This window comes from Copadichromis virginalis, linkage group LG13 (genome assembly GCF_057382275.1).
Source record: "Copadichromis virginalis isolate Kocher_CV1m ecotype Utaka linkage group LG13, C_Virginalis_male_GT1.1, whole genome shotgun sequence".
Classification (NCBI taxonomy): domain Eukaryota; kingdom Metazoa; phylum Chordata; class Actinopteri; order Cichliformes; family Cichlidae; genus Copadichromis; species Copadichromis virginalis.
The window spans coordinates 31,139,374-31,283,552 of NC_140630.1; the positions used below are offsets into that span (position 1 = coordinate 31,139,374).

General features: G+C 40.5%; 4 protein-coding genes and 2 pseudogenes across 8 annotated transcripts; 3 read left to right on the forward strand and 3 right to left on the reverse strand.

Annotated features, from left to right (window-relative positions):
• Positions 1 to 7,769: 7,769 nt before the first annotated feature.
• Positions 7,770 to 43,462, forward strand: fancl (FA complementation group L). Its single transcript, XM_085478463.1, has 14 exons — positions 7,770 to 8,162; positions 8,679 to 8,737; positions 12,873 to 12,933; positions 13,367 to 13,423; positions 13,701 to 13,798; positions 22,276 to 22,372; positions 24,779 to 24,847; positions 33,976 to 34,126; positions 34,246 to 34,329; positions 35,363 to 35,408; positions 36,848 to 36,929; positions 37,679 to 37,795; positions 41,038 to 41,109; positions 41,489 to 43,462. The coding sequence occupies exons 1-14, from the start codon at positions 8,076 to 8,078 to the stop codon at positions 41,522 to 41,524; spliced, it is 1,116 nt and encodes a 371-aa protein (XP_085334589.1). The 5' UTR covers positions 7,770 to 8,075; the 3' UTR covers positions 41,525 to 43,462.
• vrk2 (VRK serine/threonine kinase 2) lies at positions 41,614 to 79,672 on the reverse strand. 5 transcript variants are annotated; one of them, XM_085478462.1, is made up of 15 exons: positions 79,455 to 79,672; positions 79,009 to 79,084; positions 78,761 to 78,901; positions 77,222 to 77,277; positions 75,296 to 75,365; positions 74,647 to 74,734; positions 71,775 to 71,883; positions 71,487 to 71,579; positions 60,065 to 60,197; positions 49,955 to 50,075; positions 47,726 to 47,784; positions 46,186 to 46,358; positions 44,406 to 44,549; positions 42,179 to 42,337; positions 41,614 to 41,967 (listed from the first exon to the last, which is right to left on the reverse strand). In XM_085478462.1, exons 3-15 carry the CDS (start codon positions 78,888 to 78,890, stop codon positions 41,614 to 41,616), a joined length of 1,689 nt encoding a protein of 562 aa, XP_085334588.1. In that variant the 5' UTR covers positions 78,891 to 78,901; positions 79,009 to 79,084; positions 79,455 to 79,672. The 5 variants fall into 5 exon arrangements, with proteins under 5 accessions (XP_085334588.1, XP_085334584.1, XP_085334585.1 ...); XM_085478458.1 differs by having other exon boundaries at positions 44,406 to 44,552; XM_085478459.1 differs by having other exon boundaries at positions 44,406 to 44,552; positions 79,413 to 79,672.
• On the reverse strand, positions 62,006 to 66,882 carry LOC146695961 (uncharacterized; annotated as a pseudogene).
• LOC146695962 (uncharacterized) lies at positions 66,904 to 71,333 on the forward strand. Its single transcript, XM_085478500.1, has 4 exons — positions 66,904 to 67,491; positions 68,477 to 68,575; positions 68,710 to 69,612; positions 71,223 to 71,333. Exons 1-4 carry the CDS (start codon positions 67,111 to 67,113, stop codon positions 71,331 to 71,333), a joined length of 1,494 nt encoding a protein of 497 aa, XP_085334626.1. The 5' UTR covers positions 66,904 to 67,110.
• A 4,239-nt stretch (positions 79,673 to 83,911) lies between the features above and the next one.
• On the reverse strand, positions 83,912 to 88,788 carry LOC146695963 (uncharacterized; annotated as a pseudogene).
• A 21-nt stretch (positions 88,789 to 88,809) lies between these two features.
• Positions 88,810 to 103,036, forward strand: LOC146695964 (uncharacterized). Its single transcript, XM_085476677.1, has 4 exons — positions 88,810 to 89,397; positions 90,383 to 90,481; positions 90,616 to 91,518; positions 102,896 to 103,036. Exons 1-4 carry the CDS (start codon positions 89,017 to 89,019, stop codon positions 103,034 to 103,036), a joined length of 1,524 nt encoding a protein of 507 aa, XP_085332803.1. The 5' UTR covers positions 88,810 to 89,016.
• The last annotated feature ends 41,143 nt before the right edge of the window (positions 103,037 to 144,179 follow it).

Genomic DNA, 144,179 nt, shown 5'->3' on the forward strand with positions numbered 1-144,179 from the left:
TGCCTAGGTTTCTCTATTTGCATCAGCCGGCTTTTTTTTACAGCTTTGAAGCAGGTGGATGACAAAAACATCAATCTCTCCAGGCACATTGTGTGGCATGCACGCTTTGACACACTCCCCTCACCAGCTCTATACTGTATAATCACACTTTCCCATTCTCTGCTCGCAGCACCGCAAATGAATACGGGACTCAAAAGGAAACCGAAGGACAAGTGCGCATTGTCGGGGAGCACTTCTGTAGTAATCATGTTGTCATTGGATTAGAATAGGAATTTGCTGGATCTCTAGAGTTTCATTTGCCATATGTTGAGGTGATTTTACTGGTTGCTGTTTAAGGGGAGACACTGGTGGATTTAATATACGGAGAAAAGTGTTCTTTAAGAGCCCCCTACAGAATTATTTGTGTTTTTATGGATGGGAAATGGACTGATTCCTATATAGTGCTTTTCTTCTCTACTTGAGCACTCAAAGTACTTTATACAACACGCCTCATTCACCAATACAAAAACTTTCTTCTATGCCTTAATGGCTTCTAACTAACATTCACACTTTACATCGAAGAGCAACTTGGGATTCAATGTCTTGCCCAAGGATACTTTGGCTAATCGTACGGTTGGCGGTCGGAGCAGTCAACCACCAACCATAAGATTAGCAGATGACCTGCTTTACTTCCTGAGCCATTCTGTAAAAACACAAACCTGCTAAAGAGTAATGGTAAGGTGGTGTCAAATTTAAGGAAAACCAAATTTAAATGGTGGCTCAAGCTTGACCTTAAAGTTCCATTAACTATACAGACAATGATCAACATCTCTGCTTTTAGTGGTAAATACACTACCAGTCAAAAGTTTGGACATACCTTCTCATTTATTTGTTTTTTTTTTTTCTATTTTTATAATGTTCTACAATGTAGATACACACTGAAGAGATCAAATGTATGAAGCAAGATATATGGAATTATGTACCAAATTGAAAAATAACTTCAAATGTGTCATATTTTTTAGAATCCTGAAAGTAGGTACCCTTTGCTTTGTTGACCGCGCTGCAAACCCTTGGCCTTCTCTCATTGAGCTTAATGATGTAGTCTCCTAGAATGGTTTTCACTTCACAGGTGTGCCTTGTCAGGGTTCATTTGTGGAATTTCTTGTCTTCATGGGACCATCAGTTGTGTTGTGCAGAAGTTAGCTTGGTACACAGCTGACAGCCCTATTTGACAACTGTTAGAATTCATATTGTAGCAAGAACCAATCAGCTAAGTAAAGAGAAACGAAAGTCCATCATTTCCAGATCTCTGATGTTGAACTTCTACAACTGTGCCATCAGCAGCGTTCTGACGTATGGATTTCTAGTGTGGTTCCCCAGCTGCACCAAGGCCGATCAGCAAGCACTCCAGCGGGTGGTGAAAGAAGCTGGCAGAATTATTGGAACAAGTCTGCCAGAGATCAGTAATATCTTCCCCACTCGCTGTCTGAGGAGGGTGCACAGTATCCTGCGGGACCAACATCACCCTGCGCGCCACCTTTTCCATCTGCTGCCCTCAGGGAGAAGGTACAGGTCTATACAGGCCAGAACATCCAGACTGGCCAACAGCCTGTATCCACAGGCTGTGAGGCTCCTGAACTCTCTGCCCCCCTCTCACGGACAATAACCATATCCAACTTCTTAATAGCAATGAACTGGTCTGCATTGGTGCATCATATCTTTATTCTCTTCCCCCTCCTGCCCCCCCCCCCCCCCCCCCTCTTTCTTAAATAGATAACTATCATATCTGATATCATATCTCACAGTACAATAATATTGAATGGGTTGCATTGTTGTATTTTGTCATGTTTCTCAGGTCTTTGTCTGAATTTCTACGAACATTATTGCTAAGGATTGTCTTATTGCATTGGAGTCACACTGGGTTAAATATGTACACTTGGGTTTTAAGGGGTATTTATTATTTTCTTCTTTTTTTTGGGTTGTATGGAAGCCCCAAACGCAATTTCATTGTTCTTGACAATGACAATAAATAAATAAATACTAAATACTTTAAGAAGTGAAGGTGAGTCAGTCTGGAAAATTGCTAAAACTTCGAATGTATCCCCAATTGCACTCGCAAAAACCATCAAGTGCTGCGACGAAACTGGCTCACATGAGGACCGTCCCAGGAAAGGAAGACCAAGAGTCACCTCTGCTGCTGAGGATAAATTCATCCGAGTCACCAGCCTCAGAAATCACAAGATAACAGCACGTCAGATTAGAGCCCAGTTAAATGCCACACAGACTTCCAGTAGCACATCTCTAAATCAGCTGTTCAGAGGAGACTTTATGGTCAAATAGCTGCTGCGCCATGGCCTGGCCTCCACAGTCACCTGACCTAAACCCAATCAAGATGGTTTGGGATGAGATGGACCGCAGGGTGAAGGCAAAAGGGTCAACAAGGGCTCAGCATGGGAACTCCTTCAAGACTGTTGGAAAACCATTTGAGGCAACTACCTCATGAAGTTCATTGATAGGATGCCAAGAGTGTGCAAAGCAGTAATCAAATCAAAGATATAAAAAAATATAAGACATGTTTGGAGTAATTTTACACTTTTTTGTATACTAGAGCAGATACTAAGCCATAGCTATCTGTTGGTCATGTGTCGATCAAAGTAGCCATGCGGCCAGGTTATTAAAGACCCCCCCCCCCCCCCTCCCCCCCAAAAAAATAAAAAAATTAGTCACTATGAGAGGTAAAGTATTCACAAAAAAAAAACCATTTTAATAGAACAATTTAGATCCACTTTCAAGTGGCCATTGGAGTAACTGTAGTTTTTAGGACTTGGCTGCATTTCTCAGTCCCACAGCATTGCCTCTATTTTATTTTTAGTTGTCTTCCTTTTCCATGTCTTTCCTTTGAATGCGTCTTCTGTTATCTGCATTGATTGTCCATCTTTCATGGTACTTCCTGTTTTGTTTTGAAGGTCAGGCTTTCTGTTTTTACTCCCCTATGTTGCTCTTGTTAGTTTCTGACTAAGTGTGTCTGTTCTTTGTTACTCTTCTTTCTTTGGTGTTTTTTTTCGTCTGCTTCTGTACAATACAATAAAATACCAGAGAGTATATATAACACCAGGATGTAGTGACTTCCACAGTTGAAAATTTGAGTCATTTTAACTGTGCATTTTAAGCTTCTTGATCTGAAAAATGATGCCAATGTGAGGTGCCTCCAGTCACTGGTGTGTGACCTTTGTGGTTCCAAATAGACTTTCATTGGATAGGACTCTGAGGGAAAATAGAGCTGTTAAAATGGCTAGCAAGTTAGCCTTTAGCTTCACAGTCAGATCCACCTCTTGCTTATCACCTCTGTTTCCAAAATACCAAAATACTGACATCTAAAATACTTAGCTTGGAGTAGAGCAGGGCGATATGACCAAAAATATTTATCACGATATACATTTGAAAATCTGTGATAACGATATAACTGACGATATAATTGACACTAGACAAAATACTTTACAACTCCACAACTTTATTAGTGCAAAAAAAAAAAAAAACATCAATGTATTTTCACTTAAACAAAGCAGCTGTTTTTTTATGTGCATTAAAGTTATATAAAAATGTAACAGTGCAAATGCAAATTCCTCGCTGACAGTTTAACCAAAAGGCATTTCCAGTGGAAATTGGCCGACATATCCTCAGCATAACCATGTATAATATCCACAACACTTAAAAAGAGGTTATACACACACAATACGGTAATATTATGTTGAAGCACAGTACGCATCACTCCGCGAGGCTCCTGCCTACGATAGCCGTAATGCTCCGACAATCCATCAAGCGGTGCGGCTTCGTAGCTTAGCAAAGTTGTACTAAAATATTTGACAGATTTTCGAGCGCCGTGTACATAAAATCGTTTTGAGGTCAGTAAACACAACCAGAATTCATACATAAGGCACACGGGATTATAAGGGGCACTCTCGATTTTCAGAAAAATCAAAGGATTGATTTTAAGTGTGCCGTATTTTCCAAAAAACACGGTAATAACGCCGGCTCGCTAGCATGCGCTACCAAAAATAGTGCTTTGTTGTGTATCTGACGGTTGAAAGCTAAACCAGTTCCACACTGAAGTTGCAGCATTTTTACAAACCAATTCTGGTTCATCCGTTTCATTCAACCATCTGCTTTCGCCCTCCTCATTCTTCGTCGCTGCCGGCACGCTTTTTCTGCCATGTGTGTATGAAAACAAATGCGCGTTTTACCCAAATTCTATCGCGATATTTCATTTTCTTATCGTTGCCCAACATTAAACCAGTATTACCATGAACGGTATGATATGGCCCAGCCCTAGCTTGGAGTTTACAAACCAGCGGGTGATGGTAGGGGCAGGGATAGCTCAGTAGGTAGAGCGGTTGCCCCATGATCGCAAGGTCAGGGGTTCGAATCCCCTGAACGGCTACCCTGAGGTACCCTTGAGCAAGGTACCATCCCCACACGCTGCACTGGTGGCTGCCCACTGCTTCACTGAGTGAATGGGTTAAATGCAGAGAAGAATTTCCCCACAGGGATCAATAAAAGTGTACATTATCATTAAAAGGACCGGTTCTTATGTAGCACTTTTTTTCTCTGCTTTTGAGCTACTACAGCCCACCAACCTTCATCTGTTGTTCTACAAGCTATTGACTTCACAGGACTACATAGAGTCCTATGAAAACTTTATTTTTCACATAATTGTATCTAGTAATTAGCAATAATAAACTAATAGCATACCAAGAAAACAGTAACTGATTCACTAAAACTGAAGCACAAATTTCTTGAATGGGCTTTAAGACACAGCAAGCCATATTTTTGACAGATAATTACATTATAAAAGCTCCACAGCAGGAAGATCCACTTCAGTGGCTGTAATTAGCAGATCTGAAGCAAAGAAGAAAATGAGGAGGTAAAGCTGACTGTGTGAAAATACCTGTCAATCAAATAGGCAGGTATCCAGAATGATGGATTAAAAAAAGAAATTGTATCCCTATAGAGTTGTTATGAAGTGGTGAATATCCATAGTCTAAAACAGATTTTTCTACCAGGCTATAAAATATACTTTTTAATATTGTATTATTTGACACTCTAAATCTGTAATTGGTCTTAGTGATGAGGGGGTTCGGGCATATGCAGAAAAGCAATGAGGACAGTGCATCAACTTGGAATATTCCACACTTGATGGCATCTTGTGCGATTGCCTTGGAGTAGGCCTCCGGTGTGGTCTTCCACAGTCTCACTGAGTTGCTAATAAATGTTAGCACACTATCAACCTTGTACAGTGTCAAGCACTCCCATATCCATGATTGGTCTGCCTGGTCTTAGAGTTCTGGTGTACTGCTCTGTCAACCTGCTTTGGTCCTCTGGTGTTATTTCCAAAGATTTTTTTAAACTGTGCTTACGTATTGACTCCTGTGCCTACTCACCATGGTGTCTAAAATGCCTGAGTGTCCCTTAAAGGGATTTTTTTATGATGGGTCTGGATGGATCAGTCTGGATGAGTACCTCATTGGGTGCTGTTAGGTTCTTCAGCCAGTAGGTGCAGATGATGTCAGGTCTTTGTACTGTTCAGCTCTTCATTTTGGAAACTTCTTGGATGTCTTCCTTTGTGATGTTGACTGGCTATGCTCTGGGAGACTGCTGCGGTCTGCTCTTAGGTCCACTAGGCACTTGGCAGTGGTGTCAACTCTTTCTCTTAGACTCTTAGATTTTTGTCCAGCATTATTAAGTTTCAGTGTTGGGTCCCTTGTAGATAAGAATACGTCCTAGATGGATCTTTGGAGAACAGACCATGTATTCTCCTGGCCTCTGTGTTTCTGGTATATCGCTTCAGTTTAGTGGCAAGAGTTATGAGCCTTTGTTTGGCAGTTTGTAAAACGTCAGTAATCAACATCTCGTTGTGTCTCTTTTTCATCCAGGACCTGTCTCTCATGATACTTTTGTGTATGAATAAGTATGAAAAAAACTATTATGAATAAGTGTGGAATATGTGTGGCCAAATGGCTGTAAAGTGAGAGAAGGTGACCTACCAGCAGGCAGAACAGCAGTTATAGGGGATAGCTACAAGTGTCTGGGTATTCCACAGGCCAACTAGAACCATGATAAAGATGCACAAAGGTCAGCCACAGCCAAATACATTCCAGAAAATAAGACAAGTGCTGAGAAGTCAGCTGAATTGTTGGAATTAAATCCAAGCCATCAATACATATGCCCTTCTGATCATCAGATGCCCAGCTGGAATAATAAATTGGCCACAGAAGTAGACACATGCCACTGATGTCAAGACACAATGCACGGTGTCCATCTGAAGTCCAGCACTTTTTCTATGGTTCTTTGAGCGACATAGAGTGATGGAGGGCAAGGAGAAGTGCAGGTCAGAGTCACAATCCAGGCTGAAACACAGAGCATCTGCCAAATAGGGATGGGTATCGTTTAGGTTTTATCCTATACTGGTGCCAAACTGGTACTTTTGAAACTGAGAATCTGAGCATAGCAGTACAAGAACAAACCCTAAGCACCAGATCCATAGAGACAGTGCAGAGGAACATCTGGGCCACATATGGACTAGAAGTCCCCAAGTCCTAATGGGAGACACCACCACAAGTGGTTAAGAACAACAGGAATAGGTTCTAGACCAGGGGTGTTGAACTCCAGTCCTTGAGGGCCGGTATCCTGAAACATCCTTTACATGTGTCCCTGCTGCAACACACCTGAATAGAATTTGTAGGTCATTAGCAAGTCTTGACTACATGCAGAGGTGGCAACTGCTAACCCTACTCAAGTAAATTTAAATAAAAGGTAAATAAAAGTACTTCTAAAACTGCTTTTATTGCACCATGTTCATTCACTCTTGAGCTGCTGCAACATGAATCACCAGCATGCAGTTCACTTCTGTGGACCTACTAAATTTTATTCAGGTGTGTTGCAGAAGGGAGACATGTAAAGTTTCAGGACATCGACCCTCGAGGACTGGAGTTTGACACCTGCATTCTAGGCCAACCAATCACATGTAGTGGCGGTTGACAAAGTAGTGATAGATATGACAATCCCAGTGGAAAGCAACTACTGGAAGAAGGAGCACACAAAATAGAGAAGCATCATGGGGTGAAGAAACAACAGATGTGGAAGGATAAGTCAAAAGTGGTCTCAGTGGTAATAGGAGCATTAGGAGCTGTTACCCCAAAAGTGGAAGAATGGCTTTACCAAATTCCAGGCACATTTCGGAGGGCTCTGTCCACAAGAGCGTAGTCCTAGAAACAGGACCCTCAAATTCAAGGCTGTCTGGTAGAAGACCTGAGCTTGAGAAACACACCAACCCCCAGGGCAAAGGTGTCAAACTCTGGCCCACGGGCCAGATTTGGCCCGCAGCCTAATTACATTTGGCCCGCGAAGCTGGCCTACTGGTATTATACAGCTAATATATATATTGTTTAGTATTAAGCTTTGCTTGTTCCATATTCAGTTTTCCAGCAAAACTTATTTGAGTCCATAAGAAAAGATTCATTCCTATATCTGGAGGAAGATTTTTTTTTGATAAATATTAATGTTAGCCCGCGACTTTGTTCCAGTTTTAAATTTTGGCCCACTGTGTATTTGAGTTTGACACCCCTGCCCCAAGGGATGAGAGCAAGATTATATATAAAATAAAAATTATGTTTCTGTCAATTAGACGCAATTACATAATGGGCAATAATGTCGGTAATTTTCAGTAATTTCAACAGTTAAACCTTCCGTAGAGACCGGCAGTTAATCAGTAAAATCATCAACACACTAACGTTTAAACGTCACACCAACGACTGTCAAGAAACTTCAGAATTACGATACTTTTTGTAAGTCTTTGAAAGCAACTGGATGACGTCGACTGTTTGGGATTTAATGGCGGGATGCAGGGGTTGCGATTGATTCTCCTGTCAACGCACCTCTTGCTAATTCTACGTTTAACAGCTTTAGCTTGAATTTCTCAGGTTTGGTTCAAGTCAGCGACTAATCAGAAAGTGCCAGTCTGTACGGTCCAACTCAAGCTAGGAAGTAGCCACCTTGCTTTGCGAGCGGAAACTTAGGCGTAAAAGGTCATAGAAAGTTTTATGGAGAAATCACTGGTAAACGATAACCCGTTGCTTGTACCTCTCAACAAGCAGCAGACAGTCTACGATGGATTTATCACTGTTCAGGTAAAATTATGCGTTTGTGTGTTGTTTTTTGTTGGACGTATGTCAGTGTCATATTGAAAAAACGATTAATTTAAAGATTTTTTGCTTTGGATGCAAATACTTGTCTGGAAACCATATATTTAGACATCTAACTGATTTATAGAAACTTCTGGTAAATTCGTCCTGTTTTTTAAGCAGCTTACATTAGTATCGGTAGCAGAACCGTAATTGTATTAGCGCATGAAACGACTTCATAAGCTGGTATATAATCTTGAAAGCAGTTACTTACTACGAGTGTCATGCCGTATTAAAGCGATGAAAAAAAGTTGAAAACGTGGTCTAAAGTAAATTTCTATTATTTATGTGTCTCTTGAAACACCCAAAGAAACGTAATATTATCCAATTCCTTAACGTAGGTTGGTCGGTCACGTGTTCTTCATTAGCGCGTTAGTTGTAGAAGGCATTAACCTCTGTGGTACACTGATCGCAGAGCTAGTAATCTGCTTTAATAATGCTTTGTCTTGTCCCCCCCCCCAGGAAAGAGACTTCAGGATGAGAATAGTACTCCCACCAGATCGACAGCTCAAGGAGGCCAAGTACAAGCATCCCCTTGCATTCTCTGTACAAATGTTTTAAATGTGATACGGGATAAGGTCTAATAAGGGAGTTGTAGTAAAGTGCTGCTATAATGTAGTAGTTAACAGATTTGCTTAGTAAACTAAAAGCTGATTCCAGCCAAAGACTCAAAGAACCTTTGGGGTTGCATCAGGAAGGGCATGCTGGGTAAAACTGTGCCAAACAGAAATACCTTAAAAATATATAATTTTCATGAAAATGACTTATAAAAGCTTCCAAAGAATAAAAAGAAAATAAGATTTATATGAAATGGCTTAACTTTCCCACATGTAGTTATGACCAACATCATCAAGCAAAGGCTCTTTTCAGGCAGAATCAACTTCATTAGAAGGAAGTAACAGTATTTTAGTGTATCTTAATTTGTGAGAGCTAACTTAACAGTATTGTTTAGTAACAACATTAAACTGCATTGTTTGGTTCCTAAGACATATCCTCAGCGTTCTGCTGCTTCCCCTTAAACCAAAACTGAATTTCTGTTGCTGCTATTTTTCCTGATTCGCGTCTGTCCCTGCTCAATTTTACGCCCCACAGGTTATTAATTATAAGACTGTGGTCTGTTTTGTGTATTCCATTCAGTTTTATTGATATAGCGCCAATTTACAACAACAGCCACCTCTGGGCACTTTATATTATAGACCTTACAATAATAAAAAGAAAACACCAAAAATCAGATGTTGACAGCGGGGAGAAAGAACTCCCTTTTAAAAGGAAGAAGCCTCCAACAGTACCAGGCTCAGGGAGGGGGAGCTGATATAGAGAGTATCTTGAACCAAAACATTCTACAGGGTGGGCCATTTATATGGATACACAGTAATAACATGGAATGGTTGGTGATATTAAAGTCCTGTTTGTGGCACATTAGTATATGTGAGGGGGCAAACTCCTCAAGGTGGGTGGTGACCAATGGTGTGCTTGGTTTCAACGTAACTTTATTCTTTCATGAGTTATTTACAAGTTTCTCTTTGTTCACAGCCATTGACATGTCGAAGAGGTTAACACGTGAGGAGCGGATCGAAATTGTGTTGATATCTGGTGAACGCAGTAACCGGGTCATTGCAGCAGATTTCAATCCAACACTGAACCAGTTTCACGAAACTTAACAAGCAGTTTGTTAACTGTAGTATGGGAGATGGGTGGTCTCGTAGGGTGTCTTGCACATTCCCTGAGTTTTTCCAGCAAGATGGTGCACCACCACATTATGGGTGCCAGGTCCGAGCATTCCTAGATGAACAGTTTCCTGGAAAGCAGATTGGTCGTCGTGGGCCAGTTGAATGGCCCCCAAGGTCTCCCGATCTGACCCCCTTAGACTTTTATTTTTGGGGTCATCTGAAGCCAATTGTCTATGGTGTGAAGATACGAGATGTGCAGCACCTGAAACTACGGATGCTGGATGCCTGTGCTGGCATTTCTCCTGCGGTGTTGCTATCAGTGTGTGAAGAGTGGGAGAAGAGGGTCGCATTGACAATCCAACACAATGGGCACATTGAACACATTTTATAAGTGGTCAGAAACGTGTAAATAACTCATGAAAGAATAAAGTTACGTTGAAACTAGAGCTGGGCGATAGAACGATAACGATATGTATCGCGATATAACTTTTACTCGATAGAGAAATTAAGCTATCGCGATAGACCTCGCCGCTCTTGTCCTCTTTAAAAAAAAAAAAAAAAAAAGGTCAGCCAATCCAAATTAGGTAGCGCAGAGCCGAACCAATCACAGCCGCAGCGTCACGTCACGTGACTTGTTACGTACAGCACAAGTGCCAAGCCGCACGTGTGTTTGTTTGGGAAGCAGCCAGCGGGTAATGGAGCCAGCGCGTAATGGAGGAAATGAGTGTGCCGACTAGAAAAATCAACCGAGCGTGACCGAAGAGAAAACGGATGATGGTTCCAATGCCGGAGAGATTGTCGAACGGAAGAGCCATAGAAGTTCCGTAGTGTGAAGGTATTTCGGCTATTTCAAGTCTGACAAAAAACAGAGTAGCGTGCACTGTAAATTGTGCCAAAAGCAAGTCTGGAAATACATGCGTCACACTGTGCGCCACGTTATTGTTTCGGTGAAATGAATTTCTACAATACTGTTAATTCTACACTCTGCAGTGTTTAAATGCTTACATATACACACAGTTACTGTCCCTCCACACATACGACTCGGTTCTGCTTCTATGCCCCAGCTTTGTTTACTTTTTCCCACCGAGGCTTCTAGACTTCTGATTGGCCAATATTTCTGCACGGTTAGGAATCTAGCGCCACCTGCTGCTTTGGCATGTTCATAGCAGCGTTTTCCTTCATTTCTGCCTTTATGTGTGGACGGGATTATTTTTTAAAACGAAAACGGAAAATCTCCGTTTTCAAAAATACCCGTGTACGTGTGGACGTAGCCTCAGTCTCAGACTGGAAGCGCTAATTAGTCATTCGGCTTTTGTCAGACTAAAGTAACTGTTAAAACTGTTTGAAAAGCTAAGCTATACAACAAGGAGAGATTGAGAATTTCCTTTTAGTTCTCAGTTTATTTGATATTGACAAAAGTTAGTCAGTTTTGTCTGTTCTTCTGTAAAACAAACTAAGATTTATTTTTAGAATTAATATTTTGTTTCTAAGTGGAATTGACAATTTAGTCTGTTTCGTTTGTTCTATTTTGAAACTTAAACGCTTTAGCGGCTGCCTTTTGTGTAGTTTGCAATATTTGCCTTTATTTATCTGAAAAAGTCTCATGTTCCTTAAGTACATCTACCCTGTTGAACTTATTATGGGAAATAAATATTTAAATAAAAACAAGCTGCTGATTATTTCACATTTTACTTGTGAGCAACGGCACATTTAAATCTTACAAATATAGTTATTTGGCTCATATCGTGATAGATATCGTTATCGGCTGAAATGAAAAAAACATATCGTGATATGAAAAAATCTCATATCGCCCAGCTCTAGTTGAAACCAAGCACACCATTGTTTTTCTTGTGACATTACCAATAAGTTTGATGTGTCACATGGCCCTCTTCCTATTGAAAAAACAAAAGTTGTATCCAAGATGGCCGACTTCTAAATGGTCACCATGGTCACCATGGTCACCACCCATCTTGAGGAGTTTGCCCCTCACATATACTAATGTGCCACAAACAGGACTTTAATATCACCAACCATTCACATTTTATTACGGTGTATCCACATAAATGGCCCACCCTGTACTTTTAACCACAAGTAAGTCTGCAGTGTGAGAGTGAAGTTATCTGTTGACATAATATGATATTATATGGTCTTTAAGATATAACGGAGCGTGATTTTTCTGGACTTTATATGCAAGGAGGAGGATTTTAAATTCAGTGCTGGATTTAACAGGGAACCGATGAAGGTTTAGGGGAAATTGGATCTCTGCCTCATGCACATTTGCTGTATGTATTCGTATGATTGCATCTCACCCTATCCTGAGCATCTTAAGGATTCACTAGATTTCTAAATGTTGTCTATGGTCTTCCTCTTCCTCATACATTTCAACTCCACATGGCATCCTTTGTCCAATCTACATACAGTTACTAGCTTTGTTAAATAAAATGTAACAACAAATACATGCAGAGTTATAAATTTACTGAATTGGTATTTAAGTAAAATAATTCATGACAACAAGATGGAAATTCTTGTTCTGGACACCCTCTCTACTTTTAAGATTAGGCTTAAAACTTTCCTTTTTGATAAAGCATATAGTTAGGGATGGATCGGGTGACTGAATCCTTCCTTAGTTACTCTGCAATAGGTGTAGGCTGCTCTGATCAGTGTTTCTTCTTCACTTACCTGTTTTTCACTTTCTATGTGTTTATACACCCCTATGCAATCACTCGTTAGTTATTATATTTTCTGGTTTATAAAAAACATAAGGCACCACTAAAAAAGCATTTTGACCTTTAATCAAGGTTAAATTATGGCCTGCACTAACAGGAAAATGTATGGATTACTGTTAGGGTAAGGTAACTTGGCCAATCAGCGATACGTGTGTACGCACCATTGAAAGCAGATTTTGAGCCAGAAAAGATGTTCTTGAAACTTGTGCCTGGCCACAGAAGATGTCCTCAGTAACCCATTCACAACTTTGTCCTTACAGGCTGCACTGCTGCTGGCAGCTGAAGCACCTGTTGCGTGGATATGAGCGCATAGTGAAGCAGGTAAATGTGCCGCATGTTGGTATTTAGTGATATGTTGTCTCAGTCTATGAGAGCACGCTGTTTTGTGCTGCGTGCTTTGTATTTGGCTCCTTTGTGTCGCTCCTGCTCCCTCTGTCACCCATCAGGCTCGCCTCACTCACAGGCAGAGAAAAAATATTTTTCACTGTTTAATTAACATCGCCTGGAAAATGTCCCTATTTGTTATGTGGCCCCTCAGGGTTATTTGGATGAGATTGATATTTCACCCCGGGCTGCAAAGTTCATTATTTTCACAGCCTTTAAGCTATCATTAATTATTAAAGCTGGTGGCAGCCCCCATTAATCACAAACACTGTTTGATTTGAATGGCTGGCTAGAGGAAAAAAATAGACACTGTCACTTCATTATCCCTCCATTCAAGGATGTCTTTTCTCTCGTGTTTGACTCCTCACAGAGGCTGCAGCAGTCGGCTGATCTTGTCGGTTTCATTCTGGAGCTGAAGACTGTCTTGGTAAGGAGGAGAATGACATGGCGGCTCGCACGGTCACTTTGACATTGTAGCTTCATGAATAGCAACTAAATGGGAACCTCCAGGCATTATCAATAGCCTTGCTTGAGAGGCATATGCACGTGCATGTGTATTTTGTGCCATAAAAATAAAGAAAACTGTCATCACGGCCCTGATTCAGCTTGCTCTGTAGAAAGATTGCTCCTGAGAGTAAGTTGTGATATGATGTGCATAGTAATCTGGGCTTAAAATAAGAAGAGCTCTGTGTGTGTTGTTGCAGGAAGTGGTGCTGAAGAGCCGCCCCGAGTGCCGCTCCATCCCGCCTCCGCAGTATTACTCTCAGCTCATCTCTGAGATGGAGACCCTCGGGTGGGACAAGTAAGTGGGCCAGTAAGAGTACCAACACATGCTCCGGAACCAGGGCTTTATTGGCGCGTCAGTCATTAAGCTGTGAAATGTGTGTCAGCATGTTTGCCAGCTCTGAACGGCACTTTTACTGGTGGTTTTGTCTGAGTCGCAGCTTAGGTTTGTGTCTGCTGAGTATAGGACACCACAGCAACATACAACAGCATTCATCTCAAGGCACTTTATAATGTAAGGTAAAGACCCTTCATTATTGGACAGAAAACCCCAAGAGTCAGACAATCCCCTGTGAGCAGCACTTGGAGACGGAAGTATTTCCTTTCAATAGGCAGAAATCTCTGACAGAGGCAGGCTCTGAAATTATCTGCTTAGGCAACAACACTGATCGTGTTATTACAAAGCAGTCCTCTGGAAATATCCTACAGGCCTGCTTATGGTGCATGCTGCTGTTTGTAGGGGGAAAATACTTTACTTGCCAAGAATGTTGTGACAAACGGATAACCGAGTCACCTTTTTTTAGTGGAATGAAAGATTATCTATACTTACCTGGCCCTACGTGGAAAAAAATAAAACCTAATAACTGATTGCTGTTCTTGGCAACAAAAGTGGCACAATCAGACATTTTTGCTCTTTTCTGACTTAGTCTGAGATGGACCTTCTGTTTGTTTTGTCCTCCTGGATCAGTGCTTTTGAATTTCAGAGCTCAAACTGATGGCTGGACATTCTCCTTCAAGATTTTCTGGTACTGACTAGAATTCATGGTTCCCTCAGTTATGGCAACTCATCCAAGTCCTGAAGCAGCAAAATAGCGCCAGACCATCATACCACCACCACCATGTTTGACTGTTGATATGATGTTCTGTTTTTTACACTAGATATAACATAGCCTTCCAGAAAGTTCAGATTTTGTCTGGTCAGTCCACAGGACATTTCCCCCAAAGTCTTGGGGATCATCAAAATATTGTTTGGCAAATGAGAAACTTTGTGTTCTTTTTAGTCAGCAGTGGTTTTTGCCTTGCTACTCTCCCAAGGATGCCATTTCTGACCTTTCTCTTTCTTATTGTTAAATTATGAACACTGAACTTAACATAGGCAGTGAGGCCTGAAGTTCTTTAGATGTTGTTCTGGGTTCTTTTGTGTTCTTTTGTCTCCTGGATGAGTCGTCAATGCTCTCTTGGAGTAATTTTGGTAGACTGGCCATTGCTGTGAAGGTTCACCGGTGTTCCATGGTTTGGTGGAGGCCCAAATCCTTTAACCTCCTAAGACCCAAACTCTGCCACAGCATGTATTTTTAATTTCTCTTTGATATTTGGGCTGAATTAGCAGTTTTTTTCTTTTTTACCTAATTTTAGTTTCTAAGAAAAAAGAGAGCCATATATGAGGATATTCATTTAAAATTTTGATAGAACAGTAGCAGTATAATGTCCTCGTAAGTGGATATCAGGCCCTTGTAGAGCAAAATTGAGTATTTTGGTCTAAATAACCCAAAATGTGATGTCCACATATGTGGACGCCAGGTCCTAGGAGGTTAAATTGGCTTTGTAACCCTTTCCAGACCAACGGAGGTCAGTGACTTTGTTTCCCCGTTTCTTTAGATCCTGGCATGTGTTTCTTTGTGAGATGTTTTAGCCTGCTTCACTTTATCAGACAGTTTCTATTTAAGCGATTTCTTGATTCAACAGGTCTGGCAGTAATCAGGCCTGGGTGTAGCAAGTGGAAGTGAACTCAGCTTTCCAAAAAGTGTGGTTAATCACTGTTAATTCATCATTTAACAATGGTGGGGAAATTACTTTTTCCACACAGGGCCAGTTAGGTTTGGATAGCTGTTTTTCTTTTCCTGTAATAATCACGTAAAACTGCATTTTGTATTTTTCTTACTTTATCTTTGACTAATATAATTTGTTTGATCTGAAAGATTTAAGTGAAAGAAATGTGCAAAACAACTAAGGAACTAGGAAGATGCAAAATACTTTTTCATTGCACTGCAACTGTTTTCTTACCAAAACATCAGGCCTTTACATGCCACTGTTACCGCTCACCTGTGTATATTCTAATAGTTAGTATGCGTTTCTTCATACTCGCTGAAACAATTATCATTCTTTCTCATGTCTTAAAATTTAGAAGAAACTGACATTTAGTTAGTTGTTACGTCATCATCAGACTAAGTCTAACCAGAACCAGCCAGTTACTATAGTTACACGTTCTTACAAGTTTAAAAAGGCGTACTTCATTAAAGCAATCAAAATGAGTGTAATCCAAATAAGCACTTGCTGTGAAATGCATCCAGCCTTATGGTCAGGCTCAGCTTCTCTCTCTGATCGCCCGCTCTCTGTCTCGCACAGCACAAAGAGGTTTGTGGTTTATGAATTTTATGGTTTATTTATTGGCTATTTTTACTGCACACTGTCCTCCCATGACTTATAGGTTTATTAATTACTTAACAGTTGTTTTCACAAGCAGTCTTAGTCGTAGAAGCACTGCAGTCACACCGCCTCATTTAATGGAACCATTCCTGGACCCACATCTAAAAGTGGTTCAGGACACTGTATGCTTAAGTGTGCCCTGTGAGTTTATGCAGTGGTCCCGCTAGTCTGAGGAGAACTGGATTTTGTAGGTCAGGCTTGCTCAGGCACAGTCATGTTCATACGCTGGGAGTAAACCCTCTGTCACTTTTAACATTTGCAATCAGGATGACCTCCATGAGATTGATCAGATAATGTTATGGAAGTCTGTAGGTGCATGTGGTGATCCTAAAGCTGTGGGTGTGATCATCAAGTTAAAATAGTGCAGATTCAATCCCCACGCAATGTTGAAATTAGCTTTGAGAATATCAAGCCATAATCAAACAAGTTATTTTCTCTTAATGAACAATGTAGTAACATGGTTCCATTCCCCACTTACATGGTCCCAGGATACTGTGGTAGTAATTTGCCTGTGGAATTGCTTGCTGATGGAGCTCCACGTATCAACTCGGTGGCTCTCCTGTTCCTCTGTCAAAGCTTTGATATATGTATTTTTAGTTTTCTGCGTTTTCCCCAGGGGCAGGATTAACTTATTGTGGTGCATATATGAGCAGAAACCCCCACTGCTTTAAAAGGCTGTATAGAGCACCCCCCCCTTTCTTCAGCAGCGTAAACTGATTGGAGAGCCTACAACAACACAGTTCTACATTAACAAATGGCTCTTAATGACTTCCTTATTTTTAGTTATTGAGTTATAGTTAAATCCAGGTCACATTTAATAACACTCAGCCCACGTGCGCTGACGGGTCTGGCTAATACCGTTTTCTCCGCTCATCAGGAGAGAACGAGGAGGAGGAGGTGGCGGCGGCGGTTAGGAGAAAGATATCTATTCTCCCCCAGCTCGGATTAAGCCTTGACTACTACACTCATTTTCTACTTTCCTATTAATGACCGGAGCTACAATTATGATATTAGCGAAATGCAAATGGCTCTAATTGAAGACTCTCAGGTTTTAATAGGAGTGTGGGGGGGTGAAGGTATGCTTTATGCTGAAATGGGACCAACATCATTTTCAGTGTCGTGTTACGGTTAGGAGGCATTATACACAGTGGGCCTCAATCTCCAAAGCACTCGAGATTCGCTTAGCGTCTTAATTGGTACGGGCCGTGCTAATAGCCACCAGGGGTTTTCAGCTGTAATTCTGTCTGCTGATTGGGCCAGGTAAGTGAGCAGCTCTGTCTCTCTCCATGTGTCTCCATTTGTGCATTTTGAGAGTGTGGTCATCTTAATTGGCTGGAGATGGCAAACCATGTGTTAATTAATGGAAAATGAGGTCAAGTAGGTCAGCTGCCATCACTCGGAGGCCTCCAAACGTGGCCCTAGAAGCTGCAGGGCTCATTATGGGCACAGCTGGCACTCGATGTTCACAGCCTCTTGGTGGATGTGCAGAGCGCCGTCTCTTCTTATCTCAGTATTATCATGCGGTCACACTGCGTTGCTGCTCTTCTGAGGCCAGATACATCGGCAAGCTTCTGATGGGCTGGAGCTGGGGGGGGGGCGCACGGTTTCATCTGTTTTTGTTACATTATCAGGCCAGCTAATAAAGTGCATGTAAAATCCTGTTCTGTAAAATTACACAATGTTGTTATCTGGGGTTGCTGTAAGTAATGAGAATGTCCTGAATAGCACAGTTAAAGTGTAAAGCAGGTAGTGGCTTCTATCTTATTAAAGTTGGTGTATTTATTATTAGTATTATTATTATTATTAGTATTTATTTATTTTTGTACGGCTTACATCGTTCTCTATCCATTCTTCATTCTTGTGCATGCCATCGTTTTGCATGTGTGTTTCTGATGCAGCGCACACAAGCATTACATATGTGTTGATCTCACCATTCATGAATCACTTTGTCAACACGCACTCCCATATTAAAAAAAAAAATCAGACACATGCGCACACACTGATGTGCGTGGTGTGCGCTGTCTGGAAGTGTGGAGTTGCAAATGGGATGCTCTCATCAGTCTTCCCAGCAGGACATCTGACTGTCACGCTGTTTCTATCATGGCCAAGTAGGGGCGGCAGCTAGTCCCTGCTATACGGGGTGTGAAACCCCAGAGGAGAGGAGCTGGAAATGTGTTTTAGCAATGCACCAATGATTTTTTTTCTCCCTCCTGATATTCTTTGTCAAGAAACCAAAATTACAAGTTCTTTTTCTTATACAGTATACTGGTCAGATTTGTTCTGTCTAGATCAGGGGTGTCAAACTCAAATACACAGTGGGCCAAAATTCAAAACTGGAACAAAGTCGCGGGCTAACGTTAATATTTACTGAAATATATTTATTCCTCTAGATATAAGAATGAATCTTTTCTTATGGACTCAAACACGTTTTGCTGGAAAACTGAATATGGAACAAGCAAAGCTTAATACTAAACAATATATATATTAGCTGTATAATACCAGTAGGCCAGCTCTAATAGTAATTTGGTGTGGCTTTGCGGGCCAAATGTAATTAGGCCAAATTTGGCCTGCGGGCCAGAGTTTGACACCTATGGTCTAGATTATCTCTGTACATTCTGCCAGATTTATACAGCAAAAGTCAACTTTAGCAATAATCTTTGATGTTTTTTGAATTTCTGTTTTACAGCTTAAATATCCAATGGCAAATTTGCTGCTGTGCCAGCCTTACTTCTTTCTCATAACTCTTTGCGTGCACCACATCAGAGAAAACATACTTCAGTGGTTTCTCATGAATACTATGTACTTGCATTGCACACTGCTAGAACTTGTGAAGTAGATTTTGAAGTAGAGTGGTTTGCCAACATTCTTGAATAAGCATTAAATTAAAAAACAAACACAAACAGATATTTAGTAGTTAAGTATTTCTTGCTTTAATTTTTTTTTCTCTGTCTTTAAAAATTGTATAGTGTGATATTCCAAAGTTCTTTGGATGTTAGCTGCGTTCAACACAAATGTTGAGGTTCTACCTTTGGGGAGGCCAGACTGATGTTTTTCTATCCAGGTGTGCTTTTGCTGTGTGCTTTGGATTGTGGTCTGCTGCCAAACATGCGCTCTGTAGATTGTATTGCATTGTGGATCAAAATCTGACAGTACTTTTCTGGGTTATTCCATCGGATAATTCCATCAGTTTTGACAACATTCCCAGACCACTGGCTGAAATGTAGTTCCACACCATGACACAGCCTGTTTTAGAGGCTGCAGACACTCACAGTTGTACCTCTTCTGACCTCCTCCCCACAACCTGATAGTGATTTGAACCAGAAATGTCAAATTTGGATTCATAACTCCATACGACCTGTCACCACTCGTTTTCAGTTTAGTTCTTTTGTAATTCGGTACCAGATGTGTCTGTCAGGTCCTGTATCAGGTCGCTGCTGGTAGGTTTATTTTTTGTTTCTTAAGGATATGACTTTCAGATGCTGTTCATCTATTGTTTTAGGACTGCTGCGTAATTAATTTTTATTTTATTTTATCCTTGGATGTACCATTTTTCTTGTACTTGAATGATTCCTAGTTCAGTGGTCAGGTACTTGGCTAAAAATGGGTGAAAAAGCAGCCAAAGACTGGAGGACTCAAGGTGACTTAAAAAAACACATGGCTGGCATTTTGTGAGATATTAAAAAAAAGAAGGCTGACCAAGACTTTTGCACAGTACTGTAGATGTAGATAGTTGTACAGGTAAAATAGTAAAATGTAAAAGATTCATTTTAATTCAAGGTGCCTATAATGGTTGTTAAGTTGAGTTCCATCAAGCCTACGAGACTGAGAGCTGTAGAAAGGGATCGATCGTGGGTTACTCTGATATCAAAAGTAAAAACATTGAGAGGTTTTCCTTTTTCACAGACGGTCATTCTTTTGTTCATGCCTTCTGTAACTCACTGGCACTTGATTTTAATGATTCCACTTGTTATCCATTGAATTGTTCTTTCGGAAACTGGTCACTTTCATCACCTGAATAGGTTTGGTAACTTGTCATTATTGTGTCTTTATTGCTGTGAGCAGCAATCGGTATTTTATGACTGTCCTTTTGGTAAAAGTGCAGGATATGAAATAGTCAGAGTAGTGCCTTTCAATTCAATACTTTGGCTAGATTGTTTCAGCAGGTAGCACCGATTTTTGGTTCACACAAAACCAAAATTGTGGCTTTGTCAGACTAGCTCGATGGTGACATTGGGTGCCTGTATGCATAGATGTTAGTGAGCATATTGCAGTAAAGCACGGACGCCCTACTCCGGCGTTTGATTGAAAGTGAGTGAGCAAGCAGACGCTTTTATGAGTCGGGCCCATCGGACACCGTCTCCCATCATTCCATCACTTCCCTAAGTGTGTGTGTGTGTGCGCGTGTCATTCCCTGAGCACAATGTTCACATCAGTCCTCTCTAACACACTCCATAAATCCTCAGCTGATATACAGCCATGTCAGCCTCGGCATAGAGCGCCCGTCGTAATGTACTGTAAATCTGGAGGAGGACTGTTCAAATCCTTTGTCTCGGATCAGTCTTTTATCTTTGGGTCTCAGTAGACTGGAGTTGGTCTGGCGAGGGGGAGGAACTGACTCCTTTACAGTGTGCTGGAGCAGCAGAAGGAGCAGTAAATCTGACAGCAGTGTTGGCGAATGCTCCAGCCACATCAGTGTTGTGTCCTTAACCTCAATAGGTTATAATTAGCTCAGGAAGGAGAAGGTCTGATTTACAAGTTGATTCAGGCTGAAAAACATCTCAGCCTAAGGTCATCCAGAGACGCATCGTTTTCTGAGAGCTTCCTCCCACTGCTGTAACTGCTAAAGCCACGCTAATGTTAGCGTCATGTTATTCCTCTGGACAAACTGGTGTTGGCTGAGGTTTGTTTCTGTCAGCTAATGAATTTTTATTAACATTATTCATATAATAACTAAAACATTAATTAACAAATGTTGTCTCTGTCTTAATTACCTGCATATTTTTATTAAATACTAAAGTATATACAAACATTATTAACTTTATTTATGGGATAATTACTATAAATTATTTGTTCAATAAAAATAATGTGTTCGTGCATAAGACTGAGAATGTGCAACGTAATTGTTATGTAATGTATTTTTTGTCTTGTATGTTTCTTTTTAGCTCACTAACCTAATGCTAATATAAAACTACCTTCTTTGCTAACGCTGGTTGATAGGTGGGTCTGGGACTAGCAGGACTCAGCTAAATTTCATTCTTTTTTTTTTTACTTTATTTTTGGGAACTTTTACAAAGAGAAAATAAAATGACAAAATAATGGAAATGGCCATCAGTTGCATTTTAAGATTCATCCCATGTCAGAAACCATGAATGGATGGATCATATACCTGTGCAAAAGGGGTCACAGTTCATTTTTGCCCACCATCTATTTTGTCTTCCTTGTTTTTTTTGTTTTTTTTTAATACCCAGAAGTTCCTCATAAATCATATCCATAGATGGAATTCTCCAAGAAGCAGGGAGACCCAATATTCTTATCCAGCAGATGCAGTTACCAGGTTCTGTGCTGAAACAAACTGTGTTTCGTTTCTTTTTACTGGCAAAAACCCACCAGACAGACAGGTTTTGCCAAGCTAGTGGCACTTAAAAAATTATTTTCATTCTGTATTTAGTGGTTAATACAAATATATGTGAACATCATTATGGTAAGATGACTAGTCAACTGTTTATTAACAGGGTGAATTGGCAAAATAACTTACAGGATGGCACACTAAGGTATGGGCCAGGACTTTATGTGTGATGTCAGGTTACTGTGGCCACAGTTTGCTGCAGAGGACCACAGATTAGCAGAAAATGATCCATAGTTGTAGGCCATGACTCCAGAGTTGCAGTCTGATGTAATGTCACTGTGTTGGGTGATAAATCTCAAGGTAGAGTTTATGTCTCAATATTGCTCTCTGCAGCTGTGATTAATGATGGATGATGGCTGCTGTCAGGTTACAGTGTTGCGTGTGCCCTTCTCTATGAATAGAGGTTGATTTATGGCGTGTGCTTTGTGCGTGTCCATCTTCAGGCTGCTCTTCATTGACACCGAGTTCCGAATGTTGAGACTGAAAGCGGAGGACTCCGCTGGAAGGCAGCACATCCTCACTGTTAAACTCAAGTCTAAGGTAAGGCGCACTCTCATTGTGCACACTGAGAAACACACAGTTTACCGTAAGGACTGGATCATTTTCCACACTAAAAAAATTATTCATCATCAAATGGAATACTCTACAACTTGATGTTGACCTACAGCCAATCCAAATCCAAACAGGCCAACTTCACCAAATGCATGTGGGGTTGTTCACTTTGCTGATGGCAAATCAGTGATTTACATCTGTGCCCCTAAATCTGGGTCAAACTGGAGAGGGTGTGGAGAGACACGATAACCCGCTGTGACTGAGACGTAGCACAGATAAAATATCTCCACATAACCCCAGCGTGATGGAAAACCTTCTTCTATGCATAGAGAAAATCAGTACACCCACACTCATCTGCATAGCTGCTGTCTCTGCTCTGCTATTGAAAGAGATACACAAAACCTCTGCCCAGTGTAGGTTAACCTAAACGCAGGCTGTGGAAGGCTGTGGCTGTGGAATTTCCATATAAAATGACACTTAATGACATTTCGTCACAGGTACATGTGATGATTCTGGTTGATTGTAAGCTTTACAGTAGTAAGGCTGCATTCTTGATTTTTGATCATGGAAATGTTCTTTTCGTTTCGCTTGTAGCTCCCTGTGATTGACTCTGAGTTTGCTGTGACTGCTCGAGCAGAAAAGCCTCACTATCTGAAAGCATGATTTGTGATATCTTAGTCCCAGACTAATGAACTACTTGCAGAAATGAGACGTGCAGTTCTCCTCTGCTCGTCCAGTAAGATTGATCTTTCTGGTAAAGTTGGTGAGATCTGGTTTTAAAACGCTAAACTTTTAAAAAAACAAGTTGAACTTTGAAAAATAATGAGACAATTTATTTTTGAAATCAGGATAAAGGATAAATTTAAATGTCATCATGCATCGCCAAAGTGGAAATTTAAACGAGCGCTGCATAGGTTGCATCTGTAAATTAATTAAAGTCAGCACAGTGCTGCTCACTAGTGTAGGGTTGGGCAATATGTAAAAATTTTCCAACCAGAAATCGTCAGTCCAACAATCACAGATGGGCGATATATTCGTGGATGCGCAGACTTTTTGATGGGCAGAGCAATGTTATCATGCACGGACTGATTTGCGTGTTTACAACACAGAAGTCCAAACACGGACGATTTCCTCCCCCCCACAAAAAAAGAAGAAGCTGTCAGCGTTAACGCGGCTTAACCGTGGTCATCACAATTAACGTGGTTAAAATTTTTAACGCGCTCAAACCATCTGAAGCGCAGAATGAACAAACTTTGGACAAACTGCCCGAAAAACGTTGACAGAGACGTTTCAAGGATTTTGACTCAGTCTGCACTCCAGATGGGTTAATTGTAAATCGCGTTAACAATTAATCCATGTCAGTATGTCATCAGTTCAGTGATGACGGCACGTTAACGCTGACAGCACTAAAGAATATAAAGTCACCAATTTGGGATTTCTTTGGCTTTAAACCAGATGAAAGAGGTAAACCTAAGGATGCAACCAAAGCGGTGTGCCACTTGTGCACATGCAGATTTTGTTTTTGCTTTACATTACAATTTATAATTCAACAAAAAATATTTCATCCTTTAAAAATAGGTTACATAATGGATACTTGAAGAAGTGAGCTCTGCAGCTTATCTTCCACACATAGAATAAGGGTTGTTTTTGTTCTTTTAATTGTTTAATTTTGAGATTTTGACAGCAGAATTACTTAAAACTTTTCAAGTGAATGTTTTACTTTTTGTAAGTCAGAGTGGGGAAGCATATTCTGGGCATGGTGGGTGGATATCATGGTGAGCTGGTGCTTAGCTAAGCCCAGATGACATCCACCAGGGACAAAGGAGGGTGGTGGTACCCCACTCTGTGCCCACCTGCCTACCTGGCCCTCCTCAACTTTTTGGCACTGTAAAAAAAACAGCTCCAAGTCCTCCCTGTGTTCCAGCTGCCTCCGCCAAATCCAGCGCCAGGTCATCCCTCACCAGGCACAGCCAGGGAGGAGGCAGCACTGGCACGGACGCATGGAGGCTTGGAAGGCAGGGGAGTGAGAGAGGATGAGGACAGAGTAGTATGATGCTGAAGGTGAACAGGGGGGAAAAAAAAGAGCTGCTCATATATATTGACCAAAATGTATTTTTCAGCTCTTTAAAAAGTTGAGCCAATAAAGTCTTAATAACAAGACTGTTTTAAATAAATACAGGGTGGCTGTTAATGTTAATTATAAGAGGCTATTGACCTATTATAGCAGACTTTTCTAGCATGTTGAGAAATCCCAGTTTAAGCCTAATTGCTAAACTATGATGCCCAACTTCCTGATGCACATTTTTTAATCAGAATTCGGAGATCACTTTGCTTTTTTGTTTTAATGAAGTCTTAATATATGCCGCAGTATTACCCCATCTTCTTAACACACAGCATCCTGCAGAGACTCCCGAATGCTCAGCTGACCTGCCAGTGCCACTAGCTATAAACTGGACAGCACAGGTAAGTGAATATACACAGCTGCGCACAGTGTCTGTCTAAAGAGGTTTTACTTCTGTTCAGTGAATGTCAAATGCTTCTAGGTTGCTATATGTCACACTTTCGACCTTTGTTTCAGAAACATATCATCTAAAAGATTTAACTCACAACAAATATCTGACACATCAAAAAAAAAAAAATCCCAATATTTTAAATGTATGAAGTCAGTGAAAGCTCACTTAAAAAGCAATACCACAAGAATCCATACTGACATCAGATTAAACCTTAAAATGCTAGTTTGAGGGTCAAATATTAAAGTTTGTTTTAAAATAAAAACCCATCTTAAATGAATTCTCAATACATTTCACACATTCTAACATTCTCGTGATTTCAGGCAAGATGAACTAGGATTAAATCTCTGCTAAGGATACACCATAATGCATTAAAAATGTTTGGTTAAACTTCAGGGTGTAATGTTTTTTTTTTTAAATTTCATGCTTTTTATTTAATTTTAGTATAATTTATCCACCCATTCTTACTTTGTGGCAAAAGATCTTGAAGTTTGCAGATTCTAAAATTACTGAAGATTTACATTCACAGTAAAAGATGGTGAAATCCCAGACTACTGCGCACCCACTACTGGATTAGAATAAACGTGCGGATGGCACATCCCCAATTTTTTTTCATGTAAAAAATTATTCTAATAAAACCCAGGAACTGTGTAACATCTGTAAATGTGCACAGATAAATTAAGCCAGTCAAACTCAATGTGCAAACACTAAGTAATATGCCCTATTTATTACACCAATGTATAACTAACTGTTAAAAATGAATATAAAAAAACCAACCAAGTGAACTTTCTTTGGATTTTGCTGCCCCCTCATTGTTATGCTTTCTAAAACTCAAGTGCAGTATTATTCGTGCATGCATCCATATAACAGTCACATTTAGTTTTACGATAGTAAGGTTTCGCTGACAGTGGACTGAGCATGCACTTGTAGAAGTAGTGCTGGAACCGTGAACCAGGCTTTAAAGCCTGTAATAAACATCCAGTTACAGTATTTTAAAAACAGTTTTTCACAGGACGCAGTCCTGAGGAAAAACTAAGCACACCTTTACTGCTTTCATAGAAATTAAGAGGGTGAGTAGCAGCCAGGTGTTTCTAATCAATGCTCAATTAATTGATCATCAGCAAGTATTGGCCACCTTTATAGAAACAGAACTTTTGATACATTCGTGATCTTCCCAGGATTTACCTGAAAGTCACATCACGCAGTGGTCAGAGAAATTGTAAAAACAAAACTCGAGATAGACCTCAGACTCTGAGGCCTCATTTAACGTGTTAAAATTAATGACAGTACTGTTAGGAAAAGTCAGAACAAGATTGGCTTGTTGGGAGGGTTGCCAAGAGAACTCTTTTCTAATTCTTTGTAAAATAAATTCTTTGTAAAAAAAAAAACAACCCAAAAAACCCAAAACAAATAAACAAAAACCCTAAGCAACATTGCTTAGGGTTGCAAATTTGCATCTGAACAAAGTAGAGACCTCTGAAACAGTGGTCTCTGGACACTGGAAGACATTAAAGAGATGTTTGTTCATAATGCACATATGAGCACAGTTTGTGCTCATATGCTGTTATGTTTTGGTGGTGGTTGAGTAGTTGATGATTTGGGTTCATTTTGCAGCCACTACACCTGAGCACCTTCTCATTTTTGAGTAAATTATGAACTCTATATCTCTAAGGATTTTAGATTCAAATGTGTGACTGACAGCTAAAGTTTGGCTAAGATTCAGTCATGCCACAGGGAAATGATCCCAAACACAGCAGTACATCTACAACAGAATGGCTGAAGAAGAAAAGTATCAAGCTGTTGCAATGATTTTGCAATGGTCAGACTTACACTCAACTTATCTTAAAGAGTCATGCATTCATATCCACAAACCTCCATGAACTGAAGAAATGCGGTAAGCATAAGTAGGACAAAATTCTTTTACAGCAATGTGAGAGGTTGATAAAGTCATACAGAAAATGTTAATGCTGCTTTACCCTGTCGAGGATACTTGGGTGCATGGGAGTTTGTCCAAGCAGTCTACATGTGTTTGGTGTACAACCATTGCAAGAGCTTGGGCCACATAGCCACAATAAGTTGGACTCGTTCCCGGTGGGTGTTAGACTCCACCAGGGCTCCCCTTTGTCACTGATTCTGTTGATAATTTTTATGGAAGCGAAGCTCTTGATTTACCGGTTGATGTATGTGGAAATGAGCTTTCTCCAAAGGGTGGCAGACCTCTCCCTTAGAGATGGGGTGAGGAAGTTGGGCCATCCGAGAGGGGCTCAGGATAGACATCGAAAGGAGCCAGTTGAGGTGGTTCCGGCATGTAACAAGGATGCCCCCTGGGCGCGGTATTCTGGGCATTTCACACTGGGAGAAGGGCCCTGGAGCAAACCCAGGACACGTGTGAGAGATTATATCTCTCGGCTGGCCTGGGAATGCCTTGGTGCCCCCCTGGATAAACTGGAGGAGGTGGCCGTTGAGAAGGAGGTTTGGGCTTCTGTTCTTAGGCTGCTGTCCCCACGACCCGCCCCAGAAAAAATCGATGGATTGATGAATCGATATTGGTATTAAATTGGTTCTATAAGCTATTGAATTATGTGGTCTACTTAGTTTTTTACAAGGATTCATAGAGTCCTGTGAATAACTTATGTGACTGTGTAATGTCACAAGAATCGGGCTTTTACATGGCGTGTGTGTGTGTGTGTGTGTGTGTGTGTGTGTGTCAGTGTTTTTGTAATTGATATTTTAGAAATTCTTTATTGTTGTCAGAGTTTTGTACTGTAATGTATTGAGGCTCTCAGAGACTCAAACTGATTAAGGACTACACTGATCCACTTGACTCATCTTCGGCTGCATATTGCATAATTTGACAAAACACATCTCCACCTGCTCTATTAAGACATTTTCTTTCAGCCCCTCAAATTTAGTCCACTATAATTGGCATAAAAGTGCTTTGATGTAAAACCAGCTGTGGACTCTTTGTATTTCTTTGGCTCCTCATTATTGTTGTTTGCCGTCTTTCTTCTTTCACTCTGGTGCTGCTTTTTATCTCCGTCACTGCCTCGGAGTCGGATGTTGCTCATTCTCTCTCTCTCTCTCTCACTCACTCACTCACTCACTCACACACGCACGCACGCACGCACACACACACACACACACACACACACACACACACACGCACGTTTTGATTTATTTATTTATTTTTACGCAAACAGTCACTTAATCCATCGTTAAAAAAAATACGGTGGCACTCTGTATCTCGACATTGCACGTCCTTTGTGCCAATTTGATGTGCACTTTTGTAAAGACCAGTTTGACTTTTAGACCTCAGGAGTGAGGATGTTTGGAGAGTGACAAAAAAGGAGCTGTGAAATGCGTTATGTCAATCAGAGAGAGGAAACACCAGCGACAGAGAATGTGAGGAGAGAGATGCTAATGCATGGGCGTGTGTGTGTGTGTGTGTGTGTCTGTGTTGGCGAGCTGATACATGGCAGGCGTACAGTGAGGACCAGCTTAGAACAGCGCTACCGTATGGAGCCTGTCTGCCTGCTGGGCCGTTGATGGATCTCTCCCACACTGCAACATGAAGTGTGTGTATATGCTTGTGTATGTGCGCTTGCATCTGTGGCAAGTGTGTTTTTGTCTGATGTGTGAAGGGTGTGTGTGGTGGGGGGAAGGGCTTGTCTGTCGGCAGTCCTGACATGTTCATTTGAATGAGTAATTATTGCCTGCTCTGTTGCAGGGCCAAGACGTGCCACTCTGTGCATTTGTGTGGAACCTTGGTGTGTATGCAGTTTTTGTGTGCTTGAAGGCTATACAATGGTTTGTGTGTGTGTGTGTTTTTTCTTTTGTTTTTTTTTCTTTTTCTAACGACCAAAAAGTACAAGCATGAGAGATGATGGAAGTTCTGTGTGTGACTGGCTAAGCAGTGGACCCAAAAAGCCCCTCCTGAATACACATCCTTGCATGAAAATACAAACTTGCTGTTAAATGTTGGTGATTGCCTTTTGTATAATAAATTGAAAAGTTGCAGTCCTAGTTGGTTCAGACCATGTACTCTATAGGCACCTTGGCATTACCCATTAGTTCTGAACTAATTTTCATATATCTCTATATCTCTAATACTTACAATGACTAAAATTTAGTAAACTGACTCATTGTTTATTCACTATGACCTGGAAGAAGTGACCCAATGAATAAACTCATCACTAAAGTGTTTACAGAGGTCAAGTTCAACCTCGTCGCTTCTATGGGACAGAAGTCTTTTTGAAACCACAGGTATGTAGGTTTATTACTTGCATACCTAACCTACATCCTTTTTTAAATATATGTATATTGTCTGTGTGTTTTGGCTGCTGCCATGTTGGCTTTTTGGAGCCAGAAGTAACTGTATTTGGTCAGATTTGTGGATTGCTAAGTTATTACGTAATGACAGCAGGTATGTACGGTTATGTTCAGTGACTCAAATTACCAACGGGAGAGCTGTCTGCTATAGCCTGTCTGCTTATATCTGTAAAAGCAGTACTACCTTACCTATACAAAGCACAGCCTTGGGAAAAGGAGGTAAAATAGTTGACAAAGTTATTGGGGTGATGTGGATACTGTACTGGATACGTCTATATTCTTATACTCACCTTTGGTCACAAGCTTAGTGATAGGGTGAGGACTTCATTGTAGATCATAGGTGTCAAACTGTGGCCCATTACATTTGGTCCGCGAAGCCATACCAAATTACTATTAGAGCTGGCCTACTGGTATTATATATGTATGTATGTATATATGTATATGTGTATATATATATATATATATATAATTACACGAGATTAACCTGAAAGCACTAGTGGGAACACAACGAATATGACTGCACATTTACGCCGACATCATCCTAGTACAAAAACAACAAGCATGCTACTAACTTTAACCGAGTCATTTAGACAGCTGTTAGCACGTGATTCTCCTTATATGTTTAATATGCTGCTGAGAATATAGCCCAGAAGAAGCGGATAGTATAGCTTTTATTTTGGAAAGAGACATTTCTCTGTAATAAACTCTCTTTTCCAAAGATGAGTGATTCCTCAATCAGATACAGGGCTTGCAATATCGCTAGCCCGACGTCCCGGAGCTAGCGATTTTTTCAGTCGGGCTACCAAAATCTGTCTCTGCCCTGCCCGTCGGGCTATTGTAGGAAGGAAAAATATATGTCAATGCTTTTGCATTCTTTCAGAAATGTAGCTGGGTAATTATGTCATTGGCATCGGTGAGCCACTGTCAATATGTGACATATTGAAATCGCGTTTGAATTTGCGCTTGTTTTTTTGCTTTCACTTTGCAATGACAGCACTGATCTGTGAGTGATGATAATTTGTGCACCAATTCCTCTGACATCGTCTTATTAATTGTTAGCTTACTATGCAAACATGACAAGTGAAATCTCCCGCAGCTTAAACATGTGAGAGGTTGATCGCGCAGAGAATCGCTGAGCTTATGTGAGTGCGTGTGTAAAAGCAGCAGGATATATATTTGACTACGATGACCTGGATGACTGAGAACCTTCACAGACAGATATATATTTTAGTTCTGCTGAGCCAAATAAGACAGGTCAGGGTGAAGAAGTGACAGCCAAAGAAAAGCTTACCACAAAACGGAGAAGTTATGACAAATCAGACTATAAGGCAAAAAGAAAGTGCAGCTTTATGGTTTCATGGACAAAAGAATTTCTGTGGCTGCAATATGACGAGCTAAATAACCAGGGCTGCACATAAGTGGTCCGCAGGTGCGTATTCGCTGTCAAAATAAAAAACACGCACAAGGGTTAGGGTTAAATTTAAAAACTGTACTTTTGAGTTAAAATATATATTTATAATTTTTAATAAATGACAAATTAAAAAGGCATGAACATTTTTTTTGTATCGAAAAAATATCGAACCGTGACACCAAAGTATCGAACCGAACCGAACCATGATATATAGAGATATATAGAGATAGAGATATAGATATATCTATTAGGGGTGCAACGATACTCGTATCGATATTGAACCGTTCGATACAATGCTTTCTGTTCGGTACGCATATGTATCGAACAATACAACATTTTTAATTTATTTTATCAACTTTTCTTCTGACGATGCTCAGTGGCTCCCCCACCCTCATTCAGATCTGGACTTTGGAACTATTTTGGTCTTCATGTGACGTATGACCCTGAAGGTAAGCGCATGGACAAAAGTAAAACAGTATGTCGGATGTGCCACGTAATGCTCAATTTGTGGGAACTAGTGCGTTAGCGCAGTTAGCTTGTTAACATGTTGACGCCATCCAGCCCCAAGCACGGGGCGATCCGCGGTAACTCGTTAACGGAGATTTGCTGCGTTATGGCATTAATGTCATTTTAACGAGATTAGCGCTGACAGCACTACTGGGAACACAACGAGTATCACTGCACATTTACACCGACATCATCCTAGTGCAAAGACTAGTGGAAGCAGACAAAAAAAAACAAGCACATGAGTCTCCTTATGGGGACCTGATCTGTTTAATATGTTGTGGAATATAGCCCAGAAGAAGCGTATAGTATAGCTTTTATTTTGGAAAGAGCCATTTCTCTGTAATAAACTCTCTTTTCCAAAGATGAGTGATTTCTCCATCAGATAGATTTATTTTATTTTTTTTATTTTGTTGTTTCAGCAACATTACATTTAAAAACTGTACTTTTGAGTTAATATATATATTTATAATTTTAATAAATGACAAATTGAAAAGGCATGAACATTTTTTTTGTATCGAAAAAATATCGAACCGTGACACCAAAGTATCGAACTGAACCGAACGGTGAATTTTGTGTATTGTTGCACCCCTAAAATATAAAATACCCCTAAAAAAAATCTTTTTTATTTTTTTTATTTTTTTTATTTTGAATTTTGGCCCACTGTGTATTTGAGTTTGACACCCCTGTTCTAGATGGACAGTCAATCTTACTTGCTTGCCTCGTCTGTGAGTGGTCATACTCCTTTTGTTTATCTATGAAGTTGTAAAATCTGAAGATCACATGTAAATAACATTACATATAATGAGCGATTTAAAATAATAATAATTTGTCCATTGTTCCATAGAAGAAAATGTTCATGCTGGCAACATGCTCACATCCATTCTCAGTAAAATGTCACGTTGACGGCATCCTTTTGCAATTCTATAAAATTACAGAGTGAAAGAAATTACAATAGTGAACAAATAAAAGAAATTGTAAAAAGGGGGTTAAAGACAGTAAAATTTAACAGCATCCAAGTAAAGAGAAGTGAATAATTTCAACCTGGCTGCTTTTAGGAGTCAAATTGAGGTCAGTCATAAATAGATAAAGAGGACTGATTGAGATGGCCAAAGAGCAAATCTCAGCTCAGACTCACTCTCTTTTATACTTTCCTACAGTTTGCCACTCTTACGCGTGTTCTCTTCTCAGATGCAGCAGGAATTCAATTACCAGCTCTTCTTCCTTTTTTTTTCTTTCTTTTTTTTCTCCTTCTGAACTGGGTCTAGCGCAGTTATCCTGAGCTGTAACCGTAATCATACCACTGGCATTAATTGGGCTGTAATTGCTGAGGCTCTCGGCACCTGGACGATGCTTAATTGTGTGCACTGTGCTGGCACAATGACCCATAATTTTTGGTTCATTTTTTCCTCTAATTTTTTCCTTCTCATTCCATCTGTATTGCTCTCCCACACCTCTATCAGCCTCCCTTTCTCTTCTGTGTGTGTGTGTAACCATGTGTGTGCACCTCAAGTTTATACAGTCTTCACTCACTGTCCATTTGCTGTCTACACTTTGAGTTCACTTTAATTTTCAAATGAAACATGGCAGCAAATGTCTTCTGTGCATTTGCTTTGGCATTAAAAACATTATATGTAATTATTAACCTTTTGAAATGGCATATTAAAAACCTGCCCTGTGTCACTGACTTTGAAAACCAAACAATTTGTCCAATAAGAACTCTGTGTTAACTGTTTACAGGTACCTGCTTACAGATATAACCAGAATACTTAAACTGGTTATATCTTAACTGAATATTGTAAAATTGTTGGAACTGCCTAGGAGATTTTAAATGTTTTTTTCTGAGATTGATTTAAGCTCGGTCCCACTCATTTTTATTTTGAACATGTATTAGAAATGGCAGCTAGTTCCTATTTACCCCCACTAATATATCTCAAGCTCACTAATAAATCATTATAATCTTACAGATATGATAAAGATAGAAAAAAACTAGGACAGGAATGATGCACGAGCCGTGCTCCAGCCATGTGAAAAACTCCACTCCACCATTAGCTTGTAGAGCCACTTTAGCAGCAATAACCTAAAGAAATCATTTTCTAAGGCAGAGTCAGTGTCTCACATCATTGTTGAGGAATGTTGACCTGCTCCTCTTCATAGCATTGCTTCAGCTCATTGAGGTTTGCAGACATTCATTTATACACAGATCTCTTAAGGTCCCACCACGACATCTCTGGACTTTGACTGGGCCGTTGCAACATCGTGATTCTTTTCTTTTCTTTTCTCTTCAGCCATTCTGTTGTAAATGTGCTGCTGTGCTTGGGATCATTGTCTTGTTTCTTGACACGAGCTTTAGCGGCCTGACAGATGGCCTCACATTTGACTCTAGAATACTTATCTAGAATACCCAAATCATCCCCCTCCTGCCTGTGCTTGCGTGCTGTGTTAGGTTTTTGCCAAACATGGGGCTCTGCATTACAGTCACACATCTCCACCTTGGTCTCAGATGGGCTCACATTTGACTCTACGTCTCTGCGATAGATGAATGTCCAAATGCTGTTTTTCAGGGGTTTTTTTTTTTTTTAATTACTCAGCATTTGTAATTATGCTGGGATGACCTGGATGCTTCAGACCTGCAAACTGTCAAAAACCTCTGCTTCTACAGTGCTCATACTTCCTAAGTGCATTTGATTATCAGCACCTGGTTGCTAATAATCAAATGTAAGCAGTAAGGAGTGCTCATAGTTAGCAGGTCAGACTGGGACCTGTGATAATAGAAGCTAGTTGTATCAAACTAACTGCTCTTACAGCAGTATAATTCTTCTGGTCTGGTTTATTAGAGCACTCTGGAGCAGCTCCACAGCCAGTTCCTGCTGGTTTTGGAGTCCCTGTCAGAGTTCTGGGATGTTCTGGATGAGATTGATAGCAAGACCTGGATTCTGGAACCGGAAAAACCATGTCACTCAGACACCACGAGGCGGATCGCCATTGGTACTGCTCCACACATCAGCAGATCTTGATGCCGCTTCACAGACCATAATACAACCAAATATTACAACCACCTAACTACCCACTGGTCTTTATAAGTGGATCTGTGTGTATGTGTGCAGGAAACAACGTCTCCATCAAAGTAGAGGTGGATCCCCGACACCCAAAGATGCTGCCAGAATGCTGCCTGCTAGGAGCAGAGCATGGTGGGTATGACCTGGGAGTCAAAGTGTGTTTGCAGGCAGCGCAAGAGCTCATCTGCAGTATTATAACCCCAAAACTAACTGACAATGATACAGCATGGGAAATACACAGTTATCAGGTGACATGCATGTGACAGTCACTAAGACGCCCACGTCCAAGCATTGCTTCTTGGACTTTAACTTAACTTAAATGAGTTCAATTAAAAAACAAAGTAGTAGTTTCATAAATGGGATCTTCCTGAGGCCTGTGCATCCTGCCTGTCTTCACACAATAACGTAGCAGCTGAGGATCAGATGAGGCAATAAAGTCTAAATTCTGTCGTTATTCAGATCAGATCGGTGAGAAGCTACGAGCTGTGAAAGAAAATAGCACTTTTTTTTTGCTCTCCACACATCTCTGGTTGTGTTGACTGTTGTGCGTTGTTGTGTCAGAGGATCTGCTTCCAGAGTGGCACATCTTCATTCCCAGCGCAGCAACACCGGAGCCAGTCAGCAGGCGAGCTCGGGCTCCAGTTTTCTATTTAAGTCCCCGTCAATTGTCGGCCATTGTTTCTGTAAACCCAAGGTCACGCGACTCCTAGCCTGTTGCCTAGCAATGCAACTCAAAAGATATTAAACACACGCACACTTCAGCCACCAAGACGGGAGGCAGGCAGCGACCCTCAAATACAGGGGGTCGCATAGAAATATTGCTTTTTGCATGTAGGAATAACAAACAGCGAGAGTGATGAGCGCTGCACGGAGACAAAGCTCCCCTGTGGAACGGCACAAGCAACCATGGTTCATATCTAACAGCGGTGACGCCGCTGTCTGTGCTGATCTGGGCCTTTGTCCAATAAGAGATGTTGTTTGAGGGTATGCAGAGTGCTTTTTTTTTTTTTTTTTTTTTTTAAAGGAAGTCTAATTTTCCAGGGCCTTATATACAGTGATAGTGTATCTGAAGCTGCTTGAAATGTGACTGCAGATCTAATTTAAGGCTGTTATTACTATTCTGATTTCCATCCAATTCCACATGATTTCTTGTGTTTTGTTTCAGTGGTGACTCCGCTGAGGAATAAGCTAAACGCTAACATGCACTTGTGGTAAGGTTTTCTCAGTCACTGAGCTTTCACATGCTAATTCAGCAGAATCTCTTTGAGCAGAAATTGAGCTCTGAATGTCACACACTTTCTGAAGAATATGGTGGATGTCATAGTACATCACATTATAATGTGATGTACTATGATATGATTTTTGCATTACTGTCAACAAATCAAATGGAAAAAAGCAAACCCATCAATACTTGCACAACACTTACTTATTATTTAACTATAAATAATAAGCAAGTGTTGTGGTTCCTATCAAAAACCGCTGTGAATGAAGAGCACGTTCTGGACCTGCAGAGCATTCTCATCCACGTCTGCACCATCTATCTATCTTTCTTAGATTTAGCATCCTTTGGCTCATTATCTTTGACCTGCACAGAGAGCATTTTGAGCCACTCTCAGAGCAGTGAGCTGTTTTTAGATTAAAAGCTCAGAGGAACTCCCTGAATGGTACCTGCCCTTCACCAAACAGCACACAGGCCTGAGGCCTCGTCTACAAAAATATTAGATTATGTATTTGAACTTAGGCCCTCTTGTCTGTTGTGGAAGTAGACACACAGCTGCAGACACCATGGAGTAGTTGTTCCAGCGTGAATATGTGACAAAACTGCATTCTGTGAAACTCCCAGATGAGAAAATTGCCCATAAGGTGTCTTTCACTACTGCCTCAATGGACCGACCACTTTTCCCACCTTCCAGGCTCTGGTTCCTGATTTCCTACCAGGTCATGTCGGTCCCCGGTATCCTGTGCTGTCACTGGCAGTCACTTCAGTCACCTCAAAGCTGAGAAAAGGTTATCTCAGGACCCACCTACTTCGTTTTGCCAACATTTTTGTCCTGTCTCACTCCCCCCAGTTCTTCTTGCTAAAAGGGAGTTTTTTCTTCCCACTGTCACCATGTGCCCATGTTTTATACACGCATGTGTACTACGAAAGGGTAAAACACAAGAACAACTCATCTGTGGTGTTTGCAGCTTTTCCACCGTGTCCATAACAAAGTGTCATCCGTGTTTTAATTGTTGGTTTTGGTCTTTTCTTTATTATTTGTGAGCATATCTGCCATTCAAACTCCAATTCTTTTTATCTTTACATCCAGGAGCATTATCAGTGTCTAAGTGGATCCCTGCACAGAGAGCAGAGAACCATTTGATTAACACTCAGGGGAAGAAGGGAAAAAAGTCATTTCCAAATGAAGCTGGGTACAGATTTAAATTTCACCCCAGGTTTTAACATTTGCCTCCCTGCATGACACACATCTCAGTAAATTCCCCTCCACCACTGTACAGTCTGAGGCAGCTCAAATGTTCCTGCTATTTTTTTTTCTTACATTTTATATAGCAGTAGTGAAAGTCTCCTAATCATCCCCCAGTGTCTTTGCAGGCTCATTTGCATGTGGTTAATTAGTGTGTGAAGGAGCTGTCTGTGGTCTGCTGGCAGGAACCCGGACTCCAGCGTCTTGCACAACCTCCAGGATGTTTTGGAGATCGAATTCCCATCACCTGCCACCCACGAAAAATCTGTATGTCACATAGTTGCCCCATTTTCCATTTCAAACGTGTCCCTTCATCTGTGTGTGCGTGCGTGTGTGTGTGTGTGTGTGTGTGTGTGTGTGTGTGTGTGTGTGTGTGTGTGTTTACATCTCTGCATACATTCTCCTGTTTGAGCTCAGAGTTCTAAGGGGGCGGACATACACTGCTGCTTATTTTCCCGTTTCTTTCCGCATTTTTCTTTGTGTGTTTTGTTTTTCTTAGAGGTGGGCTCCGGTTCTCCTTTAATTGGGTTGTTTACAGATAAGATCATTAGAATAACAAAGATGGCAGAATTCTCTGCACTATCAAACCGCTTTAATCACGAAAAACCATTTGTCTCTCTCTCTTTTTTTTTTTTTTTTTTTTTTTTTTAAGCCCTCGTTTTTCTCCCCTCCCCTCTCTCCGGATGGGTTGAAAGGGTGTCCTGTTTATCCACTGTCGCCGCGGTGATTAATGCCTCCGCTTCATTAACATTCAGAGGAGTGCAAAAAAGTTGAGTTGACCAGATGTTGATTTTTGGTTTTTTTTCTTTCCTCTGACATCGTCTCTTTTAATGGATAGCTGCAGGAAAAACCCCCAAAGAAAACAGGAGTTACTCATTACACCAAAATGCAACGATGAGCAGGGAGAAAGGAGTTACGGGGTGACGTGTGGAGTGTGTGTGCTTTAGTGTGTGTGAGGACAGTTTGTGCCAACAAGCATGCTGCACATGCACATTCACTGCTCTCTGTCCGTGTAGAGTTTCAACCTTGAGTGTGGCATCTGCTATTCATATCGACTTGAAGCTGCCATCCCTGATCAGGTGTGTAATGACCCTCGCTGTGGGCAGCCCTTCCACCAGACTTGTCTCTATGAGGTATGAACACACACACACACACACACACACACACACAATTTGAGGTTTACAGCAGGGTTTCTTCCATTTTTAGATTGAACAATGAGATCAGACAGATGTGTTCACATCAGCTTTTTATAACAGATGAGAGGGAAAAAAATGCAAGCTGCATATAATGGCTCATCATTGGCCTTACATTAAAACTGGATATTAACTCAGTAAGTCTCAATGAAATATGTGTGTATGAACTATTTGACACGTTTGATGCAAGTTAATATGAAGGATTCAATAATGTTGTAGGCAACACAAAACCGAAAGCTTTTGAAACACGTCGGACTTCAGTGGATATGTATACATGTGTTATGTTTTAGGAACAAAAGGATGCAATATCATTTGATGGAAATGCAAATTATTAACCTACAGAAGGCTGAATTCGGAGGCATCCTGAAAATCACAGTGAACAAAAAATTAATACAGCAAGGTAGTCCATTTTGTAGCAGGTCCACACTAATGGTGCAACTGCCGATTCTGGTATTCTATGGCAAATGCAAATGTCATAGAATACCAGAATTGGGCTCCACTGGGGCACAGGGCCCACTGGAGGACGTCAGCTGTAAGATGACCCTCATGAAGTCTGTTTCTGTATTTGTGGCATGCAAGCAGATACCAGTCCTGCTGATGAGTTAAGGGCCTTCTACAGCCCTGTCTGCCCTCTGCTACTCAGATGACCAGATCAATGTCCTGGAAGTTAAACAGAAATTTTTTTTAAGGAGAATATAGACTATGTATATAAAGATTACAGATGGACCGATCCGATATTACGTATCTGTCTGATACTGACGTAAATTACTGGATCGAATATTGGAGGGAAATAAAAAAATGTAATCCGATCCATTAAATACCAAAAAAGCACCTCAAAAATCTTGCGACATGGCATAACTCGGCTCACTACCGTAGCACGTCGGAGCAAGCATTCCCACGTTAAGCTTAACAACAGATATATGGAGCGACTGCCTCGCCCTCTCCTGCTGCTATTTCAATCATCAAACTGATCAATGATCAGCTGATCGGCTTTTCTGTCGCGAGTCTGTCTCTTTGTTTGTTTATCGCCCACTTTGCACCAGAAAGAGGAAACCAGCGGCTGAACAACAGCAGCACGTTTAAGCTTGATAAGCTGTTGTTAGAATTTATTTAATATCACTTTCTACACCAGGATCCTTTTCTACAGCTGACGGCTGGTAACTGTGCAGGGGCGGATCTAGCAAAGTTCAGCCAGGGGGGCCGATAGGGCATGAACAGGGAAAAGGGGGCACAAAGACATCCTTTTCTTTCTTATTCTCATTTAAAATGTCGAGCTTTTAATAAATAATTATCCGAATCTTACACCCAAAGTTTTAATCTGATGTAAAATGTATAGAAGTCCATTACTGTATATAGTAACTGTTAAGTCTAATATACCCCAGTAAGCTATAGTACTTTTTCCTTTGGGAAGGTATGATCTGTGCAGTGTGCAATTTTGTTGAAGAAAGATGTTGTATATATTTAATTACTCTTGAAAAATAATTGATTTCTGTGCATTTTTTTTCACACTGCATCAAATTAAAGTTGATTACGTCGATTAAGCATCATGAGGTGGAGGGTGGGGGGTGGTTCCCCATTTTTTATTTTTTTTTTTGCTGGGAGTTTTAGAGCCCCACTAGTTAGGTTGCTTACTCTTTAAAATACCAGAATAGGGAGGATGGAGCAGGTTTAAGTTTTTTAGACTGATCAGTATTGCTGAACTATAAAATATTTTGAGTGCAGTGTATTTTTTGCATACAGGTATAACAGAATAGCTTTAGTGTTTGTTTTTTTTACTTGAGTATGAACTTATACAAAAAGCAGCAAGATATTAAAAAAAAACTGTTTTATTGATTAAAAAAAACACTATATCGGATTCATATCGGTATGGGACATAAAGTGGTATCGTGCCATCTCTAATAAAGATGTCTGACATGACAACAGCCCAGATGTCAAGCCACAGTGATATGACTTATTACGGAAATGTTTTTTTATATATAGCTGACATATCTTGATATAGAAATATTCAAGTTGAATAATCTTTGCTGTCATACAGTATGTGATTTCTCAAGAATAAAATGACATAACAGCGGTCAGTGGAAACCAAAATTATCAAGTCTTTTTTTTTTTTTTTCCCTTTCTTTGAGCAATGGATATATTCATGGAAGCTACTTTGGGTTGTTTCCCTATTCAAAGGCTCACCACAGCAAGTAGGTTGGACCTGATGGTCTTCCTGATGCAAAAGGATTTGTTTGTTTGTTAGATGAGCGTGGAAACCACCACACTGTATAATTATGACTTTTTGAAAAAGCATGTGTGGCTGTATGTGGGTAAAAAACTGAGCATGAACTCACTGCTTAGGATGTATGGGTTCATATGACATGTGCCCAACAACTAGACTGTCACATCACCCATATTATAATCTCAGAAAGTTTAAGATTTACCCCGGACTACTTCAAAGCTACAACATGACCAAAAAACTGATCTGGTTATAATAATTAAAAAAAATCCCACTTCTTCTCAAGTCCCTCAGGACCACCAGCATGCCTCTGGGACACAATTCTCCATTTTTGACTTGAGTTTACAGTGCTCCCTCCTCAAACACTGTAAGGGTTCCTCCTGAGTAGTGGACACAGTTATAAACATCTATTTCATTTATTTGCTTAAATGAACAAAGTTTTGCACATTACAGTTGCCATTTTCACTCAGTCATAATACAAAGCCTTATCCTGTTGCCTTCAGTGAGCTGCAGGTACAGTAAACATGCACATGAATACAGATTCCCCTTTGAGGACATACATATTGTAAACAGTGTTTCTAAACAGCATTTAATTTAATCAGGCACAAACGATTTGTGTTCATTAGCCATCAGTGTTTTAGTGTTTCAACAGGTGGGCTGCTCAAGGTGAGTGACAGTCAGATATGATCAAAGGTAGAACTGGACTAGCGCAGCCTTACGACACACAGGAAATGAGCACAGATGACTCTGTTTGGACTCTGTCCTCGGTGACATGCTGCACGGCCAGATATCGTTGAAGCTCAGAAACAAATCGCAGGACACTAATCGACTTAAAAAAAAAGAGCCCTTCAATGCTTCAAGGGTGCTGGATAATCTTAAACATAGCTGTACAGAGTGTATATTGAAAGTGCTGTTATGAGCCACACATCAGATTCAAGGTAATGATTTGATCTTTTCTCTTCAGTGGCTGCGAGCGCTGCACTCCAGCAGGCAGAGCTTCAACATTGTTTTTGGAGAGTGTCCTTACTGCAGTAAGGTATGTGTGTGCCTCACAGTGTGACTGACAGCTGCCTTCAGAAAGCCCTCAATAGACATTCAGCTTATTAATTAGCATGCCTCTATACATCCTGTAGCCTTTTCTTCTGCCACTGCGCTTTCAACAATGTGCTGCATTCATACACTTTGACTGAAGCTACTCCTCGTCTGATAAAGGAGTAAGCGTGTGATACTGCGTGTCTGTGAATGCAGCTCGCCACCGATTCAAAGTCAAAGACTGTTTTATTCGAGCGTGTGAGTTGCAGTCAGAAACGAGAGCCCCCTTCATCTTTTTATCATAAAGAAATCTTTCATCGCATGTTTACCTTTACAGAACATCTAATAGGCAGAATAAACTGAGGCTTGTCCTTCTATTTCAGCCCATCACTGTGAAAATGGCAGCCCAGAAGTCCTGATGAGAGGCTTTGTGTTCCCGGCTGCTCCATCTCCACTTTGGGAAGGAGCTTTGAAAGGAGCTGTTAAAACTCGTCGATCCATTAGCTCCTCAAAGGGGCTTCAATGTACTTTGGCAAACTCTGACAACAGCAAGCAGTAAAAGAAAGGCGCCCAGAAAGAGGAACCAGGACGTCAGCCATTCACTCCATTGGGGACCGGCTTCAGGACTTGAGTTTTTGGGAACAGACTCTTCCCATTTACCCAAAGCATCTCTGTAGTAGAGCTGGCTATCCCAGTACTTTGGATGGCTGTACACCGCTCTCTGGTGTGTGTGTGTTTGCCTGTCCATGTCACGGTTTGCTCGCTCTTCTTTTCTCCTTTGTGGGAAGACTCGGCGCTCCATTCTCGCTGAGATCAGGGGCACGTCATCTGTTTTGCTGCTTGTCCTTGTGGGGTTACGTTTCTGTTAAAGAAGGTAATTCAAGTGTGTGCACTTTGAAGCATTTAGGTGTCAACTTTCAATTCTGCTTTTTCTTTGTAACCTTTAGAAATCTGGAGGAACAACCTAACTGAAAAGTCTACAGCACATCGTAAAGATTTAGTCAGGTGTAAATAGTTGTTTTGTAGCCTTTAGTGTAAAACAGGTTCAAACTGCCCAAGCTGTGGCCTCACACCTGTTTGGGTTGAGCTCTGGGCTTTACTGGAGGACTTCTGAGATCACGTGCAGCAATGGGTTTGGACCTTTCTTCCTCTTCCTCACTGTCAATGTCTTCATAACTGCACACAGGCCTTTGCCTCGGGGACCTTCTGACAGCAGGGAGAACTTCTTCCTTCTATATTCAAACAAATAAAAGGCAGTTTGACCAATCAGGAACTTGATCATTTATTTGACAGTGAAATTTAGTATTTTAAACAGCCACAGCTCTCAGGTGCATTACAGGTAGAGGGATGAACACATCAAAGTACAACATCTAATGGCAAACGCACAAGAACCCAGGGTGCTGTGTTGTCTGCACTGTTCCACCACTGATTTTTAGCTGTGGGTAACCCCTGCCTGTCCAGATTCATAATAAAACAAAAACACTAGCCAAATTATTCTTCATCTTCATAACGTGCTCATAGTGGAATCCATAGGGGACAAAATCCACTAACCAACCAATCGAGGCAGCAGTGAACAGCTCCTGTTTTATGAGGTAAAATGACTGTTTTTGTCAGTGGAGGCTGGTGGAGTGTAATGGCTTGTCTGACAGCAGGTAAAGCAGTAAGAATGTTCTAATGTTGGCGTCTACTTAAACCCATATTGGTTCTTTGAGGTGTGTAAAATCTGTGCCTGATGACTGTGTCCACAGCAGCGTGAGGTTTTAGATTCAGGCTCTTGTCTGTGTGGGAGATCACTTCAAAGAAACCAAATTATAACCTGCTGAGTGAAAACAGTTTACCCACGTATTACTTTTAACACAGAAATATACAACACAGTTCTGCAGCTCCTGACTGAGAAACCAACTGCTTTTATGCATGACCTGCAATATTACACATCGTACGTCTCCTGCTGATCACTCTGTTTTAACAAAGTGCCTGTGACAGATATTTGAATGTCATTCTGTCTAAAAATACTAATTTTTGATCCATTTTGTGTAAATCTTCCAGTGTTTCACCTTGAATATATTACATGAGAAGTTTGTAACTTCATTTTTCAGATTTCTTTTTAATGCAGTGTGTTTTGTGTGCAAAGGTCTTAAAAGTAGCACAAAGGCTGAAAAATGCTGGACAGTAATTTACTCAGAGTTTGGATGCCTTGTGGTGTTCATGTCATCTTGTACACACAGAGGTGCAACATCAGGTCAGTCAAAGCTGACCTCATCATTAGGTTAACTCCGGCTTCAGCTGTAGTCTCTGATCTTTCTTTTAGACACTTTAGCAGGAAGCAGAAATGTCACACAGTAAACTGTTACACAAGCTTCTGAACCCTTCTGATTTAATATTCCAGTGTATTTTGTTAAGGTTCAAAATTGAGGAAGGAGAGTACAAACCACTCTTGGTCCAGTCGGTCTTTGGTCAAACAATGATTTTAATGAACACACGTGTGGGAAGACACTCTGTACGCAGACAGCCAGTAGTCCTCGACTTAATCAAAGCATGAACAGATATTTTATAGCATCAGGGTTTATTTACTGACGCCCCTTCATGCGTCACCGTTACATTTTATACATAGATCAGATCAACATCATCATGACTTTTCACCCAGAAAATCATCTTCTATTTTCATGGCTTGATACTTTCCGTTCTTATCTTAAAATGAATTGTTCCTCTTTCTTGCCGAGACAACAAGGACGGTTCCTCTAAATAAATTTAACTCTATGTGTCTGTGTCTCGTCCTCAAATGCTCTTTCTCAATTCACCTGTTGCACTTCTGACCTTTTACCAGACCAGAAGCTCACTGAGACTATGTGTATGTCTTCTACTAAATAAATGTTTTAACCAAGAACCTCTACTAAAACCTTAATATAAAATGATCTGATATATAAGTGTTTTGTAAGCATGTATTGCAATTCCTTCTATGGCTCCAAGTCACTTGCACAATAGATTGTCCGAACATCGCGCCGAACAAAGCTTCCGACCCCCAATTAATTGACCGAGCTCCAACTCTTTAATAAGCACAGATATGCATTGTGTATAAAATAGTCATAACTGCTTAAGGCCTTCTTAAAGCTATCTGTTACATTGTTAAAGCCTCGTCTTAGCCTGCGGCTCAAAATAACTATCTGCTTTCACTTCTGCAATTTCAAATCTAGTTTCAAAGTTATTTTTGTATTTACAAGAGATGTTAAAATGGGACTCGGGTTATGTTGTCTCAGCATACTGTTGCATAAAGGGTGACAGTTAAGGTGTTTGAGGCCTTACCTGTTCTGACAGAGGTTTATTGATGGGTGGTCCTCTGATGTAGCCAGCTGGCACTGCTTTGGACTTTGCGCCTTCATGGACTTCATCATGGTCCTGTAGAGGTGCAGCTTTGGCTCTAGAGACTCCGCTCGCTCCTCCTGCTTTCTGCTGACGGAAACAAAAAGCAGTTTTATTATCTCTGTGATGGCTGATGTGAGGCCGACACGACTGCTTTCTAACTGACCTCATTTCAGTCACAACATTATCTGCGAGCTTATTTCTCCTCCTTTAATGCAACGCAGCTGGAGGATAGATTGGGTCAGATATGAGATCCTGCCTTCTTCAGTGTACGAAGCTATACAGTGCAATTTAGTTCAGTGTTCTGTGTTTACTTCACCGTGTGTCACCTGCTAGCAGGAGAGCTAACATAGCATTAGCTGACGCTAGACAAGCATCAGCAGTTTGTCTCAGATGAAGGTAAGGCTTTCACTGTCCACTTCCTCATCTCAGCTACTGACTCTCAGTTTGTTTCTTTTACTGGACTGTTACTGTTGTCAAGTCCAAAATAAATACTCAAACTCAATACCAATATCCAGGAGAATACACAGTCACATTTTTCATGTTACACATAGGCAGAACTGATAATATTTGCTGCCTGATGCCAGCACCAACATTATCACTACAAAAGTTGCTGCTGAGTCCAGATTCTGTGTGAAGCTTCAGTCTAAAGGCCATTTCCTCTGAACTCCTGATCTACAGCTGTGCATGCTTTGCTCCTATGTCTTTTAATGTCACGTGAAATCTCTTTACCCCATAAGCCCATCTTTGAACTGTCTTCCTTAAATAAAACTTTGCCTCACTACAAAACTATAATCCTCCATAAAATAATTCCATATTTATCCAACACTAGTGGCAAATGATTGTGTGAACATACCCATTCAGTGGCCTTTATCTCAGCTGACATTTACTCTCCTCACTAAACCGCCTGTAAATGGCCACTTCTGTTTAACTAGGGATCAAACTGGCCAGCACTTTAGCATGGAAATTAAATGACACAAGGAGAGGAGAGGAAATCAGGAGCATAATTGGAGACACCCTGTGCTCTGTAGTGTGTGTCATCAACTCCTTCAAATTGGGCCGTTGATAGTAGGGGGGGTCAAGAAGTTATTCTGTTAAATTGAGGCAGAATCGCAGCCCTCCAGCTTCAGACCTGACCACCTCTAGTTCACATGCTCGTTGGGGCAGGTTAGCCCTCCCTTTCACTGCTGTCACAATTTAGCACTCAGGGTTAAGAGACTGAGCTGGGGAAATGAGGATCTTTGTGGCCAAACACTTAAGTAGTTGAATGTTGACTGAATGGTAAAATTCTGTCAATTATCACCAGTCTTAGATCTAATTTTTTTGGTGTATTCTCAGCTTCTGTGTCATAGTGGTTATTCTCCGATGCACGAGAAACATTTTAAGGAGGGCCAGTCAATGGTGAGAGTAATCAGACCATCACATCACAAAGATTCCCACTGGGGTTAAAGCCAGCAGTCTGTGGTGGTGAATCATACTTTCATAATCTGCCTGACGAATCCTGGCGTTGTCATCTTGGAATACGCCTGTGCCTGTGAAGTGACCACACCCGCTGAGAAAGTGAGCTGCTATAGACAGATGTCCAACTGAGCCAACATTTCAGTAAGAAGCCAAATACCTACTGGAGGATGAAGGTGGGTTCACAGGATTTCAGTGCATAAAGGAAAAGATGTCAGTGGTGCCAAATTTTTTCCACACCATCTCACAGGTTTTGAGTCCTCACCTTTTCCTTGGCTCGAGGATCTTTGGTGGGCGATTCCCCTGCAGCTCCCTGTGGCTTGGACAAATCAAGTCCTCCCCTGACAGCACTGCCCCACAGGTTTTTAAGATACTGGTAATCGGGCTTCTCTTGGTAGCCCAGTTTGTTCACATAAAGGAGGAATTTGGCCACCTCATCTGAAGACAGGAGCAGAGTGGACATCAAGAATCAGATATGTTAAGTGATACTGATAGTGATTTGATTAAATCTGGTTGGATTTTTACAAAGTTACTATTCCAGAAAGTGTGCATCTTCAGAAAATGAAGCACCCTGTATATTTTTGAGTGTGTGTGTCTATGTGTGTGGTGGTATCTCTCCGCAGAGGAGATCAAGCGAGCACGTGGCTAAGGACCTGCATGTGTGGAAGTGTCATACTCAGTCAGTCCTGATGCATCACACACTGGCCAGGTGACATGTCTGGCACATACTGCAGTAGCACGGTGACACACACACACACACACAGGGTTGATGCATACCCCAGCTCTTATCTGTGGCGGGCAGCCGGGCTTTGTCAGCAGAGGAGAATCTAGTCCCAACCATACATCACACACCGAGCCATAGCACAGGTGTGACCTCTCCTTATAAAGAGGAGAGATAAAACACGACTAACTTTGAAAGGCATGTCAATGGGACAGCTGTTTAATTGCTACAAAGTTATTCTGGAGCTTCAGGTGAGAGAAAAGGAGACAGTGTTTTATTCTGGGTGGGACATTTTCATGTAGCCTGGACTGTCACAGCCTCGTCTCTTCTTATAATCCAGTTTAAAGATTGTCTTCACTTCAGGCATTTTTAAGCCAAACTAAGTTTAGCCTCTTCATTGAGCTCAGCAAATAACCACACAGCTACACCAAGTTTATGTGTCACGCGTCATCATTTTCACCCAGCTAGCAAAGGATTTTGCACTCTTTGCATTATTAACGTACTGGAATCTTAATTTACGATGGGAATCTAAGGTCACAACACCAAACTGTAAATATTCGGCCATGCCGCTTAATCTTTGAAGTCAGGAGTATAAAGTCAAGCAGTTAGCCACACAATTTGCCTACACAGTGCGTAAAAGTCACCCACACTGTGCTGACTCAGTTCTTGGATCAGATTCCAAGCAGCATGTGGAAGAATACAGAAACACCTGTAGAGTTGGGCTGTAGCTATATTCCATTAGACCTGAACTTGCCTTCAGTATATCTCTATAAGTAAAAAATCTTTGAAATAGTCCATTTGTAGAGAAAATATAAGTAATGACATCATTCTAATGACTAGAAAAGTCGTCATCTTAGATATGTTGTTTCTACATTAACACGTACTGATTTAAAAAAATAAAGAAGTGCTGCTCTGTCTAATCTTGTATTCTTATTAACAGAGACTCTCAGTAAACCCAGAGCCCAAAAGAAGATTTTTCTCTTCCCCTCCAAAGGCTTGTAGTTTTACTTTCAAATTCTCTCGTTAACCTGAGAAGTGGAGAACAAGTTCGCTAACCTGAAGATGCCCTTTGGCCTTGGCTTACCTGTGCTGGCTCCGCTCACTGACAGCTGCTGGACTGAATGTGGCAGATTATCCATCAGTCTGAGAGAAGAAGTGAAAACAGAAGAGGTGAGAACAGAAAAGATCTGAGAGATGGACTCGGGCAGAGCAGAAGAACGAGTTGAAATGAAGCCAAAGCACACAACATTAGTTTTTCTCACTCTGACATCAACTACACACACTCAACATAATTATTAGGAGTAGATTATGTATGCAACACTGCTGTGGAGTACATTCCATATATATCTAGCCTCATATCAGACAGAGCTGTTAAGTCATTACACTCTTATTTGCACTTGTAGTCTTTGTTTCTTTTTCATTAAATTTAAAAAGAATTAATGGAAACTTTAAAAGACCATAAAAACCTGGAGAACTATTGCTGAAGACCTCATTAAAAATTACAAGAAAGTCTTGTCTTATAGAAAGCTCACCCAGAGATAAGGAAATTCTGGGTGGCTCAAGACTTTTGCACAGTACTGAAGCAGAGGAGACTTGGCAGCCACCCTAGCATGAATCCAAGCTCCAATCAAAATGAATGAGAGCTCCATAACTCTAAAAGCACACAGTAAAATCTGCCCTCAGGTATAACTTCAACAACAGACAAGAAAACTTATCCTTTCAATTCAATTCAATTCAATTTTATTTATATAGCGCCAAATCACAACAAAAGTCGCCTCAAGGCGCTTCATAGATACAGAGAAAAACCCAACAATCATATGACCCCCTATGAGCAAGCACTTTGGCGACAGTGGGAAGGAAAAACTCCCTTTTAACAGGAAGAAACCTCCGGCAGAACCAGGCTCAGGGAGGGGCGGCCATCTGCTGCGACCGGTTGGGGTGAGAGAAGGAAGACAGGATAAAGACATGCTGTGGAAGAGAGACAGAGGTTAATAACAGATATGATTCAATGCAGAGAGGTCTATTAATACATAGTGAGTGAGAAAGGTGACTGGAAAGGAAAAACTCAATGCATCATGGGAATCCCCCGGCAGCCTACATCTATTGCAGCATAACAAAGGGAGGATTCAGGATCACCTGGTCCAGCCCTAACTATATGCTTTAGAAAAAAGGAAAGTTTTAAGCCTAATCTTAAAAGTAGAGATAGTGTCTGTCTCCCGAATCCAAACTGGAAGCTGGTTCCACAGAAGAGGGGCCTGAAAACTGAAGGCTCTCCCTCCCATTCTACTTTTAAATACTCTAGGAACAACAAGTAGGCCTGCAGAGCGAGAGCGGAGTGCTCTAATAGGGTGATATGGTACTACAAGGTCATTAAGATAAGATGGGGCCTGATTGTTTAAGACCTTGTATGTGAGGAGCAGGATTTTGAATTCAATTCTGGATTTAACAGGAAGCCAATGAAGGGAAGCCAAAACAGGAGAAATATGCTCTCTCTTTCTAGTCCCTGTCAGGACTCTTGCTGCAGCATTTTGGATTAGCTGAAGGCTTTTCAGTGAGTTTTTTGGACATCCTGATAATAATGAATTACAGTAGTCCAGCCTGGAAGTAATAAATGCATGAACTAGTTTTTCAGCGTCACTCTGAGACAGGATATTTCTAATTTTAGAGATGTTGCGCAAATGGAAGAAAGCAGTCTTACATATTTGTTTAATATGTGCGTTGAAGGACATGTTCTGGTCAAAAATGACTCCAAGGTTCCTCACCGCGTTACTGGAGGCCAAGGTAATGCCATCCAGAGTAAGAATCTGATTAGATACCATATTTCTAAGATTTTCAGGGCCGAGTACAATAACCTCAGTTTTATCTGTTTATCCTGTTTAATGAAATGCGCTCAAGCAGTGTCCTGTAAGCGAAACAGACTCAAAGCTTTGATATAATTTTACCACTCCTTAAACCAGACAGGTGGACTGGGTGATGTCTGGGTGGACATCATTAAAACAGACTACACCTATGCTATGCTGCACATGCTTCTTTAAGGCAGAAACAGGAAGAAAGGTAGTAACGATTTATAGTTATGTTAATAAGTGAAATTCCAGTATCAGACTGTGTGTGTGTGGTACTATATGTTGTACTGTTAGAGCAACAGATGCTGCAATGCAATTATTATAATTTAATTTCACTACAGAAATCTGCGACATCAGTCAACAGCTTTTCATGGCAATAAAGAGACTAATCCAGAAAAAAAGATGTTTAAAATCTTCCATCCTTCTGTAGAGAGTACCCGGATACACGGTCAGTCTCAGTTACTGCCTACCTGGTCTTTGCCTCCTGGACCTGAGTTGGATTTTTGAGGACGTCGTCCCAAGGCAGAGACCCACATAACCAGTGAAGGAGACAGAAACCCAAAATTTGGAGGTCACCACGTCTAGATGCCGCTGTAGAGGAAGAAAAATGAGATGATGGTGACGGTGCAGTACTGCTAGCATAATTCTATAAAGACAATTTAAAGAAGACAATGAAAAAGTAGAAGCACGTAAGTCCGTAGTTAGAAAATATTGCTGTTTGTCGTTCAATCAAATAGTTGGGGTTTTTTTTCCTGTAGCATAGCCGAGGTTGGACACAAGTACTCTTAAATTTTGAGGTTAAAGCTAACACAGTAGAAATCAATCAAAAAGGCTGAAGCACAGATACTAATTCTTACACTGTGTCATCTCTCAGTGGGTTATTTTGTTTGGCCAAACAGGATGGAAACTTATCAAGACAAGAAAGTGTATATCAACTAGATTCCTCTTTTCAATTACAGTCTCTATGTGAGATTGAATACTGTGTTATACCATCATGATGACTTTTTGGTGGGTGGGTTCAGCTTCTACTTCCAAATGGACTTGTGTAGCTTCCCACACTTACTATGATTAAAAAACCCTTCTGGAGGATTCCTGCTGACTTATTTGGTCATTTTTTCTTTAGGATCTTTAAATGAAAAAAAAAACAAAAAACCTGTGCGTCATCCAGACACTCAAAGTAAAACTTCAATGACTGGTTGTAACACACATCTCAGTTCAAATCACTACCACATGTTACAGAAGTCAACAGTAGTGTACTGCTGACCCCATCTGTGCTCTTCCAGTCTGCTAACAGAAACATTGTTTTTTTTTTTTTTTTTTTTAAATGGTGGAACTGATTTCACTTTAGTCTGAAACTGGTGGGAAAGTGAAAGGCAGATCACAGGCTCTCTATATAAAAGTCTGTATTTAAAAGATGGACACAGCCACCATGACATCACCCAATTGGTTTCGGACTCCACATCTTTAAGCACCAACACTAGTGGTTTGACTGCAACATGTTGGTTTTTTGAAGCCAAAAGTGACACATGGTCAATCAGTGGGACATAACAGACTGATTACTAGAATATATTCATCAAAACTAAAGGACAAGCTTCCAGGAAATATTGTTTGTCTGATAGACTGCTTAACTACAGACACGAGAGCACAATCGAGTGAAGTGACTTAAATTAGCAGAGTTGAAACCCTGCAGGGGGCACAGCCGGCTGTGTCGGCACACCTGATAACTCCAAGGTGAGACATGAAAACGATTTAAAAGCTCGTACCCTCAACAGTTGTTATCAAGGAGGAACCAATCTAAAGAGTACAAAATATGTGTCTCACACCAGACTGTAAAAATGCTTTACATTGCTGGTAAGCTCGGCATTTAAACATTGGAGTCTGTGGGGACTGACTCCGTGTTCAAGCGTGCCTCAGATGGCTGTCAGAGGAACTGGAGTTCTGGCGCTTCCACACTTCATTTTTTAGATGGGGCGATCGTGGCTCAAGAGTTGGGAGTTCACCTTGTAATCGGAAGGTTGCCGGTTCGAGCCCCGGCTCGGACAGTCTCGGTCGTTGTGTCCTTGGGCAAGACACTTCACCCGTTGCCTACTGGTGGTGGTGGTCAGTGTCCGGCAGCCTCGCCTCTGTCAGTGCGCCCCAGGGCGGCTGTGGCTTGCCATCACCAGTGTGTGAATGGGTGGATGACTGGATATGTAAAGCGCTTTGGGGTCCTTTAAAGCGCTATATAAATACAGGCCATTTACCATTTTCCCAAAGGAAAAAGTACTATAGCTTACTGGGGTATATTAGACTTAATAGTTACTATATACAGTAATGGACTTCTGTACATTTTACATCAGATTAAAACTTTGGGTGTAAGATTCGGATAATTATTTATTAAAAGCAACACATTTTAAATGAGAATAAGAAAGAAAAGTATGTTTCTGTGCCCCCTTTTCTCTGTTAATGCCCTATCGGCCCCCCTGGCTGAACTTTGCTAGATCCGCCCCTGCACAGTTACCAGCCGTCAGCTACGTAGAAAAAGATCCTGGTGTAGAAAGTAATATTAAATAAATTCTAACAACAGATTATCAAGCTTAAACGTGCTGCTGTTGTTCAGCCGCTGGTTTCCTCTTTCTGGCGCGAAGTGGGCGATAAACAAGCAAGAGAGACGGACTCGCGGCAGAAAAGCCGATCAGCTGATCATTGATCAGTTTGACGATTGAAGTAGCAGCAGGAGAGGGCGAGGCAGTCGCTCCATATATCTGTTGTTAAGCTTAATGCAGGAATGCTTTACAAACATTCAGAGATGAACTTACACACTTGTTTTACTTCTCTCTGAGAGAACTTCCTCGGAGATGAAATGCCAGATTTCAGGCTACAAATACACACAGTCGCTCTATCACATGAGCACACTGCTCCGACGTGCTACGGTTATGAGCCGAGTTACGCCATGTCGCAAGTTTTTTGATGTGCTTTTTTGATATTTAATGGATCGGATTACATTTTTTATTTCCCTCCGATATCCGATCCAGTAATTTACGTCAGTATTGGACCGATACCGATACGTAATATCGGATCAGTCCATCTCTACTATAGAGTACAATTAGAGTGGATCAGTTGCTGACTTTAAAGAACTATTGTTCTCAATATGTGCCTTAGACCTAAGAGTCCTGTAATCAGCCATCTCAGCACTGTAAATATCCCAACACAAAAAAAGTTTCCACAAACCATAACCAGGGATCTGAACGGCACAAGTTGATGTTAGGGAACTAAATAGATTTTACAAGTGTGGCTTCCCATGTACTAAAGCAGTGGTGTCAAACTCAAATACACAGTGGGCCAAAATTCAAAACTGGAACAAAGTCGCGGGCTAACACTAATATTTATTGAAAAACAAAATCTTCCTCCAGATATAAGAATGAATCTTTTCTTATGGACTCAAACAAGTTTTGCTGAAAAACTTAATATGGAACAAGCAAAGCTTAATACTAAACGATATATATATTAGCTGTATAATACCAGTAGGCCAGCTCTAATAGTAATTTGGTATGGCTTCGCGGGCCAAATGTAATTAGGCGGGCCAGAGTTTGACACCTATGTACTAAAGCTTCTTTAAGAACAAGTCCAGACTGTGTTTGTGTCTTATTGTGGTTGTGTGTGTGACTGCATGAGTCTACATTAATGTGTGAGGTCTATCAATATTTAGCGACCAAGTCCATCCAGAGGGGTCGAGCCCAAGGGTTTTAGCAGCTCAATACTGTAACAGCCGCCACACGTCTCGGGAGAAATTACCTATCGACTGACTCCATCAGAGGGGAGAAATCTCCTCCCTGAGTCGCAGCCAGCATTGATCCTCTCCAGCCAATAGTCTGGTCTAAGGAGGAACGCGTGGTCACTGGCACAGAAGACCACATTATGTGGGATGGGAGGGCAGTAATCTGACAACGTGCAAATTCTTGAAATGTAAGTATTCAAATGTACGAATGCAAGGTTACATCTTCAAGATGAAGATGGGCACAGATCACCTATAAGTACTAAACATTTCAAGGAAACATTGTTGTGTCTGAGTCAGAAACTGCAAGGCTAGCATAGAATACTAAAGTGGACCCAGCAGGAAGTCTAAATAATCAGTGAGGCTGGTCAGAACAGGAGTAGTGGTGAAAGACTGGATGTATAGAAAGGGGGTTGAGAAAAGAGGTGTTAGATAATGCCTCCCACCCAACAGCATGTGCCGTTTCTATGGAGTATTTAAGAAAAGATTATATGGATATACCACACACACACACACACACACACACACACACACACACACACACACACACATACACACACATATATATTAGGAGTACAACGATACTCGTATCGATATTGAACCGTTCGATACAGTGCTTTCGGTTCGGTACGCATATGTATCGAACAATACAACATTTTTTATTTATTTTATCAACTTTTCTTCTGACGATGCAGTCTTTGTTGAGCGCTCAGTGGATCTGCGTTCAACTACTCTGCCTAGGCTGCACTATCGAGTGCAGATCCACTGAGCGCAGCGCAAGCTAGCAAGACAGAAGCTAAGCTTGTTGCAACATGGCAACTGCCTCAATGCTACCCGAAATTGAACCTCCCCCACTCTCATTCAGATCTGGCGTTTGGAACTATCTTGGTTTTCATGTGAAGTATGACCCTGATGGACAAAAGTAAAACAGTATGTCGGATGTGTCACGCAATGCTCAATTTGTGGGAACTAGTGCGTTAGCGCAGTTAGCTTGTTAACGTGTTGACGCCGTCCAGCCCCAAGCACGGGGCGATCCGCGGTAACTTGTTAACGGAGATTTGCCGTGTTATGGCATTAATGTCATTTTAACGAGATTAGCGCTGACAGCACTACTGGGAACACAACGAGTATCACTGCACATTTACACCGACATCATCCTAGTGCAAAGACAAGTGGAAGCAGACAAAAACAACAAGCACGCATGCTACAAACTTTACCCGAGTCATTTAGACAGCCGTTTGGCCGCGTTAGCACACGAGTCTCCTTATGGGGACCCGATCTGTTTAATATGTTGTGGAATATAGCCCAGAAGAAGCGTATAGTATAGCTTTTATTTTGGAAAGAGCCATTTCTCTGTAATAAACTCTTTTCCAAAGATGAGTGATTTCTCAATCAGATAGATTTATTTTTTTATTTTGTTGTTTCAGCAACATTACATTTAAAAACTGTACTTTTGAGTTAAAATATATATTTATAATTTTAATAAATGATAAATTGAAAAGGCATGAACATTTTTTTTGTATCGAAAAAGTATCGAACCGAATCGTGAATTTTGTGTATCGTTGGACCCCTAATAAAAAAAAAAAAAAAAAAAATTATTATAATTTTTTTTTATATATATATATATATATATATATATATATATATATATATATATATATATATGAGGCAGATACCGTCTTTTCCACCTGTTTTGATATTTTTCAAACCTTAATGTTTGAGTGCTTGAGAACAGGTTCAAAGAAAGTGCACTCTGACAGCCTAATCTAGCAGCAGCTGACTCTGGTTTACACAAATGTTCCAGTCTCAATAAATTTGAGATTTATTGAGATACACACCCTGTGTATGGGTAGTCTCAGTCTATAGGCTGTATAATACCTTTTGAAAACCCCGGGAACTACTCTGATAGCTACCCAACTGTCTTTATTGATGTATACTAAGGTGTCAAAACTTGTCATTAAGGGTAAAGGGAAAGTTAACAAATTTCATCTTCATGGGGGAAAGGGTTAAAGAGTTCAGAATTTAAAATATTTTTTCACACATGATTTCATTTTTAATTTAGTCTTTGTTAAAATAAGCAAACCTGGGAAAGACGGGATATATTATAAAGTCCTAAATAAAGATGACTTCAATGACTTAAAATGGTAGAACCAGTCCTGAATAACATCTTTAATGGCTACTTTTTAAACAAAACAGATATGCACAAAGCCACAGAGAAAACAGAAGAAAGAGCAATCCAACATTTAAGAAACTGTCGTCATGTGCCACGCTTCATCTCAACAACTCTGATAACAAGAGTTAGATGCGTTTGCCCTTGTGGGTGTAAAGTGTGCATTAAGTCAGTGTTACACTGAGGCTGCCTATTGTTGTAAATAATTACACAGCCCTCCATAGATACCAGGAGCCAGCTGAAAGGGAATAAAGATGAAAAATACATGTGATACTGACACTAGAAATAAGTGTTGCAACTTCCAGAGTGCTATAATAGATTAACAATTAAAAAGACAACAGCTACAGTAAGTGCTGCAGACCTTTGTGTATTCTGTTATCGCAGTTCAAAATAGCATTTTGTGTGTCTGCTCCTCTGTATTCATGTAAGCATTTCCCCTCATACTGTCCTCAACAGCACAAGACAGAACAGAGACAGCTGCATCTGAGTACATACCATCACATATAAACACTTACTCAACGGAAGATTGGACACAACATAAATACGCAAGTATCGTGCATACGTAGCATTCTTGGCATACACATGCATTCTCTACATGCTTTAGACAGGGAGGTGAGGAAGTGATGCTGTTGTTGTCAATTATCTCCTATTGTTATTCAGATTCTCTAAAGCACGCTGCGGTGTCACACTCTTAACCCTTCTGCTTCACAGTCTTGTCTTTCAGAGACGGTCTTCTGTCTGCCGACCGCCCACCGAATGGCGGTAATTACACTTTTTAACTCCAAGTTCATAGGCCGGCACTCGTCACCATGGTAACCTGTCAACATCTTTGTGGGGATTGTTGCCATCAGGGCATAGAAGGGTCAAGCTCTTAAACTATATCTCCAAGAGCAGTCACATGTACTCTAACACTTACCGGTCCAGCTAAGCAGGTATTAAATATAACAATATCTAGAATGTTAAGCATGTCGAATTTTTGTGTAGCTCAGGCACCAGTCAAAAAAAAACAAAAAACAAAAAAACAAAACTTTTTTATTGCTGTTGGCTCTAAGAGTCGCTTGATGTTGTCACTTTACGTTTTTTCGGAGAAATCAAGTTTAACGAAGCGGAAACACCAAAAAATTAGTCCAACTTGGAAGTGCCCAAAAATGCAGTTCTTGGAGAGGTTGTTTGAGACTGGCGACAAAAATCGAGTCCAGTGTAAAATGTCAAACCACACACCATTAAAAAGCATGTTTACAGCCTGGTACAAGAAGTGGCTTTGGCTTCTATGGGTAGTTTCTTCCTTCAATAAACAGCTATAGACTATGTGCAACTTAGCATATGCTACTTCCGGTGGGGAAACTCCTGTAGGGCGCTTTGTTTCCAGTGTGATATTCGTGTCTTGTTTACGGTCGGGTTTTCCAAAAAAAGTCAACCAAATGGACGAATCAAGCAGCGATTTACATTTCTCAAGTTGTCTTGGGCATTTACCGAATATATCTGTAGATGATGTTCGTCGACTTGTCGATATTTTTCCCTCGTGCCTCAGAGCAAAAGAGAGAAAGGACTGAAATTTCTCAGTATTTGTATATAGAGTTCCCTCATTTATCGCGGATGTTATGTTCTAAAAATAACCAGGGATAGGTGTTTAAACACTCTCAAAGTTCAAAGCTTTGTAAAAAAAAAAAACAAAAAAAAAACAAAACAAAGGCCATTATAGAATGAAACCAAAGATCAAAACCTGTTTTCAGTCCCAAACATTTATTTGAGAAATAAACCTACAGTATATTTGTTTTCCTATAAATAATAATGACAGATTTTAGAACTAATGAATTTAACTTTAAGCTTAATTGCTTAAATTAAGCTTAATGCACCTTATAATCCGGTGCGCGGTATGGTTAAAAAAAATAAATAAATAAAAATTTAAAAATTTAAAAAACACGGTAACTGCTACCTTCCTTTAGCATGTCCAGAAGTCCAACTTTTTGTGCGACGGTTAGCATCTTCCTCTGCCTTTTGGGTGCTACCGCAGGTGCCTTTGATGGTGCAAAACATTTCATCGACATTGTTGTGTTTGTTGGGGAGAAAACTTACAAACATACAGTACAGCACTTCAGAGTCACATTGCTAGTGATCGATGTAGCGATTCTGTACTGTACAGGAGAGCACGGCTGGGGCTTCCTCCTGGTGGGACATGCCCGGAAAACCTCGCCCAGAAGGCGCCCAGGAGGCATCCTTGTCAGATGCCCGAACCACCTCAACTGGCTCCTTTCGATGTGGAGGAGCAGCGGCTCTACTCTGAGCCCCTCCCGAATGGCCGAATTTCTCACCCTATCTCTAAGGGAGAGGCCAGCCATTAACGCAGCTTAGTAACCAAGCTTGCTAGCACTTGCTGAAAACTCAAGACATCTTATTTAGATTAACAGGTGAGATGCACGAGTCGAGAAATCAATGAGAGAATTAACCGTCTCTATATCTAGCTTTTCTTTACAGTCTCTGGTCCTGATATGTGACCAGTTAATTATTCTTTGGATTTCTTTTCTAACAATTAAGTACCTGAAAAGTTTGTAAGTACCAAACTAGAATGTGTGTTAAACTGTGTCTTGATTTAAAAAAAAGCAAAGCTTAAAGACAAAATATTATCAAGAAAGTTAATAAGTAATTTGCTTGCCAGATACCAACTAAAAGAAAAGAAAAATGTGGGAAAAAAACAGTATCTTTCTTTCTTCTGCGCCTTCTTTTCCCTCTTCTAAACATTTTACAGTTGACATGCTTTTCATGTGATAGGTTTTGCTGACAGGACACAATCTGAACCTCTTTCAATTATCGATTATGCTGATAGAAACTCTCCCATGGAGATTAGGCAGTCTGAGCCATGCTAACTCACAATATTGAACCGGTGGGTAGTGGAGTTGGTCGGTGTGGAGCTCACAGGGGTTATCTGTGACTTGCTCTAACCAAACATCAAAGCCCTTAATTAATGGGGGGATGAAAACACGATGCAGGTTATGACTTTAGCTAATTAGGGAATTGTTAAACAGAGATGGTGCTGGGGAATTCAGCAGGGGCCGCGGATGGAGAATCGATGGTCAATGAGGAAAGGGAGCAGGTAGGCAATTTGCCAGTTAATGTGTTCCCAATACCAGCAAGGAAGCCAGACGGTGCTCAAGTGGACACTACTTTACATCTATTGATAAAGACGGAAAGAATAGACATTATAGTAGCCTTAGTAAAGATAACGTAAAGCACTTTGTGAATTTTGAACACCTTTCATTCTAAGTTGTAAAATCTGACATACTTAATCAAGTTAATGTCTCTGTTCTGGTAGTTTGCATTAGAAGACCATATCTGAAAGTTAAAATGAGGTAGGGGGCATTTTTCAGTCTTTGTTCATTTTACTGTCAGTATCATGGAAACTTTCCTCATTATTTTAATGAAAAATACATCTAATAACAACAACACCACAAATAATAATAATACACTGTGGCCAGTAAAAAAAGTAAAATACATTTGTAATCAGTTTTTTTGATCAGTTTCAGGAGCACTAAAATATGATATCAATGATGTAATCTAGAGAAACGCTGATATGTAGCATTCACCTACATATTAGCAGACGAACGCTACATCTGCTAATATGTCAGAACTCTTTTTAACTAACTAAGAGTATTTTTTACTAACACATTAAGTAGCTCAATCTAATTTTCAATAATGCAACTTTGTTCATGTTTAACTGTGTTTCCATCACAGAAATGAGGGTGGTATGATTCAGGTATGATCGTTTTAGCCTCTATAAGAAGTCCCTGATCAGAATGTTGTTCGTTGGTCAAGCAAGCAATGCGTTTTAAGCATTATTATTCCACAGGCATTTTCAGAGAGACCGCAACATTTCTTTGTTTGTAGTTTGTGTGCAGCAATAGCCAGTATGAGGCCGCCAGCAGACAGACAAGTCCAGGATTTGTTGCCCATGTTTGCAGAGAATCAGATACAATAGGAATTTGGAGCATCAGACTTTTGATGCATCAGTGGACTAATTTGCTTAATCTTCTCAGGGCTTTGGCCCTGCTGTGGAAACAATTCACAGGACATTACACGGCAATTGGCAAAGTGAGGAAGATTGTTTCGAATCATCATAAGCTTCAGAAACTTTGCTGTAGGTGTGCAAGTGCGGACCACTTTAATTAATACTGACACAATTGCCCCTGTAATAAGCAGGGGTGTCTTCTTATAGCAATTTAAGTACCTGGTGGTATCTTATTTATCCAATTTCCATTTAAGTAGGCCAGTAATAATTATAATCTGGACTTAAGTTGAAGATCATCAAGCAAAGATGTGTGGAAAATGGTTGAGAATTAAATTTGTACAGGACTGCTGACTGTTAAGTGAACTGAACACTTAACGAGACAGAATGAGCCCCTTTGAATGTTGTACTCCATAAAAGTTACTGACCAAAACAAAGATGTATGGAGGCAAATGGACTGTGCAAATGGACTGTGCAAATGTATGGTGAAGCTTTATTTAGCTTACCTACAAACAAGTTGTGTGGGTCATATATTCCATTGTGTGTAATTTACCAGGCACGTAAACCAACCATTAATATCCTGACATAAAATTTGAACATTTAGACAGGTTTTTATTTTCTGTTATGTTTAACTATTTAAAAAGTCAAGTGCTTACAGAGTCCTTTGTGGGCATCGATGCTGGTGTATTCGATGGTTCCATTATGGCCCTTCTTGGGGTTTTCCTTGTATTCTTTGTGGACTCCATCAGGGCAGTATCTGTAGGACAGCCCATAGTCTGCAAGGTAGACCTATAGTTCCCAACAGGACAGAAAAAAAAATAGTCTTCCCATCTTAAAGATACATGTGAGTTTGTGCGACGTCAACAGTTGCAGGAAAAAATTGTGAAACCTTTGAAATGTTTTTCATTTCTGCATAAGCATTGCAATTGTCTCAAAATTAAGCAAAGCAGGAAAAGAAAAGCTGATTAAACTAAGTGAAAATAGTGGAGTTGATATACAGGGGGAAAACATCCATTACCATATATCTGCTTTCAACAGATAAGGTACAGTTTTTCCATTCTCCAAACATGACACTCTCTTTCAAACAGCTTTCTGGCTTTTCATCAATATCTTTAGCAAATTGCAGACAGCAGCAGTGACTTGAGAACAGTACTTTCACCTTCCAGTCATGACATGGATTATTTTATATTCTCCCAATGATAGACTTGGGTATCCTATAGATCCCTCTTCTTTAAAAAAAAAAAGAAAGGGCACCTCCTGAAAACTGTCAGACATTCACTAAAAACAGACTTTTCCCTTCTCACAGATATTTAATATTGGGTCATTGTGCTATCCTGGGATCTGCTGGAGCCAGTCGTCTAGCTTGGGGGTCACCACACTGAACACTCCGATTACCATTGTCACCACTGTTGCTTTCACCCTCCACATCTTCTCGAGCTCTTCTCTGAGCCCTTGGTACTTCTCCAGTTTCTCGAGTTCCTTCTTCCTGATGTTGCTGTCATTCTGTATCGCTACGTCTATTGTTATGGCCGTCAACCTCCGCTTGTCTACCACCACTATATCCGGTTGGTTAGCCATCACCATTTTGTCTGTCTGTATCTGGAAGTCCCACAGGATCTTAGCTTGGGTGATCTTCTTGACCACCCTTGGGGGTGTCTCCCATTTTGACCTTGGGACTTCCAGGCCATACTTGGCACAGATGTTTCTGTATACTATGCCGGCCACTTGGTTATGGTGTTCCCCGTTTGTTAGCATCTTGCCCCCTGCTGTTATGTGCTGGATTGTCTCAGGGGCATCTTTACACAGCCTGCATCCGGCTTCTTGCCTGGTGTGACCCCAGCCTCTATGGATCTTGCGCTCAGACCTTCTTCCTGTGCTGCCATGATTAGTGCCTCTGTGCCGTCTTTCAGTTCAGCTTTGTCCAGCCACTGGTGGATTTCTGGATATCAGCCACCTCCTCTATCTGCCGGTGGTACATACCGTACAGCGCCCTGTCCTTCCATGATTGTTCCTCTTCTGCTCCTCTTTCTTGAGGTTCTGCTACCTGAGGTATTCACTGAGCATGCAGCCAGTTGTGGCCATCTTCCTTATGTACACTGCAAAAATGGCTAGTCTATATTTAGGAAATAAATACTACATTTGATACAAAAAGCACTGAAAACAAGTGAAATTATCTGTCCATGCAGCAAGTTTATTTTACTTAATAAGAAATCTTGAAATAAGATTTTTTAATCCAGAAATAAAAGAACACATTTGAGAATTGAAGAGGGTTAAAATAAGCTTTAAAAGCTCAATTTAAGATAAAATTACTTGATATCAAGTCCCAAAAGTAAGTTAAATATGCTAAATTACAGTCTTTTTTTATGTTTTGAATTCTTACTTGCAGCAAATGAATGCACTGCAACGAGAAAAATAGTTCTAATACTATGAAAAACTACTCAATATTAGTGAAGTATGATTAATTTGTTTCTTGATTCAGGTTGGCTTATCTTAAAATAGAGCCAAATCGATATTAAATCCAGGCAAAAAAACCTTAAAACAGACCTTTTTCCTAGAATACTCCTTGGCTTCTACTGAAATCACAACCAGGACAAGAGTGATATATGTCAACATTTATTTCTCTCATGAGAACAAAATCCTTTTTTTAAACAATATAGGGCTGCTGCACAATCCCTAAAAGTCTAAATCAACCCTTTAAAAGGCCTAAACAGAGAAAAGAAATTACATTTTTGGCCTTAAACTTTTGTGACAGTCACATAGTCTCACAATGTTGTAAATAATGGCATTACTGACTTAAAACTTTACATGCCTCAGGTAAAGTGTCACTAAGAAAAAACAACAACTTTCATTTGTAAAGCATTATAAGTAAAGCCGTTTCTCAGGACATTGCTAGGCAAATTAGGAACAAAGTTGTACAAACGTACTACAAAACTAAACAAACTGCAAATGACCTGATAAAATCCTGCTTGGTATTCACCTATTTTTCAAAGAACGACTTCCACTCAGCTATTGCTTTCTTATATGCACTAGTGGCATCTTGATCATGGATGGCATCAGTGATTACCTCAGTTTGTATGACAGAGAGGACCGTTGCAACACATTTTGGGTATGTTAAGTGCAAGGTGTAGTAATATGCCATCAACACCAACATTCCTTCCCAGAAATCCTCCAAGGGGAGAGTGGTCACTGGTATGTTTCCTACAGCAACAATGCTGGTTGTTCCATCAAAAAGCAGCACTGGGGAAAAGAGAGGCCGCTTCTCCAGGTATAGCATTGCATCTTCACCCGGCTAGAAAAGCACAAAAAAAGGACAAATTCTTCAAGATTTTAAATGAAAGGGTTGCTGTGCATCCAAACAGCTTAAGACACAAAAAGCAATATCAACAGTTTAGAATGCTCCAACTGATTTACTGTTGGAATAGAAGAAATAAATATAAAATATCATGAATATGAAATTTTGGAAATGTACACAGCAAAATCTCCAGTGTTAAATTAACACTAGAGAGTGTCTATATGGGTCCACACCTCTGAGTGTTAAATACAACACTGTTGAGTGTTAAATTAACACTTTGACAGTGTTATATGTTTAAAAGTAACCTAGTCAGTTTTGAAGATTAACAATGGCTAACACTGAGCAGTGCTGATTTTCTAACACTGGAATATTTCTAACATTTTGAGTTATTTTCCTGTGTTAGAAAATCAGCACTGCTCAGTGTTAGCCTTTGTTAATCTTCAAAACTGACTAGGTTACTTTTAAACATATAACACTGTCAAAAGTGTTAATTTAACACTGGAGATTTTGCTGTGTATTAATTCTGAGCATGAATTTTCTCTAGTTTGCAGCATTTTTATCATGTCTATTTGTGCTTTTTTTCTCATTTGTTTTTTAAAACTATTTCTTTTAACTTTGTTACATATTCTAGTTTTTGAAGGCCTTTTTAAATATATCATTTCACTGCTTCTACTTGTATCCTAACTGCAATGTGCTTTTGCTCTGTGCTGCCTCTCTGGAGTAGGTTTTGAATAACAATTAAGAAATCCTGACTAAGGAGTAATTTAATCCCTGCTGAATTGAACTTCAATCCACTCTTATTAAGCAGGAAAAGCAAAATAATAATATTAATAATAACAATACAAGTAAATAGAGTACAAGTTACAGTGGCTGGTATTGCAGCTGTTCGCACCTTGAGGATATGAAGGAGAGCCTCACTGGCACTTCCCAGCCGCTTTGGTGGTGTAGTTTTTGAAGGAAAAAGAGATGGAAGTGCATTGAAGAGAGTGACAGTAAAATCCACTGTGAACGGAGAAAAGTATCTCAACAAAGCAATCCGAACATATCTGATGTATGGATTTAATGTATGCAAAGGCCACTTACCTCCACGTACATCCAAGGGGAGAGGAGGTTTCAGGACCTTCTTCCAAATGCCATAGAACTGCACCTTCGAACAAAACTCTGCCCATCGACCCTTCATTTGATCTTTGTATTTGCAGTTGGAGCCACCAATGATGCGACGCAGTTCATCCATCGCCTATGACAAAGTTGTGCTCAGTTAGTCAAGAACTAACTAAACCTATCCAGAGAAAGCAAAGAAATTTAACTGAAGGTAGTTGAACTTACATTTCGTATGTCTTTGAAGCACGGGTATGCTTCAAGTATTTTTCTAGGCCTGTCTTCTTCCCTTGTAACATCTGCGTCAATAAAAGCTCATCTGGCCTCAAACTCCAGGTCCAAAATTTGAGCAACGTCACTTTGGTTGGGTTTTGCATTGGGTTTCCTGTACATGTTGCTCAAGGTTTTGTAATGTCTTGCCTGCATCTTCAGGCTGTCATGGTCTGCTAGGGAAAGCAAAGAGCAATTGTAAGACATGGTGTAACTAGACTTCACAAAATTCAGATTTTTCTAATCAGTCATTTCTAGTAAGGTTGCATGGTTGTTTTTAAGTATAATATTTATGAGAATTAATGTTTAGGTTAAATATGTTTGAGTAATGAACTGACCCTATATGTCCTGATCATTTCCCTTTGTGTCCTTTTCTTATAATGATCATGGATTTATGTTAATTGTTAGTTTGAACAGAATCAAATATTAAAACGAAAGTTTAAGATGCCCGTGAATAAAACTGTGGTGAAAATAAGGTAAAGGTTGTTTACTGTGTATATCGTTCACATCAGTGTGAACAGTGATTATGAGCTGATGGATAAAAATATTTTAGGTAATTTGATCTATGACAGAAACACTGTGATAAGGCATGATAGATGTGACCAGCATGAGGATTTACATGTGTAAATAATCAGCACTGAGTAACACCCATTACAACACAAAGTGTTAAAATACTTACTATGGCTAACTGGCAAACTGGAATGAGGGATCTATCATATGTTGATTTTACACACCAACTCGAGTTAATGCCAAACCACTATGATTTATGGAATAAACACTTAGAACGGGGTTCATTGCTTCAACCATAATTTGGAAAGAGCTGTAATAGGAACAGTCAGACTGAGAGGTAGATAAGGGTGATGGTGGACTTACCAACAACATCATCTGGAGGTGCAGTTGAAGGACCTATATCAGGCCTGGGTGCAGAGCATGAGGCTGACTTGAATAATAGTGGTAAAGCCAGCGTAGTATTGTTTGACGTAGTTGGTACAGTGGAGGGTAGCGGCAATTGGGATTCTTTCTCTGAGGAAAAAACAGAAGATGAACAGAATGGGTGGTCTCTTTGAAGTTTTAGATGTCCAAAAGTCATTAGTACAGCAGACCAAAGTACACACCTGCATTTGAGTTATCCTCGCTGAGGTCATCATTGCTCTCAAGAAGTATGGTATAGTCACTTGAACCACTTGCTTCACCACTTAGGTCACCTTCAGTCCCATTGTCTGTGTCATCTGAGCTGAAAAGAGTCTTCCTGGGCCTGCCTCGTTGTGGCATGGAGCCCTGCCTCTTCCTTGGAGACTTCATATTTTGGAGTCGTTTGTACAGTTTGGTGTAGATGGTCAGCTGTGGTAAAATAATATATTTTTGTACATCCTTTTATTATCTCACTCAATTTTAGATATTGTAGTGGGTAAAGAATGACTTACGTATGGCATGTGTGTGTCAGCATCACGTAACATGGGGTAATAGTCGACAATCTTCTGTGACATTGCTCTCATTTCGAGTTTGGAGGGGTATGTTACTTCTTTCCCCATGGGACTAGCACGGAGGATTGCAACCATGCTGGTGACTGTGTTCCTTACAAGTCTGCAACAGAGCTCCTTCGACATCCTACAGTCCTTTTCCTTTCCACTGTGGAGCAATGCAAAGTACTGACTGCGCACCATGTCCAACTCTGAATCTGTATACACCACATACTCTGGTGGGTCTGGCATTTTCATTTTTTTGTCCGCAGTGTAGGAAATGGGAGTGGAAGTTTGAGGCTGACATTGTGACACATCAAAGCCTAAGGGGTTACTCTCGCTTCGATGGAAAGTGTTGGCATCTTGGTCAGTACTCTTAAACTATAACAGTTGTGGGATATAAACAAAAATACACAATTAGGCAAATTAATGCTAGACAATATGGACAGTAATCATCTTCTTAGTGGTATAATGTGCATTTACCTTTTGGCTGATAAAATCCCAAATCTTCTTTCTACGGAAGAAATTTTCATGGCCCGGAAAAAGATCCTTTAGGTCATCCCGGGTAAAGCTTCTCAAAGTTTCCTCATCAATATTCGCAGCTGTAAAAGAGAAAAACAACTTCAAAAGTGATATTTATTTCTCTTTTCCTGGGCGTGGCTTATAACATATTGAGGTCATTTTTTGTCAGTAAATGTATTTTAGCAATAAGTAATATTAACAGGATAAAATGTCAAACTTAAAACAGTTTATCAAATATTTGGGAATGCAATAAAACTATTTTTGGGTGTCTTCAAGAATGATGTTCCAAGTCTATTTAGGCAAAGACAGCTCAAGGCTATAATGTGGATAAAGTTCAGAGTAGAGTACAATCCTAGCTCCAAGTTTCAGAAATGATGCTAACAGATGCTAAGGCTGCTTAGCTAACGTACCAAAATAACTGAAAAATAAGACTTACCCTGCAACACAGACAGTATGGCATCATCAAACTTGTCCATGCCGTGACAGCAGTTCTCTAGTTTGTTCCAAAGCCTCCACTCACAGTACCTGGAAATATCCTACAGCTTAAATAAGATCATTTAGCTAAAGTTAACACATTAGCTAGATTGCTAACTAGCAGCAGCCCTCACAAAACACGACTTTATCTTAATAACACCATTGTACCATAGTATTTTTCAAATCAACTTAATGTTACCAACCTTAAATTACTGTTCACTTTGTTTAGATAAATAATTTTGATCTTCCTAACGGTCCTGATGGTTAACAAAGCAGGGGAAAAGAGTTTGTCCCGCGTGAAAGTAACATCACGACAGGAACTGAGAATGCGCATGCAGAAAATTATTTATATTTAAATTTTTTTAAGTAAAAAAAAAAGAAAATAAAAATATAAATTCAGTCTTAAACACCTATTGCCTAAAAATAAATATAACTGATGTAATTTAAACCTGAAAAATTGGATAATTAAGGATACATATATTTTTAAAATCGCCTACCTTTCCCATGGTCCCACACTCTCATCTGTGGCCTTCAGTGGAGAGCGGTAAAGTAAAGCTGCATTGCTACAGCGCGAAAACAGTTCACCATGGCGCTCTGGAGATGTATGATCTGTTTTATCTTTGTTTCTTTAACTCTGAAGGTGCTCCTTAGCCACATAAATGCAGCTCATGGTCGAAGGCAGGATTTTTGGGTTTACTGTGGAATAGATGGCTGTGAACAAGATTTCAGAGTTTTTAACTCATTCTTTCGCCACATTAAACGGACGCACCCTCTGTATTTGACGAATGGAAGCCCACCAAGAGGATGGAGGATCCCCCCAACATCCCACTCTTTAGGATCGGAAAATTTTGGTGTTTCAGTCTTTGCCAACTGTAGTACTGCAACAACAACCAGCACCGTGGAAATATCAACTGGTGGATCTTTGCCTGAAGTGCAGGAGCCTCAGGTTGTTGACAGCCCGATCACGGTAAGTGTTAAACTAAATAAAATGTAGTGTGGCTTCTGATGACAAATTTAGCTATGTCTAACTCCTCGTATTTGGTCCTATATTACTTTTAATCCTTTTCTCCATTTTTAATCAAGAGAAATTTAACGAGATCTCGCGATATTATATCGCTAGATATTGTTCTTCAAACTGTTACAAGCGATTTCCACTATGGTTGGATTTTAAATCACAATTTCATCCTGCAGGATGAAATAAAAAATAAATAAACAGAATAGCAGTTCAGTGTAGATAGTACAGGCTATGCTGCAGCCGGAGAAGGCACACACTCTGCGGCTGGCATGTCTCCTGGTGAAGTTTGCATCAAAGACACTCTCAGCGCGCTTAAATCGTTCAATGTGGCAGCAATTTGGGTATCTCGTAGGAATTATAAGTGGTGAATACGGTTTCAGATAAGACACAGAGTATTTGGAAGCACTGTAAAAAAATCTGTTGGCCAGAAATACTGCCAAAACATGGATAAGAATGATTTTCTTGAAAATTAAATTAATTAATAAATGCATACAATAAAATATATCCATATACTAATACTAACATAAATTCTAAGTGCAAATCTAAATTACGTGATTTAAAAATACATAAATAATTTAATAAATACAACAAACATGTAAAGAAACTAATATCTAAGTGCGAACAAAAATTCATTATTTAAAAAGATAAAATCTCATTCTCATGAATCCAATCCCTAGCCTCATCAAAACAATGGACAACCCCTTTTTTATTGTTTCTTTGTCTTTGATTTCTTTTCCATTTCTTTTTTCTTTATTCCAAAGAATGAATATTATATTATCTTATATTATATTGAATATTCACAACTGTAACACTAGTCACTGTCATGCACTTTGTTTTTTAGTGGACCAATCATTAGGTGTAACTGATTATACCTGTTATGTAAGAATTTCTATAATTGGCCAGGAGTTTGGAGTAACTTTGTTTTTCTGCTCTAAAGGAAGAAGCTGTTGCTACAACATCCTTTACCAGACATGATATTACCAGATCTGCTGCAGCTTTTGCTATCAGTGTTCAAGAACAGTGCCACTTATCACAGGTATGTTATAGTCTTAATGGATCAATACATTACATAAGGCAATCAATGTCTTACTTGTTCATAATGGAATTCAGAATTATTATTTTTTTATATAAATGCAGAATAAGTTACTTTTGTTTCAAATGTTTTCACAGAGAACGGTCAAACATATCATCTCAGGAGTGCAACAGTATCAGGCTGTTCTTTTGGATACGCTCAAGGAAAGAATGAAGACAGTGTTTGAAGATAATGCCGAGGGAACCACTCAGCTTCAAGATGAGGCTTTGGCTACATTTGATAAATTCATGGATCCTTTCTCCACCATTGCATATGGACAGAGTAGAGCCATAGGGGAAATGTTCTGTCCAGTCAATGCAGAGGAAGTACTAGTATCCCAGAAGATATGTTGGGTAAAGCAAGGTCTTTCAAGGGTCATGTCCATAAGGAACAAAGGTTTTTACTATGTACCATTAATTGAAAGTCTAAAGCAGTTAATGACTAATGAGAGAATCTTTACCATGTTGAACACTGCACCACAAAGAAGCAGAGAGGGATTCTTCTATGATTTTAGAGACGGGTCCCTCTTTACATCTCACCCCTTGTTTTCTCAGAGGCCAAATGCATTGCAATTAATACTGTACACAGATGAAATTGAAATATGTAACCCCTTAGGGTCCCATGCTTCTGCAAACAAATTGGTCATGTTTTATTATACTTTAGGAAATATTGATCCAAAATTTAGGTCAAAGTTAGCTGCAATACGACTTCTTGCTATTGCTAAAGCAAGTGACATTTCTCAGTGGGGTATTGATGTTGTACTGAAAAGAATACTTCAAGATCTATCACTGCTTTACAATGGTGTAAGGATTGAAATGTCAAATGGTGAAATTGAATTGTTTGGTGCTGTTATAGCCATTTGCGGAGACACGCTAGCCCAGCATGAGATTGCTGGCTTTAAAGAAGGGATTGGTTTTGCTTATAGCAAATGTAGACACTGTGAATGCAACTTTGATGATATGCAAAGTGTTTTTGAGGAGAAGAAGTTTGCATCAATGGAAGTTAAATTTGTATTAAAACACCTAATTCTCTCAGGACAATTGGAATTAGACAAGTTTAATTCAGACATTCAAAATTTTCCTTACTCACCTCTTGAAATACGGGATAAACCATGTCCTATTACCTTTGGCACTTTAGTGGCTAACGACAACAAATTGAAACAGTCTTGTGGACAGATGCTAATTCTTTTAAAAATATTACTTTTTCTTTTGTATGGTGTGGAGAGTGAGTATGTTGTATTTATTAGAAAGTTAATTATGATAGTTCAAATAGTTCTTGCTCCCATTATTTCTTTACAAACTGTATTGCAACTGAGAAGTATGATTGAAGAACACCTGTATCAGTTCAAGCAACTTTTTCCCGAAGCCAATATAATACCTAAGCAACATTATATGTTGCATCTTCCCAGTCAAATCTTATCCCTTGGACCTTTAATAAGGAGTATGTGCATGCGCTTTGAGGCAAAGCACTCCTATTTTAAACAGTGGGCTTCTAAGTTAAATTTTAAAAATGTTTGTAAATCCCTTGCAAACCACAATCAATTTCTTGAGTGTTGTCAAAATGAAATAGGCACTGAACATCCTATTTTTGCAAAAGAAAAGGAATTCGGGCCAGTATCAGCTGTTAAAAATAATGAATATGTTAGGAAAAAAATTAAAGAATTTTTTGGAATAGATGTCATGCAGTCTGTTGTCTCAGTGAAATGGTATGTTCTAAATGGCAATAAATACATTGCTGGGAAGTCCATGATTATTGCAGATGTGGATGGCACTTTCCCTGTGTTTGGACTGATAAAGGATATCTTTTTGATTGACTCATCTTTTATTGCTTTTGAGTACCAACGCTATGAAACTTTGAATTTAAATGAAGACTTATTGGCATATGAAGTAACTGTGCCCATTGTTGCTCAAGCTACAGAATTAGCCCATGAGCTCATTGATTATACTTCATACTTTTCTATTAGTTTTAGGGACAGTGTGTTTGTGCCAATCAAATACAGTCTTTCTGATATTATTTCCCATAGAAATCACCCTTAAGATTAGGGTTGCACCAAGTATTGGCTTAGTGTAGTTTGTGATGATATCAGTTGACAGTCATTAAATGTTCGCTAAACCAATGTCAATGTTGTACCACATAATGCTGGCATGCTGGGACAAACAGCTGTCTTTGAAATGTGATTTGTATCATAAATTGTGGTTAATTTTTTTCCCTTATATGTACAACTTTGAAGTCAGACATGATTTTGAATAAATCATATTTTCAACAGGTGCCTTTTGTGAATTTCCTAAATCAAGCAAATTGAGTTTGTCACTCTATCTTGAAACAAGTGATATTTTGAGAGACATCTGGTGAGAGACCTAATGTAGGCTATTTTAAGAGTTATTCTTCCCATTTCTGGATTTCTGTACTAATATAGACACAATTATATGGTTATTCTCAATTTAAGTTTATTATCTAAAATCCAGACTTAGAAACAAGTAAATCTTTTTTTAAAACAAGACAAATAATCTGGCCTGTCTAAAAATAGGATTTTAAATCATGGCAAGCACCAGATAATTTGCAGTGTACTCGTGGATGTTCGTTGTCTCACTGTGGTACTGACACACACTAGCCCTTGGCCTCCTCCCGCTTTCCTAGCGGCCTCTTCGTGGTTCCCATTTGCCTGTGGGATTCCCAGGTACTTGTATCTGTCGTCAATGTCTGCAATGTTGCCTTCTGCTAGATGAAATTGTTTAACTGAATCCTCTGCATCTTTTTTATAACTTTAATGAAACAGATGTTGTTTTGGGTTATATTTAAGATCAATGCAGTTTAAAGAAAATCAGCGGGTTTTATTCTCTCCTGTAACTGTACCAGGGATCTGCAGTGGACTGACCTGTTCAGGGTCCCTGTAACCCAGCATGAGGTTGGCAGCTTTAATGTCAGCATGGACGTACTCATTCTCATGTATGTACTCCAGTATATCCACCTGGCACAAGAATCAAAAGCATACAAAACAAGAATTTTATAGGCAGATAGTAATGCAGTAAAACGAACGTTTTGGTAAAACGGGGTCATAATTTGACAAACTGGCCTTTAACTGTGTCATTGATAGGCGATCAGGCTGCCTCAGCTTATTTATACTGGTATTATTGAACAGGTCAAAATGTGATAATTATCTCACCAGTCTCTGTCCAAGCTGGAGAACAGTGGTCTTCTTCAGTTGGCCTCCACTGGACTCACAAGCTTTCTGAAGGTCACTTCCCAGTCGATCCATGACCATGAAACGATACCTGAGTGAGAGAAGAAAAGCTCAAACTCTTGTCCTAATTCTGACATAACACAACACCAGATTTACTAACGACCCACACCGAAACTGTACTTTGTATAAAAGACTATGACAGGATGTTTTATTTAAAACAGTGGAACAAAATGCCAAATAACTGACGCTTTTCATAAGATTCACAAACAAGAGTCATAATATAGCAAACAAAGATGAAAAATCAAATAAAAATAAAAAAAATCAGAGAAAACAACAGAAAAAATCTAATACTGACAGTGATGTGAAAAACACCCCAACACGTTTTGACTAAAAGCAGATATTCTATTGGAAATAATTACTACAGTTGCCTTAATTCTAAGGCTAGATGGTTGAAATCTGATATTAAAGCAGATGACAGAGCTTTTAAGAAAGCACACGCAACCTCCCCTTCTTAAAATCAGTTTATCTGCTTGATTTTGTTTGTTTTTTTTAAACTTTGGTTGTTATACATGTGGATTTCACACTGGTGCATACATCCATCCATCTTCATCCGCTTTGTCCGGGGCCGGGTCGCGGGGGCAGCAGCCTAAGCAAAGAGGCCCAGACCTCCCTCTCCCCAGCCACCTCCTCCAGCTTATCCGGGGGAATACCAAGGCGTTCCCAGGCCAGCCGAGAGATATAATCTCTCCAGCGTGTCCTGGGTCTTCCCCGGGGCCTCCTCCCGGTGGGACATGCCTGGAACACCTCACCCAGGAGGCGCCCAGGGGGCATCCTTGTCAGATGCCCGAACCACCTCAGCTGGCTCCTTTCGATGTGGAGCAGCAGCTGCTCTACTCTGAGCCCCTCCCGGATGGCCGAACTTCTCACCCTATCTCTAAGGGAGAGGCCAGCCACCCTTCGGAGGAAGCTCATTTCTGCCGCTTGTATCCGCGATCTCGTTCTTTCGGTCACTACCCACAGCTCGTGGCCATAGGTGAGGGTAGGGATGTAGATCGACCGGTAAATTGAGAGCTTCGCTTTTACACTCAGCTCCCTCTTCACCACGACGGACCGGTGCAGCGTCCGCATTACTGCAGCTGCAGCCCCAATCCGTCTGTCGATCTCCGGCTCCCTTCTCCCATCACTCGCGAACAAGACACCGAGATACTTGAACTCCTCCACTTGGGGCAGGAACTCATCCCCGACCCGGAGTGGGCACTCCACCCTTTTCCGGCTGAGAACCATGGCCTCAGATTTGGAGGTGCTGATCCTCATTCCCGCTGCTTCACACTCAGCTGCGAACCGTTCCAGTGCGAGCTGGAGGCCCTCACCCGATGAAGCCAACAGAACCACATCATCTGCAAAAATCAGAGATGAGATTCTGAGGCCACCAAAGCGAAAGCCCTCCGCCACTTGGCTGCACCTAGAAATCCTGTCCATAAAAATTATGAACAGAACCGGAGACAAAGGGCAGCCCTGGCGGAGCCCATCACCCACCAGGAACGAGTCCGACTTATTGCCGGCAATGCGAACCAAGCTCTTGCAACGGTTGTATAGGGATCGAATGGCCCGTAGCAATGGGCCAGACACCCCATATTCCCGCAACACCTCCCACAGGACACCCCGAGGGACACGGTCGAATGCCTTCTCCAAGTCCACAAAACACATGTAGACTGGTTGGGCAAACTCCCATGCACCCTCAAGTATCCTGGAGAGGATAAAGAGCTGGTCCAGTGTTCCGCGACCAGGACGAAAACCGCATTGTTCCTCCTGTATCAGAGGTTCGACTAACGGACGAACTCTCCTTTCCAGCACCCTGGCATAGACTTTCCCAGGGAGGCTGAGGAGTGTGATCCCCCTGTAGTTGGAACACACCCTCCGGTCCCCTTTCTTAAAGATGGGGACCACCACCCCTGGTGCATACAATTTACTTGATATATGACAGCACAAATAAATACTGATGTCCACTTTACTCATGTACAGAACACGAACAAAAGCCAGCTTGGCCTGGTTTCAAAAACCCCAGAGCTCCTTTTCCTTTACGTTCCAAATATTTTACCATTTTTAAGTTCTGCCCAAAGAGTCTACTTTAGAGCAAACTTCATGGAGCTAAATGATGAAAAAAAATGACAGAACACAAACATGCTCCGTTTGTGTTTTGATGCATCTTCTGGTTAGATTAAGGCTATAATACAGCCATATGCAGTGAAAATAAATTTTTTTCAGTTATGCTTTATATTAAGGTTCTTGTAATAAGCATTAAGTCAAGAGGCAATTAATCTTTTTTATAAGTTATTAATATGTGTTAATAATCTATATCAATGTCAATATACGTCTCTAATTAGCTTCATGTAGACAGTGCACACATCATGAATAGATGCATGGAAAGGCAGAGAGAAAAAAATAGCTTCAAAACTGACACGAAGACCTGATCTGGTTTTCATAACTGAATGTAAAATATCATATTTACAGTTGTTATGTTACATTCGGTTATGAAACCAGACCCCCCCCACACACACACACACACACACACTTTTTTTTTTTTTTTTTAAGGAAAACATAAAATAATACCAAATGTGTCAATTTCTACAAAATACTACACTCATTCCAGTTAGGACAGCTGCATTATTAAATTTAATAACATTAGAAACACGCTGCTCTTTCTTCCTGCTTTTTTTTTTACATTTATGAATCTAAACACAGCATTGTTCAAGTTATTTTCTCTTTGCTTAAAATTTGGTGGCTGCAAAAAAAACAAAACAATCATAGCAACCTATGAGTTAATCAAACCTATTAGTGTTGACTGTGTCAATACCTGAGGTTATTATACTCTGCAATTCCTGACCCCCAGTACGTCGGGATGCCCAGGAAGTCCAGCTTCTTGCTTCTCTTCCATTTTTGCACTGGAACAAGTTTAGGAAAAATCACAGGTATGCATCTACACATCTACACAGGTGCTAACATGGAGCTATTGTGTCTGAACAAAAAAAAAACAAAACAAAAACTGAGCTCTAGGAAAAGTAGGCAAATGTTTTGCCAAAAAAGAAAAAGAAAAAAAGATTTGTCCTTGTAAGTGTAAGAACGTGTGCATACAAATATCAATCTTATTGGGACTACAAATACACACACACACAGAGGCCCCAGACAAAGCAGTGGGCCTGGCTCAGGGCTTGATGGCGGCTGGCCTGACTGGCTCTCAACCAGGCTGGCAGGTGGTCAGGGGCTCAGTGGAGGCCCGGGCATCATTACGTGTGAGTAGCTTCCTCTCCAAACGAAGGCGTTGGAGAGCTCAGACAAGCACGGAGAGTGGGGCCCAACTGCCACTGAGGTGCATGTTTGCTTTGGCTTATTATTAATTACTGAGCAGCACTCAGCAAAGCCTCTGAGTCTGCAGCCACTTCATCAGTCAAACGCTCTTGTGCTCCAGCAAGCTGCCGGGACACTGGACGGGTGGTGCTACTCACTGCTCTCGGGTTTGGCTGCCCTCTGGTAGAACTTGAGCTCCGAGAACAGGGAGCCATTCTCCTGGTACTCCTGCATGTATGAGCACACAGTATTAGCACAGTGCAGCTTTAACCAGTGACCATGCAAAAGTTAATTGTCTGTGTCTAATTCCAAAAGGTAAAATTGTGAAAAAAATTTGTGTCTCGGCCAGTGAGCATCATGTCACTTACATGCCTGTTTCAATGCTTTGTTTCCTGGTTGTTTATGTTATTATTCCTTATGTATCGGGAGAAATCATAAAAATACCTGGATGACACATGAATGTTGTCTAACTTTAGTCTCGTGAACCCATGTGAACAGCCCCGTGCAACTCTAAATGCTTTTTCTTTTTTTTAGCTCAAGTCCATGCCCAAACTTATGTTAACTGCAATTGTCACTGCGAAGATCTTTTAGAACTACTTCACACAGTTACACATACAATAACACTGCTAGCTGACAAATAGAATTAGAATAATAGCATTAGCTTAATTTAGCATCACAGCATAATAATTAATTGACTACTGATTGATTACTTGACTTATTGAGCTTGCTTAAGAGAGGGATTAGTTATTGTTATATCTCAAATTAAACAGCTGACAGTAAAACATCAAACAATATTTTCTTCTTCCCATTTATTTCACTGGAACATCAGGAAGCAGCAAGAAAATTTAGCATGTATAGGACTGGTTCAGAACCCAGAGTCAGACCTTGACGAAACGGCAGAAGTAGAGCCATGTAACATGAGGTGTACGGACAGAACCTTCTCATCCAGGTGAAAGGGGATGAGATGAAAATAAAGAAACCGTAAAAACTAGTATTTGTGATTGACTGTTTCCTAACTGGAAGCACACACCTCCTAAACTGTTGGTGTCGTTGAGAGTTTGCAATGCAACCAGCAGAGATTTCAGGAAGTTACTGCTCCCAGCCAAGACACAGTCCAGGACATAAGCCCTTTTAAAACCAAAATGTGTCAATATTTAAGCTCTGACTTTGGTTGGGATTTAATTGAATTTACTGTGCATTTTTTCTGTACGGCACATAGACAAACAGGCATTAATTAGACATCTCTGATTCCTGTTTCAGGTTTCAGAGCATCTTGGGGACACTAGTAAGTAAAGTAAGTAAAATTTTATTTATATAGCACCTTTCAAGATAAAAATCACAAAGTGCTTCACAGAAGCTAAAACCTAAAAATAAAAATCAACCAAAAGCAAGTTTAAAAAGATGAGTTTTTAGCTGCTTTTTTTTTTTTTTTTTTTTAAAAGCGAGACCACGGAGTCCACAGATCTCAGGCTCAAAGGGAGAGAGTTCCACAATCTGGGGGCCACAGTTACAAAAGCTTTGTCGCCTTTTGTTTTCAGCCTCGTGTTTTAGGCTGAAGACACTAATTCAAGTCCAAAGCATTTCTGCTTGCAAGTAAACAAAGAATGTGGCTTATGGCCTGTGCATTATTTTAGCATCTTTATTGAAGGGATAAACAGATAAAGAAGCTGTCACCAAAGTTTTGTTCCCTTCACTATAGTCCAATAACTGGCACAAAAAGACACACGTGTGACAACTTCCAAGCAAGAAGAACATGTGGATTCCATCAAAGGCCATTCTGTTAACACTAAACATTACTTCTTGTGCAAAGTTGGAGGAATCATCACACCGACTTTGGTTGCACTTTGCTCTCATGTTTATTTTTGGTCCATGTGAGAAAGTCAGGTGATATTTGGTGAAATAGAAAATGAAAAAAAGAGGAAACGTCATTTTGCTGTATAACAGTCTAGTCATTTAATATCAATAACCACAGTTACACCTGCTTTCTACTGCCAGCGGCATAGTGCAGCCACATTCAAGTATCACAGCATTAACGTGTCCCTGAAGGTGGACAGGTCAGCTGTGCGTGCAACATATGTACTCACCACTTTGATGACAAAGTCAGTGTCTGTTCCAACAGGTCTGTCAATGTCCTTGGAGGCTGAAACATAACAGAAGACAGAATGAAGACGAGACAACATAATTCATGGATGAGAGCAGGCCTCTTGGATCTTAAAAATATATCCAAGGCCAGAAGGAAATGTATACGAGTGTTTTCATCACTGGATTTGTGCATGTAAGCAGTTATCTGTTTGGAAATAAAAAGATCTATACATATTAGAGGGACTGAAAAGTCAGTTTATAACAAGCATCAACATTTATGTTCCAGCGGTGCCTGTGCACCTAAAAGCTTGCCACTGAATTTTTTTACAATCCTGGCAGTTTCATGGAATATTAGGATATTACTTTAAATAAGATTTTGCATAAAATTGTATTTATTTAATATTTTTGCATAGATAAGCAATTATATTGGTTTACAATGAGGCATTCTGTCAGAAGTAAAACAAATAAAAACATTTTAATTTCATCAAGAAATACAACATAAAGAAAAGAAAATTACACAATAAAAATCTGAAACATTAATAAATGTTGCGGTTTGTCAGCATATGACTTCATCCTCAATCTGTGTTTCCTGTCCTTGAAGGTAGCACAGTCTACTGCCACTGGGAGGACCAGATTATCCTCCAGTCACGCAAGAGAATATGGTGGTTGCCTGTATGGAATGAGCATGTGATCTTGTTGCCTTTGAAAAGGTTGTTTTGAAGATGGCGACCAGGTTTATGACCACTCACATTCAGTTGCCATCTTGTTGGTGCATTTTAAGACCGAGATACAACAGCAATAAGAATCACCCTGTTATAAGTTTGTTACTGAATATGGTCAAGTTGACAATTACATGCAATCTGTCTGTGACAATACAGCAATTAGCTGTGAAAAATCAACAACAATCACAAATCTGTTCGTCCTCAGTCAGTCTTTGCGGAAATTCAAAGACTCATTTTGGGCTCAAGTGCAATACACTGGCAGACTGTAGAGAGCAAGGGACAGGCCATCTACCTGCAGAGCGCATCTGCTGTCAGATTGAGGTAGTGTCCAAAGTATGTGATACAGCTGGTCTGTGGACAACTCTTGCGTGGAAAAAAGCAGTTATAACATACAAAGGCTTGAAGTGAAACCATTGTTAAAAAAAAAACGAAAAAAAAGGATCCACTACAGCAACTTGCTTTCTGTGCCTTTCATACTGTATTGTTTAAACTTTAATGATTTTTCAAGCTTTTTCTAGAAATGGAATGAGAGAAGCATGTCACCCACAGCTATGTGTTGCTGGGCTTCTGGGGGACTGCACCTCCATGGTTGAAAACCCCCTCCATAGGTGAATACCCATGAAGTGAATGATAAAGCATAAAACAGGGGTAGGCAACTCCAGGCCTCGAGTGCCGGTGTCCTGCAGGTTTTAGATGTGTCCTTGATCCAACACAGCTGATTCAAATGGCAAAATTACCTGGAGTTGCCTACCCCTGGCATAAAACAAGCTTTCGTGTGTGCGCATGTGTAGGTTTGTCATCTGACACGTTGCTCCTTACCAAGATAGATCAGTCCAAAGCCACCTTGCCCAATGATTTTCCCCAGCCTCCATTTCTTCTTATCAGTGTCTATTAGTATGAAGCCTCCTGGAAGAGGTTTGGGTAGCACCGGTTTTCGTGGAGGTGCCATAAAAACTGAGACTGTTTAAAAAAAAAAAAATTATATATATGAAAACATGTAACGCCCTGAAACCACAGAACGCTGTATGCCTATGAGGAAAAGGAATCAGGGCTGTTTATGGACTTACTCAAGAGCTCTGGAAAACCTCCAAGGGAGTTAATGACGCACTCACACGAGGCTGAAGCAGTTACTGAAAAACAAAACTAAAACAGCGAGTGTAACTGACCATTATTAAAGTATAGTTCTATATTTCACAAGTACTTAGCACAATATACACATAAAACGTTAACGACTCACTGACTGTGTTTATCACATGGAGTTTTTGGTCAGCTTGAATGTTTGCTATGACCAACGGCTATCTAACAGTAGTAGAAACAGTTAGCTAATAACACAAGAACCCTAATAAAAAAAAGGAATGACAGCTGAATACAGCACAACGCAAGACCGATAAAAACACTACAGTGTTGGCTAAAAGTTACTGGCAGAACTGCTCTGCAAAGACATTTACTGTTAGAAAACTTAATTAGCAACCTGCTAAACTCAGCTAATGAGAAGTTCTTCAGTATGACTCACGGGCTGAAATGTTCAGTAACCGCCGAGATGAAGAAAAGCCGCACGTCGTCCCTTGGGATTCTTAACTAAGAACACACCGATAAGTAATTTGAACTACGCTTTCCTCGCTGGGTTCCAGCACAAACTGCTGCCCTGTAAATTGGAAACAGAAACAAACCCCTTTTCACTTCCTGAACATTATCCCTCCCGCTACGCCACACAGCCAATTGCATGCTCCAAAAAAATCTCAACAACCAATAGGGACGCGAAGGAGGCGCGTAGAAATAACGTAGAAATAATAATAATAATAATAATAATAATAATAACCGCAGCCTCTTTGTTTCATTTAAGTGGGATGATTCATAATACATACATATAAACATTGCTACGAGTACAATGTATGTATTCCCTGCTCCGTTTATATGCAGTGTAGGCTGCCCACTGCTTCACTGAGTGAATGGGTCAAATGCAGAGAAAAACAAGTAATTTCCCCATGGGGATCAATAAAGTATCCATTATTATTATTATTATTATTATTATTATTATTATTATTATTAATTAAAGGTTTAATCAAGCTGTTTCAAACTAATTCACTCAGCTTTGCCTATCTTGCTTCTCTTACTTTATATCGAAACCATTCACCCTTAGCTGTCCCCCTGACTTCATCCATTATGGTCATCTTAACATCTCCAGCTTGGCCTCCTTCTCTTTTTGTCAGTGCCACCACCTCCAAACCATATATCACAGCAGGTCTCACTATAATTTTGTAAATGTTCCCTTTCATTTTGGCTGCCGTCCTTCTGTCACAAATCACTCCTGACAATCGCCAGGTACTCATAACTGAACTCATCTACCTTCACTAACTTTACTCCTTGCATTTTCATCTATCTAGCTGTCTCTTTCTTTCTTTCATTCACACTCATGTATTCAGTCTCACTTCTAGTGACTTTCATTCCTCTTCTCTCCAGTACATACCTCCAGGTGGCTCTTGTTTTTACCTGCTCCTTACTCTCACCACAGATCACAATTTTTTCTATAAACATCATAATCAATGAAGAGTCTTGCCTGACCTCATCTGTAAACATGTCCTTCAGTCATTCAACCAAGAGGTTCAGAACAGGATCTTGATGTAATCCCACCCCCATCTTGAACCCATCTGTCACTCGTTCTGCACACCTCACCACTGCCCCACTGTCCTGTCCTCCCTCGCCACTCTCATATACTTGCCCCTCCTGACTTCCTCATGCAGTACCACAGTTCCTCTCTGGGCTTGGTTATGGCTCATCAACTTATCCGTTTGTATTTTTTACAGGTCTTTACATTCTTATTCTTGATAACTGGTACCAGTATACTTCTCCATTCCTCAGACATCCACTTAAGTTTTTCCTCTATTGCCATATCTTTCTCCTCGATGCAAATCTGAGAAAAGTTCCAACCCGACTCCTCGTCTCCATATCCCTACAGTTTTCATCTCTTCCCTTAGTGTCCAGCCTCAATTACAACTCCGTATAAGCTCCTTCTTTGCCTTTGCTACTTTTCGCTTTACTGCACGTCTAACTTCCCAGTGCTCCTGTCTACTTTCTTCATCTCCCTGACTATCCAGTTTTTTATTTACTAACCTACTTTGCACTTCCTTATTCCACCACCAAGTCTCCTTGTCCTTCTTCCTCTGTTCAAATGATAAACCAAACACAATCTTTGTAGTTTCCCTTAGCATGGCAGCTTTACTTTCCCTCTGTGCAGTGAATTGATTCTTCCCGCTACAACTTTAACCATTTAATCCTTGGGTCTTCCTTCACGTGCTTTCCTTTCTTGGTTTCCAAAGCACACACTGATATACTATGCTTCCGAACTACATTCTCCCCTGCCGCCACATTACAGTCTCCTATCTCTTTCACACTGCGCCTTCTGCAGAAGATGTCGTCCACATATGTGAACCTTTGTCCATTCTTACACTATGTCCTCCCTCTTCTTGACCGCAAGTATTTCCATCCTTTTCGCAAAACTAATGACCATTTGTGCTCGCTCCTTAACATCATACCTACCCAACACTTCCCATGTTTCCTTCACCTTAATGTCCGTTAAAGTCTGCTTTAATTACTAGTCTCTCCACCTTAGGACACTCTCTACCACTTCATCCAACTTATTTCAGAATTCCTCTTTCTCTTCCAACTGGCATCCAACATGTGGAGCATATGCAGTGACAACATTCATCATCACCCTTTTGATTTACAGCTTCAAACTCAGTATCCTGTCTGACACTGTTCACATACTCTTCTTCAAGATTACCCCTACTCCACTTCTCTTCCTATCTATACAAGAACAGTTCAAATCAAATCAAATCAAATCACTTTTATTGTCACATCACATGTGCAGGTACATTGGTACAGCACATGTGAGTGAAATTCTTGTGTGCGAGCTTCACAAGCAACAGAGTTGTGCAAAATACAATAATGTAAACAAGCAAAATACAAGAATGGCTACATCTGAAACTAATAAATATATGTACAATATATAATAGTATATGCATTTCTGGATGTGTATACTAAATATTTTTCTACGTGTGTGTGTGTGTGTGTGTGTGTGTGTGTGTGTGTGTGTGTGTGTGTACACATATTTTACAAATTAAATAGAGTAAACAATAAATAAAATATACAAAAATATACAGAGTTGAATATGTGCAAAACAGTGGCATTACTGTACAGTATGGAGTGCATAATGTTAAAGTTCCAGTAGTGAAGCTGAGGTGTCTATGACGTGTTCAGCAGTCTGATGGCCTGATGGAAGAAGCTGTCTCTCAGTCTGCTGGCACGGGACCGGATGCTGCAGAACCTCCTTCCTGATGGAAGTAGTCTGAACAGTTTATGGCTGGGGTGACTGGAGTCCTTGATGATCCTCCCCGCTTTCCTCAGGCACCGCTTCCTGTAGATGTCTTGGAGGGAGGGAAGCTCACCTCCAATTATCCGTTCAGAGCACCGCACTACTCGCTGGAGAGCTTTGCAGTTGTAGGCGGTGCTGTTAGAAGAAAGTGAAGAAAGTGTACTTTATTGGTCCCCGTGGGGAAAATCCCTCTCTGCATTTAACCCATTCACTCAGTGAAGCAGTGGGCAGCCATTGGGCGCCCGGGGAGCAGTGTGTGGGGAGGGTACCTTGCTCAGGGGTACCTCAGGGTAGCTGTTCAGGGGAATCGAACCCCCGACCTTCCGATCATGGGGCCACCACTCTACCTACTGAGCTATCCCTGCCCTGTTGCCATATCAGGTGGTGATGCATCCAGTGAGGATGCTCTCAATGGCACAGTGATAGAAGGTCCTGAGGATGCGGGGGCTCATGCCGAATCTTTTCAGTCACCTGAGAAAGAAGAGGCGCTGCTGCGCCTTCTTCACTGTTTTGTTTGTGTGTACTGACCACGTAAGATCCTCAGCCAGATGTACACCAAGGAACCGGAAGCTGCTCACTCTCTCCACAGCAGCGCCGTTGATGGTGATGGGGGTGTGTACTTCTCTGCACCTCCGGAAGTCCACTATCAACTCCTTTGTCTTTGCGACGTTGAGGGTGAGATGGTTGTCTTGACACCAGTGGGTCAGGGCGCTGACCTCCTCCCTGTAAGCTGTCTCATCACCGTTGGTGATAAGACCCACCACTGTAGTGTCGTCCGCAAACTTCACAATGATGTTGGAGTTGTTAGTGGCTGTGCAGTCGTAGGTGTAGAGTGAGTACAGGAGAGGGCTCAGTACACACCCCTGTGGAGCACCAGTGTTCAGTGTGACGGGGGATGAGGTGATGCTGCCCAGTCTGACCACTTGGCGTCTGTCAGACAGGAAGCTAAGGATCCAGCTGCAGAGGGAGCTGCTCAGTCCTAGATCCTGCAGTTTCCTGTCCAGCTTCGAGGGAACGATGGTATTGAATGCTGAGCTGTAATCTACAAACAGCATTCTCACATACGTGTCTCTCTTCTCCAGGTGTGACAGGGCACACTGCAAAAATGGCTAGTCTATATTTAGGAAATAAATACTACATTTGATACAAAAAGCACTGAAAACAAGTGAAATTATCTGTCCATGCAGCAAGTTTATTTTACTTAATAAGAAATCTTGAAATAAGATTTTTTAATCCAGAAATAAAAGAACACATTTGAGAATTGAAGAGGGTTAAAATAAGCTTTAAAAGCTCAATTTAAGATAAAATTACTTGATATCAAGTCCCAAAAGTAAGTTAAATATGCTAAATTACAGTCTTTTTTTATGTTTTGAATTCTTACTTGCAGCAAATGAATGCACTGCAACGAGAAAAATAGTTCTAATACTATGAAAAACTACTCAATATTAGTGAAGTATGATTAATTTGTTTCTTGATTCAGGTTGGCTTATCTTAAAATAGAGCCAAATCGATATTAAATCCAGGCAAAAAAACCTTAAAACAGACCTTTTTCCTAGAATACTCCTTGGCTTCTACTGAAATCACAACCAGGACAAGAGTGATATATGTCAACATTTATTTCTCTCATGAGAACAAAATCCTTTTTTTAAACAATATAGGGCTGCTGCACAATCCCTAAAAGTCTAAATCAACCCTTTAAAAGGCCTAAACAGAGAAAAGAAATTACATTTTTGGCCTTAAACTTTTGTGACAGTCACATAGTCTCACAATGTTGTAAATAATGGCATTACTGACTTAAAACTTTACATGCCTCAGGTAAAGTGTCACTAAGAAAAAACAACAACTTTCATTTGTAAAGCATTATAAGTAAAGCCGTTTCTCAGGACATTGCTAGGCAAATTAGGAACAAAGTTGTACAAACGTACTACAAAACTAAACAAACTGCAAATGACCTGATAAAATCCTGCTTGGTATTCACCTATTTTTCAAAGAACGACTTCCACTCAGCTATTGCTTTCTTATATGCACTAGTGGCATCTTGATCATGGATGGCATCAGTGATTACCTCAGTTTGTATGACAGAGAGGACCGTTGCAACACATTTTGGGTATGTTAAGTGCAAGGTGTAGTAATATGCCATCAACACCAACATTCCTTCCCAGAAATCCTCCAAGGGGAGAGTGGTCACTGGTATGTTTCCTACAGCAACAATGCTGGTTGTTCCATCAAAAAGCAGCACTGGGGAAAAGAGAGGCCGCTTCTCCAGGTATAGCATTGCATCTTCACCCGGCTAGAAAAGCACAAAAAAAGGACAAATTCTTCAAGATTTTAAATGAAAGGGTTGCTGTGCATCCAAACAGCTTAAGACACAAAAAGCAATATCAACAGTTTAGAATGCTCCAACTGATTTACTGTTGGAATAGAAGAAATAAATATAAAATATCATGAATATGAAATTTTGGAAATGTACACAGCAAAATCTCCAGTGTTAAATTAACACTAGAGAGTGTCTATATGGGTCCACACCTCTGAGTGTTAAATACAACACTGTTGAGTGTTAAATTAACACTTTGACAGTGTTATATGTTTAAAAGTAACCTAGTCAGTTTTGAAGATTAACAATGGCTAACACTGAGCAGTGCTGATTTTCTAACACTGGAATATTTCTAACATTTTGAGTTATTTTCCTGTGTTAGAAAATCAGCACTGCTCAGTGTTAGCCTTTGTTAATCTTCAAAACTGACTAGGTTACTTTTAAACATATAACACTGTCAAAAGTGTTAATTTAACACTGGAGATTTTGCTGTGTATTAATTCTGAGCATGAATTTTCTCTAGTTTGCAGCATTTTTATCATGTCTATTTGTGCTTTTTTTCTCATTTGTTTTTTAAAACTATTTCTTTTAACTTTGTTACATATTCTAGTTTTTGAAGGCCTTTTTAAATATATCATTTCACTGCTTCTACTTGTATCCTAACTGCAATGTGCTTTTGCTCTGTGCTGCCTCTCTGGAGTAGGTTTTGAATAACAATTAAGAAATCCTGACTAAGGAGTAATTTAATCCCTGCTGAATTGAACTTCAATCCACTCTTATTAAGCAGGAAAAGCAAAATAATAATATTAATAATAACAATACAAGTAAATAGAGTACAAGTTACAGTGGCTGGTATTGCAGCTGTTCGCACCTTGAGGATATGAAGGAGAGCCTCACTGGCACTTCCCAGCCGCTTTGGTGGTGTAGTTTTTGAAGGAAAAAGAGATGGAAGTGCATTGAAGAGAGTGACAGTAAAATCCACTGTGAACGGAGAAAAGTATCTCAACAAAGCAATCCGAACATATCTGATGTATGGATTTAATGTATGCAAAGGCCACTTACCTCCACGTACATCCAAGGGGAGAGGAGGTTTCAGGACCTTCTTCCAAATGCCATAGAACTGCACCTTCGAACAAAACTCTGCCCATCGACCCTTCATTTGATCTTTGTATTTGCAGTTGGAGCCACCAATGATGCGACGCAGTTCATCCATCGCCTATGACAAAGTTGTGCTCAGTTAGTCAAGAACTAACTAAACCTATCCAGAGAAAGCAAAGAAATTTAACTGAAGGTAGTTGAACTTACATTTCGTATGTCTTTGAAGCACGGGTATGCTTCAAGTATTTTTCTAGGCCTGTCTTCTTCCCTTGTAACATCTGCGTCAATAAAAGCTCATCTGGCCTCAAACTCCAGGTCCAAAATTTGAGCAACGTCACTTTGGTTGGGTTTTGCATTGGGTTTCCTGTACATGTTGCTCAAGGTTTTGTAATGTCTTGCCTGCATCTTCAGGCTGTCATGGTCTGCTAGGGAAAGCAAAGAGCAATTGTAAGACATGGTGTAACTAGACTTCACAAAATTCAGATTTTTCTAATCAGTCATTTCTAGTAAGGTTGCATGGTTGTTTTTAAGTATAATATTTATGAGAATTAATGTTTAGGTTAAATATGTTTGAGTAATGAACTGACCCTATATGTCCTGATCATTTCCCTTTGTGTCCTTTTCTTATAATGATCATGGATTTATGTTAATTGTTAGTTTGAACAGAATCAAATATTAAAACGAAAGTTTAAGATGCCCGTGAATAAAACTGTGGTGAAAATAAGGTAAAGGTTGTTTACTGTGTATATCGTTCACATCAGTGTGAACAGTGATTATGAGCTGATGGATAAAAATATTTTAGGTAATTTGATCTATGACAGAAACACTGTGATAAGGCATGATAGATGTGACCAGCATGAGGATTTACATGTGTAAATAATCAGCACTGAGTAACACCCATTACAACACAAAGTGTTAAAATACTTACTATGGCTAACTGGCAAACTGGAATGAGGGATCTATCATATGTTGATTTTACACACCAACTCGAGTTAATGCCAAACCACTATGATTTATGGAATAAACACTTAGAACGGGGTTCATTGCTTCAACCATAATTTGGAAAGAGCTGTAATAGGAACAGTCAGACTGAGAGGTAGATAAGGGTGATGGTGGACTTACCAACAACATCATCTGGAGGTGCAGTTGAAGGACCTATATCAGGCCTGGGTGCAGAGCATGAGGCTGACTTGAATAATAGTGGTAAAGCCAGCGTAGTATTGTTTGACGTAGTTGGTACAGTGGAGGGTAGCGGCAATTGGGATTCTTTCTCTGAGGAAAAAACAGAAGATGAACAGAATGGGTGGTCTCTTTGAAGTTTTAGATGTCCAAAAGTCATTAGTACAGCAGACCAAAGTACACACCTGCATTTGAGTTATCCTCGCTGAGGTCATCATTGCTCTCAAGAAGTATGGTATAGTCACTTGAACCACTTGCTTCACCACTTAGGTCACCTTCAGTCCCATTGTCTGTGTCATCTGAGCTGAAAAGAGTCTTCCTGGGCCTGCCTCGTTGTGGCATGGAGCCCTGCCTCTTCCTTGGAGACTTCATATTTTGGAGTCGTTTGTACAGTTTGGTGTAGATGGTCAGCTGTGGTAAAATAATATATTTTTGTACATCCTTTTATTATCTCACTCAATTTTAGATATTGTAGTGGGTAAAGAATGACTTACGTATGGCATGTGTGTGTCAGCATCACGTAACATGGGGTAATAGTCGACAATCTTCTGTGACATTGCTCTCATTTCGAGTTTGGAGGGGTATGTTACTTCTTTCCCCATGGGACTAGCACGGAGGATTGCAACCATGCTGGTGACTGTGTTCCTTACAAGTCTGCAACAGAGCTCCTTCGACATCCTACAGTCCTTTTCCTTTCCACTGTGGAGCAATGCAAAGTACTGACTGCGCACCATGTCCAACTCTGAATCTGTATACACCACATACTCTGGTGGGTCTGGCATTTTCATTTTTTTGTCCGCAGTGTAGGAAATGGGAGTGGAAGTTTGAGGCTGACATTGTGACACATCAAAGCCTAAGGGGTTACTCTCGCTTCGATGGAAAGTGTTGGCATCTTGGTCAGTACTCTTAAACTATAACAGTTGTGGGATATAAACAAAAATACACAATTAGGCAAATTAATGCTAGACAATATGGACAGTAATCATCTTCTTAGTGGTATAATGTGCATTTACCTTTTGGCTGATAAAATCCCAAATCTTCTTTCTACGGAAGAAATTTTCATGGCCCGGAAAAAGATCCTTTAGGTCATCCCGGGTAAAGCTTCTCAAAGTTTCCTCATCAATATTCGCAGCTGTAAAAGAGAAAAACAACTTCAAAAGTGATATTTATTTCTCTTTTCCTGGGCGTGGCTTATAACATATTGAGGTCATTTTTTGTCAGTAAATGTATTTTAGCAATAAGTAATATTAACAGGATAAAATGTCAAACTTAAAACAGTTTATCAAATATTTGGGAATGCAATAAAACTATTTTTGGGTGTCTTCAAGAATGATGTTCCAAGTCTATTTAGGCAAAGACAGCTCAAGGCTATAATGTGGATAAAGTTCAGAGTAGAGTACAATCCTAGCTCCAAGTTTCAGAAATGATGCTAACAGATGCTAAGGCTGCTTAGCTAACGTACCAAAATAACTGAAAAATAAGACTTACCCTGCAACACAGACAGTATGGCATCATCAAACTTGTCCATGCCGTGACAGCAGTTCTCTAGTTTGTTCCAAAGCCTCCACTCACAGTACCTGGAAATATCCTACAGCTTAAATAAGATCATTTAGCTAAAGTTAACACATTAGCTAGATTGCTAACTAGCAGCAGCCCTCACAAAACACGACTTTATCTTAATAACACCATTGTACCATAGTATTTTTCAAATCAACTTAATGTTACCAACCTTAAATTACTGTTCACTTTGTTTAGATAAATAATTTTGATCTTCCTAACGGTCCTGATGGTTAACAAAGCAGGGGAAAAGAGTTTGTCCCGCGTGAAAGTAACATCACGACAGGAACTGAGAATGCGCATGCAGAAAATTATTTATATTTAAATTTTTTTAAGTAAAAAAAAAAGAAAATAAAAATATAAATTCAGTCTTAAACACCTATTGCCTAAAAATAAATATAACTGATGTAATTTAAACCTGAAAAATTGGATAATTAAGGATACATATATTTTTAAAATCGCCTACCTTTCCCATGGTCCCACACTCTCATCTGTGGCCTTCAGTGGAGAGCGGTAAAGTAAAGCTGCATTGCTACAGCGCGAAAACAGTTCACCATGGCGCTCTGGAGATGTATGATCTGTTTTATCTTTGTTTCTTTAACTCTGAAGGTGCTCCTTAGCCACATAAATGCAGCTCATGGTCGAAGGCAGGATTTTTGGGTTTACTGTGGAATAGATGGCTGTGAACAAGATTTCAGAGTTTTTAACTCATTCTTTCGCCACATTAAACGGACGCACCCTCTGTATTTGACGAATGGAAGCCCACCAAGAGGATGGAGGATCCCCCCAACATCCCACTCTTTAGGATCGGAAAATTTTGGTGTTTCAGTCTTTGCCAACTGTAGTACTGCAACAACAACCAGCACCGTGGAAATATCAACTGGTGGATCTTTGCCTGAAGTGCAGGAGCCTCAGGTTGTTGACAGCCCGATCACGGTAAGTGTTAAACTAAATAAAATGTAGTGTGGCTTCTGATGACAAATTTAGCTATGTCTAACTCCTCGTATTTGGTCCTATATTACTTTTAATCCTTTTCTCCATTTTTAATCAAGAGAAATTTAACGAGATCTCGCGATATTATATCGCTAGATATTGTTCTTCAAACTGTTACAAGCGATTTCCACTATGGTTGGATTTTAAATCACAATTTCATCCTGCAGGATGAAATAAAAAATAAATAAACAGAATAGCAGTTCAGTGTAGATAGTACAGGCTATGCTGCAGCCGGAGAAGGCACACACTCTGCGGCTGGCATGTCTCCTGGTGAAGTTTGCATCAAAGACACTCTCAGCGCGCTTAAATCGTTCAATGTGGCAGCAATTTGGGTATCTCGTAGGAATTATAAGTGGTGAATACGGTTTCAGATAAGACACAGAGTATTTGGAAGCACTGTAAAAAAATCTGTTGGCCAGAAATACTGCCAAAACATGGATAAGAATGATTTTCTTGAAAATTAAATTAATTAATAAATGCATACAATAAAATATATCCATATACTAATACTAACATAAATTCTAAGTGCAAATCTAAATTACGTGATTTAAAAATACATAAATAATTTAATAAATACAACAAACATGTAAAGAAACTAATATCTAAGTGCGAACAAAAATTCATTATTTAAAAAGATAAAATCTCATTCTCATGAATCCAATCCCTAGCCTCATCAAAACAATGGACAACCCCTTTTTTATTGTTTCTTTGTCTTTGATTTCTTTTCCATTTCTTTTTTCTTTATTCCAAAGAATGAATATTATATTATCTTATATTATATTGAATATTCACAACTGTAACACTAGTCACTGTCATGCACTTTGTTTTTTAGTGGACCAATCATTAGGTGTAACTGATTATACCTGTTATGTAAGAATTTCTATAATTGGCCAGGAGTTTGGAGTAACTTTGTTTTTCTGCTCTAAAGGAAGAAGCTGTTGCTACAACATCCTTTACCAGACATGATATTACCAGATCTGCTGCAGCTTTTGCTATCAGTGTTCAAGAACAGTGCCACTTATCACAGGTATGTTATAGTCTTAATGGATCAATACATTACATAAGGCAATCAATGTCTTACTTGTTCATAATGGAATTCAGAATTATTATTTTTTTATATAAATGCAGAATAAGTTACTTTTGTTTCAAATGTTTTCACAGAGAACGGTCAAACATATCATCTCAGGAGTGCAACAGTATCAGGCTGTTCTTTTGGATACGCTCAAGGAAAGAATGAAGACAGTGTTTGAAGATAATGCCGAGGGAACCACTCAGCTTCAAGATGAGGCTTTGGCTACATTTGATAAATTCATGGATCCTTTCTCCACCATTGCATATGGACAGAGTAGAGCCATAGGGGAAATGTTCTGTCCAGTCAATGCAGAGGAAGTACTAGTATCCCAGAAGATATGTTGGGTAAAGCAAGGTCTTTCAAGGGTCATGTCCATAAGGAACAAAGGTTTTTACTATGTACCATTAATTGAAAGTCTAAAGCAGTTAATGACTAATGAGAGAATCTTTACCATGTTGAACACTGCACCACAAAGAAGCAGAGAGGGATTCTTCTATGATTTTAGAGACGGGTCCCTCTTTACATCTCACCCCTTGTTTTCTCAGAGGCCAAATGCATTGCAATTAATACTGTACACAGATGAAATTGAAATATGTAACCCCTTAGGGTCCCATGCTTCTGCAAACAAATTGGTCATGTTTTATTATACTTTAGGAAATATTGATCCAAAATTTAGGTCAAAGTTAGCTGCAATACGACTTCTTGCTATTGCTAAAGCAAGTGACATTTCTCAGTGGGGTATTGATGTTGTACTGAAAAGAATACTTCAAGATCTATCACTGCTTTACAATGGTGTAAGGATTGAAATGTCAAATGGTGAAATTGAATTGTTTGGTGCTGTTATAGCCATTTGCGGAGACACGCTAGCCCAGCATGAGATTGCTGGCTTTAAAGAAGGGATTGGTTTTGCTTATAGCAAATGTAGACACTGTGAATGCAACTTTGATGATATGCAAAGTGTTTTTGAGGAGAAGAAGTTTGCATCAATGGAAGTTAAATTTGTATTAAAACACCTAATTCTCTCAGGACAATTGGAATTAGACAAGTTTAATTCAGACATTCAAAATTTTCCTTACTCACCTCTTGAAATACGGGATAAACCATGTCCTATTACCTTTGGCACTTTAGTGGCTAACGACAACAAATTGAAACAGTCTTGTGGACAGATGCTAATTCTTTTAAAAATATTACTTTTTCTTTTGTATGGTGTGGAGAGTGAGTATGTTGTATTTATTAGAAAGTTAATTATGATAGTTCAAATAGTTCTTGCTCCCATTATTTCTTTACAAACTGTATTGCAACTGAGAAGTATGATTGAAGAACACCTGTATCAGTTCAAGCAACTTTTTCCCGAAGCCAATATAATACCTAAGCAACATTATATGTTGCATCTTCCCAGTCAAATCTTATCCCTTGGACCTTTAATAAGGAGTATGTGCATGCGCTTTGAGGCAAAGCACTCCTATTTTAAACAGTGGGCTTCTAAGTTAAATTTTAAAAATGTTTGTAAATCCCTTGCAAACCACAATCAATTTCTTGAGTGTTGTCAAAATGAAATAGGCACTGAACATCCTATTTTTGCAAAAGAAAAGGAATTCGGGCCAGTATCAGCTGTTAAAAATAATGAATATGTTAGGAAAAAAATTAAAGAATTTTTTGGAATAGATGTCATGCAGTCTGTTGTCTCAGTGAAATGGTATGTTCTAAATGGCAATAAATACATTGCTGGGAAGTCCATGATTATTGCAGATGTGGATGGCACTTTCCCTGTGTTTGGACTGATAAAGGATATCTTTTTGATTGACTCATCTTTTATTGCTTTTGAGTACCAACGCTATGAAACTTTGAATTTAAATGAAGACTTATTGGCATATGAAGTAACTGTGCCCATTGTTGCTCAAGCTACAGAATTAGCCCATGAGCTCATTGATTATACTTCATACTTTTCTATTAGTTTTAGGGACAGTGTGTTTGTGCCAATCAAATACAGTCTTTCTGATATTATTTCCCATAGAAATCACCCTTAAGATTAGGGTTGCACCAAGTATTGGCTTAGTGTAGTTTGTGATGATATCAGTTGACAGTCATTAAATGTTCGCTAAACCAATGTCAATGTTGTACCACATAATGCTGGCATGCTGGGACAAACAGCTGTCTTTGAAATGTGATTTGTATCATAAATTGTGGTTAATTTTTTTCCCTTATATGTACAACTTTGAAGTCAGACATGATTTTGAATAAATCATATTTTCAACAGGTGCCTTTTGTGAATTTCCTAAATCAAGCAAATTGAGTTTGTCACTCTATCTTGAAACAAGTGATATTTTGAGAGACATCTGGTGAGAGACCTAATGTAGGCTATTTTAAGAGTTATTCTTCCCATTTCTGGATTTCTGTACTAATATAGACACAATTATATGGTTATTCTCAATTTAAGTTTATTATCTAAAATCCAGACTTAGAAACAAGTAAATCTTTTTTTAAAACAAGACAAATAATCTGGCCTGTCTAAAAATAGGATTTTAAATCATGGCAAGCACCAGATAATTTGCAGTGCAGTATGTAGTGTCAGGGCTATGGCATCATCAGTGGACCTGTTGTGGCGGTATGCGAACTGTAGAGGGTCCAGTGAGTCGGGTAGTGCAGAGCAGATGAAGTCCCTGACCAGCTTCTCGAAGCATTTGCTTACGATGGGGGTCAGGGCTACAGGTCGCCAGTCGTTCAATGAGGAGATGGTGGAGGATTTGGGTACAGGGACGATGGTGGCCATTTTGAAGCAGGCTGGGACTACAGACAGAGAGAGGGAAAGGTTGAAGATGTGCGTGAACACTCCAGCCAGCTGAGCCGCGCATGACCTGAGGACGCGGCCGGGAATCCCGTCCGGACCAGTAGCTTTGCGTGCGTTCACCTTCCTGAAGCACTTCCGCACATCCTCCTCAGACACAGTGTGCGCACTGACGTCATCCGCGGTGCGCACACTGTCCGGTCTCATGGTGTTCGCTGTGTCGAATCTAGCGTAGAATACGTTTAGATCCTCACACAGAGAGGCCGTGGTCTGCGGTGTGCTGGTTTTCCCTCTAAAGTCTGCGATCGTGTTTAGTCCAATTTGAATCTACCTCCAGTGCCCGGGGACTTGCTTCCTCTCCGTCTGTCCTCCTGCACACACAATACATGTACGTATCTTCTCTTCATCATTTCAGTCAGCTCTCTTCCTTTCATAGCCCCTATATTTAGTCCTTACTCTCCACTTTTCTTTCTCTCTTGCTGTTTCCTAACATGCCTTCCCTCTTTCCTTTCCTTTCCCTTTGGAATCAGCCAACAGTAGCACAGTTTCCACTAGCACCCTATTGGCCAACAGCACCAGAAACTGGGCATTGGTCGATCTGGTATAGAAATCTCATTCTTTATGATACACATCCTTGATTTGGCCAAAATTCTATTCTATGTCCTCCCCATTTATTCGGGTGTGGGACCAGCTCTAGGAGCCCATTGACATATGAATGATTATCTGCCTTGATCCCAATTTAATATGAACTAGCCTACAGTAAAGCTACAGTGAATGTACTTTTATTGATCAGTGTAATTTTTTCTCTAAATAAAATCAATGCCATTTAAACCAGATGATGTCCTTCCCTTGGAGTAGGATACAAGTCCCCTGTATGAAAAGAGAATGTAAAATACTTCATTAGTGTATTGAGGAATAACTCTTTTTCATTAACTTAAAGGTCTAATTATGCCATTGAATAGCTGTGGGTTACCCTGCTTTGCCAAGCAGATGAACGCTATATAACAAATTAATTAGTCACGGTCTAAGTATCTCCTGTTGTATAAAAAATGCTATTGAAGAGGACCAAGAGTACATTTCTAAGTGTCCTTTACGTGGCTGCGTTGTGTTGTTATTGATCTTATAGGTAACTTTTGCTTTAAAAAAAGTCTCCTGTGTATCAACCTTGTAAAAATATAGCAGGTTCCAGTCGGGCAGGTGCTCAAAGTGTCATCTATAAATTCCAGCTTCACACACACAGCCTGGCACTCCCTTTTTACACTTAAAGTGGACTCCACTTCTGCATAAATACTTCAAATAGTCAATAAGGGCAGTCGGTGTGAGCAGCAACACGCAATAAAATGGAAGAAGAGGTGGTGCTGCATTCTGACACGGGATTGGGCCTTCAAACCAGCCTCTTATATACTGCTTATTCAACTTATTTACACAGATCAATAGCAGTTTGTTTTCGGGAATTCAAGCGTCCCTGTTGTAACCGAGCTTGATCTCCGTTTTGCTGTACAACACGGTCAATACCACGGCTGGCTAATGAACACAGTCTGCAGGAACAAAACGCTGGAAACCAAGGGTGATGGTTGTGGTGGACACAAACTCACACATTTCTCTCCACTCATCGCTCTCAATCAAGCGTGTTTTATTCCAATGAAAGGAGAAGCAAAATGCCTACTCTTGTTGTTCCTGTCGGCGTGCACCTGCAGTGAGCCTATCGATCTACCGGCACCCTTAGGGCCTAATTTAACTCTCAAGGATTCTGCTATGAAAGGAAGAAAATAAAACATCACTGGTTGAACATCAGGTAGTCGCAGGAAAAAGGAGGAGAAACTGGGTCTGCTTTGGATTGGAGATCAGCTCTAAGTCATGTGTGCTGTTTGTCTGAAGATCAATGGAACAACACTTATAATGAATATAGTCTAATTATTGCACTACAGAGCTCACGATGTGTCTGAATAGCTGCTATTACTGAGCTTATATCAAATGGGATAAGGAATGTTTTTAATTGCATACCTGTAGCCCTGACTAAACGGCATTTTACAAATGTGAGAATCATCACTTTAGTATATTGTTAGATTTTTTAAATAAAATGGCCAGGCAAGTTGTCCTTAAGGACCTCTGTCCCTTTTGATGCTATTTTATATATTTCCTGTCTGTAAACTAAACACTTAACGTGGACCCAAGAACGTTGATATCAAAGTTATTTTACAATGTGGGCCACACAGCCACACTGAAAAAATGGAGTCGACATCAAGCGATGATGAGCTTGTCTTGATATTTTTAAACAAGAAAAGGAAGACACTGAGACTCTGAGTTTATCCAATTCTCCAGCAGAGGGGACAATTACAGCTGTATCACATATTTCAGAATGTAAGTGGGGCAGTTTGAGCTCTTGGTGATACAGTTGGGACCTTTGATGAGGAGAGAAATAGTTTCAGAGAGCCATTTGACCTGGAGCAGTGTGTAGCTGTGTGTCTTTGGTAAAATAGCATCATTTTACTATTTACATATCATTGTATAATCATTACGGTGCACATTTTAAGCTATGAGCACATTTTTTGTCAGATCCGTTTAATCGCATGTGAAAAAAATCTGAAAAATCGAGCTCGATCCAACAAAATAAAAGCATGAAATTCATCCTGTTACACGGTTGGTGTGAATGGCTGCTCTAAGTATATGTGAGTCTGAAAAAAACATTTTAATTCTCTGTCATTTAGTTGTGTATTGCTAAATTACTTTGGTGCACGATGAATGGGTATCGGGAGGTCTTTATCAGTACAAAAACCTATAAAAAGTCAGAAAATGCAGTTAAAAGTCCAAGATTTATGCCCTCCTTCAAATTTTCCAAAGCCATCCAGTGAGGCAGATTGGAGTCTTTGCTGAGCTGAAACTGGCCCTTGGGCCTTATGTTTGACACCCATGTTATAGAAGAATACTAGGATAATAAGAATAACTACTATAAATAAGGAATATAGAGATCATGGGGCCTTTATTATAAAACGTTTCCATTTCTTGTTTGTTTGTCTGTGTACAGATCACTGGTGACTTGGTGGATGTTAGTGTGCCAACCGCTTCGGATTTTATCGTGCGTGTGCTTAGGTCATTAAGAAATCATGACCGTTTGAGCTGTTATAACATTTTCCAACAATATTCCTTTAAGTAGCCCTCTGCTGGAAGAAGCTGTTAACTTGAGTGGGACCAGCAGAGGTTAAACGACTGAAATGAGTGAAGTCTTTGTCCTTCTCCAGTAGGATACAGTAGGTACACAGCCTCACACCCGATCGATCCAGAAGTCACCAGTGTTAACTTCATTGATACTGTAACCAGGTTTTAACCTTCACCCTCCTCCATCTCTCTGCCATTTCCTCTCTGTTGGCTTCCCTCTTTTCACTTGCCCTCTACCTCCCTTGGTCTCTTCTCTCTCTTTCCTCCCTTAGTCTGCAACCTCCTCACCCAGGGTAATTGTTCTGTGGGCTCAACGGCACCGGCTGAACGACACTGCGATTTCCTCTCACCGCCTCTCATAGTCCGGGCTAAGTGACACCAATCTCGGCGAGGGCGCGACACCATTTTGTGTAACTGGCCCTCGTGATGGAGATGGCATAATTGTCCTAATTAGGAAGGGGAGCGCGGATCGGGGCGGCCGCAGCTCTGACCCACCCCGGCCTGAGTCCATATGGTGGGAGGCTGATAATGAGCCAGTTAATGTGCTGTGTCCATCAGTAAGAGATACTCAGTATGGACGCGGTGGCAGAGAGATGGAGGAGGTTTGACTCTCTTTGCCCTCCTTTCGATTCCCTCTCTCAGTCACACATAAATTTCCATTTTGGCTACAATCTGAAACCAAATTCACCGATGTATGTTTATGTGCTTAATTACCTACAGTAGCCATACCTGTCGGGACATTAGTGGGCGTTACATTTTGTCGGTAATTATGGACATCCTTTCCCTGCATCATAAATGACATTTTCAAACTGTTTCATTTTATGAGTCATTTGTTTCTGGCCTTGACTCTCAGCTCCCGTCATGCAGCTGTGTCACTATTTCATGTTGCGACTTTGTTCCCTTTATGAATATGAGATGTATTCCTGGTTCAAATGAAAGTAATACAAATCTAATGGCCAGTAATGAGATGCTGTTTCGCTGTTATTGGGCGTGGGCTGTGTGTGTGTGTGTGTGCATTGTCAGTGCTGTGTATGATTTGATGCTAATAAAGCCATACTTTCTGCTCCAGGGAGCAAGCACTGACCAGGATTCAGATTAGGCCTTAATGGCTTCCAGGCCTGAGGCTAAATTGAAATGTAAAACTCCAAACCAAACATCATTTAGTTCTTACGTTTCTTGATGTGGCCCAGCAAGTGGAAATTGGAGACGTGTAGCTGTTTAAACTGTAATTTGCTTTCTTTAGTGCAAACATTGAAGTGCACTGAAGAGACTGCACCCAGTGAAACGAAGACGCACGTCTGGATTTGTGTTGTGATGCAATAACAGTTCATTTGCGCTAATCTGCGTCCACTCAGCAGCTTCTTCCCTATGAATTCAACTCCTTAAGCACTTATGGATTTTCTCCCTGGTGTGTGCTATCCAGAGAAAACTTATCAAGCAGCGGATTGAATGTGCTACAGAACATTTCAAATATAAGATTTTCAGCACTGACTGGGCTCAACTGACCACATACTGATGTTTTGATTTGTTTATCCATGTTAATATACAATATTATTCAACTGCTTGTTAAAACAAATATCTAATCAGCTGATCACATGGCAGCAACCCAATGCATTTGGCTGGCTAGCTTGCCAGCTAGCTTGCCAGCTAGTTAGATAGATAGATAGAGTATCAGAATGGGGAAGAAAGATGATTTAAGTGACTTTGAATGTGGTGTGGTTGTTGGCACCAGATGGGCTGGTTTGAGTGTTTCACAAACTGCAGCTCTTCTGGGATTTTCCACAGAACAATCACTAGAATTTGCAGAGAATGGTCTGAAAAAGAAAAATTATCCAGCGAGAGGTCAAAGTACAATGTCCCTTGAGCTGATAGAGAGGCAGCTGTAACTCAAATATCTTTAAAACCAAGGTATACAGCTGAGAATCTCTGAACAGAAAACACACCAATCGTGGAAGCAGACAGAATAAATTTGATAAAATGTTTTTTAACGACATATCAAAGGTTCTGTGCTCACCTATTGTAATTTGTATTTATTAAGTTTTTGTTTTGTTGTCCTAAATGCTAGAACAGGGACTGACGGGGACTAGAAAGAGAGAGATAATTCTCCTATGTTGTCTTTACTGGCTTCCCCTTAAATCTAGAATCAAGTTTAAAATGTAAAACTCTTTTTATAACATTCAAGGTCTTGAATAATCAGGGCTATCTTATTTTAAAGACCTCATAGTACCATATACCTGCAATAGAGCACTTTGTTCTCAGACTGCGGGCTTATTTGTGGGGCCTGAAAGCTGAGGCAGAGCCTTTAGCTTTCTGCCCCTCTTTTGTGGAACCAGCTCCCAGTTTGGTTTTGGGAAACAGACAGGATCTCTTCTTACCTGGACATACCTTGAACCTTATTGACTGGATATGTTTTAAAGTCATGCCTTGACCGTGCCCGCTGTCTCACTACTCATACTTCTGTGCTTTACTTCATCATAATGCTTCTTGTACCCTCTGTCTTGAATGGGAGTAAAAAGTTTGCATGAAAAGAAAATCACAGTGACATCTCTGCAGAGTGTTATACTACAGTTAAAAGACCTAGACCTGGGCATTGTGTTGCTCTGCTTGAATGCAGACATAGCTTCAACACAGACTGAATATTTTCTTGTTAGGACAGACAGTCACTGCAGTTTCTTTTGAATTTCTAAATATAAGACCACAGCTTTCAAAGGTACGTCAGGGCAAATCTTTTTAATTATATTTGAATCTAAGAAGACATCATGCTTTACAAAGGGCATGACTATATTATTAGATAGACACTGCTTTTAAAATCAAATTCCACACTATCAGTGTAGTAGTTGTTGTAATACAGCAGTCGTAAATATTCAGTTTTATGTGGTTAAAATATAAGTCTGATTTTGGGGCCTGCTACTGTCTAGTAATTTAGCAGTCTTAATGTTCTATGGGTTCGTTTTTTAATGCTTTCTAATAAACCCCATACTACATCACAATTTGTTTCATACATTGGTATAGGTCTTCAAGCAGCTTATTAACATTATCCTTCAATGGTCCTCAGAGATTTTAAGAGTGATGAATCAAGCAGTGAACAACACCCAGCAATGCTAATTTTGTCTTTCAGTAATTTTAACAATATGTCATCTTTCATGTTGTAATTGCTCCTATGGGGGTCTTAAAGGATGATTCAGAAATGATTTAGCACAAAGCAGAATGTAAACAGACTTCAACTTTTAACCCAGTAACAAAATATAGTGTATGTGTTATAACCTGGTGAGTAACACATGCACATGCGAGCAGATAATATGCCTTTACATTTTAATTACACTGTCCAGATTAAGTAAAGACATATAAACTCTGCTGCTGTTGAAATTTTCTTTCAATGATAATTTCAAATGCAAATACGCATTTGCATTTGAAATTACAAATGCAAATGCTAATAAATGTTAATAATGGCAAGCTAACACGATCACAGCATCAAACCCTTTGTTTACATGCTGTAATTACTACAGTGGCCATCAATGTCATTGCTAATGACACTAAACACACAGAGAAATGGTTTTACTTGTGGTTATTGAAAAAACTTTCTTTTACATGGAGCTGGATGAAGCCTGTGGGCCGGTGTTCATAGTGCAGCTTAAAGTTAACACTAAAGGCTGAAAAGTGTGATTTCTCATTTGGGGCAGTAAAAAGGATTACTCAGAAATAAGTCACATAGTGATTTGTTTTGTGGGTTCCAGAAGTGCGTTTGTGTGTGTGTGTGTATTGTTATCAGCTGACCTGTGATGCTATTCCTATACTCACTGCTCTCTGTGGATTTAACCAGCTGAATCCAACACGATATAAACAGATGTTACACAAGGACGTTTCCAACCCCTAGACACTATAAAGCTAGTATAAAAGGTTGAACTCAGAGATAAAATCAAATCGGCATCATCACCTTAAGTATAAATTGATGCCTGTTACCCTTGATGTAACCTAGGGACAGGGCTATGGGCGTAACCAGCAAAGCAATGAATTACTGTAAACTTGCAAACTAGCCTGTGCTGTACTGCCTGGTATATTCACGGGAGCTTTGAATAACATAAAGGGAACATGGGTATAATAGCTAATAACAATCAACTCCTGTTTGTTTTGTTAGATGTTTTACAAAAACAATCTGATCTAATACATCTAAAATAAATTAGCACATTAAATGTAAAATTAAAATTTTCACTTTATAAAAATTCCACTTGCTGAGTAATGCTTAACTTTGAAAATAATGGCATATTCCTCTCTTTCCCTGTCTTTCTTCCATCTTTCTCCATATATCACACATTAACATTGTTTTTTTTCCTCTCCTCGGGAAACATAGGAACTATTTCTTTACCTTACAGACACATTTTTGAAACAAACTGCTCAGTGGTTTGGAAAGTTGCATTTGAAATGATCTGTCGCTTAAAAATGGTTCCTTTTGGGTGCTGGTTTAGCTCAGTCGGCTGAGCAGGCGACACTATTCCACACGGTTGAAAGTGGCCGGCCCAGGTTCGAGTGTGGCCTTTGCTGCATGTCTTTACCTCCACTTTCCTTACAATCTTCACTGTTTCTATCCAGTAAAGCTTGTTAAAAGGCCAAAAAATATATTTTTGAAAAAAACGACCCAGCTACCAAGATGCTTAACATTACATCTGCACCATGAACACACACAGGGATGAGAACAAAAAAGCATGTGCTGAAGGTGTGGGTGTGGTGTCATTATTTTATTACTGAGAGGGTATCTCCATGGTGGCATTGGAAGCAAAGCTAGGCTATGGCACATGAAAAATTAACTCGTTCTATAGTAATATTCATTAATCTTGCTATTAGAATTTTAATATTCGTTTACTGCGATTACTCATTAAATGAAATTGCCAGGACACTGGATTTTTTTTGCCCACTATAATCTCCGGTTACAATACGACACTCTAAACATACTTGGTTACCAGAAACATTTATACATTACAAACCTTCGTCATGTACAAATATGTAAGTATTATCAGCAAAGTGAACACAATGTAACGCTGTTTACAAACTGTCAAATTTAAATAAAAGTAAAAAGCAAGGACTAGAACGTCTCTAAGTCATTACAGGTGATAATCTTAACCTTAAGACATTTTTCCTTCTCATATTAGCTCAGATGACTCAAATTAGCTCATTCTCTGAACTGGAGCTCTTTGTTTGTGTTTGTGATGTTGGTGTCTTTTGGGGTGTAACTAACATACAAATAATATGGCTTGTTGTGTGATATAGACTGTTCAAGAAATCTGAGAGAAATTCTAGTTTTCTAGTATTCTAGTAGTTACTAGTATGTTAGCACGGAGCACTACCATTGTGGCTATTCATAATGGCCTTCTAGCACCTTTTCACTGATTCTTTTTCTTTGGCATCTCTGTCATAGTTCTTCACCAGAGTACTCTTGCATCTACAGCTAGCTACAGCAGTAGAGCAAGCATAAATGGGGTTAGATTTTTAAAGTGGTGCAACATGGCTGGTAATTTCAAAAGCTCAACAAATACCACAAAAAACTCATTTTTTAAATAATAAGCTGAGTGATAATAACATTTTATTATTCAAAGGTTTTACATGACATTTTAGTCAGGTTAAAGTAGATAGTTTGCAGTGTTGTGGTGAAATTTACAGTAATGGACTGTGTTGGATTGATGCAAAATGAACTGTATGTGTGTGCAGAAAAGAAGCACCAGGCTCAGGGAAGGTTAGCCCTCTGCCATGTGGAAAAGATAAGACAGCAGGGCAAATATAGAAAAGAGAGCTGGGCATGAGTACACATGGAGTTTCCATGTTCTCCCTGTGCCTGTGTGGGTTCACGCTTGGTCACCTCACAGCCCAAAGGCGTACAGTTTGTAGAGTTGGGTTACGGCCACTTTATGCTCACTACTTACTCCTTGTCACATGGGTGCTTTGGCCGGTCATGCACCTCTTAGTATTTTTATCCTGTTGCGTCGCGCTCCTGCAGCTGGGTTGAAACACAACTGTACAGTTATGTTGTCATTTTAATGATATAGCAATACTGAAGCTCAAAGTCACAGATTATACAGAGGGAGCTGTTGAACGGTTCCAAAACAAACAGTCTAAAAAACACTTGGCAATGTCTTTGCTTCCAATATTGACTTCTTCTCTTCCTATATCAGTGCTGATGTGGCTTCATCAAAAAGAAATGTTTTAAGCTTAATCTTAATAGTAGAGACAGAGTATGACTATGTCTCCAAAGTGAGAGCTGGTTCCATAGTAGAGAGGCCGGATAGCCGCTATTATTGCCAGTGAGTGGCAATAAAAGGCATTGGATGTTAGTGTTGCAGTGTGCAGTTTTGTTTTTTTTTTTTTGTGGGGGGGAATGAAAGACATAAGGATAAAACTGGCACTTGTGCATCATTTTTAAAAAACAAAAACTTTTGCAGGTTTCTCTGCTGCACTGCTTCTGTGAACACCTGAAGCGGCTTCACACGCTCACCTCACACTCAGGAGAGTGGCTGCTGGCCTGCAAGCCATTCACACTAACAAGACTCACCTACTTTACCTCCACTAAGCGTCCGACATAAAGCTGCCGTTGAGACAAAAAAAAAGTAAAAATAAACAACAAAGGAGCACTGCTGGCAGAGAAGAACATATTGATTTATTCTCCATGCTAACTACACTTTGTAGATGCACAAACAAACAGCACTTTGCTTTTCTTTTCTTTTATCCCAAGTCCCACCCCTAAATCATTCTGACCCCAATAAACAATATACTTTTGAAAAAACAAAAGACTCTCTGATGTTGATCCCAAATTTTCCATCCAATTTGAGCAGATGTGTGTGCATGTATGTGCATGTGAGTAGACTACAGGGATGAAGAGTTTTGGCCTCACCGTTCTCTCACCTGGGGCTTCTAACTAGCTCTGAGAGTACGGTCATGCAGCTCGCAGGTACTGCAGGGCAATTACACAGCTATCATTTGCTCGAGACTACCTTTTGTCTTTGATGTTGTTCCTCAAACAATGCCTTCCTTCTCTTCATCCCCCCCACTGGTACTTGCAGAGTGTTAATTATCAAGGTGATTACCATCTGCATCCAAACCACCGTTGCCCAAGCGGTGGACTGGGACGCCGATGTGGGTCATACACAGTTTTGAAAAGGACTTTAACTTTGGTAGAAAATGGATTGTGATATTAAATTATATACTTGTACTCACTAGAGCTACATCTATCTATCTATCTATCTATCTATCTATCTATCTATCTATCTATCTATCTATCTATCTATCTATCTATCTATCTATCTATCTATCTATCTATCTATCTATCTATCTATCTATCTATCTATCTATCTATCTATCTATCTATCTATCTATCAAAAGTGGTTCAAAGAAGAACCAGTGGTGAAGCAGCGACAGGGTCCCGGGCCAAGGCTCACTGATGCATGTTGGGAGCGGAGGGTGGGCCGTGTGGTTCAATCCAACAGACGAGCTGCTGTAGCACAAACATCCTAGTTTGTTGTGTATGGGGCTGCATAGACAAAGACCAGTCAGGTTGCCCGTGCTGACCCCTGTCCACTTCTAGAAAGCACCAACAACTGACACATGACCACCAGAACTGGACCATGGAGCAATGGAAGAAGGTGCCCTGGTCTGATGAGTCATGTTGTCTTTACATCATGTGGATGGCCGGGTAAGTTGCTCACCTGGGGAACATCTGGCATCTGTATACATTATTGGAAGAAGGCAAGGCGGCACAGGCAGTGTGTTATTTTGAGCAATGTTTTGCTGGGAAACCTTGGTTCCTGTCATCCATGTTACTGTGACTCGTACCACCTACCTAAGCATTGCTGCACTCTTTTATGGAAATGTTATTCCCTGATTAAAGGATCTGTTGCTAACGTTTTGGTGCTAGATATCACCGCACACCTTCAGGAGTCTATGGAGTCAATGTTGTGATGGGTCAGGGCTGTTTTGGCAGCCAAAAAGGGGACAGACACAATATTAGGCAGGTTGTTATAATGTTTTACTTGATCATTGTTCATGCACATAATTCTCTTTGCAGCTTCAAGAAAGTTTAACAACAAACTGCTTGAACATACCTTTAAAAGGAGCCCGGTATGCTTTTGTAGCCTTAACATATCATTTTCAGTAATATATCCTAGAATAAAGGTGGATGTTTATGTTAAACATAGCCAAAATGTATAATAATGTGATTAGTATGAGCCAAAAGAATAAAACCAAGAGTAGCAACCAAGTTATTCTCAACAACGTCTATTGGCCCATCCTGCAGTTTAACCTTTTGTTTGTGAAGGGCAGCCAATAAGAGGAAAGTGGGCTTTAAGGTGGAGAGCTAAAACAGCTCATTTTAGACAGATGAACTGAGGGGTTGCGATGTCAAGTATAAAATAAATGAGGATTATTTTGAACTCTGCATCATGCAAAGCTAGTCTAGTAGAGTCAAAGAACAAAAATATGAAGCTGGAAATCCTGGTTCCCATTAAAAGGGAAAACAGGCTTGCATGGCTGCTTCAGGCTACAGATGATCACTATAAAGACAACACACCATCTATAAGAACACAAAATTAATATTTTTCAAGCTGTCAGTTTGACTGATAAAAGGTTCTAATGGTTCCAATAAAACACTGGATAAACTGAGTTATGGCTGATTTACCTTCCATTAAAAAACAGACACACATTACTTTGTCACCTTGATGCCAAGAGCAGATATGCCCAGTTTTTTTCCTCTTCTATTTTTTTAAGGCTAAGCACATCACCAGCACAGTGGGAATGCATTATTCAAATAGATCTTTGTTACTCCTCCAAGATGATTGTGGCACAATCAGCCATGAAATAAGTTTGCTGTTTTAAAAGTGTTATTCTCCCTCCAGGTCTCTCAGGTGTAGCTTTGTATTCAGGTCGGCTCGTCTGCGCCAAAAATCAATCTCAATCAAAGGTGGCGAGGAGTTTATCATAAATTATCATGAAAAGGGTTCCCACTCAGTAGATGCTTAATTACAATCTCATTTGAATAAGTTTGCATATTAATGAGTTTGGAATGAAAATGGTTTGTGGGGTTTGTGATGGGGGGCCGCGGGGTAACCCACGGCGATAATGACGGTCCTTTAAAATGCATGCGATATTATTGCTGGTGGAGAGCTGCACACTTCTCATGCACACATGCACACATACACACAAACACATAGTCATGCACATATGCGAAGGCCCATGGACACATGCAGACATATGCTCAGACACACTTGAAAAAGACACACACATTAGTGCAAGCACTTGCACACACACACACACACACACACACACACACACACACACACACACACACACACACACACAGGGGCGTTATAATATGATTAATGGAAGAGTGTCTCTGACATTAATAAACTATAACCAAATTAAAGACTTCATTAGTCCCAACTTGGGCTCAGTGTTTGGTCACACAGTGAAACAGCGCTGTGTGATATTTGCCACGCATGACTTTTCTTTTTTCTTTTCACGCCACAAAAGTTTACTTTCAAAGAGAAGTCAGGTTCTGTCTGTTTGGGAGCTGAGTCACGTGATGCTGATATCTGTGAAAAGATGGCTTTGCTTTTCGTCTGGATGAGGTGTGTGTGCGTGAAATTGATGCTTGGAGATATTCATCTCACAGTTCAGTCTGTTCTTGTGGGCACATGTCAGAAATAAAGTTCACACAAGTTCACACAGGAGCACCAAGTTGTGAACATTTAATCTGTAAAATGTGTTTTACACGAGGAAACACTGAATAATAAGTCTTCCCCCTGTTCCCATAGTTTGCGACTGAACACTGTGAAATCCAATTTCCCACATTTTCAGCCTCACAAAAAAGATAGTGTTATTCTAATTTTTATAGGAGCACTAGCAGCAGCGCAGAATTTTTTCAAATATGTACTTATGCTAATGTCAATCCAATTCAGGGTCACAGGTATGGATCCTGTCCCGGCTGTTATAGGGTGACACCCTGGATAGATCTCTTGCAGGGTCAACACAAGACACAGACAACCATTCACACTGACATTCACACCTTTCCTAACATTCAAGATTCAAGATTCAAAGACATACATAACATAAGCACGTTATTGGACTGTGGGAGGAAGCTGTAGTGCCCAGACAGAACTCTGGATTCATCCTAGGACTCTCAGCTCCATGTTGTTGTCAGACAGACTGCAATAATAGAGGTGGAAAGTGTGATTGGGGGCATTTTTGATCAAAATGATTATTTGCCTATTTCACAACTTCTAACATGCAGAGCCTGGAGGAGCAACTGCTCAGAACATGAAAGACCCAAACAGCCACATGTGTGAAGTTACTTGCAACAATAAAAGACAACATGAGCATACTTTGCTTCATCACTGAAAAACAAGAAATTGACTGTAATGATATGATTCAACAGAAAAATCAAAATCTTTAATCCCACAAATCAAGATCAAGACAAAAACACTAATTCAGGTGAAAGGTCAAACACAAGGAAAGTAGAAATCACAAGGACAAAGAGAAATTGACTGCAAGTAGTAACAAGACCATCTGGCAAGTAGGAGGTGGTACTGAGGTGACTGTTTAGTTAATACTCATGAAGGAGGGATGGCCAACAAAACGAAGTACAACTAACAGGAATGCACAAGAGTGAAAAAATCAAACACCAAAAACATCAAAATTCTCAAGCCTGGACATCTAGGAGGTGGTGGGGGGTTTACAGGGGGACCCACAGCATAGTTTTGCCTTGACACCCTTTAACAGATAAATCTGGCTGTGCTCAAACGTAGCAGCAGCTGCTGTCTTATTCTCACTACATGATCACATGCAGGCCAAACCAGTGCTGCTAGAAAGTGTGTTAGATTCTTAGAGACTAAAAAAGAACTGTTAAAAAAAACAGTGCGTACATGTGTATTTTTAATTATATTTTCACCATTCGGAGAGCATGTAATTAAAAGAAAACAAAGAAACTGAACAAGAGGAAGATGTACTCACTGGCAGACACAATATATGTTATATAATCTTATCAGTGTGATTTTCAGTGAGAATAAACTTTATGAAACTCATCCTATTTATGACAGCTTTAGAAGAGAAGCCCCTCACAGCAGTGTATTAACTGACTCTTTCAAGAGACACTTAATCAGCTGGCTGCACATGCTCAAGCTCCAAACAGGTCTAATGATCATGAGTCAAACGCTCAGCCTTTGCACACGAGCCAAACCTTTAAACTGCTCTACATGCAGGTACAGGCGATCCAAACTTCTTTTTTCCTTCTCTGATCTGAATCCCAAATAATAATCGGGATGAAATGGATTGCACTGTGCGTCACAGACATCCAAATGCGGTTAGTTCGACAGGAAGACGATGCCATCTGCATGACAGCCTCCAGCTTCACTAAATGACACGGATTTAATGGCGGAGCAGCCCTCCTTTCCAAAATGTGTAAAAAAAAGTATTTCTGAGTATTCACTCTTGTCAACAGCCATATCTCGAGACTTAAAGAGTCTGTCCCTGCTGCTGATCTGTGATGACCCATTTATCTCCTGCTCTGTGGGGAAATAAGTCGACACAATGGAAAGAAAGTCTCAGAGCACCCATCGCAAGCACCCGAGAGGGAAAAGGAAGGAGAGGAAAAACCCCACAATGAATATTTAGAGATTTCGCAATTTTTCAAACATGTGTGTCAATTTAACACTGTCCATCTTCTCATAAAACCAACTGGATTCATGTTAAGAAATATCACTGTTTGGGTAATCCCCCATGTTTTGCATATAGCAGCTGAATTTAGTGGACAGTTGTTCATAGACAGACAGACATAAACCAGTTGTAATGGAACATATTCATTTATTTAATCTTAGATATACTATACACACATATAATCGTGTGGCTCACCACTTTTTATCATTTATGAATAGCAATAAATAATAAGTATTTATGATATTTGTGAGCAGAAATTAAAAAACAAAAGTTTGAGTCTTTATTAACACGTTCATCAAGAATCTGGCATCTTTCACTGATGTTTAAACAGAATGATAAGAAGGACTCATAACACAGCTTAGCTGTAGTTTTTAATATATTTATTAAAAAATGATCATGCACATTCAAAACCACCGCAGCACGTCAAAATCACACGCACAAAAAATAACAGTTTTTAGCTTGCTAAATAAATTAGAACAATATTTGTGTAATATCTATATCAAACTTAAAAAATAAGAGCAAAAATGCTATCAGTGATAATCTTGTATCGCTTTGTTTACTCTACATTTGGCTTCTTGCATGTCTTTTGGTGGCAAATTAATTATGCTTAAAATACAAGTGCATGAAGGGGGTGAGAGAGTCTTTAGCCACATCTGTACAAAAGCATGCAAAAGGAACAATTAGACTAATATTCGTGGCATTATCATTAGTGAACATTTCAAATTTAAATGTCACCGTAATTGTTAAATCTTTAAATCCATAAACAAAAATGATCATTCACCATTTTTTAAAATCCTTTTTGTTTTCTCTTCTTTTCTATTTTTCCTTTTGTGTGAAGAGCTGATGACCGACAGGAGCTTTAACTGGTTTGTATCTGAATTGCTTACCTACTGAATTGTAGGTTATTTACTCTTTTTTGATTTTGCCGGCATCACACAGGCTTCTTCAGCTGATGGTGTAACACAAGAAATTAGTTCATTAAGAAAGACAGAGACATTTGAAACATTCTATAATTAAGCACACAATTTATAAATACTTCTACCTTTAAATTATGTGTGTGCAGATAAAACCCCATGAATCACATTACTATTGTTAATTGTGGTTAAATATTATAAACAGTGTTATATTGCCTGTTATCTTTTCACAGGAGAAATCGTAATTTCATAGATTAACATAAGTTAACTCCAGTAATACCCTTACCTCTGCTCACAGCTACATTGTTGAATTCTTTATGTGATATGTGTTTATGCACCACTTACCTTAAATATGCTTAATTGAGGGAATTACACTATTAAATAATGTATAACTCTTTTAGCATATGTAATTTTAGAAAGGTGTTAATGCTTATTAAAACTGCAAAAGCTCACTTTAATGTCTCTGAATACATGAATATATACATCAGCTATTTTTTCAAGCATATGTCACATTAAATTCATGCAATAATCATGTATCACGCTGAGAATGAAACTGGGCGCTCATTCTACCACTCCATCTCTGCTCATCAGTGCCACGAGAACATAATGAGCCCACTGTAAACATTATGTAATACTCTCTAATGCATAATGCTTCATAATGCTTTAAGCCGAGCATCACCTCTGTTCTCCGTGGGAAACGTGGCTAGTGAACCTCAACTTTTGCGAAGAATGTGCTGATTCCCCCTGCAAAGGAACAATGAATCTGTCAGCGACAGTGCTGTCTGTGTAGTTAGACAGGAACACAATGCCGCCTGAGAGACCTTGAGGTTTTTCAGGAAAGGAAGAAATAAAGACGAGAGAGAGAAGAAAAAGTGTGTGGCGTCCAATCCGATGACGGAGAGTCTCATTCATCCTTGATGCAACAGCAGAGACTAGTGGCGGAAGGTAGCAACGTATGCCCGCCTCTCTCCTCTGTTCCCATTTTTCCTTCTGCTCTTGTCATATTGGTTTACCTCTCTCCTCCTCAATCACTCTCCTGTTGTTTCTTCTCTTTTTTTTTTCCATATTCACTTGACCTTTTCTTCTGTTTGCAAGATTATTATGGCTACAATTATTACAGATTATGCCGAGGGAAGAGGAGTGTGTGCGCCTGTGGGCGTGCACTCAAACACTTACACGCTCACGTAAAGCAGCTTTTTATTAGGTCTGTACAATGGCGCTTATTGACTTTTCATATCACCTAAAGGGCAACACCCATGAAATAGAGGACTTATATTTTCTGTTGTTTTGTTGTATTAAGCATGGATGTGGGAACTGCTTTCCAGCCCCTGTTGCTACTTTTACACACAGTTTACAGAAGCTACTCAGGAAAATGCATTCGAATTTATTAGCAGTTTTTGCACAAAACCTGTTTTTTTTTTAAAGTGTGGCTTTTTGGTGACAAAACAGGGAGCAAAAGCTACTGAAATTAAATTGAAATTGAAGCCAACATGTTTCCTCTTCTTGTTTCCTTTGTCAGTCTTTGTATTTGCTGCCACACACAAACACAAATCATCATATTTGACTGTGTGTTTCGCAGCGTGTTGATGAGCAGAAGCCAAAAGGACGGGAGGTGGAGAGTGTTCAGCTGTGTGGAAGAATCTGAGCTTAATCAGAGCTGAGGGCCAGCAGATTAATTACACCACGGCTTCCACACACAACACCTAAAGCCTCATGTTGACACACACACATACTCACACACACGTGAGCAGAAGCACACAACACTGGTGGCCCTGGCTAATAAAGACAGCATGCTAATGAGCAAGTGTAGCCCCTAAAAAAAAAGGGAAGAGAAAAAACAGCCTCAGAGCAAATAATTCATAAAGTCATATTGATCTGTGAGTAGAGGCGTTAAGCCTCCATTAAGGGCAACAAAAGGAAAGCATCATGCTTCATCAACAGGAGAAGCTGAGGGGAGAAATGTGAGATCACAGACAGATTGTCATTAAGGACGTCATGTGACACGCTTGTCATGTTTGCACCCTGCACAATGCACGCGCAATCATCGTGACGGCACAGGCGGGAAAGTGGAAGTGTGGCGCCCTCACACTGTAACACACAAGGAGAGGAGGGGAAAGGGAGAGAAGGGAAAAGACAATAATGAAAGATTAAGAGGAGGAGAAGGAGAACAAGGAGGGAGGGCTCCTCTAATAAATCAGAAAAACATGCAGCTCCCATTTGTTTTGGGCTGGACTCAGGCAGAGCTTTTATGAGTGTGCTGCGATCTGGCAGCACACCGCATGAATACTAAATCTTTACTGTTAAATAGCCATGCTCGAGTCGTCACGGTCGCCACGACACTGCGAGATGGAAGCGAGTGGAAAAAACTTGCTTGCTGTGCAGAATCAAGGCTTTGGAATAAAGGGTCAGTTCACTCAAATGAAAAACAAAACAAAAAAGGTGTCTAGAAACATAGCGTCACTTAGTTTTTGAACTTTACTTTAACATATATTGTTGAATAGTTGCATCGAGCTTTAGCATATTTACTAGTTGTGTGTGTTTCAGGTACTGCACTCTAAAAGACTGAATGAACCAGCATTGCAGCCATGGGTCACTGTGAGCATCACAGGGAAGGTTGAAGCTGCCCACTGCACCTGTATGGCCAGAGTCGCGGACACCTGCACCCATGTTGCTGCTCTTCTGTTTAAAGTAGAAGCAACAGTGTTGATCTGTGGCACAAGGACAGTTACAGATGAACCTGCTCACTGGGCTTTGCTGGGTAATATGACCAAGATACAGTCAGTGGTTGGCCATAAGATAGACTTCTCCTCTTTAGCTGCCCCAAAAAAGGCTCTCAATCAAAACATAAACAGACCATCCGTAGTGAAAGGTAAAAGAAGCTGTCTTCAGAAAAGAAAAATTCCACCTGCTACTGTGGAGGAGTGTTGTCTCAGTTGATGGGAAAATATTTCCCCAAGCACAGTTCTGTTCTGAATAACCCATAATGTTTTATTTAGGGGGTCTACATTTATGCCTCAAGTGCATTGCCATGTAAATAATTTGCATTTACTAAGTAACACTGTTCAAAAGTTGAATAAAGAAACAAACAAACTTTTATTACTATTATTAAAACCACTGTGTAGAACATCACATCAGTAACAATGTAGAATCCATGTTGTTTATAGTTTACAAATGACAAAATGTTCACATAAAATCATGACAGCATTTAAATAATATCACCCATTACTAGCATTCTGTTATTTACTGTCTCTTTTGAAAACTTATCACTACATATACAGCACAAGACATTTAAGAGTATTGAACAAGAGCATTTTCCCCTGGTTTTACTACCACACATGTTCACCCTCACATGGAAGAGGTAATCTGATTGGCATGGTGGTATGTAGCATGTAGTTTGAAGCAGGGATTTCGTAGTGCCCCATGTGTAGCGTTGGAACCCAGTCAGGATTTGTTTCATTCATTTCATTGGCTGGTTTGCTGCAATAATGAAAAACAATTAGCAACTCTATAAATAAATCTACAAAATCACTCATTAGGATGTTTGTTCTAATTTGCTATGACCTCAGAGCGCATTGAAAATAAAACTAATAGGCTATAAAGAGTAATATGAACTTATTTAGATCTTACCTGAATGAAAATGTCTGGAGCACCAACAGATATCTGGGGATGGTAAAGAACTGGGTATCAGCTCATCTCACAGCTGCTATCCAGGCGCCTTCTTTTGGTAACATCCGGTACATAAGCTCCCTCACGTTGCTTCCAGGTGGAAAGGGATAAAAAGAGAGCCAATTTTCCAGCTTATTCCCTTCCCGATCGTGCGATCTAATATAACAACTGACAACACAGCAAGTGCGATCCATTGCTTATGCTTTAGCTCCTTTAGCCCTTTTTTTGGCCTGCTAAAATGGCGCCTCTGCGGCCACGCCCCCTCCCGTGACATCACGCTCCAAAGCCCTTCATATTAAATCATTTAAAAAAATATTTCTTCACGTCATTATGAGACGCGAGATTGAGACACAGGCATTAGGGCCTCTTAATGGGTGTTTTTTTTGGGTTTCTACCAGTGTGGAATTACCAAAAATAGAGAGGGTATAGCCCAACATATGAAACGGAAAATACCGCTGTGTATTATACATATTGTGGCGAGCTCAGACAAGGAGGAGACGGAGGTGTTGTTTGGTCTTGCTTGCTAGGGAGCACAGCCGTTTATTTTCCAACAGAAACACACCGCCGCCAACCCAACTCCTCGGCATAGCTTAGCACAACAACAACAACAACAACAAAAAGGCGCTCTCTCACCCAGGAAACACACAGTCGCAGAGAGAGTGCGTCACCCTGTAACCATGGCAACCGCAACGCTGCCGCCTAGAACAACAGAACATAGCTGTCAAACAAAATCCAAACAGTCCTGACCCGCCACAATATGAAACAGGAAAATACCGCCGTGTAATCCATTTATTTCAACAAAGTAACTGTATTCTAAATACCACCTTTTTAAACAGTAACTGTAACACAATACAGTTACTCATATTTTGTATTTTAAATACGTAACGGCGGTACATGTATTCCGTTACTCCCCAACACTGTCAGTGACACCCAAACATTTTGACAGACCTACGAGAGAACAGCCCTCAGCAGATTCTCTGTGCCCGCTACAATCTTGAATATTTACAGCATACAGCATTTTTATGTTACTGAACTGTCCTACTATTTTTACAGACAGTGTGTGTGTAATCTAAAAAAACACTGTGTGCCTTTGAGCAGATATGAAACTGATTTGATGCGAGTCAGAAGTGCTGGGAATACAGTTTAAATATTAGGTTTTGTCCTTCATTTGAATTAATTCATTGTGTTACTTCATTTTTCTTAAATATTTATTGATTTGAGTTTATATTGTAAATGTTTGTGATGCATTGTGTGCAGAGATGGGCAGTAACACGTTACTTGTAACGCGTTACTGTAATCTGATTACTTTTTTCAAGTAACAAGTAAAGTAAGGGATTACTATTGCAAAAATGGTAATTAGATTACCGTTACTTTCCCGTAGTAACGCTGCGTTACTGCGTTACTAAAACCGTGATTTTTTTGCGAGAATGTCTCATGACAGTGACGTAAGCGAGTGCGCCGTTCGTGACAACAGCTGTGAGCAGATCAACAGTGGATCATATATGGAGTGCGGTGAGAGTATGAGCGTGCAGCGTTTTAAGCGTGGAAGTACTGACCTTACTTTGAGTTTGATTCCATAAAAAGTGACAAAAACATTAGTGTCCGTTGTGCGTGGGAAGAAAACTTCTTTTTACACCGAAAAAAACCCTAAACAAGCAACGACGTAATGGGAAACTCACAGAGACTCACGGATTCTTCCACTGACCGCTGCGGCACACCTGCACCAGGGTAAACCTCCGCCTGCCCCACTCCTGCTTTACAGGTGAAAATAGAGCAACAGGACCGCTAGTCTTTGACTTTATTTATTTTCTGCTGTGTTTTACTTGCATCTATTTGAAAGACTGAGTGTAAACACAAAAACTATTTTATTTTATGTGCTGGAATGTGCAGAAAATAGGTTTAAATGTTAAACTAATTTCTTCCAGTCAGAGAATGTTGCATATAATTTAATTTTTGCTTGATGCATAAAGTTAAAAGATTAAAACTAATAAAACAAGTTTTAAAAAGAGATTTTTCCATTTGATTCCATTGTATGATGGATTATGTAGAAAAAGTGGAATTGGGCTGAAAGATCTATCGATTTATCACCTCTTCAGGTTGTAAATCGTGTTTTTAAAAAGTAACTAAGTAACTAAGTAATTAATTACTTTTGAAAATAAGTAATCAGTAAAGTAACGGGATTACTTTTTGGGGAAGTAATCAGTAATTAGTTACTGATTACTTTTTTCAAGTAACTTGACCAACACTGATTGTGTGTATATTACAGTATGCACTGATGTTTGTACTGAACATCTATGAAAATACTTAAATTCTTTTGGTTGCATTCATTCAAGCTCTGCCACTGCCTTTTTTTGAGAACTGCAATCACCTCAGCAAGACAAAGACAAGACATACATACATTTTTTGTTTACCAACGAATATGCATAAACAAGCAGCTGTGACACAGGTAGCATTGCTTCCATGCCTGGAGGAATAAAATGTGGATCTAACAGATGCCAAATGTAACTACAAAATCTTCTGAAACCTATGCTGGAACGTGTGGCATTATCTGACGTGCACTTCCTTAGAAACAACCAACAAAGGTTGTTTCAATGGTTGCCAATAACAACTGTGATTGGCCCGTTTGGAACCAGCAATTCCGTCTGTGCATTTCTATCTACTTCTCCTTATGCTGCCATTTTTCCAAAACTTCAACTTGAAGAGACAAAACTGCAGAACATTGGAGGCACATCAACACAGGTATGCCACCTTGCCACTTAAATCGCCACTTTTATAGGCTATATCATAGGCTCTAAATAGTCTAAATCAGGCCTCAGTCAGCAGCAACAAAGCTTCTCCTCTGGTCCTGCTTACTGTACAAGTAGGCAGATGTAAAACCACAGAGGAACCAGGATGAGGCCCTATATTGGGTTTTTTTTCTTTTTGGTCAAAATCTACGTGGTAAGTCTTTCTTTTTTTTAGTTAGGAAAGGCTGTTGCTGGTTTGCAGACCTAGAAATTTGTCCTGATATTCATTGAAATGTTTCCTAACCTTCGTGCTTTGAGTACAACTCAATAACATAGCTAAAATGTATATAATTCCTTAAAATCGCCACAGTGAGCTAAAATAAACTTTTTTTCTAGTAACTAGAAAACCCCAGGTTAGCAAGCAATTGGCGACAGTGGGAATAAAAAACTTTCTTTTGAGGGGATGAAATGTGTCATGATTAAAATCTTCTGTTTTCTGTTTTACAGCTGGCACTAAAGTATTTACAGTATTGTCACATAAGTGTTAGTAACATGATATCAATATTTCTTTTAAAATACCAAGAGTATTTTATTGGAATTTAATTGGAATTTGTAACATCTGAAAAAGAAGTTCTTTCTCCCCACCATCACCAAGTGCCTGCTCACAGGGGGTCCCCTTCTCTAATATTGGAGCAGTTTTAACTCGCACATTGTGATGACTGAATGAAATTGAATCAATTTCATTTGAAGCAATACCCATATTTATATACACATGTGACACCGTAACCGTATAATCACAAAAAACAAGAAAACACATAATAGACCCCATTAAGATATCTTGATTTTCCTTTGTATCCTCTTTTGACTTAATAGTCTCCTTTGTAATGAAAACTCCTGAAATAATTTTTGTCAGAATTGGGATATGGTTCTCTGCACACCGAAGCACCTCGGCTCTCTCAGGCAGTTTAATACCTGCAGCGTGGCGGGAAAGGGAGTGCAGCATATTTTGTTGCTCATCTAAATGATTACAGATTATTCAGATAGTGAATGGTAGCTGTTTGTAGCTGATGTCTTGTAATTGCTGAAAATCAGTGCTGTTCACTAGCAGATAGGGAGGACTCAATGACTCGCAAGTATTCTGCGTTTTATCTCGTTCAGACATGAATTTTTCCAATTCCAAACCAAAGCCATTGTGAGCAAGGCACTTTCATTATATCAGAGATGGCTGGCTGTTGGACATACATTTAAGTAATAAAAGACCACACAATGTGTGCGTGTCCATTGTTCAGGATAGTGAAGTAATAAGTTTTTGCGAGTGCAGCTAATTCAGAGTGTGTGCATGTGTGTGTGTATAGGATTTACATAGCACTTTTTCTCCATTTTCACACATGTATGCACACACACGGGCTTCTGCTTGTGCCTCTGAATGATTGAGATTGCCCTGGCAGAGGTCCAAACCTTGTTTTGGGTTTAGCCCATGCTGAGAGAGGAGAGCAGAAGCAGAGAGTGATATACTTCATCCCGACTCTCATTAGACAATTCGGGGAACACGTCAAACCGCAATTTGTTTCCCTTGCATCCAATAAACAGCTCATTCACCGGTCAATCAGTCACCACAGCAGCTAGTCAGATTAAACCCAGCAGAGGTTGACAGAAAGAAAAGAGAACCAGAGGAGAGGACAGCTGAGGCAAAGAGCTAATGGCAAAATACCACTCATCTGAAATATATGTCGCCTTTTGCTCAGTGATGCCTTTGGTGACCGCACCAGCTTTTGGAGATTGGTCCTGTTTATGAGATGAGTGATGAGAACACCACCTGGTGGATTACACACTGTAGTTTTTCATGCTAACACCTCAGAACATATTAGGTCAGCAACGGTATTTAAAATGAGAACATTTCTACCAGCCTTAAGTGGAATCATCTGAAATGACATATATGTGTAAATGTGTCCGATGTGTAAAAGAATCTATCACGCTCAGCAGGGACTAGTTTCTTTAAAGCAAGTGGAAGGAGTGGGTGATCGTACAGGCGATTGTACGGCACAGAAATGTCACTGATTCACACCACTCAGTCAGTCTACCCAGAGACAAAGGCCAAAAGCTAAACTGATGGATCGTCCAGTCATGTTTCTTAAGCAAACCTCTGGAGGACAGTTTTAGACCTGAAACTCGTTCTGATCTTTATGCAAAAGAGAGGAATGCATAGTTATAGGTACATAGTGCTCACACTTTAACACAAGTACATACTGCTAAGATTTTGAGGATCAAAGGTTTCTGGGATGTTACTTCATTTCATGAATGGGTATTAAGCGTAATACATAAACCGTTTTGGGGGCTTTGTTATGAGAGTTGAGAGCAGACAGGAAGGTTGGGAGGAAGAGGACTTGGCAAATGACTCAGGGCGAACCCAGGCTTGCATCAACTACAGTATAGGTTGCCTGCTCAACCCAGTGAGACAAATCAGAACCCACAATCCATAAGCTCATTCGGTGAAAAACTGTGATGTTGAGTTGGAATGTTAAACGTGTTCATGGCATCATTAGAACTGCATTATAAACATTATAATACATTATATCCTTTCAGCAAGTGGGAATTGAAATGATTTGATGTCTGTGACAGAACTTTCCTTTTGCATAACATATTACACATTTAATCTATTTGGCTAACCAGTCTTTTCAGGCCATATCTGTGTATGTGTATAAAAGAGTGAATCATGAATCATGCAGTCATATAAAAACATACCAGTCTTGACTGAATTTAGGTCTTAGCTTTTTTGAAGCTAGCTAGCAGGTTGCACCAAAGTTTAGAGACATAGCAGAAAAAAATCTCTAATTTTATAACAGATATTTTTACAGTAATATACGTAAATATTTTTAAAAATTAATACATTGTGAAATCTGTTTCACCCAATGCAAAGAATCAGAACCAGCTGTATTTTCTTAGTCAGGTTAAAAGCCTCAGCAGCATAGCGCTGAACAGACAACATGCTACCCAGTGTGGTCGATGAGTTGTTAAAAGAGCATGACAGTTACTGATCAGAGATGAGTTTTTACTGGCTGAGGTTTAACACAAGTACTTCTCAAGGAACAAGTTTGAGATTTTAGTTCACAGAGAGAGGAAAAAGTAAATCCAGTCAATATAATAACACCCAGGCGCTGTCGTGTATGGCCAAGGGTCATTAAGCTAGAGCTTAGAGTTTTAATTTAATGTGAACTTAATGCGATTGCTTATCCATTTATTAATGATAGTAATAAATAATGGCTGTGTCAAGGAGTGATTGGTCTTGCTTCAGAAAAGACACTGCAACACTTAGGACTGCAACATATTGGATGATGGTGTTTCAGACAACAGTGTACAGCCAACTCTGTGTTTGCAATTTGGAGAAGGCTCCTCTCTTTTCTATTTTTTGTTTGTTTTTATTCATTTATTTATATGACATTACAGTTGCCATATGCAGTTACCCAGCTGTTTTAAGAAGGCAACAGGGACTCATTCACTAGTAATTCACTGATTACACTGTCCAAGTCAAGTCACTTTTATTTATATAGCATGACCCAAAGTATTTTTAAATATAACTTTTTAAACCACAAAGTCCCCATAGCCCTATATACAAAGAATAAACTAAACATATTATTGACGATTTCATTTGGTAATGTGCTTTACTGAATGAAGTTTGTATTCCAGGTACTCCCTTTGCTTTTTCTACCCCACTATATATATATTTTAAAAATATTGTACTCTGTACCACTTATATTAAAGCTTTAGTTAAATTATCATTCTACACATGTGTTAATCAAAATCATCAAAATTACAAAATTACAGTGATATAAATATAATAGAAAGCTACTATGAGCTGCTCACTCATTTCCAAGGGGCAGCCAGTGTGGAGCTCCACATGTTTGATTAGGCCTTCGTGCCACAACCCCAATGGGACCTGTGTCTCCTTCTGGGATAACTGGGAATCTTTTGCTTGTTATGCAAAGGTGTAAACCTCTACACTATGGATGCACACATCAAGCACATGTATGTGTATATATATATATATATATATATATATATATATATATATATATATATATATAGATCAAAGTAGCACGGAGGGAGGTTAGCCAACTAACGGAGTTGCAGAAAGGTGCAACAAATAAGGTGCCTAAGAAATACAGCAAGCTGTCCATACCTGAGGCCTTGGAAACTGCCAAGCAAAGACTCACAGCCTTGGCCAGCCGCTTGAGGAGGTACACCAGAGAGATAGAAGGCAGGAGAATAAACCAGCTGTTCTCCACAAAACCAGCAAAGGTGTACTCTCAGTGGCAAGGGAACAATAAGAGAACAGCACCACCAAGGCTGGAGACGGAGCAATACTGGAAGAGCATATGGGAGAAGGACGCAACCCATAACGGCAATGCTCAGTGGCTAGAGGATCTGAGGGCAGACCACAGCGACCTCCCTGAACAGGGTCCAGTAACCATCACAGTGGCAGATATCCAAGAAAGGGTCTCCAGTATGAAGAGTTGGACAGCACCAGGGCCCGACATGGTTCACGCCTACTGGCTGAAGAAGCTGACTGCACTCCACGAGCGTCTGGCAGCACAAATGAACCAGCTGCTAGTTAACGAGAGACACCCGGAATGGCTAACTGAAGGCCGGACGGTCCTGATCCCCAAGGACCCCAAGAAGGGACCGGTCCCATCCAACTACCGACCAATAACCTGCCTCAGTACTACATGGAAGCTCCTGTCAGGCATCATATCGGCTAAGATGAACAGGCACATGGGTCAATACATGAGCGGGACACAGAAAGGAATTGGCAAGAATACCAGAGGCGCAAAACACCAGCTACTGGTAGACAGAACAATCAGCCGAGACTGCAAGACCAGACTGACCAACCTGTGCACTGCCTGGATTGATTACAAGAAGGCCTATGACTCAATGTCCCACAGCTGGATACTGGAATGCCTAGAATTGTACAAGATCAATGGGACCCTAAGAGCCTTCATCAGGAACTCAATGGGGATGTGGCGTACAACACTAGAGGCCAACTCCAAGCCCATAGCACAAATCACCATCAAGTGCGGGATCTACCAAGGAGATGCTCTGTCCCCACTGCTGTTCTGCATAGGCCTGAACCCCCTCAGTGAGATCATTAACAAGACTGGCTACGGATACCGACTACGGAACGGAGCAGTTGTCAGCCACCTCCTGTACATGGATGACATCAAGCTGTATGCCAAGAGTGAACGAGACATCGATTCACTGATCCACACTACCAGGCTATACAGCAATGACATTGGAATGTCGTTCGGACTGGAGAAGTGTAGTCGGATGGTAACAAAGAGAGGGAAGGTAGTCAGAACTGAGGGGATTGAACTACCAGAAGGCAACATTGCAGACATAGAGGACAGTTACAAGTACCTGGGGATCCCGCAGGCGAATGGGAACCATGAAGAGGCCGCTAGAAAGGCTGCAACCACCAAGTACCTGCAGAGGGTCAGGCAAGTCCTGAGGAGTCAGCTGAATGGTGAGAACAAGATCCGGGCCATCAACACGTACGCCCTGCCCGTGATCAGGTACCCTGCTGGGGTAATAGGCTGGCCAAAGGAGGAGATAGAAGCCACTGACATAAAGACAAGAAAGCTCCTTACCATGCATGGAGGGTTTCACCCCAAGTCCAGCACCCTGAGGCTGTACGCTAAGCGGAAGGAAGGGGGCCGGGGACTGGTGAGTGTCAGCACCACAGTCCAGGATGAGACAAGGAACATCCAAGAATACATTGGGAAGATGGCCCCAACTGACCGAGTGCTCAGTGAATACCTCAGGCAGCAGAAACCCAAGAAAGAGGAGGGAGACGAGGAACCATCATGGAAGGACAGGCCCCTGCATGGTATGTACCACCGGCAGATAGAGGAGGTGGCTGATATCCAGAAATCCTACCAGTGGCTGGACAAAGCTGGACTGAAAGACAGCACAGAGGCACTAATCATGGCAGCACAAGAACAAGCTCTGAGTACAAGATCCATAGAGGCTGGGGTCTATCACACCAGGCAAGACCCCAGGTGCAGGCTGTGTAAAGATGCCCCAGAGACAATCCAGCACATAACAGCAGGGTGCAAGATGCTAGCAGGCAAGGCATACATGGAACGCCATAACCAAGTGGCCGGCATAGTGTACAGGAACATCTGTGCCGAGTATAACCTGGAAGTCCCGAGGTCAAAATGGGAGATGCCCCCAAGGGTGGTGGAGAATGACCGAGCTAAGATCCTGTGGGACTTCCAGATACAGACGGACAAAATGGTGGTGGCTAACCAACCGGACATAGTGGTGGTAGACAAACAGAAGAAGACGGCCGTAGTGATCGATGTAGCGGTTCCGAATGACAGCAATATCAGGAAGAAGGAACACGAGAAGCTGGAGAAATACCAAGGGCTCAGAGAAGAGCTCGAGAGGATGTGGAGGGTGAAGGTAACGGTGGTCCCCGTGGTAATCGGAGCACTAGGTGCGGTGACTCCCAAGCTAGGCGAGTGGCTCCAGCAGATCCCGGGAACAACATCGGAGATCTCTGTCCAGAAGAGCGCAGTCCTGGGAACAGCTAAGATACTGCGCAGGACCCTCAAGCTCCCAGGCCTCTGGTAGAGGACCCGAGCTTGAAGGATAAACCGCCCGCAGGGGCGTGCTGGGTGTTTATATATATATATATAGATATAAACTTTTGTACTATCAAGTTAGAAATATGACTTAAATGCTTCTTTTGCCTCTAATATAAAACAATTTTCAGCAACTTTTCATATAATAAATCTGTGTGAGTTTTTTTTTGTTTTTCTTTTGCACCCACTATATTCAATACCAGTTTTCTATGGTATATCTACTACTCTGATTGGCACAGCGTATTAGTACAGTATGGGTGATGCGTGCACGAACCTGTGCATATTTGACGTTGTGTTTTGTGTCCCTGCATGTGCAAAATTGCATTATATACTGCATGTTGTATATGTGTGTGTGTGTGTGTGTGTGTGTGTGTGTGTGTGTGTGTGTGTGTGTGAGAGAGAAGAGTGTCCTTGTCAGAACACCTGCTGTCTCCTCCCCTACGTTCTCTACTCCTTTTGTTGGTCTACCACTACATCAATTCTCTCTCTCTCTCTCTCTCTCTCTCTCTCTCTCTCTCTCTCACACACACACACACACACACACACACACACAAATACAATACAAGGAAATCCTACAAACTAATACAGGACTTTCATTCAGTATAGGACATGTCACTACTGTATATAATGAAAGTCATCAAGCACACTCCTGCAAACACACTTCTATAAAGGCTCGCGCTGTCTTCCACTCTCTCTCTCTGTCTCACACACACAGACACACACACACACAATATTTCCTGGTGCCAGTGTCTTTCATCCCCTTTTCCCTGTTTTTCCACCTTGCCCCTTTCTCCCACTCCCTCCCCATCTCTCTCGTTTGCTCCTCCACTCCTCCATCCATCCTTCCATCTCCTCCTCCCTCTCTCATTACCTTAATTAGATCCAGCAGATGAACATCGTCTAGTCTGTTGGGGAGGAGGCTAGGCCTCGGTGATGCAATAAGGCTCATTTGCATCGGCAAAGTTAATTGCGGGAGCGGAGCAGGTGTATGGCAATAATGATCATCACACATGACACTCACCTGTGACCGGCGGCGTACGTGACACACACAGGCACACACAGAGAAACTCACATGCATCTTGCCACGTGTTCAGCAACGTGTATATGGGGTTTAAGTCACGCAAGTGCCAGGCAAGGCCAACACACAAGCACACACAAACACACACTCATCCAATCATCTCTTGTCACCAAGTTTTTACTTCATAACTAATCCCCAAACTCCTTCTGGTAATATCTATTGGATGATGGCCACAGACATTCATATTCCAACAACACCCAGTAGGCAAGTGAAACATCAGTAAAAATATGAAGAGCGCATTCACATGCAATGAGAAACAGCAAATAAAAGTGGCATGCTGCGGCACATAAACAAGGTGCTGTTGGACAGAGATCAAGAACCACGAAAGAGAATTGTTGGAAATGAGCTGTACATTAAAGAGAGCACTCCAGTGGCTTTGTGCTGCACATCCCTGAGATTAGCTATCAGGCTGAAAGTGTGCTCAGCATAAGCCGCCTTTGCATGTCTTTTACAGCTTGAAATAATCCCTTCTTATATCTTATACTAGTTCTTGGAGTATTCTCTTACTGACCTGGCCCACAAGCTCATGTGAATGTGTTTACGTAGGTCATCAAGGGAGCCAAAAGGTATTTTTCTCATAGACCAGTCACAGGACTGCTGCCTGCTGGATTTGAGAAAGAATCCAAGTTTAAGGCACTTCCACACTGACTTTAGTTTTGACATCTGGAAGAACATTGTGTATTTTTTATTTCTCAGCTTTACTTCTGATTTACTAGTGATGACCATAGGTTTTAAGAATTAATTGCAGAAGGAGCCCTCTGCATGACATGTTTGCTTAGCCTGCAGAGCATTCCAGTCTGGTGCCAGCAGGGAAAGTTGATGGCTTTGTCATCCCACCCAGACCTGTATAATTTATAGACCTTGAAGTGAGGATCACACCTCTTTGTTGCCAGGTTGAGGACTTGGCGAAGTAGCACACTCTTGGATTCTGCCAGGTTGGGTGGACAGGATGGTGTTAGTAACAGTTACACCTACATCAATAGCACAAGATTTGTATTTCGCTGTGCATATTTGACACTGCTGGATTCAACACAGCTCTAAGCCATATTTAGATGCACCAAGGTATGACATCACACACACTTTATACTTGAACTGGTACTGAGGGCAGATTGAGCACATGAGAGGCTTTTTCTACTGATTAATGAGTCCTAGGTCATTTCCAGCTCAGTGGATCCATTGGGAAAATCTCTCACTCTGTTTTGTTCGTTCATCCAACATTGAGTTGACTTTTCCATGATTGTCCAGAGTGCTTATAGATACAAATTGAGATCATATAATGGTAATGGAAAGACAGAAAGTCCCTTTTTATTAAACTTTAATAGTAAGTGCTGATCACAAACACTTAAAGGAACAGATAATGTATGAACAATTAACAGGGAATGCCAAGTGTCTAACATAAAATTAAAAGAAGTCAAAATCTGCCAAATCAAAGATTTGGAGCTGCCTTCTTGGGAAACTCTTTGCGAGTAAAGGATCAGCTCAGCACAAAAGTTTTCTCCTTCTTTCAGTTGCTCTCATTAGGGGTCTCCACAGTGGATTCTAATGTTTCTTTGTCTCAAAACTGCTCAATCTGAGCTGTCCCTCTAGTATACTCATTACTAATCCCGTCTATCCTGGTCTCTCCCAATGAAAGTCTTAGGATCTCAGCTGCCAACTCCACCTTCTTTTTGTCACTGCCACTGTGTCTAAATCATACATCATAGCGGGTCTCACTCCAGCCTTCCACTTCTACAGTACTTCTACCACTTTGTAACCCAGTGATGAGAACTGTAGCTTGCTATGTGACCACATTACAGTAGTAATTATTTATATCTGCAAGGATAGCAGCACAATAAGAGAAGGCCTCGGCCAAGTCAGAGACATGTTATTAGATTTTAAAAAAATTGAACCAGGAGAGTTTAAAAGCAGAGACTGTTAAACTATTTCCTGGAAGGACACAGGGAAACCTATGCAACCAAAAGTACAAAGGTGTGGACAAAGGGGGGATATATAGAGATCAGAATAAACAAAGAGAAAACTAACTAAAAGTATGGAAAGGAGAGAGTAGTTAATGACTGCATAGAAGAAGAGGGGGGGGGGGGGGGGGGGGAGTGCTTAGTGGATCATGGGAAATTTCCAGTAACTGGAATCTCTAGCAGCATAACTAAGACATGGTTCAGGGTCACCAGATACAGCTCTACCTATAAGGTTTATCACAAAGGAAGATTTTGAGCTTAATTTTAAAACTATGTCCAATCCAAATCGAATCCATACTTGGGGATGATTCCACAGGTGAGGGTCCTGATAGATGAAGCCTCTGCCTGCAGTTCTACTTTTGGGAACTCCAGGAACCACAAGTAAGTCTGCAACCTGTTTGTGTGTGAGCTGGGACCACGAGGTTTTTAAGACATGAAGCTTCATTATTCAGGATTCAGAAGACTCCCGTACATCACCAAGGGTATAGATCTGAAGAATCTATGTCCGTGCTACCTTGAAATCTACTTGATTAGAATTCACTAACATGTGATACAATCATTTCTGAAACCTTCTTGTTTTAAAATGTTCCAGCAAAGTTCTGTAGCATATTGGATATCAAATTTTGTTCCTGTTGTGTAGCTAAATGGACTGGATGACCGTAATGAAGGCCTTTACTATTTTGAAGTACTGCACGTGACACATGACCTTTAATTATTACAAGATGTAAAGCTAGCTGCTTTCAAGTCATTGTCAGTGAACCCATAGCACTACTTTTTCAAGCCCAGTCTTGTTCTTGCTAATATCTGCTGTGTGTAATGAAACCAATGTGGACAATTAGCAATTATCCATACAAAGAAACTTTAGTTTTTCAAGTGTCGATATTAACTGCACAGCCAACTGTGTTGCAGGCAGTGGAAGAGAAGGAAGGCGGCGAGATTGCAGACCGTTGGTTTAAGTGTGAGAATTTAAGGATTGTCAAAGTGAAAATGTGGTGATCACGCCAGATGGCGAGTTTTCCGCATGCCACTTCAAAGAGGCAGGGATGGTGCTTTGTAGGCATTCTGCCGAATGCGTCGCTTTTCATGTGCAGGTCGGAGAGGGTCAGCGATGCTCCGTCTGAACCTCTTCATTAGACTCCTATTTCCTTCATTACACATTGTGGTTTTAATTGTCTCTCCATACTGTACACATACTCCATTTCTGGCAAAGATGGGTTTTGCTTCTGCTTGGGAAAACAAAATGGTGCAGTCTATTTGAAAAAGTCTTTGCACGAAGGACTCTTTTGCTTGTGTGTAAAGGTATGGCATCTGGTGAGGTAAACAAACTGAGAAAGATTTTCTTTATTTTTTTAAACACCTGACAGTCTGCTGATCATTACACTAACAGGCCAGTCTGGCTGTGTGGGCTTTTCTGTCAGATCTGGACCATCATCACCGCTATTAGCATGTTTACCTGTTGTCTGGGTAGTTTCTCACTCCCGCTCAGATTTCTGCCTCTCCAGCACACCACTGCAAATGTGATATAAATGTGTCCTGGCTATAATATTATATTTGAATTTATCTAGTTCGTTTCCAGCATGCTATACACACACATACATACACACACGTGCGCGCAAAGAAACCATAAATGTGAAAAAAAAAGTCTTATGTTGACCCATCAGTCAAACAGAGGGAAATAATTTGCCTGTGAAGAACCGCACAGACCACAAGTAAACAAGCTCTTCTTCCTTTAATGCATTATTTATGGAAAACAGGACAAGGAGGAGGAGGTGGAGGCAGAGTAGTGTATGAGAGGCAGTTGTGTGTGCAGTATTGTCTGTGATGTGATGTCCTTTGTCTATTATTCATGACTTCTGCAGCATCCCTCTCTTACTGTATCTCTAAATACAAAACTTAACCATTGAGGGTCAGTGTCCAGGCACTTAGTGTCCAGGAAGAATCCAATTTGGGTCTCCTCACTGAGACTGATTAACCTGATCAGTGAAAACAGAAATATTAAACAGAACTTTATTAATCATGTGAGAGATTGACAATGGACAGCATCGGATTTTTATCAAATGGAAACATCAGAATAGTCAAAATCTGCTGGAGTGACACAGGGAGGAGTTCTTTGTCATGTGGGTGAGCTGGCTCATTAAAGAGAGTTCCCACTGTGTGTTAAAAAGGGAAAAAACACAGTAACATCCAAAGTAGTTCATTAACTGAATCTACTGACTCTGTTTCTATTTTTATTTTCGTTTGTTAATGATTTTCTAAAACTAAAAATTCTGCTAATATGTAATGATGATTTATCAGACTTCAGCAGCTTGTGGTAAAACTAAATAAACTTTGTTACCCTGCTATTCATTGCCCCATTGCCACATGCTAAACTTTTAATACAATATATAGTTGATGTACCTCCCCAGTTCCAAAAACCAAATTTCATCAAGATGTTTCCAAGAATCTGGAGAAATCTCTGTGCGCAGACTTTGCAACATGGAAATCACTGCATGGGCTCAGGAAGACTTCCAGAAATGACTGTCTGTGAGTACTGTTCACCACGCAGTCCACAAATGTGAATCTGTCATACAAAGAAGAAGCTATATGTGAACAGAAATGCTACAGTCTTCTCTGAGCCAAGACTCATTTCAGTTGGACTGAGGCAAAATAGAAAACTGTTCAGATGAACTGAAATTTGAAATTCCATTTAGCTTGTTATCAATTAAATTAAATTACATTTTATTTATATAGCGCCAAATCACAACAAAAGTCGCCTCAAGGCGCTTCATAGATACAGAGAAAAACCCAACAATCATATGACCCCCTATGAGCAAGCACTTTGGCAACAGTGGGAAGGAAAAACTCCCTTTTAACAGGAAGAAACCTCCGGCAGAACCAGGCTCAGGGAGGGGCGGGGCCATCTGCTGCAACCGGTTGGGGTGAGAGAAGGAAGACAGGATAAAGACATGCTGTGGAAGAGAGACAGAGGTTAATAACAGATATTTATCAGCATTCAGCTCAAAAGCCTACATCTGTAATGGTATGGGGTTGCACTAGTGCTTCTAGAACTGGCAGCTTCCACATCTGGAAATTCACCATTGATGCTTTAGAGCATCCATCCAGATGTCGTTTTCAAGGAGGGCCTTGCATATTTCAGTAAGCCAATGCGAAACTGCATAATGAGTCCAGACCTTGTACCAACTGGAAAGCATTTGGTGCATCACAAAGCAAAAGCAGCTAGAACCCTTTATCAGGTCGCAATGCCACAGCATTCCTCTCCCAAAAGTCCAGGAACTGGTCTCTCTTAGTTTCCAGATGTTTACAGACTGTTGTTAAAAGCAGAGGGGACGCTACAAAGTGGTAAAAATGGCCCCGTCACAACATAAATTAAATATTTTGCAGGCATGAAATAAAAAAAGAGCTAATATTTCGTCCATTTTCTCACTTTAAAGTTTTGATATGGTTCTGTGTTCAACTGAGGAAACAAATTGGTTTTATGAGATTTGCAAATCATCCCATTCTGTTATTATTTACAGTAATAGAAAACTATCTACCAGCTTTGGTCACGCTCATAACCTTCTCATAATATATAAATCAAGTAAAAAACACATCTCCAACAACCGTACACATCTGCATGAAACAAAACCATGTGGAGGTAGCAGAGGAAGGCGAACTTCCAGGTGAAGACAGGAGGGAAGAGAGGATGATGGAGCAGGTGTCGCCTGAATGCATCGACCACAACAACACTTCTACTTGAATAAAATAATCTGGCCCTGTTTCCTCTCCTGCATCGCAGAATGCTGATTAACTCCCAACTCTCCAGGCTCACAAATGCCACATTACAACCTTTAGATAATGAGGTTTGAAAACATAACTCATTTTAAAAAGTCAAATGTGCTTTGGAGCGTAACATCAGAACAGCGGTCAGGGTTGTGGCTCTGATGTTGTTATCTGTGTTTTGTTGCCTGATCTTATATGCAATCACCCAACTGAGCATCTTCAGTTAAACCCTCTCAGGTTTAGGCCTATCTAATCCTCTCTGTAATTCCTGAGTCATTTGGTAGGAGCTGGAGGAGGATAGTATTTTTGGAGGTCTGTATTAGTTTGCGTCTGCAGGCTTCTAGGTAAAGTCACAGGGGCTAGGCACTATGATTAGCAGCATTGCATACAGAAAGGGGAAACAGCAGTAGCAGGCATTAGCATTGTTTGCACAGCTGTTAAAGTAATGCTACCTCATTCCTCTTCTCCGGAGGCAGGGCCTGCAAGCTGCAAGGATGATAACACATCGTCCTAGTGCGGCTCTTGTCACGCCAGTCCTCCCACTGTCATAAATTTCAATTTTATTTTTTCCAGTTAATGTCTTTTGCTCACTTTAGCTGTGGCATCCTGAAAGATTTACTTCCGCTAAAGGACTTTTTTGTTTCAGTTTTCATTTCATTTACTGTATATAACCTTACTGCTTCCATAGGATTTAAGAGGATAAGTTACAGCCAGTTGGTGCTAATTAATTACACTTGATTAACTCATTGTCAGCAAATGTGAACATCTCTGTAAAAGCAGAAGTTTCAGGTTGGAGCAAACAGGTGTGTGTGAAGATGATGCCACATTGCTCTCAGGAGTGGACAAATTCAGACCCTGAAATGCTCAGAAAAACTGCAAACGTCTTCTCTCTAATAAGAACAACCGTGGAAGCACAGCTTAGGTTTGCAAAGCTGCATCTGAATCACAAACCACAGGATGTCTGTGTCACGGTGCTGGGTCGGTTCGACCCAGCATTTTGAGTTTCTCACGTTTTGGTTGGATTTTGTATTTTTGGTTATTTTCTTGATTTCTTGTCTGGCTGTGATGATGATGATGATGATGATTAATAAGTATGTTCCATCTTATTCTGGTTTAAGTTTAGTTCTGCCTGTGTAAAGTCCGTGTTTTCTTAGTCTGCGTCTTTGTGTATTGTTTCCTGTTTTATTTTGAAGGGTTATGTCCTTTGTCACTGTGTCTAACTTCGCTCCTCCTGTATCGTTAGCCCTATCTCTCCCAGCTGTGTCTCCCTCCTGTTTTCCATTTCCCGATTACTCCCTGTGTATATAAGCCCTGTGTTTCCTTTGTTCTCTGTTGCGTCGTTAACGGCGGCTCACCCTCTGATTTCGCTGTGTTCTGTTGCCTGTTTTGCCTGTCTGTTAGTGTACTTTTCCCTCAGTATAGTTAGCCTTCTGTTCAGTCTGCAACCCGTAATAAAGCGGTTATTTTGAGTTCAACTTTGCCTGAGTGAGTCCTGCATTTTGGGTCCTTCCTCCCTGCCTGCCTGCACACAGCCATGACAGTCTGGAACAGTGACCAAATAGGAAATGTCCGGGCCCATTGGAATACTGTGGTAGGATGTTCAGAGAGCTGTGCATAAACAAATGGCAGAAAAATTCAATGAACTGAAACAACACTATAATGAAGTGTTTGGCAAAATTCTTTCAAAATGTTCTAAGGAACTGATAAAGCCATACAGAAAAGGATTACTCGGGCGCTGGTTTAGCTCGCCAGGTTGAGCCGGTGGCCACATGCTGTATATTGAATCTGACCCTTTGCCCCATGTGTTCCCCCCTCTCTTCTGCTTTCCTATCACTCTTCGTTGTGCCCTATAGAAAAAAATATTTAAAGAAAATGGTTACTTAAAGTTATTGGTGCTAAACATGGATCTAAAAGCTACCGAATCCTAGTGTGTACTTAGTTTTTCATAGGATTGCATAACCTCTGAGAACTTTCTTTTTGTCCACTGATTAACCTGTGAACTGGACTTAATTATCAAATACCTTTAGTTGTTTTTTGTTTTGTTTTTCTGGAAGGGTTCGGTAAGGCCCTGTAGCCCTGCATTTAGGAAATGCTGTACCCATGTTGGTGTGAAACAATGTTTTGGTGGGTGTATGTGTCTAAATAAGATCCACATGACTCCCAGGACCAAATATTTACCCAATAGAACATTATGTTATTACAAAATGATTGTGCATGATATGAATATATATATATATATATATATATCAGATAGTTATTATTAAGTATTACTTGTTGTAAAAAGCCTATATTTCATGTTTGTTAGTAGTCAAAAATTGGTAGTTGTAGTCTTTGAAAGATTTTAAGAAGCTTATAGTTAAAGGTAAGTCACCATATGAATTCAGAGAACTTTCTCACCAAAGTACAACTTGTACTTACAATCGCAGAAAAAAATCATAAATTAGCTCACTATGTGAGGAAGGCAGCAAATTAAGGTGTGCAGTCAAATATATTTTTAGGGAATGTAATGGTGTGAAAGTAATGATTTTTTTTCTGGTTACTGTGATAGGATTACAGAAAATTAAATTATAAATTACAGAGAGATTATTATAGCAATATATTGTTAAGCACAAAATTAGCTCTAGTCTCCTCTATCATGTGCATCATCGATTGCATAGATGCTGTTTTGAGAGGGAATATTTCTCCCTCATTTCTTAATATCTCACTTTTTATAAACTGGCCTTTATCTGAGTGCGTGACATTAAAGATGGGTCTCTGCACCATCTGACACAGTCTGTTTTAGCTAATCTGGCTCTGTACTGATGTGCTAATGAGAGATGGGGACATCGACACCAGGTTCAGAGTGTGCAATGACTCAGAGAGAAAAATGGGCCATCACGAGAACCATTATTGCTCTCATTCTACCTTTGAGCCAGAGAGTTTCGTTTTTCTCATTAAATGAATAACATCACTATATTGCCCTGTTCAGAGGTATTATAAAATCTTATATTTCCCAAGGCTGCTGAAATAAAAGGACTCACTGTCAAATTTTGGTCTACTTCAACTCATACCATAGGGTGATGTAGCCAGCCAGGAAGAATATGAGCAGTAAAGAAATTAAGGGGACATTTGGGGTGGGGGAAGCAGATCAGTGTGCTAATGCTAATTTCCTTGCATTCTTTCCCGGTGATGGAAGGATAAACAGGAAGCGTGGTGGCGAATTCTGCCCGAAGAGTGTGATTGCTGACAGGCTTGACCCCTGTGCTCTCGCCATGTTTCCCCATAACTCACAATTAACGCAGACATTAGAGCATCCCGAGAGGCCCGTCCAGCTTTATTTCCCTTCTCAACAGAAACCGGGCAGCAGCAGCCAGACCCTTGGACCTGAGCCCAGTTCTATGATTTAGCTAGAGAGAGAGCGATAGCAAGACGAGAGGATGGAGGGAGGTGGTGGAGGAGATGAAGGGGTAGAGGGGTACCCTGAGCACACTTTGGGGGTTTAGGGCTGTTATGGATATGGCTGTGGTAATTACTCAGTGCTTGTTATTGCCCACGCTGCCACACCTGTGCCCGGCAAAATGCCGGTACAGCGCCGGAAGGCGTCTGGAAATACCTCAAGAATGTGTATGATAACCCTACACAAGATTAGCCAGACTATATAAGGACACAACCCAGTGAGAAAAACTCTTTTCAATTAGCTTGTTTACCAGCTGAAGGCTTTACATTGTTATGTGCTATTTTGCAAGGGCGAGTTTTGGCGCAGTCCTTTTATTTGGGAAAATAAACGAGCACCTGTTCTTTGACGTGTCAAACTCAATCTCACGGCTCGTTAGTGTGGCCCCTGCCCAATAACCCAGCGTTAGCGCCGCTTTGGCTCCTAATTCCCATCTCTGGGCTGTCACACAGTGTCATTGCCACAGTCATTCATGTTTTTATTCATTTCACTTTTCATCATTTATTTATCGCCCAGCCAGGCTGGCACACTAACACTGGAACCTCGGACAGCAGCTACTGGGAGGTTGACAGAAGACAACATTATTCCTCTGGAAAAACTGCTGACCACTGACAGCGAAGGCAGCAGCTGCTGAGGAAAAAAATAGCTTTCTCTCATTTTAATAGGGAGCCTCCCACAACTGTGAGGCTTTTCAAGTGGAGTGTTAGAGAGAACAGTATGGAACTGTTGGTAGGTTAGGTGCAGTGATGATTTTGTTCCATGTATGTGATAGGATTACTGAAAAAAAAAATTGGATCATCATATTTGTGTTAAGCTTTTCCTGAGAATTCTTACAATTTCTGAAACTATGCTTGTTTGCCATGAGCCTAAAATCTCAGCAAAAACTTACCCTACAAGTAAATGTAGTTATTTTTTCAAAGTAAGTTAGATATTAATGATCCTTTATTAAAAAGTGTAATAACACCAGCGAATTTTGGGGACTTTTTGGAGGCAAATAAGTGAAAACTCTTATTTAAGGCCGTTGAAGTGTTACTCGTTAAGTAATGAGCCAATGTTGTTTGTAAGATTAAAACAGGCTTTTCTCCATTATTCGCGACGGCTGTTTAGTCTGTATACAATGTTCAGGGTTAAGTATGTCCAGCATTACAAAGAGTACAGTGATGTATTGCTGACGTATATGCGTTGAGTGTGCAGTTTGAGCCACTATGTAGCATAGACCTGTCTTTGCTCATTGATAAAGGGTTGCTGCTATGTTGCTTAGCATCTCTGTGCAGTCTACACAGAGATGGAACAGGTAGTGATGCTATATCTTGCTCGTCTGCAAGACATCAGGGCGATGCTGCTTACCTCTGCTTCTTCAAGTGTTTTTTTTCTGTCTGCATGATGTAGCATCGATGTAGCTTACTGCTGCTTTAACGACTCCCTACTGTGCGCTATGCAATGTTCATAAGCCACATGCTGATCTTCTCATCTATAATAATCTTTAAATATTAAGTAAACAAACAAGGAAATATAACACACACAAAACACATAAATACTTTTACATTTACATGTAACATTGTTTATACAGTGGGCAGGCTACTCTATATACATGCCTGTTTAGCCTATATATAAATAAAACAATTATTCTGAAACGTTCAAACAGGGTGGAGGAATACCACTTATTTAAAAAAAGAAGAATGTACAGTAACCGTTTTGTATCTAGTCATTTTAAAATATTAATTCATGCATTAATGTTTCAGAGTAAAATGTGACTGAAGGGAATAGTGTGCCAAATTCTAAAAAATGTTAAATACAGGAAATATTTCTTAGCCCACACCAGATAAAAAAAAGGGGGATTGAAAACAGCTTGGCTGAAGTGAAAGAAAAAAGCACTTTAAAAGTCAAACTCTTAATGCAGTCTGTCTTCAGTGATGCTGGCCTATTGTCTAATCGAGATCTGTGTCTTGTTGAACCTCTCCACACGTCTGTCTGTTGAGCGAAGTGAAGGAAAAGAAGTTACTATGTGAAATTATCATCTTCATTTGAACTAATATCAAGCAGGTTAATGTAGGGGTATCATTTGGGTCTGTGCAAATACACAAATATGAACTTTAAAAAAAGTGTACAATGACAATAAACAAAAACAATATTTTGCATTTAAAGTCTATGTGAACTCTTTAGTTTCTATTTATATCATCAGCTTTAAATTTGGACAAATTTGTCAACACAACCATCATAGACAAGCTGTGAAAACAAATTTGTTAAAACTAGGGTGTCCAAACAATATCTGATATGTACCTAAAAAACTGTCTTGTCCCTGAAAAAAATACTTCAAATTAATTAACTAATAAAAAAAAAAAAGTAAATACTGAAACTGGAGAGAATGAAGTGAATCCATGATGCGAACTAACTGAAACTACACTAACAAACCAAAATTTAGAATTAAAAGAAAAAAAGAAAAAAAAAACACTAAACTGTAATAACTGTAATGTTGGTCTGCAAAATACTAATAGTGATGGGGCAGAACTTTATCATCAACTTACAGAGAAAAAACTAAGTACAAAATGGACTGTTAGAGGTTAAGCAGCCTGTGTGATGGCCCCAGGTTTCCTTTCACTTTGTCATTCAACCTTGGCTATCAGAAAGAAGGTGGGACTTTGCATAACTCTAAATTATTCCAGTAATTCAATTTATTTCAGTTTTGTTTACAAGCCAATTTTGTTTACAAGCCAATTCACAAGAAAGTCGTCTCAAGCCACAATAATAGAGAGAAACCCCAACAATTAAACAACCCCCTATTTACTGTAAATTACTAAGTTAATTTGTAAATTTTTGTAGTAAATTGTAAATATTGTAAAACTTTTCTTCTGTCATTTAATGGTCGGGCATTGTACAGCTACAAGCATTTCACCCCCATGTCATACTGTGTATGGTTGTGTGTGTGTGACAAATAAAATTTGAATTTGAGCAAGCACCTGGCAACAGTGGGAAGTAAAAACTCCCTTTTAACAGGAGTAGATCTCTGGCTGAACCAGTGTCAGGGAGGGACAGCAATCTGCTGTGACTGGTGAGGAAAGGAAAGTTTTAAGCCTAACCTCAAAAATAGAGAGGGTGTCTGTATCCAAACAGGAGGCTGGTTGAACATACGAACGTCCTGAAAGCTTGAAGGCTCTGCCTCGCATTCCAGTTTCAAATACCCTAAGAACCAGAAGCCATCATTCTGAGGACGAAGTCAAAGGAGCTTGCAAAGAAAAGCGTCTGGACTTCTTTAAGTTACTTGAAGACGTTTCACCTCTCATCCGAGAAGCTTCTTCAGTTCTAAGGTCAAATGGTGGAGAGTCCCAGATATAAACCTAGTGGGAGTGACCCCCCACAGAGGGACAAAAGGACCCCCTGATGATCCTCTAATCGCCTGAGCCAAGGTGGGAAACTGGGCGTGGGTCCCAATCAGCCAGAGTTTCGGGTGAGTTCATTGTGAAACCTGGCCCCACCTTATCATGCGAATTCCTTTTTTTTTTTTTTTTTTTTTTTTTTTTGCCTGTCCCATTTGGTTCTTTAGCCATCAGAATTGTTGTCTGAAGACCAACAAGGATACCCAATGGATTTACTTTGCCAAATGGATCATCGTGGCATTGCCGTATTGGTCCATTTGGTCGATCTTTGTTTTTATTATTTATTATATTTTATTTTCAGATGTTACAGACGGGACAGACATGAGTGAGGGATAGGAAAGGGAGAAAGAAAGAGGAAGGAAAGGAAAAACAGAAGGGGAGAGGGACAGTGAGAAAGGGGGGGAGAAAAAAAATAAAAATCTCCTGGATCACCTGTTGAGAGAAGAATAGAAAACAAGCAGAAAAAAAACAAAGCAACATACTAAACACAACACCATCGCATTAATCTAGCTAAGTGTAAACAGCAGTAAATACTAAATATTCAATGTTGTTGTGCAGCATGCAGGACAGATGTGCTTCGAAGTAGCAGCCAAGAAAGGTGTAATTTGGGTCTACGAGCAGTGAACACCCATGTGCAGACCTGTGTGGATCAGCGCGCTTGTATTCCAAAGGTTTCTCCGTGTAATGATCTGCTAGAGGGTGTGGGGGGGCCACAGCCCCGTCCTCCGGGGTGTGAAGCGGGTATGGAGGAGATCAAAACTCCAGACATCCAGAGGCCCCCAGAACACAAGAGACCATGGAAGACCAACAGAGGGGCAGCCGCGCCACTGTTCCAGTAAGAGCTGAGGAGAGTCCCAGATGAGGGCTCACTCAGCAGCCGCGGAGCAGAAGCCAGGGGGAGTTGCAGTGACGCGCCCATGAGCTCCGCCGGCCCCCAGCTGTGCCTGAGTGACCGAGCCCCAGGCCGAGAGGCCGGGGGCACCCCACCTCCGAAGGGGCCCAAGCGAGCCCCAGGCTCCAGGCCCCGATAAGCGGCCGCCAAGGAATGAGCCGGTGTGTACCTGGACGCCCACCCCCAGACACAAAGAACCACCAACGCACCGACACCTGAGGGAGTCCGCCACTGGCAGGGGAAGTGGTGGTGGGCGGAGATAGGCCTCCAAACCTTGGAGGGCCTGAGATGTCCCCAGAGAGGTGGCGTCTGATACCCAACCTGACATATAGACACAGACATACAGGCACACACAGACACAAACATCCATTCCCCCCCCCCCCCCCATGCTCTCATATGCACTCACTCCACACTCCCCAAGCATACTCTACAAACCGGGTCTAGGTACCCTTGCCCCTGGAGGGGGGAACTGCACCCAGACCCAGGTGGTGTTACCCTTTTCCCTGCGGTGGGGAGAGGCAGACCACCCTGACTCCGTAGCAGCAGGGAGGCCCCACACTCCAGACCGCAGTCGGACGGCCAACTCCTCCTAGCCCTCCCGCTCCAGCAGGCCGCAGAGAACGGGGGTGGGAGAAGACTCCAAACCTCACTCCACCCGCTCATTGTAGTGTTGATGCATGTGTGTTCTAAGGTGCAATTAAAACCCAGGAGGGCATGGAGCTACCTTCCAAGGAGCAGCAGGTAAGCGCATAGTCCCTCCTGCTAGCCCTCAATGTCTAAGTGTATTTAAAATTGAGAGGTGGGCAACGACGCCAGGGGTGAGGTGTACACCCTGATGGTAATTTGGACTCCGTGTATCGTGCCCACCCCCAAGATCCTATATGTATGTGTAATGAGAGTGTGAATAATGTGAATGTCTAAGTTGTGGGATAAAATTGAGGCAGAGACAGCTAGAAGGGGACAGAGGGGGGGGGGGGGGTAGCCTCCTCTGCACCCTGGTGACATACCCCTACTCCAAGGCCCTGCATGTGTGGGTGGTTGTGGTGGAGCGGGAAGAGGGAGGCAGATGGAGATGGGGAGGGAAGGAAGGGAGGGGCAGGTAACCCCTCCCTGGGGCCAGCTCCCCCGCTGACCCCAGTAGGCACTCCCATACTCCGCGACCCGCCAGGGAAAGGGGGCCCAGGCCCATCCAGACCGGGGCCCAGTGCAGCAGCGCCCCCCGGCCCCACAGAGCCCGGGACAGTCCACCCAACCCCACCACAGAGAAAACTGCACCCACCCCACCATCCACTCATCTTCCAGACTACATAAGACAGTAAACGCCCAGGCTGAGATCTTCCTCCACCTCTCCTGTATCTCCCCCTCCTGCAGAGAGAGTTCCTGAAGAGAGGAAAGCTCCTGCAAGATGTGACCATCTCCCCCACCAGTTGAAGAGCCCCCCAGGCGGCTCGACGCACTGGCGGCACCCTGCTCCAGGGCTGGGCCCCCATGCACCCACCCGCCCACAACCCCGGCAACACACCAACCAGGACCCAAGCCCCCAAGGCCCGGCCCGGGCCCCAGCCCAGAGACGGAGCACCCCCAGAACCCCACGCCCATCCTGGACCCACCCAGGGCCAGCCAGGCTACCAGGTCAGTAACCCACGTCCGTCAGCACAGACCCTCCCCTAGCCCCGCTGCACACAGCCGCGAGGAAACAGTCACCTGAGAGCCAACAGAGCCCCCAACCGGACATGACCGCTACCCCGGGTTGAGCCCCCCAAGGAAGATGCCTCCGGTGAACCCCCCGACGCCCTAAGCCTGTCCCTACCCCCACACCAATCACAACAGTGAAGGCGGGACCAAACTATGACCCCCCACCCCCACTAGGTGATGGAGCTGATAAAAGGAGCCCAGAGCAATTGATCTGATGTGGTGGCAGAGGCTGTGTCAAGACTAATGTAATCTAATAGATAATTTCTATATTGGTTAGAATTAAGATTGTTTTTATTTTTCCAGTTCATGAGGACTGTTTTCTTGGCTATGCATAGGGCAGTGAAAACCATATGGGCTATATTCTTTTCTGAAGTGACATTATCTAAGCTGCCCAGTAAGCACACTAAGGGGGAAGTTGGAATGTTACATTTCAGACACTTTGATAAGTCTTCACATATCTCGGGCCAAAACTTTGGCACTGGTGGACAGAACCAAAGAGCGTGGATGTAATTGTCTGGTGTATTGCCTTGACAGTGTGAGCAGTTGTTGGAAGATGTAAAGCCCATCTTGAACATCCGATGACCTGTATAGTGCACTCTATGTAGTATTTTGTATTGTATTAATTGCAGACTGGGTTTTTTAATTAATTTAAAGGATTTTAAGCAAATCTGAGACCAGAAGTTTTGGTCTAAGCTGACTGATAAATCTGCTTCCCACTTTGCAATAGGAAGGGATATTGATTCATCTAATTTAGAAAGTGTTCTGTATATTTTAGATAATAATTTGGGGGATTTAAGAGTAAGGAAATGTGCCGCACTTGGTGGTGTTTGTAATTCAACTTGACTGAGGCTAAATTTTTTTTTACTATGGATTTAATTTGTTGATATTCTAAAAATCTTGTCTTGTTGATCCCATATTGTGCAACTAGTCTGTCAAATGGAATAAATTCTGTTCCCTCTAATATATGTTCTAAGTATTTAATTCCTTTACAACTCCATTCTGGGAAATTAATCATATTATTGTTTTGTAATATGTCAGGGTTATTCCAGATAGGTGTACGTTTGCATGGGATTAATGAAGACTCCGTTATTTTTAGAAACTCCCACCATGCTGTCAGAGAAGAGCTGATGTTGATACTTTTAAAGCATTCATGTCTTTTGATGTTTGAGCTAATAAATGGTAGGTCTGAAATCTCTAGATCCTTGCATAGTGCCTGTTCAACATCTAGCCAGGGCTCAACTAAGAAGGTATGTTTTAACAATTCTGAGATGAACTGAAGCCTGTTGGCTAAGAAGTATTGGTGAAAATTAGGCATATCTAATCCTCCTCTATCCTTGGTTCTTTGTAGCGTTTTTAAGCTGATACGCGGGGGTTTATCTTTCCAAAGGAATTTGGAAATATATGAATCCAGAGATCTGAACCAATCTTGTGATGGTTTGTTAGGGATCATCGAAAATAAGTAATTTATTTTTGGCAAGATCATCATTTTTATAGTGGCGACCCTTCCCATGAGTGATATGGGTAGAGATTTCCATCTAGTCAGATCGCCTTCTACTTTCTTTAGAAGTGGGATGTGGTTTAATTTAGTTAAGTCTGAAAGCTTAGGAGAGACATTAATACCTAAATATTTAATATTTCCGGATTGCAGTGGGGCAGAGGAAGAATTATGGAAGGAGCAGTTAATGGGGAGAACTGTAGATTTTGGCCAGTTAATTGAATAATCTGAAACTCTTGAAAACCAGTTTATTAAAGTAGTTACCTCAGAGAGGTTGGTTTGTGTGTTTTGCAGAAAAAGCAACACATCATCCGCATAGAGACTGATTTTATGTTCTATGTTCTTACATTTTATGCCCTTAATTGTTGTAGCCTGTCTAAATGCTGCTGCTAGAGGTTCGATAAAAATTGCAAAAAGTGAAGGGGAGAGTGGGCATCCCTGTCTGGTGCCCCTCAGGAGACAGAAGCTGGAGGATGTCTGGTCATTTGTTCTGATACGAGCTGTTGGGGAATTGTATAATATTCTTATCCAGTTTATGAAAGAGTTTCCAAAACCAAATTTGTGTAAAGTTGCGAATAAAAATTTCCAGTTCACTCTGTCAAATGCTTTTTCTGCATCTAGAGATAATATTATGGTTTCGATGTTTTTATCGTATGAGTAGTCTATTAAATTAAGTAATCTACGAGTGTTTGTTGAGGAGTGCCGACCTTTTATGAAACCAGTTTGGTCAGGATGAATTAAGAGGGGGGTTTATCTCTAATCTCTTTGAAAGAGCTTTGCAGATTATTTTAAGGTCTACATTTCATACATACATATCATGCGAATTCCTGAGGTCAGATGGCCCAGGATGTGAGTGGGCGTTAAGGCGTCTGGGAAGGGATCTCAAAACTGGATTATAGATGGCAGAGAGTTGGTGTTGTAAACCCCCGCCTCTGTTCAAGGATGGTCGCTCACAGTGGACATAGATGGCTTCTTTGAGTGAAAGAAGCCATCTATGTCCACTGTTCAAGTAACTTAAAGAAGTCCAGACGCTTTTCTTTGCAAGCTCCTTTGACTACGATGACCTGGATGACTGAGAACCTTCACAGACAACCTGAGGATGAAGTGTTCTGCTGGGCTGATATGGACCTAAGAGGTCACCATTATTGACAAGTTTGTAAGTAAAACCCTATATTCATTGGACCCTATATTCATTAGGACAAAACAATTCAGATTTAATTTCTTTGAGTATACTTTGTCGATTATGGTTGAGAAATGCTGGTATGAAATACTTTATCAGCACAATACTCTTACATAGTAGCTGAAGGTCACTTGCTAACAGGGCGCCATCAGAAACAGGACATCACGATCTGAAAAAATGACCTGACCTTAAGCTAGCAGAGCTAACTCAAAGAAGGAGCTTAAGAGTTGTTTTTCTGTGACAGCCATACTAGAAATGAAGTGTGCTACCTGGGATTGCTCTTCAGCTGAAAATCAGATAGAAATTAAGCACTGTGGTGAAAGTAGTGGCAAACATTGTAGAACTGGGTATCTGTTAACAAAGCTAAAAGCTTAAAGTGGTTTCTGTAAATAAATGTATGCTGAAGTGTCCTTTGTGACATCTTCCTGTGTGTGTGCTGGTTAATGCTGGATTTCTGAGTGCTGGAAGGGAAGCAGATGCCCTTTATCCCTCCCCACACCCCTCTCCTTCCACCCACCTAGGTAAAAGAGCTGTCACCCTACTCTTAACCAGATTTGAAAGCATTAACACTTTCACCCCGCATGCTCCCCCCCCATGGGACATGGGCCATAGGCAACAGCAGCATTGCCACTTCCAAACACCGTGCCCCTGATAACGTTGGCACATGAGGATGGCCTGTCTGGTGCGGCACACATTGGCAGCAGTACCCAAAGTCACTCAGCAGGCCCTGGCATGCAGCCAGTCAGTTGAGCCAAGGCCAAAAATAAAAAGACAGCCAGATAGGAGGGGAGCGAATAAGAGAGAAAAAAGTAGAAGAGCATTTCCTCTTTCATTTAGCCTTCCAACTGTTTCCTCCATCTTCTTTTAATTGACAGTACAAATGCACCTGCCATTGTGGGGCATCACAAAAATGGGTTGTGGCACCTGTAGAGACACCAGAGAGGAAAAGTTGGCTGGAGGAGCACAAACCAAGGGTCAATTGCTTCACTGCATCCCAGATTTCTTTCTCACTTAACAAACTCTGTAGCTACAGGCAGTTATTTTACTCAGTATGAGTTATGGCGAGTACGTGGTGGTGTTTCTGATGTCTTTTGATGATGTCTTCTTACTACTGGTGACCTGTGATGCCAGACTTGTTCTCAATCATTAATTAGGCTTTTCTTACTGTCTCATATGTTGCTTAGCATGGACTGTTTTTTGTTAATAAAGGGCAAGCTGTGCTCAACAGCCAAGACTGCCAGGGTTAATCATAAAAAAGTTGTTGTTAAATTACAATGTGAACAATGACTTGCATCAATGAAGTCATTGTTGTGAAGCAACTGGTTTAAATCTGGGGCCATGGTTCCCAGTCAGAAAAGGGAAGTGTCCAGTTTGAGTTGGGAACATATTGCTGCCTCAACTGGAGTTGATTAAAAATCTTAGATATTGTTCACGAGTTAAGGAAAAGTCCAGTGAGAAACTAACTGATAGATTGGAATATGTGTTGCGTTCTGTTGTGGTGAGAACTGAGCATGAAAGTGAAGCTGTTGAGTTACTGGTTGTCCCATCCTTACTCGTGGCCATGTGGTTTGGTTTATAAAATTCTAATACTAGTGTAAGCTATAAAATGAGGACGAGAAGCTTGGTCAGTTGGGACTTCACCTCAACTGCAGCTAAGCCAGGGCATGCTGGAGATATTACACCTCTTGGCTGGCTTGGAAAAACTCCAAAAGGGTGGCATAAGGTTACTTGGAGAGAAAGGTCTGAGTGGATTCTTTCCCTAAACTGAACTTTTGTTAATCTATTATTTTATTTTAAAATGGCTGCTGGTAAGTAGTATCCATCCAGCCATCCCTTCTCTTCTACTTGTTCTTACCAGGATTGCAGGGGAGCCTGGAGCTGAAGCCTATCCCAGCTACCATAGAGCGAGGGGCAGGGTACACTATGGACAGGTCGCCAATCTATAGCATTTATTATTAATCTTATTTTTATTTAGTAGACTGTACAAAAGATGGACACTGAGAAGTTGCCCTCCAGCTTTGAATTCAGTTTTGAAACCTTTTCTTTGGGACCATGTTGGTTTTTTGAAGCCATGTTGTTCAGATGAACAGTGAGTGGGGCTGAGTTTTCTGTACTGCAAAACAGAAGCCCACAAGAAGATAAAGACTAAGCATAGCAACCCTGTGACTGTTCCTTGTCATGTGCTCCTAAAATCGAACAGCTAACATTTCTTTTTTTTAAATAACCTTACTAAGAGGAATTTCCTTTTGAGTGCTGCTGGTGAAATTTCAATGGAGGACACGAAAATGTGTTTTTTACAAGCTCAGCACTCCATCTTCTTTTTTTCTTTCAAAACACCCATGACTTCACATGCCAACATTTTACATGATAACTCATCCTTATTGCCTTTATTACCTCCTTCTTTTTAAATTTTTCCTGTTTCAGTGAGGTCTTTATTTTGCTTTGCACATTTAAAAAAATGTATGTGTGTAAGTTGTGCTTACATTTATGCAAGTCTGTGTGTGTTTTACTCCACACAGTTTTGCGCATGCATGTGTTGAGATGTGTATGTGTGAGTTTGGCGATGGAGGACAGAGAGGGGGGAGGTGGACTGGACAGATTCCGACGCATAATTTAAATTTAATTGGACCGGGCCTGACTGGCTGGGGTCAAAATGAAGAGAAAATCAGTCACATTAATCAAGATAAAATTATCAGCTGATTAATCAGTGTTCTAATTATGGTGCCGGCGCTTCTCTTCTTTGTTCTGTTTTAATTACTCTGCTTCATTGTCTTTTCCATATGGCCAGCATGTCCCCCTTAAAATGCCCAGTGAGCACACAGACATGTAGACTCTGACACACACACACACACACACACACACACACACACACACACACACACACACACACACACACACACACACACACACACACACTCACACACTCTTACACATCAGCACTAACAGCTAAAATAATTAGTGCATGCTCAAATATGTAAATTGCTCTGTAAGGACTCATCTTAAATGTAGAGTTTTCCATTCCACTTGCTTCCTCCTGTCCTACACATCTCTGTTTGTCACAGACTTTGCTTTTACCCGCTTACACTTGGATAGATAATAAAATATGAGCATGTTTCACAAAAACCTTTACTTGGCTTCACTTTCAGTTACACATGAAAGTCAGATACTGTGTTAACACCTGAACCCTCTTTTATCTCCCTGAATCTTTACTTGTTT

What these genes read in the sequence shown, in the direction of transcription:
- vrk2 (XM_085478458.1), bottom strand. Translation starts at nt 78,890, where the DNA reads ATGGCACCTCCACGAAAACCGGTGCTACCCAAACCTCTTCCAGGAGGC. An exon ending in CTGACTTTGTCATCAAAGTG is followed by an intron (nt 75,366 to 77,221) that starts GTGAGTACATAT and finishes TCATACATGCAG; the next exon opens with GAGTACCAGGAGAATGGCTC. An exon ending in ATCCTCGAGCCAAGGAAAAG is followed by an intron (nt 44,553 to 46,185) that starts GTGAGGACTCAA and finishes TGTTTCCGTCAG; the next exon opens with CAGAAAGCAGGAGGAGCGAG.
- LOC146695964 (XM_085476677.1), top strand. Translation starts at nt 89,017, where the DNA reads ATGGCGCTCTGGAGATGTATGATCTGTTTTATCTTTGTTTCTTTAACT. An exon ending in TTGTTGACAGCCCGATCACG is followed by an intron (nt 89,398 to 90,382) that starts GTAAGTGTTAAA and finishes TCTGCTCTAAAG; the next exon opens with GAAGAAGCTGTTGCTACAAC. An exon ending in AGAAGTTTGCATCAATGGAA is followed by an intron (nt 91,519 to 102,895) that starts GTTAAATTTGTA and finishes AAACTTTTGCAG; the next exon opens with GTTTCTCTGCTGCACTGCTT.
- fancl (XM_085478463.1), top strand. Translation starts at nt 8,076, where the DNA reads ATGGAGAAATCACTGGTAAACGATAACCCGTTGCTTGTACCTCTCAAC. An exon ending in TGGAGCTGAAGACTGTCTTG is followed by an intron (nt 13,424 to 13,700) that starts GTAAGGAGGAGA and finishes GTGTTGTTGCAG; the next exon opens with GAAGTGGTGCTGAAGAGCCG. An exon ending in GAGACCCTCGGGTGGGACAA is followed by an intron (nt 13,799 to 22,275) that starts GTAAGTGGGCCA and finishes GTCCATCTTCAG; the next exon opens with GCTGCTCTTCATTGACACCG.
- LOC146695962 (XM_085478500.1), top strand. Translation starts at nt 67,111, where the DNA reads ATGGCGCTCTGGAGATGTATGATCTGTTTTATCTTTGTTTCTTTAACT. An exon ending in AACAGTGCCACTTATCACAG is followed by an intron (nt 68,576 to 68,709) that starts GTATGTTATAGT and finishes ATGTTTTCACAG; the next exon opens with AGAACGGTCAAACATATCAT. An exon ending in AGAAGTTTGCATCAATGGAA is followed by an intron (nt 69,613 to 71,222) that starts GTTAAATTTGTA and finishes GACACACACTAG; the next exon opens with CCCTTGGCCTCCTCCCGCTT.